Source organism: Arachis hypogaea, chromosome 4 (assembly GCF_003086295.3).
Source record: "Arachis hypogaea cultivar Tifrunner chromosome 4, arahy.Tifrunner.gnm2.J5K5, whole genome shotgun sequence".
Lineage (NCBI taxonomy): Eukaryota > Viridiplantae > Streptophyta > Magnoliopsida > Fabales > Fabaceae > Arachis > Arachis hypogaea.
In genome coordinates this window covers 10,269,057-10,413,235 of record NC_092039.1, presented here as the reverse complement: position 1 = coordinate 10,413,235, position 144,179 = coordinate 10,269,057, and the positions used below count along the sequence as shown (strand labels likewise).

The 144,179-nt window shown below is 31.4% G+C and overlaps 11 protein-coding genes, 1 long non-coding RNA gene and 3 pseudogenes across 18 annotated transcripts in view; 9 read left to right on the top strand and 6 right to left on the bottom strand.

The window, feature by feature from the left end:
• Positions 1-23: 23 nt before the first annotated feature.
• On the bottom strand, positions 24-3,956 carry LOC112796219 (outer envelope protein 64, mitochondrial). Of its 5 annotated transcripts, none has more exons than XM_025838574.3 (5): positions 3,489-3,956; positions 2,213-2,413; positions 1,963-2,118; positions 1,590-1,647; positions 24-184 (listed from the first exon to the last, which is right to left on the bottom strand). In XM_025838574.3, the coding sequence occupies exons 1-4, from the start codon at positions 3,555-3,557 to the stop codon at positions 1,618-1,620; spliced, it is 456 nt and encodes a 151-aa protein (XP_025694359.1). In that variant the 5' UTR covers positions 3,558-3,956; the 3' UTR covers positions 24-184; positions 1,590-1,617. The 5 variants fall into 5 exon arrangements, with proteins under 5 accessions (XP_025694359.1, XP_025694361.1, XP_072090754.1 ...); XM_025838576.3 differs by having other exon boundaries at positions 1,991-2,118; XM_072234653.1 differs by lacking the exon at positions 24-184 and having other exon boundaries at positions 1,277-1,647; positions 3,489-3,655; positions 3,775-3,956.
• Positions 3,957-8,549: 4,593 nt separating this feature from the next.
• LOC112796218 (berberine bridge enzyme-like 8) lies at positions 8,550-12,096 on the top strand. The gene has a single exon (XM_025838571.3). The coding sequence runs from the start codon at positions 10,341-10,343 to the stop codon at positions 12,027-12,029; it is 1,689 nt and encodes a 562-aa protein (XP_025694356.1). The 5' UTR covers positions 8,550-10,340; the 3' UTR covers positions 12,030-12,096.
• A 27,389-nt stretch (positions 12,097-39,485) lies between these two features.
• Positions 39,486-45,432, top strand: LOC112796217 (berberine bridge enzyme-like 8). The gene is made up of 3 exons (XM_025838570.2): positions 39,486-39,968; positions 43,952-44,104; positions 44,298-45,432. Exons 1-3 carry the CDS (start codon positions 39,506-39,508, stop codon positions 45,302-45,304), a joined length of 1,623 nt encoding a protein of 540 aa, XP_025694355.1. The 5' UTR covers positions 39,486-39,505; the 3' UTR covers positions 45,305-45,432.
• A 103-nt stretch (positions 45,433-45,535) lies between these two features.
• Positions 45,536-47,511, top strand: LOC112794630 (berberine bridge enzyme-like 8). Its single transcript, XM_029297769.2, has 2 exons — positions 45,536-46,205; positions 46,324-47,511. Exons 1-2 carry the CDS (start codon positions 45,536-45,538, stop codon positions 47,442-47,444), a joined length of 1,791 nt encoding a protein of 596 aa, XP_029153602.1. The 3' UTR covers positions 47,445-47,511.
• Positions 47,512-58,036: 10,525 nt separating this feature from the next.
• On the top strand, positions 58,037-73,326 carry LOC112796215 (alpha-glucosidase-like; annotated as a pseudogene).
• Positions 73,327-74,792: 1,466 nt separating this feature from the next.
• Positions 74,793-78,195, top strand: LOC112796213 (alpha-glucosidase). The gene is made up of 4 exons (XM_025838566.2): positions 74,793-75,121; positions 75,282-75,982; positions 76,120-76,350; positions 76,440-78,195. The coding sequence occupies exons 1-4, from the start codon at positions 74,853-74,855 to the stop codon at positions 77,969-77,971; spliced, it is 2,733 nt and encodes a 910-aa protein (XP_025694351.1). The 5' UTR covers positions 74,793-74,852; the 3' UTR covers positions 77,972-78,195.
• Positions 78,196-80,229: 2,034 nt separating this feature from the next.
• Positions 80,230-84,176, top strand: LOC112796214 (alpha-glucosidase). Its single transcript, XM_025838567.3, has 5 exons — positions 80,230-80,522; positions 80,874-81,586; positions 81,904-82,134; positions 82,233-82,879; positions 83,094-84,176. The coding sequence occupies exons 1-5, from the start codon at positions 80,287-80,289 to the stop codon at positions 83,955-83,957; spliced, it is 2,691 nt and encodes an 896-aa protein (XP_025694352.1). The 5' UTR covers positions 80,230-80,286; the 3' UTR covers positions 83,958-84,176.
• Positions 84,177-98,504: 14,328 nt separating this feature from the next.
• LOC112796212 (ent-kaurene oxidase) lies at positions 98,505-102,217 on the top strand. Its single transcript, XM_025838564.3, has 8 exons — positions 98,505-98,949; positions 99,039-99,199; positions 100,277-100,438; positions 100,540-100,680; positions 100,772-101,026; positions 101,192-101,353; positions 101,448-101,642; positions 101,720-102,217. The coding sequence occupies exons 1-8, from the start codon at positions 98,787-98,789 to the stop codon at positions 102,035-102,037; spliced, it is 1,557 nt and encodes a 518-aa protein (XP_025694349.1). The 5' UTR covers positions 98,505-98,786; the 3' UTR covers positions 102,038-102,217.
• A 1,510-nt stretch (positions 102,218-103,727) lies between these two features.
• Positions 103,728-103,915, bottom strand: LOC112799113 (small nucleolar RNA U3; annotated as a pseudogene).
• A 678-nt stretch (positions 103,916-104,593) lies between these two features.
• LOC140184395 (uncharacterized) lies at positions 104,594-107,174 on the bottom strand. Its single transcript, XR_011880920.1, has 2 exons — positions 106,448-107,174; positions 104,594-106,362 (listed from the first exon to the last, which is right to left on the bottom strand). It is a non-coding gene; the product is annotated as an uncharacterized lncRNA (long non-coding RNA).
• Positions 107,175-110,790: 3,616 nt separating this feature from the next.
• Positions 110,791-113,733, top strand: LOC112794629 (receptor-like protein 7). The gene has a single exon (XM_025836618.2). The coding sequence runs from the start codon at positions 110,857-110,859 to the stop codon at positions 113,236-113,238; it is 2,382 nt and encodes a 793-aa protein (XP_025692403.1). The 5' UTR covers positions 110,791-110,856; the 3' UTR covers positions 113,239-113,733.
• Positions 113,734-116,055: 2,322 nt separating this feature from the next.
• Positions 116,056-126,842, top strand: LOC112796211 (protein arginine methyltransferase NDUFAF7 homolog, mitochondrial). Of its 3 annotated transcripts, none has more exons than XR_011880919.1 (14): positions 116,056-116,256; positions 116,336-116,447; positions 116,572-116,654; positions 116,945-117,010; positions 117,850-117,950; positions 118,646-118,764; positions 118,953-118,993; positions 119,326-119,414; positions 119,612-119,789; positions 119,865-119,981; positions 120,449-120,493; positions 121,067-121,195; positions 121,795-121,993; positions 125,752-126,842. XR_011880919.1 is itself a non-coding variant. In XM_025838563.3 (13 exons), the coding sequence occupies exons 1-13, from the start codon at positions 116,131-116,133 to the stop codon at positions 121,927-121,929; spliced, it is 1,341 nt and encodes a 446-aa protein (XP_025694348.1). In that variant the 5' UTR covers positions 116,056-116,130; the 3' UTR covers positions 121,930-122,285. The 3 variants fall into 3 exon arrangements, 1 of the variants encoding a protein (XP_025694348.1); XR_003199052.3 differs by lacking the exon at positions 125,752-126,842 and adding an exon at positions 122,376-122,695; XM_025838563.3 differs by lacking the exon at positions 125,752-126,842 and having other exon boundaries at positions 121,795-122,285.
• LOC114927547 (wall-associated receptor kinase-like 10) lies at positions 122,780-126,429 on the bottom strand. Its single transcript, XM_072234317.1, has 3 exons — positions 125,503-126,429; positions 124,263-124,315; positions 122,780-123,881 (listed from the first exon to the last, which is right to left on the bottom strand). Exons 1-3 carry the CDS (start codon positions 126,427-126,429, stop codon positions 122,780-122,782), a joined length of 2,082 nt encoding a protein of 693 aa, XP_072090418.1.
• A 3,780-nt stretch (positions 126,843-130,622) lies between the features above and the next one.
• On the bottom strand, positions 130,623-137,627 carry LOC112796209 (wall-associated receptor kinase-like 8; annotated as a pseudogene).
• Positions 137,628-140,828: 3,201 nt separating this feature from the next.
• LOC112796208 (putative wall-associated receptor kinase-like 11) overlaps positions 140,829-144,179 on the bottom strand; it is a 3,496-nt gene continuing 145 nt past the window's right edge. Inside the window, exons 1-3 of the mRNA XM_025838562.3 lie at positions 143,899-144,179; positions 143,605-143,652; positions 140,829-142,261 (exon numbers count right to left, since the gene is read on the bottom strand). The exon at positions 143,899-144,179 is cut by the window's right edge and continues 145 nt beyond it. Coding sequence (XP_025694347.1) covers positions 141,048-142,261; positions 143,605-143,652; positions 143,899-144,154 — 1,518 coding nt within the window. The 5' untranslated portion in view covers positions 144,155-144,179 and the 3' untranslated portion in view covers positions 140,829-141,047. The remainder of the gene's footprint in view (positions 142,262-143,604; positions 143,653-143,898) is intronic.

The following is a 144,179-nucleotide window of genomic DNA, read 5'->3' as shown; positions in this document are numbered from 1 at the left end:
TACACAATCTAATGCAACAAGAATTGGTCATTAAAGCACCTTTAGTTAAGGAAATCATTGTTATTCAGTTAATTGGCATAAATTAATTTAAAAATTCCTACCAATACACCCATTAACAACATAATCTGGAACCCATAAATCTATTGCCATAACCATATTGCATAAGCTATGACGGTCACAAAACCTGCAGTGCGTAATGGAACAAAGAAATTATAAGGTGAGAAGCACATACACATTATCTTATCAAGCATCACAAACATGTTCGTATAATATTGAGTTGTTAGTGTATGCCAAAAAATATATTTTTATGATTAGAAGACTGTCCTATTTGACAAAAGTGTAGAGAGAGTTGTAGTGTAGATTTTTTTAAAACATTTGTACTTAATAGGTTGCATACATATATAAATTTATTCAGTGATATCATTAATACTATATTTACTTATTTTATGCATAATGAAGTGATACAGAATTTTTGATATACAGTGGATCAGAATCCATGAGCATGAACCGGATACCCCTTTACCAGAGTAATATAATTAAAAATTAGGATAGATAACCAAGTAGGTGATACACAAATAGGATATGTGCACATGAATTATTCTAACAATACCAGCCAAGTCTAGGTTTATAAAAGTCTTTAAAAACAAAAAAGGTAAGCATGAATAAACGACGGACAAACCCGTATTCATTGTTTGTTGTACTACAATTGTCACAAATCGATTACCAAAAAAACTGAATTAGAATTATTATTTACTAATTCATACTAGGCTCCATATATATTTCACAAAAGAAATGGTTAACTAAACCTAAAATAAATCACAGCACTGTTGAATCAATCAAAATACTCGTATTTTCAGTCCTTTTGAGATTTGTTTATCTGGTTCTTTAGCAATAAAGTGTACAAGAGAAATTTGAAAAATTCGTGAATTGGCTCTTATAGGTAGTACACATAGTTGATACCTAGATCATCAGTTACCACAACGAAAACATCAATAAATCCATGATTGAGATGCCTGGCAAATAAGCGAGGCTTACTAAAATACACACAAGCTTTGAACTATTCCACCTAAGACTCTAAATGCTAAATTCAAAGGGAATGGTACAAAAATTAAGTTAAAAATAGTTACATCTTCAACTAAACACCACTTGAAAATAGAGGAACTTGGATAAAAGAAGAAAACCCATTACTTACCTACGAACGAGCTAATCTAATTGGACCATTCATTTGCACTGATTAAAAAATAAAAAGAGTTGGAAATTGAACCAAAAATCATACATAGAAATTAGGAAATTCTTATTCATATGAGAATAAAAAATAACTGGCAGTTACCAAAGTTTAAATATTTCAGCCTGTCTATGTAAGAAACCAAGGGGATTTTACAGGAAACCTGGTTACATATGAATAGATTAAGCTCCCAAAAAGAATTAAAAAATATAATTCAGGTTTTGCGAGATTGATGAAGTGTTTCGCACATTAAGATGAAATTCAGCTACACCAAAAGACTTCTGAATTCTCAGCTAAATTCAAAAAGAGAATACACTAATTAAACCCAAAAATACTGGGATAACATGAGATATAAAATGCTCACCTTCTAAATTCAAACAGTCTCTTTTCTTTCAGAAAATTCCACCAAGTTGAACTTGAAACTAAGAAAGCCAAAGAAGAACCACATGGTCATTTAAAAATATGGTTTTTGCAATGTGCCAAGAGTATCTTTTTTCTTGGTTTTATTTTTTTTTTCACTCTATTTTTTCTAATCTAATTTTTTGCTTTTTATTATATTTCTTTACTTATGTTTTGGGGTGATCACTTAAAATAAGTGTTGTAAAAAATGCTACTGTAACATGCTTATCTTCTCATAGTCTTATAAATCAAAATTGCATTATTGCAGTCGTCTTATGCTTGCTGAAAACTGCATAATTTCATGTGAAACTGTTTAAATAAAGAAATGGACAACATACCAATTGGCAAATAGAAGAAACCTCATACCAGGCTAACTTTAAGTAAGCAGCCGCTCGGATACAGTAGTAAGTCGCATTCATGCCATTCAGTTTGATAACTTCAGTGTAGTAAGATAGTGCCTTATTCCTCTGGCTTCCTTTAAAGGCTGCATTTCTCTGAAGAATACGCCTTTTATCAGCTTATATCATATTATCCACCTTGCACATATAATGCAAGCTGCTGCTCTTAAAGTAGCAAGATAGAACAAACCTTCTCCTCTAGAAGCTCATAAGTTTCAATGTTGCCATTGGTATCTGGTAATGGCAAAGAATAGGAGGCAACACTAACTTGCTCTTGAAGAGTGCAATACATATCCAACATCGTATCAAGCAGAAATTTATCAGCCCCATGGAATGAGATGAATGAAACAGAAACACAGCCACCATTATGAGAACCTAATGGAACTGTAACCTGTAACGAACAATATAAAAGTAAGCAAGCAGCTCAAGCAACATTTCAGAACAAATGAAACTAAGAAAAGGAACAAGATCATCTCTAGCACCTAAAGATAGTAAATTACTTGACAACATCCAGACACGCTAGCAATGCTCGACAATGCAGAAGTTCTAACATGAAACTCAGAAGACAACCCTTACTTTGTATTAAGCTTTAATGGACCATTAGCTATAGAAGGAATAACAAGTATTCCATCATCCTGAGGGACAACTAACCAAAATCAGGATGTGTTTAATTGGATGGGATGGAAAGTAGACTTGCCAAAAATTTTTGGTTATTTCGTTGTAAAAATCAGAGATCTAAGTAATTTTGGCATAAATAATGAAATTTCATGACAAGGAATGCCACTTATTCAAAAAATTAAATAATAAGAACAGCTTACTACATTATTTTATTTTCTCCTATGATAGAATCAACATTAACATCACTAAAACCTTCAATATTGATAACACTAAATACAGAGCACAATGGATATAAATAAAGAATAAATACACATTTTATAGTACCTTTAGTAGACTTTGAAATGCAGCTCGCATCTCAGTCCGGACTTTATACAAGGTTTTTATATTATCATGAGTAGCATTAAACTATTAATAGCAACAATAACACCAATAATACGCTCAAAAACATCATGGCCTAATTTGGATTTGATGGATTTGACCCAATCCTCATGATTGGTTTTAAATTTATATCTGAAATCAGATGAAGAAACACATTTCTAGAATAAATACATGCCATAATATTCTTTGTTTCTTATAGACAGAATATAAAACAACATAAGCATATAAATATATCACACATCATTTACACACCACAAAGCATTTTGCAGTTATGAAAGAAGTAACCATTCATTGCAAAGCATGGTTCTTTTGAAACTAAAGTTCGAAATTGTTTGAGAGAAATATCTCAGGCAAAGGCATCAATTAACAAACAAAAAAGTTTTTCTAATATCAAAATAAAGAATAGATAACCATATGGTACAACATTGTCTACTACAATAAACTAAATCACAAAGCATATAATAGAATACCCTTGGGTTGAAAGCATAACTGCAGAAAGAGCTTTCAATATAGACGCTCCATTTTCTTGATCTGTTCATGCTGGATGAAACTTTAGGCTGGGCACTTTAGAAGTAATATCCAAAGGATGAAAATTTTTCAGCACCAACAAGGTGTTAATCAGCACTTTAATACTCACCTTATCATACAACAAATACATTGTCATTTAAACAAGCGTTAGTTAACAGAATAAGGAGAGCACATTGCAACTTGCAATTAAACTTAGCCAAGGTCTGAGATTTTTGATATGTGAAATACTTATTATGATACTTGATTAATACTTTAGCCCCCCCTCTTTTCATTGTTGAACTGGATACCAAACAATAGCTGCAGCACACAAGTTCAGATAAATCGGGTTTAGCTTATTTTGGGGCAAAAATGGTTGTTGGCGCTGAGAATTTGAATTACTCATACTCTTTTTTGGAAAAGAAACATACTATTTTTTTAATTGCACCTAAATGCCTTCTGATTGGTTGGTATGCTTTAAATGACTCTTTCTCTCTCATTGGTTGGTGCACCTCAAAAGTCTTTCTCTTAAATTTAATATTAATTACTAATGGAGAGGATATTAGTTTTATTAATTTAATTTGGTCTCCAATTATATAATTTGTTATATTGTAATGTTTTAGTATATTTTTTTTGTGCTTACCTAATCTAATCAATTTTAATTTGTAAGATTAAAAACAAATAATAAAATAAAATATTAAATTATTCCATGTTAATTAATTAATTGTTAAATATCACGTAACAACTATATGATTTTTTGATAACAAAACAATCAATTTGTGCATTTTCTTGATTTAAAATAAAAAACACAAAATTTAAATAAAACAAATCTTAGAATTTAATTTATTGACTTAAATTAGTTTAAATCAAAGTAGGGGAGGACCTTCATTAGTTTTAAAATAAAATAAGGAGCAGCATTCTATAAGCATGAATGGGATGGACAAAATAGAATGGAAAGAAGTCGACAAATAGAATTTTGTGGGAGAAAAATAAAATATAAAACATAAAACAGAAGTCCTCGCTGCTGGTCCGACTTCTAACACCACTATAATAGTTAGTATTATATATATGTATGCCATGTTGTATATCATATATGTTCTTATTGTTTTCCTTTAAGTTACACTTAGTAAGGATGAAAGTAAGAAATTTGTAAACAAAAATTAAAACTTAATCTGAATAAAGAAATTAATGCTTATTGAAATTAATTAGAAAAAAAGAGTGACACCCAATTTACTATTTTTTCTCAATTAATTTTTTTTTTGAGATATTTGTAAAAGCTACTTGGATCTCGTCTTTTTTTTTTTTTCATTCCTTAAATATCTTGGTGAATAATTGCATTGATTTTGCAGTTGTTTTATTTTTTTTTTAATTTGCCAACTAAAGTATATAACCACTCGTTAGAGGAGGGGTTGAGGGTGTTCAGGTGGTACTGTTGCTTTGTTATTATTTTATTTATTCACGTCCATCTATATCTTAGGGATAATCATCTCCTCCTTTCTCTTCTATAGCCTTTTTGTGGTAGCTGATAAGATTTATCATGCTTCAACTTCTGAAAGATTAGAGATCTCTTCTCATGTTAAAGATATTATTGATGTTGATATTCTGAGCTGGGCAATTATTAAAGTGAAAAAAGCAAAAGAAACATCACAAAAGGTGTTTTAAAGTAATCAACCAAAAATTTATCAGTTATAAGTTATCAATCTTTTATAATGAGTACATTGTAAGCTGACTCTCAAATCTTTTTTAATTAAAGATTAGTGTTTAAGAATTGTGTGTGTCAAGAGGAGAAAGTCAAAATTTATTCAGGATCAAATTAGTTATAATTATGTAGTATAGTATTCAAGTAAACTTCAGGCTTAATTAAGTTAGATCAAATTTGTTTATTAAGGGTCAAATTAAGTTAGATCATAATCAACTCTCGCTTTTATTTTTCACATATTTTTGTTGAACCTACTGGGTACAGTTTATCATATTTTACAAGTATGATATCTATCGATCTATGTAACAGTGAGTTTTGGCTTTGATTTTACTTTGTTTATATACTTTCTTTTAATGGTTATCCAGGCTTTAAATATGATGTTATTCCTCTTTGGGAGCAAAATCATAATTCTATTAAAAAAAAGCAATAGCTATTATTTTATATTGATCGCAAAGATAATTGACCAATAGTTGGTTTAGAAAATTTTACTATACCATTTATTCAAGCATGTAATTCTATGAATTTAGGAAGAATTTACGAAGAGGTCAAAGGCTCAAAACTCAACATAAAAGACCTTTGATCTTTTGGTATATGTATATGCAAAAAAATAAAAGAAGAAAAATAAAAAACATTGAAATATCAAATAGAGAAGAAAATAAAAGAGAAAAGAAAAATAAAGAAACTAACAAGGAATAAGAAAAGTGAAGAATTTGAGTAAAGTATATTTTTTTTTTTTAAGTTCACTTCTATATCATTGTAAAAAAAAATTACCACTTAGTTATGTTAAAAATATTCATTAATAACAACTCCAATACAATTTAAATTCTATAAGATAGTTGGCTCATAAAAATTATATATTTTAAAAATATACAAATTGATTGAGGCTTGAGAGTGGTATCATGCATGATTATATTTGTGAAACATCATGTATAAGTTGTTGAAAATTCTCTCATGTATATTTATTTTTCTTTTATTGGATAAAAGTTATAAATAAGAGTAATAAAGATATAAACACAAATTTAAAATAGTTTATATGAACTTTTTCAATATTGATAAATTTATAATCCATTTTCTTTAAAATTTAATTTTGATGCATTATCAATAAAAAATTATTTTACACGTGTATCTAATATATTAGTAAAAATAACTACTATTTATATTGATGGCTTTTCTTTATTTAAACATTAATAATATGTTCTTTATTTAAAATAGTTATAAAAACTCCTTCAATAGTACAAGTTATAAAAAAAATAGTTCTATAATAGCAATCTTATTTTTGAAAGTGAGATTATTTATGTCAAGTTTTAAGTACAAATCAAATTGGAATTGATTTTTTTTATTTTTAATTTCTATTTCACCTTCTTAGAAAAAAACCAGGAAAATAAAAATTAATTAAGAACATTAGTAACATATTTAGTTAAAATAAAAACGATTCAGATTAAAAATTAGACACAGAATTATATTTTGTATTTTGCAGCTATTCACCAAAGACAAAATAGTAATTAAACTATGCCATATTAAAGAGAAAGTTAGTGAAAAAAAATTGTAGAAATGCAAATATAAATGTCAAACAACGATAATATTTGTTTGTATATAATGAAAATAGTGTATGAAATAATAGAATAAATTCAATATCAAATAGCCTGTGTAAAAAGAGGAAGTATATTGCGAATTTTAGGAACATTAAGAATTTTGCCATCAAAATACAATCAACAGTAATAGATAAATTCATGTATAATGACAATTTTGCATGCAACATTCAATGTTTGAAATTAGTGAATAAAGGATTAAAAAGCGTACTCTATTTCAACTAATTAAGCTGCCCGTACAAATTAAAAAGATAACAAATCACCATTTAAATATATTACAGAATCAACATGACACGTTCTAAGCGTGGGCCAATAGGGTGTAATAACTAACTTAAAAATCAATACAATAAAAGAGATTAATTACATAATTTTTTTGTATATTAAACAAATTAAGTCTTTTAATAAATATATATTAATGTTTTTGTTAAAAAACTATACATAAATACAATAAAATAGATTAAATACAAAATTTGTATACAATACAGACCATATACTAGAGATTTAATAATATAATTAAATATTCTTTAATTGGTAAATGTTCTTTATATAATTATAATATAAATTATTTTTATTTAGTCTTTAAAAAACAAAAAATAAAATATTTTATATATTGTATAATAAATTTTTATATTAAAAATAATAATTATTAATATTAATAAATATATAATAATAAATTTTTATAATAAATTAATATTTGGCCCGTGCATAGCGTGAGTTGTACGTTAGTAAATAGTAATACTAATACTGTAATACATATACGTACTTATTTATAAACTCTTATACCCATAGCCTTTTTTTTTATTTGAGTAAGAGAGTTCAACATAATAAGTGGAGTAGCAAGAACAATAATAAATAAATAAAAAAGTTAAAAAAAATTACAAAAAAATTGATCAATTATTTTTTGTGCTCCTCCTTCTTAAAGTGTACTCTTGATTTTGTACTCCTAATTTTGTATCCGTGAAAACATCTTCAACCATTTTAATCTTATTAAAACTCTGTCAATTCAATTGTAAGATAAGCGAAAGTCCACTAGTTGTATATCTTCTTTTATCAATTTTTACTAAAATTCTGTTAATCTGACAGCATTCTTTTTTCCCTCCACCTGCACAATCTCGTTAAAGTCTCCCAAAAAACTGACATAACTCTGCGATATAACTCAATTTCTCCCACACAACAAATTTCTCTTCTCTTGTATGAACTCCATACACCATAGAAAGTATAATTGAAATTATTTTTAGTAAGACCCCTTCAACACACAACCGAAACTCCTCTTTATGACAACAACTCATTTTAAACATTATTTCATCCCAAATTAACGGTAAACCACTTGAAGCACCCTTCGACTCAACATATTCTCATCCCGCAGCATCATTCTCCCGAATTCTCTCGAATTCTTATTACATCAAATTTGGTCATTACCCGCCACTTAATCTCAAACAAACTCGACGTATTTAACTTAAATTTTTTCTTGAGATTTTTGACCATGTTCAATTTTCCATCACCCATTAATTCCCTACCATTCCAAGAACAAATTATTTTAATAATATTTAGATAACAAGATACTTATTATAAACTATTCTTTTTATTTTAAAATTCTTGTAATCATAAAGTTTTTTAATCAAATATAGATATTTATTTATAAAAAAAATACAAGTAGAATAATTTGGGTTATGAACAGAATTTCATTGAAAAAAAAACTTAAGTTTTTGATACCATGTTAGAAACAAGAGACTGAGAGATTAACATGAAGAGTGTATTATTCAGTGTGATGAAAGGTACAATATATAATGGATATTTATAGATGCTAAATGAATCAGAGTAATAAAGGCATAGAATCCTATAATTAATATACAAATATACTATATAAATATAGATGATACTAATTGATCTAAATTGATTCTAATGATTCTCTAACATATGAAAAATCAAAGATATAAAATTGTAGATATTTGTAAAATATATACCAATTATAGAAAAAAATGAATAATTAAAGAATATATTACAGATATTCATTAAGGAAAAAGGTAATAAAATTTGATTCTTTTAACATAATTAATACATAAAAAAATATAAAAGATGTATAATAGTTAATTTAAATTTCTATGTTATACTTTTCGTTTGTCAAATATCCTTAAAGTGTGTTAACAAGACTAAGTATATTAAATTAAGTAAAATTTATAATGGTACGAGTATTTTTCATATTATGGATAAGAAGAACACGAAGTCGTGACTCAGCAATGGACTATGTGGGTTCAATACTTCAATTCATCAGTAAAAGTAAGCCATGGATACTAGCAAAGACATGTTAACTTCATATACATTATTTTTCTATAATTTTATATGCAATTATGCACATGTTCAAATTAAGAGGCATTTTTCAAAAGCAGAGTTTTCAACCGCTAGCTTTCACTAATGTTTATAAATAGTAATACTAATACTGTAATACATATACGTACTTATTTATAAACTCTTATTGGGTTATACCCATAGCTAATATTTAGATAACAAGATACTTATTATAAACTATTCTTTTTATTTTAAAATTCCTGTAATCATAAAAGTTTTTTAATCAAATATAGATATTTATTTATAAAAAGAAAACTACAAGTAGGATAATTTGGGTTAATAGTAGAAATGAGGCTCCCCCAATATGATTGGATTAGAACAAAAAATGAATATCCTTAGTTCTGAGAGAAAAGGTTCAAAAAAAAAATGTAAAACTAGTATCACAATACAAAATATATATATATAAATCTAGGAAAAAGAATACTAAAAAAAACAGAAAAGCTCTCTTACTTCTCCATTTTCTTCTTCCTCAAAATGAAGTAAACTAAAGAAGAGATTGCCTTACAAATCATCATAAATATAAAATCTTCTAAGTGAAAAAAGAAGAAAAGAAAAGAAAAGAAACAAGTCTAGGATGGAATGATAAAAAGCATGTAGTAGTAATGTAGTATCTGTAATTCTGTATCAACTGGTATGCACAATTCTAACTCTCATAGCATAAATTTCTTTTCTAAAACAGAAGTGAAACATATTTTTTCCAATTAAAAAATGCAAAGAATTTTGGAATGATTCAAAATAATGTCTAGAACAACCTTAATTATCCTAATGAAAAATGCTTTATCTGAAAAAAATGAGCAAGCAGTCTTTTTTTTCTAACGATATATCTGCTTCTTTTTGTTGTTTCCATCTTAAAAGAAGATAATAATCATGAATAGGAAGAAAAATTGAAAGTTGAAAAGTCAATATACTTAAGCATAACATAATTACACGTATCTAGGTACTAAATTTTCAATGTATTCAAAATGTGAAATGACAAATATTATGAATAAAAAAATTGCAATGATTAGTTACTTAATTTCAAATACAAGACAACAAATCGAGTGGTATGATAGAGTTGCAAGTTACCAAATGAATCCTTCAAACATGAATAGCCTATCTTATAAATTCTGATATGATGACATGTTTATGATCAATAAGCTCACTTATCTTTGGTTAGAAACACAGAGCAAGAAATACACTAAGATATGCCAAAAATGAGAATAATTTACACTCATAACAAAATTCATTATTACCTATCACTCTTAAACCCTTTTGTTCTTGTGTTACTTTCCCTACTATGCTCACCTTCATTATCAGCAGCAAATTCAGCTCACAACACTTTCCTTCATTGCCTTGTAAACCATTATTCTGACCTTTCTCACCCCATAACTTCATCAATCTTCACACCAAACAATGCTTTATTCTCTTCAGTGTTGCAATCGTACATTAGAAACCTTCGTTTCAACACCACCACAACAAGAAAACCATTCCTTATAATCACCGCATCACATGTATCTCATGTGCAATCAACCATTGTTTGTGCACAAAAGCACAACAAGCTGATGAAAATCCGCAGTGGCGGCCATGATTATGAAGGGGTGTCTTATGTGGCAGAGGAGCCATTCTTCCTCCTAGACATGTTCAACCTCAGAGCCATTGAGATTGACATAGAAACTGAAACAGCTTGGGTCCAAGCTGGTGCAACACTTGGTGAGATCTACCATAGTATTGCTCAGAAGAGCAAAATTCATGCTTTCCCTGCAGGTACATGTCCCACTGTTGGTGCTGGAGGACACATAAGTGGTGGTGGCTATGGAAGCCTAATGAGAAAATATGGTCTTTCAATTGACCATGTTATTGATGCACAAATAGTCGATGCTCAAGGTAGAGTTCTTGATAGAGAATCCATGGGTGAAGATCTCTTTTGGGCTATTAGAGGTGGTGGTGGTGCTAGCTTTTGTGTGATTCTTGCTTTCAAACTAAAGCTAGTTAGAGTTCCTGAGAAAGTCACTGTTTTCCAAGTTGAGAGAACATTGGAGCAAAATGCAACTGATATAGTTTACGATTGGCAACATTTTGCACCGTATACTGATTCCAATCTTTTCATCAGGGTTGTTCTTGATGTGGTAAATGGAACACAAAAGGGAAGAAAAACTGTGAGGGCTAGTTTTACTTCATTGTTCCTTGGTGACTCAAAAAGCCTTGTTTCTCTCATGAGTGAGGCATTTCCTCAAATGGGTTTAAGGCAACAAGATTGCATTGAAACAACATGGATTGAATCAGTTCTGTTCTGGACTGATATCAAGATTTCAACACCTGTTGAGATCTTGCTTGATAGAATGCCACAATCACTTCACTCATTGAAAAGAAAATCTGATTACATAAAGGTACCAATTCCCAAAGAGGGCTTGGAAGGGCTATGGAAGTTGATGATTGAGTTTGAGGACACAATCCTTTATGGCCATCCTTATGGTGGAAGAATGGATGAGATTCCATCATTTGAAACTGCTTTCCCTCATAGGAAAGGGAATCTATGGAAGCTTCAGTACCAAGCAAATTGGAACAAGGAAGGGAAAGATGTTGCTGATTACTACATAGACTTGACCAGGAAACTTCACAAGTACATGACTCCTTTTGTGTCCAAGAACCCTAGAGAGGCTTTCTTCAATTACAAGGATCTTGATTTGGGAATTAACCATAATGGTGAGAACAGCTATGTTGAAGGTAGGGTTTATGGTTATGAGTATTTCGTGGATAACTTCAATAGGTTGGTTCAAATTAAGAACAAGGTTGATCCTTCCAACTTCTTTAGGAATGAACAGAGCATCCCTACTCTACCTTATGAGGTGATATTATTCAATGATGCTTACTCAAAATTATTCATTGATTTGTAGTTTTTTATTATAGATTTGATGAATCTGTTGGTCTTATAATTTTATAAAATTTTTAATTAGTTCTTTATATTTTTTTTAATTAGATTCTTATATTATTTTAATTTTGTAATTAAGTTCTTTTTAGTGTAAAAAATATTAGAGTTAACTGAATATTATTTTGCAAATTGAAGGTATTTATAATTAAAAACTTAATTAAATATTCGACTATATGTATTTTAGTAAAAATATTATATTAATTTTAACATTTTTAACATAAAAAGAATGTAATTACAAAATTAAAAGCAATATAAGGACTAAATTGAAAAGAAAACAAGTATAAGGACCTAATTAAAAATTTGATTAAACTATAGGAATCAATATTCAATAGAGTAATTAAACTTTTATTATAGGTATGTTAGTTGCTAGATTGGTTTGAGAAACAAAAACCACACCAAGTCTTTTCCTTTTTTTTTCTTTGAACTTGAATTTGTTTGTTATAGTAATAAAAATAGAATTTAATTTTAATGCATTAAATGTAAAATAATTTTACACGTGTATTTAATTACGTAATGTTATGTTAGTAAAAATAACTATTTTTTATTTTGATTGCATGAATACTCATCTAAAAGAATGTATGTGATTAGACGATTATTACATAATATTACGTTAGTAAAAATAACTTTTTTATTTTGATTGCGTGAATGCTCGTCTAAAAGAATAATTTACTATTAATTATAAGAGTGAATACCTTTTTCAGTCCCTAACCATTTGTTTATGGAACATGTCGTACTTTGACGATCATCCTTAAATCTCATTCAGACCCCCATTCATCAATGAAAATGGACAAATCGACCTCTACAATAGAATGGCAACCGATTGCCCGTCTGATATATTAGGTTAAGTTCGACGTGTCAATTGTCAGTGCTACATGTCAATTCTAAATGGTTGCAAGGACTAAAAAGTTCCTGTCTATCTCTTCTTCTTCCTCCTCCTCTTTTTCTTTCTCTACTTCAAAGTCATTATCAATGGCTACTCACAAACAATGACTTAGAACAGAGAATAAAATAAACACAAACCAAACCCAATCGCCACCACCATATATTACCTTCTCCGCAAACCAAAATCACTTCTTCACTCTCAACAATTTAATTAAGGTTCAGTTCCTTTATCAATGGAGCCCTCCCTTCTCTCCCTCCCCTTTAAACAACATGGACGATTCTTCTTCAATTTGGGACCTTATCTTCTAGATTTCAACTTCGACGATGACCAAATTCTTCTACCCCTTAACCCTCATCAATCATCTCAACCGTTGGATTTCGATCCTCCAGCTCCTCCTGATCCACACAATATTCCTTCTCCTCTTCGCAGGCCGGGTTCTATGCACGTGCCCCGAGATCGATGCTCAACTTGAGAATGACGATCTCCTTAGCAAGAAGCGCGTGCGCACCACTTTTTTCCGCGTGTGGCTCACCCTCGACGGTTTGTTGGCAAGTTCCTGGCTGTGAGGTTGATATCACGAAGCTAAAGGGTCGGGTACCACCTAGGGGTGGTAATATGTACCCTACCCACGAGCACCCAACTCGATCTAACTCGGTCGGGTGGGGTTGCTAACCTGATTCGCAGCGGGTACGATAGGGTGCGGGTAGAGTTCTTGTGCGGACGGATAGGGTGTGGGTTGAGTCTCAATCCTATCCAACCAATCCGCATCTTATATATGTATATATTATATACTTATATAAAAATATGTTTCTAGTGGATATTGAAGCAAAAACCTCTTACTAAACGCAAAAAATCATTAGCCACCAAAAGAATATCATTAATTAATAATTTAATACGTTTTCTTTTATACAAAAGTCAATTTTATTTTAAATTATTATCAAGTTATATAATAATATTGTATCTTTTTGGTAATCCGCAGATTAAAAACGGGTAGAATTAGAGTTAGAATATTCTTAACCCGCGAGTAGGATAAAATTGAATTTATATAAAAATTTCAACCCACAAATAGAGTTAAAATTGAATCTAAACCTTATTCTACTCTATCCATTACCACCTATCCATTACCACCTGTAGTACCACCGGAGGCATAAGGTTCGCCTATTGTTTGTGGGTAGTATATTTCTTTCATAAACAATATCATAAAAGTCCCATACGAATGGTAGAAAAATCAGATCTTTTACTTTAAATTCATTTTTATTTTTTGAGTTTGTGTCTCACCGCCATACTCAAAATAAAGAGAATTAATTTATTGAATTTTTTGTGGATGAATTATTTAAAAGTCATTTGTTATTAAATAACTAAAAAACCTCAGCTAAATGGTTTAGTTTGTATGGAAACTGTGATATCCACGTTAAGACCATGAAGGTCTTGGAAGCATCATGTCTCATACTATTTTGGGGCATAGTAGAGATATAGAACACACAAATATTTTAAATTACAATAATAATTTGTATTTGTTATATTTTCGGTTTTAAGTTATTGTTTGTGGGTAGCTATTGATAATGATTGATAATGACTATGAAGTAGAAAAATAAGAAGAAGAAAAAAAAAAAAAAGAAGAAATGGACAGGAATTTTTTAATCTCTGCAATTATTTAAAATTGTCACATGACATTTATAATTGACACATTACACTTAACTTGATACATTAGATAGATAATTAATGGTCGTCCAATTATAAGGATTGATTTATCCATTTTTATTGATAAATGAAAATTTGGATGAAGTTTAAAAATAATTAGAATATAACATATTCTACGAACAAATAATTAGGAGTCGAATATTCACTCTAATTATAATGAATAATATTTTGCTTGCTTATAAACACATTGTTAAATAATTAAAATAATTGACTCAGAATTTTAAAACTTTATACCTAAGGTAATGAACAAACTTCTATCGCTTAGTTAAAGAAAAATGGGCTCACTCTGTTCAACTATTTTATATATAAGAGCTATTTAGATAAAGATGTTTAAAATATTTTTTTTTAAAAATATTTTTAAATAATTAAAATTCAATACATATAATTGATTAAACTATGTTATTTTTATCAAAATTAGATTAGATAAATTGATTTGACGAAAAAATCGATGAACTATACTTTGAACCGGTCTAAATTAATATTTTCTATAAAAAATAATTACAATATTTCTATTATAAAAAATAACTAAAATATTCTTTTATATATATATATATATTAAGAATCTTAAATTTTAACCATTTTTTTCTTTGTGTCATTATAAAGTTAGAATTTAGAATTTTTAAAATTAAAAAAATATATATATATAATAAAAATATTTTATTTATTTTTTATAATTAAGTTATTGTAGTTATTTTTTATAAAAAAAATATTAATTTAAATTAGTTTTAAGGTTTGGTTTGTCAATTTTTTGGCCAAATTAATTTATTTAATTAATTTTAACAAAAATAATATAATTTAATTAATTATATATATTAAATTTTAGTTAAAAATAAACATCTTTAAAAAAAATTTAAATACCGGAGTCTCTCTCTTTACATATTACCTTATCTCTAATCATTGGTCATATCTTAATAATTGAATTTATGAGCCATACATGTAATACAACATCTCAATTATTAAAAAATATAATATCCACTTAATGGTTGAGGTTCACACCAATTATTGTTCGGTTTTTATTGGTGAGTGATTCCAAGAGTACAGTTCAGTGATAACAATTGAGTGGTTGCAGTTGCACATCTTTTGGCAATTGGCAGGCATGCTGATGCTGAAGTATCCCTAATTCGATGTACTTTTATATTTTATTAGATCTTGTCTTTTTGCTAAAAAGAAAAATAATAAAATGAAAATTATTTGTCAATAAAAATAATAAAAAATATTAATTAATTATTATTTAAAAAGATTATTACTTTTTCAGTGAACAATTTTTTTTTTATAAATTTTTTTAACCTTTTGTTCATCATCTACTAATTAATTAAATAATTATTTATTAAAAATTAATTTCTTAAAAATAAAATCTCAAAATAAAAAATATGCAAAAAGATCTTGGCGACAAGTTAATAGATTTTAATTGGCACTAAATGCTATTTATTTTTCAAGACAAATCACCTAAAGAAATGAGATGAGTTTTAATATTATGAAAATGTCCTAAAACAAGTACACTAAAAAATAAAAGAAAAAGATATTTTTTATTAAAAAAAAATTCATCAAAATAATGGCGCTCAAATAAGCACAAATTATAGTAAATCGAATTAAGTAGCTTCGAATTAGGACCACCCATAATAAATCAAAACTAATAGTTTCAATTGGGGAGTTGCATGGTTAGGTAAATCGAATGAGAGTATTTTGATTTAATAGTTTTGTTAGCTCATGATAAATCAAAGCCAATTGTTTCGGTTTAAATAAGGTGTTGTCCAAGGTAAATCAATGCTACTTATTTCGATTTAGTGTTGGCAAGCTATATAAAATAATTCGAATTTGTTAGATGCGAATTACATTTACAATTCTCCACTCCACTAGAAATACAAATTCTTTGAAAAAATCTTAAAAACTCCAAATATGGAGGACGACCCGAATTGTATATATCGTTTGGACGGAGTTGTCCATATTGTTGTATCTTGTGTTTGATGTATCTCTTGTCCTAAATTCGGATTCTGAATCCGGAGATTTCTATTGTGTCATGGCCTCCAAGTCTAAAATCGAAATGTGCGGAGAGTATTGTTGACTTCTCAAACTCGATGCTCCATCATGCATCCCGGACTGGAATACTCCTCCATAGATCGTCATCGCTATCATTGTCAATCATGACGGATTCCACATCATTGTCATCCCGCAATATATCTTCGACGGCATCTAGCTGTCCACTCTTCCCTGAAGCCGGGATCATGACAGGAGTACCCGGTAACTATCACAATAGCAAGTTGACGGAAAGATCGATTGTCACCTATTTCTCCATCATCAACATAGTTTAGATTAGCTGCGAACGATGAAGATACCACTAACCCAGGCTCAGGTGCAATGACATGCACAAATGACAAGGAACCAACATGTATCGAACTTGAGGCTCCTGACATTGTTATAAATTGAGGATTCTGATTTGATCCTCCTAAACTACAAATCACATCTCCAAGTTTAGCCAATAGCTCATAGGTCATCATCTCAGGAAAATGACGACGACAGTAAAACAAAACTTGCAAATCTTCGTCACCGTTTATTACAAAAGGGTCGTACTTCACATCATCTCAAACAATATAAATCAAAATTCTATAAAATAATTTTTCCACTTGTTTCATGCCTTGCCATCCTAGATTTTGGATTATAGTTCTCTAAAACTCAACAAAACTTGTCGAAGGATTGATAAGGACACTCAACAAATCTTTATCAGTGAATTTTATTCTCTCTTGCGTTTTTTTCTTAATCGTTACTAAAATACTATTCTCACTAGTCATTGTAAGTGTCACTCTAATAAAAAATTAATGTTCTGTTCATATATATATGGTTGGACTAATACACTAAATCGAATTAATAGAATTCGATTTAAATATGGTTATCTTCAATGGTAAATCAAATCCTTTATACTCGGTTTATATGGTTTCACCAATTTCTAATAAATCGAAACAATCTCATTCGATTTACCTAGCTATGCAACTCCCCAACGTGACATCACTATTAAATCGAAGTTATTAGTTTAAATTTACATGGATGACCCTACTTCGAAGCCCTTAATTCGATTTACTATGGTTTATGGTAAATTGAATTCACTCAATTCGATTTATATAGGAAGACTTAAAATTAACTTTAATCAATTCGATTTACATAAAATAAGGACTCTCACAAATAACTTTTCATTTTAGGATATTCACGTAATATTAAAACTCATTCTATTTCTTTAGGTGATTTGCCCACATGTAATATTATTTTCCATTTTCTATTGGGACTTCAATATGTTAGGAAATTCTAATTTATTTATGAACAATATATATATTAATCACAAATTAAGTTATTTTATAAATGACTTATATAATGGTGACTTCATTTATTATTATAAATGCTAATAAAATAAGTTATTATTACTTTTGATATGAAATTAAATGAGAATAAAACTAGAAATACTATTGTATTTGGGTTTTAGGGTTTAATGGATGTCACACTTAAATATAAATAGTGACTTCAGAATTTTGGTCCCGAATATACTAAAGCGGCCTCCGTAGTTTTTTTTTTTTTTGCATCAAAGAGTTATGATTCAACCCTATTAGAGATACAGAAGACTTGGTTGAGAAAGATAAAAAAAAACTAAATTCTTTCAATGCTCATGAGTTAAGATACGTTTTTGTATTCAAGTATTTTTTTAAATGATTTAATATGAATGATTTTAGGGTTAAAAAATTTTAATAATTTTCAACAAATGATATCAGAGATATTTACGATTGAATCATTAAAAAATATAAATTTATTTATTTATAATTGAATCTTGATTAAATTTATGAAATTAGACTCAAATTAAATTTATAGAATTTTTTCTTTTCAAATATATTTTGTCCAAATTAACCAATGTGAGTATAGCATTTATATTGATTCGTTAATAAAGAATTCAAAATTTTGGTTATTATTATTATATTTGAATTCAATGTTGAGAGTTTGGAAAAAAAAACTTTTGGCATTTCCTGTCTTATAGGCTCATGGATCGAGAATCAATTCCTTGATGTACAGGACAATTTAAATTGCTATATTATAATAAGAATAATAATAATAAAAGAATATTATTATTGATATGGATTGAAAGGCCTTTGCAAAAGGGTTTATTGAGATAATAATTTGATAATGAATTATATAATATTATAAGTATGTCTAAAAAAATACTATAATTATGTGTTTATCGGATATGCTATATTTATATAAATTATTAGATTTTATTAAATAAAAATTAAAGGTTAATATAAAAAAAAATTGATAAATTTTGATAAATACAGAATATTTTAGTATATAAATAAATACTTAAAATGACAATACTTTAATACACAATATTTTAAATGACAACAAAATTTTTTATTTTTAAATATAAAATATATGAGTATTTTTTATTCATTAAGATTAATTATTATACAAAAAATTTTATAATATTAAAAAATTATATTAAAATAATATTTTAAACTGTAATATAAAGATATAAAATAATTAAAATTTTATTTTTTATTATTTTACAAATAAGTAGATTATTATATTTAAAATTTATTAACTAACTACTTTTATTAAAGATATTATTATATAATATAATTTATTTAAACTATTATATATAATACATAAAAATATTAATTTTTTATTTTTTCTATTTTTTTAAAAAATAGAATAAATAATAGGGAAAAAGACAAATTAGTCCCTGACTTTTCAAACTTTTGACAAATACATCCCTGACAAAATTTAAATACAAAAAAGTCCCTGACTTTAACAAACGAAGGACAATTTAGTCCTTCCATCTATTTGCCTCTCATACACCTAACGAAACTGGCTGACGTGGCTGAAACGGTGTCCAGATGTCTGTTACGGTACCACGTTGGAAGGGGAAAAAAGTTCGAAGGACAAATAAGTCCTTGACGTCATTTTACAAATAAAGTTCGAAAGACAAATAGGTCATTGAAAATTTTTTTTTCAAAATTAATAAACTCATTTCTTAAATTCTCTCATCTACCTCTCTCCATTTTTATATTTCTCTCTACTATTTTTACTTTATATATAATTATATTTTATATTAGTAATTTGATAAATCAAAATATGTCATTCGATATTTTTTTACAATTAAAATATTTTAAATGTAAAATTATACACATTAAATTATTTTAAATTTTAGATAACGAATGTTAAAATTAATTACTATTAAAAAATTAGACTTTTTCATATAAAAATAATAACTAAAAATTTTATTATTTAATTTTTTATCTGCAGATATCTTGGTCTTCTTAGTCAAAAACTTTTGTCAACTTACGACTTTTTTGTAAAAGTAGTTTGATTTTATAAATCTTTTGTGTCATGCATAATTTATACTGTTAGAACAAAGTGAACTATAATTTAAAAAAAATATTCTCGTAATGTTATTATGCATAAAAATACTAGTTCTAATATAATACACAAATGCACTAATGCTAACTTAATACATGAATGATGCACAAATGAACTAATGCTAACTTGATGCATAAATAAACTGATGCTAACTAATGCCACTAGTATGATGAAAACTGAAGTAATGCAATTTAACAAATTTTAATATAATACACAAATGCACTAAAACTAAACTAATGCAATTTAAGAAAAAAGAGTAGAAACATAATAAGCCCAATTTCTACAATTTTAATACAAATAATTTAAATTGTAGAATAAAACAAGTTAACTAGATTTCAAAATACAAGCATAATTTTATCAGAAATTATTTTTAATATGGAAAGAAAATTGGTGTTTTGGTTGAATATTGACATTTGAAGTGTATTACAGTATCGTGGAAATTATTCAACACGCCCCCACGTGTTGGCTAAGATGCTGCCACGTGTTCAACACGCTCCCCACGTGTTGGTCAGAATGATGCCACGTGTTCACCACGCCCCCCACGTGTTGATTTTCCACAAAAAAAAATCCACCCATCTATAATTACACCACATTCTCCCATTTTTAACAAAAACACCAATATTTTTTCCATACAAAAAAAATTAGCCTAATTTTATAAACTAAATTCTCATAATAGAAATAGAAGCATAATAGAAGTATAATGAAAAAAAAATTCTCAAGGACCTATTTGTCCTTCGAACTTTTTTCCCCTTCCAACGTGGCACCGTAACGGACACCTGTACACCGTTTCAGCCACGCCAGCCAGTTCCATTAGGTGTATGAGAGGCAAATAGACAGAAGGACTAAATTGTCTTCCGTTTGTTAAAGTCAGGGACTTTTTTGTATTTAAATTTTATCAGAGATGTATTTGTCAAAAGTTTGAAAAGTCAGGGACCTATCTATCTTTTTTCCTAAATAATATAATTCTAAATACATGCCTATCACATTATATATTTACTTATATTAGTAAGACCTAATCTAACCAAGCATATATAATTAAAAATATAAAATATATAAATACAAAAAATATAAATATTTTTTATTCATTAAAATTAATTATAATGCAAAAATTTTTCTATAATATTAAAAAATTATATTAAAATGATATTTTAAACTGCAACATAAAAATATAAAATAATTAAATTTTACTTTATATTACTTGATAAATAATTAGTTTATTATATTCAATACTTATTAACTAACTACTTTTGTTAAAAATATTATTGTATAATATAATTTTTTTATCAAATATTTGTCAAAATATAGTTTATTTAAAATATTACATATAATAATGAAAATATTATTTTTTCCAATTTTTTTAGAAAAACTGAATAAATAATATGTATCAACTACGTATATGTATCATATGTGTGTATGTAATAGTGACTGATATAGAATTGGTATATATTCTTTTATTCTTTAAATTCTCTAATATATATGCCACTTCATGTGTAAACCCCAGTTAAATTAGTAGATAATTAGTCAATAAATTAGTTTTTAATAAGGAAGATTAGAAATGCGAATATTATATCAAATTAGGATAGAACTCATCAAAACAAGAATTTTGACACTAATTTCAAAGAAATCGATCCAAGATTGGATCGAATGGGATGAACCAGTTGAACTGGGCCGAAATCGGGCCGTCGGTCCAACTGGACCAACCTATTAAATGAAGCCAAGCTTCTTTCTCTTCCTCGTTCAGCTCGAGCAACGTGAAATGCATCCAGGGAAAAGAGAAAACACCGAACCCATACAGTGAACTTCAATCCCCCGTAACTTTTCCGTCCGAGCTCCGATCGCCGCACTGTTTGCGGCCACGCATTACCGCGTCGAGTTCTACATTTCTATCGGAACAATTTTATAGGTAACTTGTTTAATCACTCTCAGCCTTATCTTCTCCTAATTTTTGAATTTTGAGTGGGAATGTTGAATTTCTTTGATTTCTGATGTTTTAGGATCTAATTAACTTGAGGAAAATGTTCACTCTTGCTTATATAAATTTTGGGTAAAGTGAGGATACAATAATTCTATTTTAATTTCATAGAATTTGAGCTTTGAATATTAAATTTGATATATATGTGTTATAAATGTGTATTAGGTCGAAAATAAATAATTGGAGCTTGGAATTGTGAATATTGGAACTCGAAGAAAGCTGAGTTTAGAGTTTGTTGAGTTTTGAGGGGTTGCCTTGATTTTGAATAAATTGCTTTGGTCATTACGTGAAAATCGGCCAAAATATGGTTTAAATTTCTTGCATTTAATATATAATGTTCTGTGAAAACTTAGACTAGATGACCATAAGATAAGCTGAATCGTATGGAATGGTATAATGCTAAGTATACTTGATATCTATGATGTGGCTTGATTGTATAATAGAGATGGTTATTATGTGGACTTTTTAATGAGATATGAATAATGAGATATGGCTAGGTTGATGATTTTACAGGTTATATGCTTATTGATTGAAGGATAGGTTGATGATTTTACAGGTTATATGCTTATTGATTGAAGTATATATATATATATATATATATATATATATATATATATATATACTTGGTGGTTGATAAATAGAGTAATGTTGCGTTGGGTTGTGTTATTGATATATGGTGTTAGATTTGACATATTTAACAAGGAATGGAATGGAGTTTGATTGAAAATTGAGGTTTGAATGTTTTTGTAAAGGTTGGTTTTTAGCTGAATTTTGGCGAGGCATAATTTGGCTTCTGGATCTTCAATTAGTTCCCAACTTGTTTTAAAATGAAAATTTGGTTCGTGATGTTTATATCGTTCGAAGAATGGAAGGGATTGAGTTATGTCCATCGGAAGTTTGGATGATAAATATGTGGTTATGCTGCTGAAATTTTCAATGTTTGCAGCTCTCTGATGATCAACTGCTGGTTTTAAAAAGGACGTACGTTCACGCGTGCACGTGGAATGTAAATTTTGGTTGCGCGATGCGAGTAGCTTTATGTGTACGCGTGACAAGAGAATGTGCGTGCGCGAGCTGCACTTATGTATTTCCACGCTTACGCGTGAACCACGCGCACGCGTGGACCCTATGTCAGCAAACTTGATTTTTAATGTTTTAAACGGTATTTTAAACTTCTAAACCCCTTATTTTAATTCAATTGGTCATAAATAATAGTGTTAAACCTGGTACTCAGATGAAGTTAGGAAAAGAGGATAGCTTGAAGGTGAAGTAAAGTTGAAAAGTGATGAATTGATTATGAGATGTTATGGATAAGTCGTATGTGACACTTGACTGGATATTCTGATGAAAGATTATGTATGAAATTTGGCTTGAATGATTTAATGATCTGAGATACGAGGTTCCCTAGATAAAGTGTCATGGCTTGCCACCACGTGTACCAGGTTAAAAACTCGATACTCTGTTGACCCTACGACATAAGTGTGACCGGGCACTATATAAATTCCCAGGAATGTAACCTCCATTGAGCAATATCGATTATTTGAGAAAACGCTATGCATAGACTCTTGGGGATGCACATCGGGGGACATTCACATTTAAGTATTTTCAGACTTGTTGGGTTGGCTGGATAACCGACAGATGAGCCTCATCAGCCATAGGACAGGCATGCACCATATGCATTCTACTTGAATTACTTGCTGTGCATTAACTGAGTGTGCCTAAATGTACTTGTCATGCTAAATGTATATCTGTTACCTGCAGTATTTGTAACCTTCTTGTACTTGTCTTTATCTGTTTATCTGTCTGTGAAATGCTGACGGAGATGGAGGAATGGAGGAATGGAAGTATGGGACTTAGATTTAAGGTTGAGTTAAGTTAGGTTTAGATACTCTTAGAAAATCACATTTTATGGCTTCTGTTTAATACTTTAAGCTCTGTAAAGTGAGTGTCGGTGTTCTAGGATTGCCTCTGGCATTCCCAGGACCTTATATCTTATGTGTGTGGCACATTTACCATACTGAGAATCTCGAGTTCTCATTCCATACTATGTTGTTGTTTTTCAGATGCAGGTTGAGAGGCATCTCGTTAGGCGTCTGAACTCTTGAAGCGAAGTGGTTACTGGTTATTTTGCTATGCTATGATGTATATATATGTACTTAGCTTTCTCTCCGCATAACTTATTCTTTTGATCCTCTTAGAGGTTTATGGAGAGACAGGATTTTTTTATGTACATTGGAGTTTTGGATATGTATATATGTATCTGTATGTGTATATACTCTCCGGCCAGTCTTGGCTTCGCAGGCTGAGTCAGGAGCTTGTTATTTTGTATCTTTGACCCTCTGTTCCTGTTTTGGATTACTTTACACTTAACAGCTATAGTCTTTCTTAACACGCAAGTTAACTTATTTCTTGAGCGTTTCGCTTTTATTTCGCGATTTTTTACTCCCTCTATTCTTCAAGACTCCTAGCATACTATAATCTTTCTGCTATCATATGTACATATTTTTATTTTAGAGGTCGTAATACCACACCACCTATGTTTTACGACTTAAGCGTAAAGCTTTGTGTGGTAGGGTGTTACATCATGGATCTATCTTATAATTTTTCTTATTCATATTTCTTATTCATATTTATTATTTATATTTCTTATTCATATTTATTTTGTGGTAATATTAAGTAGATAATAATTTAAAATTATTTTTTAAATTTAACATTTATAGTGTCATATATATAATATTTATAATATTTATAATTATATATATTATAATAAGATCATTTTTTTATTTTATATTATTTCTAAATATTTTTTTATTTTTCTAGTTAAATTTTTTATTCTCTATCTCGACCAAATTATATATATATATATAACTTATAAAAAATATATTTTGTTAAACCCAAGAGTAAAATATATAATTTTTTAGTTTTAATATAACAAATTTAATTTGTTATTTGATTTTAATATTATTATATTATTATAATTATTTAATATATAAAAAATTATATATATATATATATATATATATATATATATATATATATATATATATATATATATATATATATATATCAAGAAGATTATAATCTATTTTATTATACAAAAGTACAAGTTTTTGGTTCTAAAACTATAAAACAGATAAATACAAAAAATATAAGTACTTTTTATCCATCAACATTAATTATTAAGCCAGAAAATTTTTATAATATTAAAATAATATTTTAAATTATAATATAAAAATATAAAATAATTAAATTTTATTTTATATTATTTGACAAATAATTAAATTATTATATTTAAAATATATTACTAATTACTAAGTTAAATATATTATTATATAATATAATTTTTTATCAAAATATTTTTAAAAATATAATTTATTTAAAAAATTATATATAATACATGAAAATATTAACTTTTTTATTTGTTCAGATTTTTTTTTGGAAAAACTAAATAAATAATATAATTTATTTTTCTAATTTTTTTTAGACAAATTCATATATACGGATGTAATTACATATAATAATTGATTTGAATTTTAATTCAGATAGTATTAGTGTATATATTATTTTGGGAGAAGGTATAAAAAAATAGTATATTTATGTGATTATATTTCTGTAATAATTTGATTTTGTATATAATTTTAATATTTTTATTCTGTAAGTTTGAATAGTTTAATTCTTACTAATATAAATAAATATATAATATGATAGGCATATATTTAAAATTATATTATTTATTATATTTTTTAAAAAAATTAAAAAATGAAAAAATTAATATTTTTATGTATTATATATAATATTTTAAATAAATTATATTTTTAAACTATTTTGATGAAAAATTATATTATATAATAATATCTTTAACAAAAATAGTTAGTTAATAAATTTTGAATATAATAATCTAATTTTTTGTCAAATAATATAAAATAAAATTTTAATTATTTTATATTTTTATATTATAATTTAAAATATTATTTTAATAAAAAATCTTACATGATAATAAATCTTAACGAATAAAAAATACTTATATTTTTTGTATTTATATATTTTATATTTAATTATTTAAAAATAAAAATTTTATTATTATTTAAAATATTTATTTATATATTATAATATTCTGTATTTATTAAAATTTACCAATATTTTTTTATATTAGTCTATTAATACTTTTTTTTATTATGAATCCTCATAATAAATATGAATCAATCAATAAGCTTATGTACCGTGTGTGTTTAATTACGAGTAGTTTCTCCTTTTGTTTAAATGGTTGTTCGTGACATAAATGTTACTGCAAATATGAATATATGATATAGCATGAATTTTAATTCATAATTAAATTTGTGTACATATATTTATTTTGTTTGAATTTTTTTTTTTTTAGTTCATTGTGAGTTCAATTTTGTTACACAATGAAATTAATAGCTCTTCATATGTAAATATATGTATAATTAAGGAGGTCGCGTATAATATTATATGATTGTTATATTATGTCTTATGATTTTATTTATCATTATTTATGCTATATAAGCATTTTAGTTTTTGTTATATAAGAAAAATAGTAATAATTTAGATTATTATATCTATTTATTTTATAAAGTTTAGTTTTAAAATAATTGGTTAAATAATATGCTATTAAAGTAGTTTTTTGTGAAAATTAATTTATTTTAAAATATTAAAAATATAGTAATATGTAATTCATGCAAATATTAGTTGGTTCAAAGAAATATCTATATTTAATAGAATTATATATATATATATATTAATAATATTTATATATTTGGGTAATTAGTTAAGAATAACCAGATGTTTATTATTTATGCGAATAATAATCGGTCCAGAGAAAATTTATTGTTTGGCTAAATAATAAATATTTAACATTGTGCTTATTTTCTATTTAATTATGCAATCACTAATCGACCCAAAAAAAAGTTGGTGTTTGGCCAATTGATAGAAAATATATGTGTTAATAAATAGGTATAATTTTCAAGTTGTCATGTGAACAATGAGTCGATTCAAAGATAGATTTATTGTTTGACATAGTTTTGTTGAGAATATTTGATAAGCTGTACTAAATGAATTTATGTGTGCGTAGTTTATGCAAGTACGAATTGACTCAAAGAAAATTTTGTACTTGCCTAAATTATATGCGCATTTGTGGTAATAAACATGTGATATTTATTTGGTTTTATGTGAACAATAAGTTTGTCCAATAATAGAATTATTATTTGACAGGATTTATTATCAATGTTTGATTGCTGGATTAAAAATACAGCTTACAAATTAATATTTTTGTCCAAAAATTAAGTATTAATGTTGTGCTATGTATTTGTGATGGACCCACCATTATATGAATTTTATTCATATGATATATAGCTTGTGTGAATATATCATTTTGTTTTAAATTTATGTGTCGATGTTAATCTATTTTTAAATAGATTTTTAGAAATTAAAAAGAAAAAGAGACTTTGTGTTATTAGTAACTTATATTTCATCAAATTAATTATGATCTTATATGGCCTTTTGAGATAAATGCAGTTGATGATTTATATAAATTTAATGGAAGTAAATATATTTTTGCTATTCTTGTCTGTTATTAGCGACATACAAAATTATAAATAAAGTTATATACTAAATTTTAAAGGAGACAGATATAGTCTCATTAAATACCTCAAAAAGGTTATAAAACTCAAAAGTACATAAAGTTTATTATCCTTCGTCAGAAATCTAATGGATAACGAATTTGTATGCTTATAATTATTGTATACTTTATTAGTATTTTTGGCAGATATTTGAATCAGTTAATAATGAATCATTAAATACTAGACAAATAAATTTTGTTAGAGTAAAACATTATATGTTCATACATATGAAACCAGAAATTAAAGTTAGAGATTATTTGATAGTTAGATTCTGACTTGTTAGATGTTAAAAAAATTTTGATCCATTGTAGGTATATTCATATGTTTATTGAAAGAGTTTTTTAAAAAGGTGTTGAAAAGATACTTGTTATTCTTTATACTAAAGCATTTGAATATAAAATACTTTTTGAAGGCATTTATTTTGGTGATTACAAATACTTTTCATAAATTATGAAAATAAATTTAAAAGACCACTTGAGTTATTTTGTGATAATATGTTAGTAGTCTAATATTTTAAATTTTTTGTTAAACAAGAGTTTAGAGTATTTAAATATATTGTGAACAAGTTAGCACAAACTCCATAAATACATGCATATTTGGTTTATAAGAAACAAACACTCAAAATCTTTTATATGGATACTATTTATATAGGTGTTCTATCATTTTATGATATATTATTTCAGTGGGAGTGTACTTTTAGATGCTCATATGGTTTAAATAATTTATAAAAATAAATATTTCTGAAAAAATAAAGTATTTAGTTTTTGTTTTCACGTTGACTCGTGATTTCATAAAATTTATTAAAATTGGACCAGTTAAAAATAAATATGTATGAGATCATTTTTGCATGTAATTTATGAAGTTTCTCATCCAAATTTAGTTTATGTCGTTGAGTATATTAGTATGGTGATTATCGTGATTTCATCGTGATACTAATGTGATAAAATCTGTGGTAATTCTATAACTAATATATGAGATGGACCAGATTGTTAAAATAATAAGAAAAATAACATTCAGATGTACGCATAAAGTTTATTAGATGTTATTATCTCAGAAATATATATATATATATATATATATATATATATTAATTATAATCACAAATTATGTTATTTCACATTAAATAACTTTTATAACGGTAATCTCATTTATTGTTATAAATTCTAATGAAATAAGTTATTATTACCTTTGATTTGGAATTAAATAAGAATAAAATTAGAGATACTATTATATTTAGGTTTTAGGGTTTAATCATTTAATGGGTACCATACTCAAATACAAATAATGACTTCAGGATTTTGGTCCCTAGTATATTAAAGCGGTCTCCATAGCTCTTTTTCTATTAAAGATTTGTGATTTAGTCCTATTAGAAATACAGAAGACTTTGGTTGAAAAAGATCAAAGAACTAAACTCTTTCAATCATGCTCACGAATTAAGATAACTTCTACATTCAAATATTTATTTTTTAATGATTTAACGTAGATGATATTGAGATTAAAAAATTCTAAGAATTTTCAACGTAATATTATATACTCACTCAATTGACATTTGACAATAAATTAAATAAAATTTTTGTCAGTTTAGGTTGGTCAAATGATCAACTCACTCGTTCGCTTAAATAAGTATCGGGAATTTGAATCTCATCTTATTCATACAGCAATCTATTGGATAGCAACAAATTCTTTAAATAAAACTCAAATCTACAATCAATTTTTTTTTTTTTGGTTTCCCACGGTATCCCCCAACCCGGCAGGTCAAGGACTAATCCGTCGCGGTACTGAGCTCCATTTAAGGGTTTGCCGCTGGCCAATGGGTTGCTGCATGCACAAGGCGGGATTCGAACCCCCGACACTTGCTTAAGCGGACTAGTGAGCTAACCACTAGACCAACCCAACTTGGTTATAAATTTATCTACAATCAATTAATTTTTAACCTATCAAATTAAAAAATATCGTAAACAACAAAAAAATTTTTTTTAAAGCATTCTCTGCACTACTGCTGCAATTTTACGTTATTACATACCTTCGTTTCAAGTTTCAACACCTTCATATAAGAAAATTAAACCATTCCTTAATTATAACAATAATAGAATTAAACACACCACTTGAATATCTGAGCAAGAAGAATGAAAATTATATACAGAAAGTCCTGAGATTAATATTTTTTATTAATTTTGATCAACATTTAACCATCATAAATATCAAATTATTTTTAATAAATAAATTATATTAATTTATATATATAAATTCTATTAAATATAAATATAAATTAAGTTAATAGTTAAAATAATTTTTAAAAAATACCTCGATCTCCATTTTCGTTCTCAAAAGAATAAATTAATCGAATTCGTCTCCAAAAGATAATCAACTTAGTCACGTTCGTCCTTCCGTTATTTTCTTTACTAACAGTACTCACAGAGAATGACGTGGTTACATTTTTTTTTTGTTTGGTTAAAGCCTGAAACTAAGCAAGTCCAAACCCGAAAAAACGAACCCTAATCACTACAAACCCGATTCCCTACTAAAACTCCCTCACTGATTGTCTTCTCCTGCTCCTTCATGGTAGAATACTGTGCGAATCCTCCATGGCAACGGCTTTGCCGCCACTGCTTCGGTTACAGTTAGTTCTGTCGCCGTCGATGACTCTACTTTTGTTGCCTCCACCCATGTCTCTATTCCCGCTACCGACGCCTCTGCTCGTGCTGTTGCTGCTGACACCTCTGTTACTTCTGCTGACTCCGCTTCTGCCGCCGATGACGCCAGTGTGACCTCCGAAGTTGGCTTCCCATCTCTGCTTCACTTCTGCTATCGCACTCACACAGTAGCTATGCTTCGAGCTCCTCCATGCGAAGAAGGAAGAACGATGAGGCAAGTGTCTTGTGAAATACCCCAGATAGAGAGATGACACTATTGTCCTGGCCGAAGATGACGAATTCGAATTGAAGCTACCCAAGGGGGTGGTGTGAGCCAATTCGAGAAGCCAGATTTATTATTATTGCTTGTCTTGTTCTCTTCTGGTTCTGCTTAACCCCACTTCTTCATCCATATATCCACTTCCCATTGATAAATCAAGAGAAGAGAGGGACAACTTTTCAATTGATGAAACAGAATTCTTATTGTTGGCACCATTAATTTCATGATCCATTGCTGTGTTTGACCAAGCATCCATGAAAATCTTTGGTTTATCAAATTGAAAAGTTTTTATAAGAATTAGAACAGGGTTAATGGAAGTTTGAGAGGCGCTTGTTGTGTTGTTGATCTAAGCACATTCCAAGTTCCAGAACAGACACACTAACAATGCTCTATGACTACTCTAATGGTTGCAGATGATATAGTGATCTTCTTTGTCTTCGTGATGGTAAGTCATGGGTTAGGAAAACAGAGAGTGCAAGTGAGAGTAAAGAAGAATCTCAGACTGTTCTAAGGGTAAAACAATGTCATTTAGTAAGTTGTGCTGTCACTTCACGTTTTTAGGTTAGCAAACCGTTACGGTAGTGTCAAAAAACTAATGGAAGGATGAACGTGACCAAGTTGATTATCTTTTGGGGATGAATTCGATTAATTTATTCTTTCGGGGACGAAATGGAAATAGAAATATCTTTCAAAGACTATTTTAATTATTAACTCAATATAAATTATATTAATTTATGTGTATAAATTTTAATAAATATAAATATAAATTATGTATGTTATGTGTAAAATTAAAATTTTTGTAAATATAAATACATATTATTACTAACCAAATATTAGTATAATATAATATTTTTTGTTTTCAATGGTATTTTTTAGCTCGGCAGGCTAAGAACTAATTCATCACAGTATTGAGATCTATTTAAGAGTTTACTAGTAATTAATAAATTGAGATTTAAACCCAAACAGTTATTTAAGCGAACTAGTAAATTAATCACTAGACCAATCTAATTTAATTATATAATATAATATTTGTTGATCTATAATACTCCTAAATTATATATAAAACCATAAATTAATAAGTTTTAAGAATGTGGTAGAATTATTTATAATAATATATTTATTATATTTTAACAATAATAAATAAATAAATAAATAACAAATTATGGCTTCCACCTGCAAATTTTGATAAAAAAAATGTTCGAATTAAATTAGCCCACGTTTGTGGCTGATTTTTTAACATATGATGCAGCGTTTGGTGTAACGCCCGGTTATGGACATGGAAGGTGTTTAACAGAGTTATGACGGCGGTTAGTTGACAGACTGAAATCGGACGGTCCGATTTCGATCAGGGGTCAGGGGAACAAATCGGACCGTCCGATTTATGCGTGGTGAGGTCGCGTGCATGGTAATCGGACCGTGCGATTTCATGCGTGGGGAGATTTTAGTTTTTTTGGCCCAAGAAAATCGGACCGACCGATTTTAGGCCTCATTCAAAAAGAGCACCAAATCGAATCCAGCGATTTCTGGGTTTCAAAATTTTTGGGCGGGCTTCTTAGTAATCGGACTGTCCGATTTTCTTGATAAAAAAATTTCGAAAGAGGATGCAAGCGGTCGGATGGTCCGATTTGAATGTGATATATATATATATATATATATATATATATATATATATATATGTATATGTATATGTTCCTTCTCAGGCTGAGCAGCTGAGCAGCTCATTTCATTTTCTTCTTCTCCGGTGTTACAAGTATCTAAACTTCTTATCTCCGGATCTCTTCTTTTAGTTTGTATATCTACTCTTCTCTATTATCATGGATGATAGAGTAAGATTAAAAGTGTATTACCATGGCCAAATTTTATTACAAACATCAGAAGGAGTAAAGTTTGTGTGTGAAAATCCGTTGGATATTATTATTCCGTTCACACTTTCATTTGAAGAATTAAAAGGTGTCATTTCTGAGAAGATAGATTCTCAAATATCTAGCAGAGTATCGTGTGTTCTGTACAGATATCCTGTACCTGTCTTTGATGGGTTCGTGCAATTTCAAACGAAATACGTGACCGACGAAGCGAGCATGCAAGAAATGTTTTCAGTGTATCTTGAAAGTCGGTCGCGAATATCGTTCATCGAACTGTATGTCGAGTTCGAGCAATCTGCAGTGGACCGAGACATTGAATTGGAAGATTACAACAGTGATAGTGAAGAAGAGTTCGAAAGTAACTACGAGGATGTTGATCCGGGTGTAGACGAAGATCAAGCTGACGAGGCTATGGTGGCAGATGTGGCGGATGTGGCAAATGCACTAGCAAACCAGCAGCCTTTTGTGGAGCCAAGTTTCATGCGATCGTTGGATTTGGAGGCTATGCATGAGTCGGAGTTTCCTCAATATGTAAATGCAGGTGAGCCATCAATTTAAATTAAGATTTGTTATAGTATGATTTGAGCATGAGGTTTGAGTTTATGAGAAACAGTAGAGACAACGGTAAATAGGCCAAATATAGCATGTAATAAGTTAGTCTTCTGTTTAGTAAGTCAGCCGGACCTGGCGGTTCAGTCGGACTGACCGGTTCAGCCGGACCAACCTGTTCAGGATAACTGACCAGTTCAACCAGACCGACGGGTTCAACCGGAACGACGGGTTCAGCCGGGCCGACCAGTTCAGCCAGGCCGACCGGTTCAGCCGGACCAACGACATCGTTCTGTGATTATTAGTTTATTAGATTATTACTTCTGACAACTCTAAAATTTGTGATGTGATTGCAGCAGAGCTTCCCCTTATGCCAGATGGCGAATTTACTGTGGGAATGGAGTTCAGTTCTAGGGAGGCAGTAATTAATGCGATGAAAGATTATACAATCCGCAGAGGTGTAGATTATCGGGTGTATGAGTCAGAACCGACGACATTCTATGCTAAATGCACCCAGTATGGTGCAGGATGTGATTGGCTGATCAGGGTGACCAAAATGTCCAGAAAGTTCTGCTGGGAGATAAGGAGGTACAATGCATAAGTAAATACGATAGATACATAATAAATACGATACAAATAACTAAATCCAAGACATGAACCATAAATGAGTCCAACATATTGTACTTAAACAAGTCCACTAAATGCATAAGTCCAACACCTGATAGATACATAAGTCATACAATACAAATAACTAAATCCAAGACGTGAATAACTCCAACATCATTTTCTCATTGCCCATTTTACATATTTGACTAATTTCTTGCATTTCTTTGCAACCTTTTTAAAAGCGGATGGGGTATATCGATTGGCGCTCCGACGAGGGGGGTCATCTCTAAGGTTGTATCCTTTTCCTTTTTCACCAGTGGGTGTACCTAACCAACTCAGTTAATCAATATACAAAGTAACAACTAATCAAATCAATAAATTCGACCACAACCAAGTCAACTTATCAACTCAAATAATCAATATACAACTAATCCGATAAACAACTAATCAAATCAATAAATTCAACCACCAACTAATCAAGTCAACTAATCAACTCATATAATCAATAACCAAATCCAATCAGGTAACAAATTCTTTTACCTGCAGTAGGCACTGAACCATCATCCAGACCATCACCCCCATCATCTTCATCCTCACCATCCTCCTCATCTTCATCGTCGTCCTCATTATCATCCTCATCCTCATCCTCATCCCCATCTGGATGGTCAACCAGATAGTCATCATTGTCCTCATCAACTGGTTGGTAGCTCTCTAGAATGAGATTCATCGGAACACGGCATGAATTTCCACTCTGTATGATCCCTCGTGGCATCATCACTCATACTTGAGTCAACAAAAATCCTACCTCCGGAAGTACCAGACGAAGTGATCTGTCGAGGTCTCGCATCCAATGAAAATCTACCTGGAGCAATCCCACTCGGTTGGGCCATCTGGTCGGTGGGAATGTTTCCGTATGCTGGGTATGAGTAACCTGACACAGGAGCCATGAATCCAAGCAACTGGCTAAATGAACCATGTTCACCTGATTCTTGGTGCGGGACATTCCAGTACTGCTGGTGAACTGGAATACTCAAGTAATCCGCAGAATGCGTATCAGGGATGTATGGACTGAACTGCTCAGGCTCTTGTTGTGCATGTGTCTGTGAGGGGGCGGTGGTTGTTCTTGTTGATTCTCCTGATTAATCATAGGATCACCGTGCTGATTCTCTTCCGGTCCGAGCTGTGGCAGATGCAAGTGGTCACCATATGTACGTCGGTACCAATGCAAGTAGATATCTGACTGATGCTGTGATGGCACCGTGTCTTGAACAAGAATATGACTATACCGGTTCATCCAATGCATAACCCAGACTGAGTGGGTTCCAGACCAATCTTGATTCTTCGGACTTGTTAGAACTTGGCCGTGTGCTTCACCTAGGTCACGCTCTTGTTGAGGAACGCCTTGAGTCAAGCCAAATTGCCTCCTCAGCCTATCAGATGCATGCCACTCAATACATTCAAAAGATATAAGCGGAACTGTGGCACTCCAAATAGCCGAATGCTGACGGATGTCAGCAGGACTCACGTCTAGATCGGTCCGACCTATTGCATAAGGCTCCCAAACAAATTGCACACATTATGCAAGTAACCGAGGATTACACAATGAATAATAACACGGCTAATTGAAAACAACTACGTATTTATTACAACAGACCTGTCCTTCTTGCAGAGCATCCAGGTTTCCCCTAAGGTGCTCAAGTTTCCTCAATCTGTAAGACCAATTCTCACGTTCCCAGTTATGCCACCTAACATCATGCAATTCGTTAATATACATTTATCAACTCAATTTAAGATACACTATTATAAAGCGTTTAGTAATTAAATTTACCTATTTGCAATCGGAAAGATTCGAGGATTGCTAGGAATCGGCGCAAGGAACGGTAGGCGGATCCAATCCCAGGCAAGCAAGAGTGTCAACGGACCATCAATCTCCTTACAGTCGACACGAGTTGCCCTACACAAAGCTCTGTACAGGTGTGCCAGGCATGCCGAACCCCAACTGAACTGTATTATCCCGGCAAAGTTACGGAGTAATGGGAGAAACTTCCAGTGCACCCCTGCTCCAGACTTATCTCCAAACATAACGGTTCCAAACAATAACATTATGTGGCACTTTACGTACCTATGAATCTGGATATCATCAACCAACACTAACCGATCCTTCAATGCTCGAAACCACGTCAACTTGATGAAACTTCCCCTACAGTCTGCCTGCCTAGGTGCAACACCAAACTGATCCAAGCATTCAGCCTCTAACGCCTCATAACTACTCAGTGTCGGTCCCGTAACTGGCAAATCATTCGTCGAAAGACCATAAATTAACGCCACATCCTCCAGTGTCACAGCACACTCACTAACCGAAAAATGGAAGCTGTGAGTCTCGGGGCGCCATCTCTCAATTAGAGCATTAACCAATGCCGCCTGACATTGGACAACTCCAATCTGTGAAACATAATAAAAGCCGGTGTCCCGTAAAAACCCTCCACTATTAAATTGTACCGATCCGGCGGCATGTAGTGGTCACATTGCAACATTCTAGATCCCTAAACAAAAACAATAATATTAATAAATTAACAAATTAAACTTAAAAGAATCGAATTTTCATTATCAAATAATCAGCCACACATAAGAATCAATAAATATATTAATAACAACAATACAATACAATACTTTATACAAATAACTAATATATTATCTACTAATACTCAAATAACTAACTATTCTATTTTATTCTATTCTAACAGCAAACATACAATAATAAATCAATCACTAACCTTTCATTAATTATTTATATTAAACTTATAACATAAATAATTAATTCAATAATTTTTAATTCATAATATTTATTTACGAACGACTACTAATACAATATTAAGTAACTACAAAAAAATTATTTATTACTAACAATTAAAACTACTTAACTTATTTATATTCACACGTACAGCACATTAGCACTACTATATGTATTCTATTCTACTGATAGTTAAATTAAACGCTACTAGCAGTAATAATTATTATTACAATAAGCGTTATAATAATTAATATTAATATTACTTATTCTATTTATTTATCATACATCCAATATTAATACCCAATAATCTCTAATATCATTTTAATTGAACTCAAGTATCTAAATATTATTACTCCACTAATTCCTAATATTATCATTATAATAAACTATTACTAATCTCTAACATTATAATTATTATTTTGACTAAAATAAAAAATTTTGGATTAAAAACTTACATAATTAGAATGATCAAGATAATTAGCAATATAGAGTTCTGGACGATTCACATCTTTTACTTTTCTTCTTTTAGGCATACTTTCTGTGTGGTCTAATTTTTTTGAGCTCAAACCTTCAACAATGGAGTGAACTACCGTGGCTTGGGAGTGAGGTATATGGGAGAAGAGAAATGGAACAAAGTGAAAGTGAAATGAGAAAGGGAAAGTGAAACTGGCTTAAGGGAGCTCGGGTGGTTGGGATTTGATCATCTTTGCTGGACCAACGTGCATGCGCGACACGTGGTTGGGGAGCGCAAATCGGACGGTCCGATTTGCGTACCTGCCCAGCCTAAAATCGGACCATCCGATTTCAACTCCTCAAAACAGACCGTCCGATTTCTTCGATCCTGGCCGTCACACTCCGGTTATGCACCATGCAGTCCCATATCGTTGTTATACACCACTTCTCACCCCAGTATTAAAAATAAAAAAGTGCACGTTTGTTCGAATTAAATTAGCCCACGTTTCTTGAATACTTTTTTGTGTACCATATTTTCAGCACATGCATACTAAATGTTGAAAGTTGCAAGTTAAGTTGCAACGCATCATTAGCGGTGTACATGAGTCGGGTGAAATTGGATTCGTCTTGATTCGAATTTAATTTTATATAATAATTGAATTTAATTTTAAAATTTTTATTCGATTTTAAACCTAATAAAATTACACTACTTTTAAATCATACTAAAACTAAATTTCGATAGAAATAAACTTCAAATCTTAATAAATTTTATGTCAAAAAATTATAATACATTTATTCATTAAAAAAAAAACTTGTTACAGAAAAGCTGATAATCATACTTAAATTGGTCCATAAATTCTAATTTTATACTTTTTTAATCTATTTCTTAATTCAACAAATATGATAAAAAAAATAAAACAATAAATTTATAATTAATATAACAGAATATTAAAATTAATTTAAAACATATATATCTTTTTTACTCCTTCTAGAATGCACATGAGTCAAGTAAAATCGAATTTATCTTAACCTAAATTTAATTCTAAATAATGACCGAAATTATTTTTAAAATTCTTATACAATCTTAAATCCAATAAAATCGCATCAAATTAACCCCAAATATTCAGGTCCGAATCAGATTTTCGAATCTTGAATCATGTACACCCCTGTGCAACCATAGTCCATAGATGAGTAAAGAAGATCTTTTTAACAACGGATCCATTTTATAAGGTGATGATTCACCTTGGCTGTTATCAATGTTCTTTACACACGACACAACAGCATTTAAGAATAGAATAATATTATATACATTTAAATTTTATAAATTAAATTTAATTAAATTAAATAATAAAATTTAAAATAATACTAATTATAACTAATTTTTAATATATTAAATTAATTTAATTAAATTTAATTAAAAAAATTTAGATATATAACTTTACTTTTAATAATAAACAGTATGATAGTAAGATAAGAAAACATTTGACAGTATCTAACATATTAGTGTCTAAATTATTTAAAAAATAAGAGAAGCCACAGTGAATCCTATTTTTTATTTATGTATAAAATAATTAAAAAATTAAGTACCATAACAAACCGCTAAGATAAAATGAAAAAACGTTTAAGTGTACTATAAAATGAGGTATTTTAATAAATTTAGCCATTAATTTCAAGAGTAAATTATCAAAAATGTCTAATAATTTTATCGCTAAAAAAATGCATTTGAATTTTATTATTGAAATAAATACCATCAAATAATTTAAAAGCGTGACAAAAATATTCACCATTAAATATATATTAAAAAAAATTTTAGAGATTGAATTTTAATGCGATTTTTTGTAAATATAATTAAAAAAATAAGATATTATTATTGTTAAAAATCGGTGATTTTTCGCTAAGTATATATTTTTTTGTGATTTTTAAAATGTATTGTTGGTTGTTAACCTAAAAAATCACAAAAAAATATATGCTTAACGAAAACACTAAATTTTAAGAATAAAAATATCTCATTTTTCTAATCATACTCGCAAAAAATTGCATCAAAATTTAATCTCTGAAATATTTTTTCAGAATATATATTTAATGTTAGATTTTTTCGTCGCGTTTTAAAATTATTTAAAGGTATTTTTGTCGATAACAAAATTCGAATATATTTTTATCAATAACAAATTAAAATTATTCAAGTATATTTTGTGTGGTTTATCCTTAATTTCAATCATAAAATTAATTTATAATTGAGGTAGATGGTTAATACTTAAATTAAAATTATTAAATCACATGATTTCATGCCCCACTTGAAATATATGTAATAAGATATATTGCTGAGTATTTTTTAAAAATATTTTAAATTATATATTTTATAAATATTTTTTTATTATTTTTATGATTTGAATCTAAATTTTTTTAGTTAAATTATAAGTCATTTTTTATTTTAAATTTTTAATTAATTTTATTTTGACAAACCATTGTCTACTTGATCTGTACATCTAGCCTTCAATAATAATAGCAATAAGGCAAAATTTATAGGTGCTTTTAAATTTGATGTCCAATTTACCGAACTTGTTTTTTATAATAATTATTAAATATTAATTTTATTTTTTTAATAGATTAAGCAACTATATATAGACACCATAATAAGTACTTGATAATAATTGTCGTGCCAAATAAGAACGAAGAGAAGAAAAATGGAACTGCTCACAGCAACTATTTTATTGCTTCTTTCACCATCACTTCCGTTTTCTTTTTCTTCTGCTCACAAAACTTTCATTCACTGCCTTGTAAACCATTCTTCTTCTCACCCCATAACAGAATCAATCTTCACACCGAACAATCCATCATTCTCTTATGTGTTGCAATCGAACATTAGGAACCTTCGTTTCAACACCTCCACGACAAGGAAACCATTCCTTATAATCACTGCATTGCATGCATCTCACGTGCAAGCAGCCGTTGTTTGCGCTCAGAGGCACCACATGCTTATGAAGATTCGTAGCGGCGGCCATGATTATGAAGGAGTGTCTTACGTGGCAGAGAGCCCATTCTTCATTCTTGACATGTTCAACCTCAGATCCATTGACGTTCATACTGAAACTGAAACAGCTTGGGTCCAATCTGGTGCAACACTTGGTGAACTCTACTACACAATTGGTGAGAAACAATTATGCAATTTATTTTACTTTTCAAATAATTAACTAAGTATTAAACTATTTATGTGTATATACAGATGTTTTTGAGGCCATTTGTTAAAAATAAAAATAAAATTTAACACTGGAAAAATAGATTTGGACATTGTCTACTATTAAGCCTAAGAAAACTCTCAATCGAGAGGGTTGTGTTAGATATTAAAATAACAAATTCTAGAGGTCTAACAAATTTATAAATCAAAAGTATTTATATATTAGTTTTCACAATAAAATCATTATAATGTTACTCATAAAAATAGTAAATTACGCATGTGCGTGCAACATGCTTTGTTTATATAATAATGATAACATTTATTCAATATACTTTTGTAATAAAATAGTAAATCATTACTCTTTTGTCACTTTCATGGATAACAGCGTCAAAATTTATTAATGTAATAGTATACGCATAGTAATTTTAATTAACAATTAACATGATAACAACGTCAATATAACATTATTCAATATGCTTTTGTCATTATAATGTTACTCATAAAAATAGTAAATTACATGTGCGTGCAAGATGCTTTGGTTATATAATAATAATAATAACATTATTCAATACATTTTGTCATTATAATGTTACTCATAAAAATAGTAAATTACATGTGCGTGTGCAAGATGCTTTGGTTATATAATAAGAAAAAGTATATGAAACCAACTAATAATCGGCCAAGAATGGAATAACATAATTAATTATAATTAGTTTTATTAATTTATAATTTAATTATTGTTGACCACGTTCAAAATATGAGGGAAGATACGTTAGTAATAGGAGAGAATCACGGAACAGATACTTTGATCATTTATTAGTTGGTTCCATATAATTAATTATGTTTTATTAATGCGTAACACATGAAACATAGAAATCATATCCAAAACCATCCAATTTACAAGAAAAAGAAACACCCGTGTGCCTATCAGTAGCAACATCCGGTTAAAGTCACCGGTGCCTCTGATTTACTAGTTGGCTGATTCTTGGCTTATATAGAGTTGGTTTCCTAGTATTGCTGATATAATAATAATAACATTATTCAATATACTTTTGTGATATTTTCTTACCGATATCTTATTAATAAATGATCAAATTAATCTTAAAAAGATCGATCATTTTTTAAATTAATTTTTGAAAATTTTTTTTAATTAAATTTGTCTTTCAAAAATTTTAGTTTTATTAGGCCTTTAGTGTTAACACCATTAAAATTTGTTGATGTAACACATTAAATAATACCACAATATACGCATAATAGTCCTAATTAGTGGCTAACATGATAAGTTTATAAAAGGGTAAATCACAAAAAATGTACTCGAATAATTTTTTCGTTAACAAAAATGCACTTGAATTTTGTTATCAATAAAAAGGCCCTCAAATAATTTTAAAAATGTGACGAAAATACCCAATATTAAATATGTATTCTCAGAAAATATTTTAGAAATTAAATTTTGATGTAATTTTTTTGCAAGTATAATTAAACAAATAAAATATTTTTATTCTTCAAGTTTGGAGATTTTTTGCTAAATATATATTTTGTGATTTTTTTGTCAACAACTAATAATATTTTTAAAAAATAAAATAAAAATATAGAGATCAAATTTTTTGTGTGTGTATTTTTAAATAGTTATATAAATATTTCTATAAAATTTTGGATTAAATGTATAAATAGTTTGTTAAATACAAAAGTCATTTGTCACTTACAAAAATAATATTTTTTGGCATTTTTGTCGCGCTATTAAATTACTTGAGGGTATTTTTGTCGACATTAAAATTTGGGTGTATTTTTGTTCGTGATAAAATTATTCGAGTGTATTTTTAGTAGTTTATTCTTTATGAAATTAGATCAAATCAACTCCAAATTAAGAGACTTTAATATCTCAAGTTCTACCCTCAATTAAGTTTTAATTTGATCTAATTTCATAAACTTATCATAATAATAGTTAATTAAGACTCTTATATATGTGTTGTAGTATTACTTACTGTGCCACATTAACAAATGTTGGTTCCGTCAACAAAAAAAAAAAATAACAAAAGGACTAAAGCAAATTATTTAAAATCTGTAAAGGATGAATTTGATTAAAAAAAATTTTTGAGAACTAATTTAAAGAACGAGGGACGAATTTAACAATTTTCTCAATATCTTTTTTTCTTTTAATATACAATTATCGTTATTTATTTGCCATAGAGAAACCACATTAATTTTTTTCAATACATATTGTCTGTACTCTATATTCTATACTAATATTTTACGAGTTAATACTCAAAATAACTCCTGTAATTTGACCCCAATTCAATTTAGCCCTTAAGGTTTTAATTAATTCTAATTGTACCTTGAAAATTTGACTCGCGCCTCAATTTGGCCTTTTTGTTGTTTTTCGTCACCGGAGAGCTGACCTGACAAATTTGGTTGACACTTGGCACTATAAGAACGACGTCGTTTAACTCTTAGCACCCAAATTATTTAGAAACGACATTGTTTGACATGAGAAAGGAGTTAATGCAAAAATTCAAACATTAACTACTTGAAAATAAAACCCCCAATTGACCCTCCTTCTTCCTCCTCCTCTCCTCGTATACGTACCCTCAGAGAAAAATTATTGGTGTCACTGTAACTAAAGCTTGAAACTTTTTTTACGTGTTTCACCCCCATTGTGAAGACTAATTGCCTTCTCATCTCTTCAAAAACAGGTTAGTAACAAAATCGTTGCTCTCAACATACGATGCTTTGTTTTTTACAAAATGTTGTATAAAGTTTGTTCATTTTTTCCGTTCTATTTCATCAGTGAAATTTTGGGGGACTTTGCTTGATTACGATTGTTGATGGTGGTAGAGTTTTTGTATGCTAGGATTTAATTTTTTTGTATGTATATGGTGATGAACAACTAAATTCTATAATTTTTTGTAACGCAATTATTGATTCTTCATATTTCATTTTAAAATGACAAGCTTACTCCTTCATATCCTATTTTAATTGAGAATTGATTCTATTATTTGTTGTAAAATATTAACTTTTAATTTGACATTCTAGCTGCGCAGTTCTGGTTAGTTTGTTTATTTGTAATTGATTTTTCATTGGAAAATTATGCAATTTTAATGGTAGAGTCATGATGTGTGTCATTCAATACGTTCTTGTTACTTTTTGATTATTTTAAATCTAATAGACACAATAATCTATGCGGTGAAATTTATGAGATGTGGTATAGAACAACCGAACAACTTTTGTATATTTTTGAAAAATTGCATTGATCTTTGAAATTGCATTGATCTATAAAAATTAGGGGTGGCAATGGGTAGGATAGGGTAGGGTTTGAACTCAACCCTAACCCTACCCGCGGGTTGAGTTTTTAACCAACCCTCAACTCTATTCTACCCGCAGGTTGAGAAATACCCAATCCTAACCCTACCCGCACTCAACCCGCAGGTATCCGATCCTACCCGCGGATTGACAAAAAAAAAACATTATAATGACACAAGCATTTTATAAATAACACAAGTATCTCATACACAACATAATCATCAAATAACACAAATTATCCCATGAGTATTCAAATAACACAAGTATTCAAATAACACAAATTGAGAAATACGTTTTATAAAAATAAATGAGTATAGTTTACAAATTTATAAATTTGGTTTAGTGGCTAGAAACCTTTAGCACATGCTTAAGGTCCAACTCCCATATGTAACATTTTTAAACATATTATAGGACATATTATAGGGGGTGCAAATTTTTAGGGATTAAATTTATACCTTCAAACATTTCGCCACGTCATCTAACTGCTTTGCTGAGTCAATTGAGACTTTGGGGGCTAAATTAAATCAGAGGTCAAATTTTAGGGGCATTTTGAGTATTAAGTCAATATTTTACTTACTTTCTTTTTAGAAAAAATTAAATTGTCGTTATTTATGTACCATAAGTTGTGAGATATTTTATACCGATGCAACACTTACAGGCGAGAAAAGTAAAACCCATGGCTTTCCAGCTGGAGTTTGTCCCACTGTTGGCGTTGGAGGACACTTAGGTGGGGGAGGCTATGGCAACATGTTGAGAAAGTTTGGTCTTGCTGTGGACCATGTTATTGATGCACAAGTAGTTGATGTTCAAGGTACTCTTGTCCTTTCAAATGTCAATAGCTTAACTAAACCTAAAAAATTAGCTCACCAAATAAAAGTTGTCTTACACTTATAAAATATATGTAGATTTTATTCATGATATATTGATATGTATAAAATTTGTAATGTTGTATTTAGCTTTATTCTAATTTATCACTTAATCTACTAATTTGAATCTAAATGCAGGTAGATTGCTTGATAGAGAATCCATGGGTGAAGATCTCTTTTGGGCTATTAGAGGTGGTGGTGGTGCTAGCTTTTGTGTTGTCATTGCCTACAAAATCAAGCTTGTTAGAGTTCCAGAAATAGTGACTGTTTTTCATGTTAAAAAAACACTAGAGCAAAATGCCACAGATATAATTTATACATGGCAACATGTTGCACCAAACATTGACAATAACCTCTTCATTAGGCTTATCATGGATGTTGTAAATAGCACACAAAATGTAACAAAGACAGTGAGGGCTAACTTCTTGTCCTTATTCCTTGGTGATTCCAAAAGCCTTGTCTCTCTTATGAATGTGAATTTCCCTCAATTGGGTTTGAAGCAACAAGATTGCATTGAAACAACTTGGCTTCAATCCACAGTGATTTATTGGAGTGATATCAACCCTTCAACGCCTCTTGAGGTTTTGCTTCATAGAGACCTACCATCTGATTACTTTAAGATGAAATCAGATTATGTAAACAAACCAATTTCCAAAGTGGGTTTAGAAGGGATTTGGGAGAAGATGATTGAATTGAAGGATACTAAAGTATATTTCAGTCCTTATGGTGGAAGAATGAATGAGATTCCATCAAATGCAACACCTTTTCCTTATAGGGGTGGGACCCTGTGGATGGTTGAATACATAGCAAATTGGTTTGAGCCAGGGAAAGATGTTGCTGATTACTACATGAACTTGGCAAGGAAACTTCATAAGCATATGACTCCTTTTGTGTCTATGAATCCAAGAGGGGCTTACTACAATTACAAGGATTTTGATTTGGGCATTAACCATTATGGTAAGAGCAGCTATGTTGAAGGCATGGTTTATGGTTATCAGTATTTCAATGATAACTTTAATAGGTTGGTTCAAATCAAGACCATGGTTGATCCTGCCAACTTCTTTAGGAACGAACAGAGCATCCCTGTTGTCCCATATGAGATGATTTTGGATAATGGTGGTTACTCAAGAATAATGATCAATTAATTTGTAGTTTTTTAATTGGTTTGTTTGGGGGAAGATTGATTGTGGAAATATAACATTGGCTCTTGCCATAAAGTGCCAAAAATCTAATGTAAATAATTGATTGGTTCAAAGCATTTCAAATGTTTCAATGTTTTGGGTGTTATATGAATCCACGTGATAAACGTTCATAGCTTATCAAATAATTTCAAAACTTCGATATAAGATTTATTACAACCTAAAGTACAAAACAAAATGGAACCAATCTTTTCTCCAAAACCAATGCTATGGTTTCTTTCTACTCTTGTGCTCCTTTCATCACTTCCTTGCTCTTCTGCTACATATTCAGCAGCAGAGTTCAACACTACTTTCATTCACTGCCTTATAAACACTACTTCTGATTCTTCTTCTTCTCACCCCATAACAGAATCAATCTTCACACCAAACAATGCTTCGTTCTCTTCAGTGTTGCAATCCTACATTAGAAACCTTCGTTTCAACACCTCCACAACAAAGAAACCACTCCTTATAATCACTGCTTTGCATGTATCCCATGTACGAGCATCCATCCTTTGTGCTCAGAAACACAACATGCTGATGAAGATTCGTAGCGGAGGCCATGATTACGAGGGTGTTTCTTATGTGACTCATAACCATGTTCCATTCTTCATCTTGGACATGTTCAATCTGAGATCCATTGAGATTGACATAGAAACTGAAACAGCTTGGGTCCAGGTTGGTGCAACACTTGGTGAGCTCTACTATAATATTGTTCACAAGAGTAAAATTCATGGCTTCCCAGCAGGGGTGGGTCCCAATGTTGGTGTTGGAGGACACCTAAGTGGTGGTGGCTATGGCAATATGATGAGAAAATATGGCCTTTCAGTGGACAATGTTCTTGATGCACAAATACTTGATGTTCAAGGTACTCATCAAAATTAAACTCTAAATAATTTTGTTAGTTTAAACTTTAAATAAAGTACATAGTATATATTTAAAAAACCACATAGATTTATATACTGTCTGAAAAATTCTTGATGCAGGTAGATTGCTTGATAGAGATTCCATGGGTGAAGATCTCTTTTGGGCTATTAGAGGTGGTGGTGGTGCTAGCTTTGGTGTTGTCCTTTCCTACAAAATCAAGCTTGTTAGAGTTCCGGAGACAGTTACCGTTTTCCAAGTTCCAAGGACCTTGGAGCAAAATGCAACAGAACTAGTTTATAATTGGCAATATTTTGCACCAAATACTGATCCTAATCTTTTCATTAGACTGATTTTGGAAGTTGCAAATGGTGCTGAAACTTTGACGAAGACAATAAGGGCTACCTTTGTAGCAATGTTCCTTGGTGACTCAAAAAGCCTTGTGTCTCTCATGAATGAGACATTTCCTCAAATGGGTTTAAGGCAACAAGATTGTATTGAAACATCATGGCTCAAATCTGTGTTGTTTTGGGACAACATGGACATTTCCACAACTCCAGTTGAGATCTTGCTTGAAAGAACTCCACAGTATACACTCAAACACCTCAAGAGGAAATCTGATTATGTTCGAAAACCGATTTCGAAAGCGGGTTGGGAAGGGATTTGGAAGAAGATGATTGAGTTGGAGAATGGTGCAATGTACTTCAACCCTTATGGTGGAAGAATGGCTGAGATTCCTTCAAATGCAACACCTATACCTCATAGAGCTGGGAATCTTTGGAAGATTCAGTACCATGCAAATTGGAATCAAAAAGGAAAAGAGGTTGAAGATCAGTACATAAACATGATTAGAGAACTTCATAGGTACATGGCTGCTTTTGTGTCCAAGAATCCTAGACAAGCTTATTTCAATTACAAGGATCTTGATTTGGGTATAAACTACCATGGTAAAAACAGTTACTATCAAGGTAGGGTTTATGGTTATGAGTATTTTAAGGATAATTTCAATAGGTTGGTTCAAATTAAGACTAAGGTTGATCCCAACAATTTCTTTAGGAATGAACAGAGCGTCCCTGTGATCAGTTACATGGGAAGTGTTAGAATGGAGAGTGAAAAATCATTACTTTATACTTTGTTATTTTTGTTAGTATTAAGCTTGGTTTTTGAAAGTAAGAATTATATATTTAGATCCATTTCTTGTTGCCTGAATTCATTAGTCAAGTTCTGTACCAAAAATAATTAATGCACTGGTTGTGTGATGTGAAATTGAGTTATGAATTTATGATTGTGGGGCACAGTCGTTTTATGTACATCAATATTGAGTTGAAAAAAAGAAACATTTGAGTTGTCATAACCTTAAGGTTACCGGTCAAGTCGAAATCAATTATTAGGGGCATCTAATATACAGATGTAATTGTGAAGATTTTTGTCTTTTATGGTTATTTGTTGATTTTAAAAGTGTATCACTAAAAGTGTTGCTTAAAGAGAAAGTGTTATCCTTAATCGTTAACTTAGCTCTGATACCAATTTTTAGATGTAATTTCTTTTTCAAAATTTCTATTTCATATTTTGTTTCGAATAAGTTTATAATTTGTATAGATTTGGTTGGTGGTACTTTATAGTTTATAATTTCATAATAAAAAATATTGACCATTTCTACTATTACTAATTCTGATTTTATTTTTATAGTTTTTCAATCTTGTTTTAATTTATAATATTCTTTTTTGCATAGATTATTGTATATAAAATCTTTTATCTGTTTGTCTTTTTCTTTAATATATTTTTTCAAATCCTCAAAAACTTCTTTTATTTCTACACTTTCTGTTGTTTCTAAATATCTTTTTAATTTTTTAACTTCATTCTCCATTTTTTCTTTTAACAGCTTTAATTCTTTTAAGTCATAATATGGTTTTCCAGGCATTTATAAATTTTTTAAGTTTAGCTCCAACTTGTTTATATTTGTTCTTATTTCTATCATTTTTATTATAAGGTCATTAATTTCGAACTGAAGATTATTTAATTCCCTTTTATACTCTTTTATTTTACTTTTTAATTTTTTCGCCCTTTTTCTTTTTATTTTGTTTTCTGGTCTTTCAATCTTTGTATACTTCATTATTTATTTTAGAATTTCTGCAAATTCTATCATCGATTCATCACTATTTTCTAGAGATTCTATTAATTTTTCTAACTCTTCAACTTCTCCTTTCAATTTGTCATAGATTATTTTTAGAGCTTTAAATGCTCTTTGATTTATTTTAGAAAACTGTAAATAATTCAACCGATTTTCTCTTTCAAAGAGCTCTTGTTTCTTGTCTTGATAGGTTACATATATTTTTTCTTTATTTATTGTCATAACTTAGTGTTTAGGGTTTCATTTAATTTTTTGACCTTTTTTGTTAATTCTTTTATTTCAGAATTTTCTTCTTTAATCTTTAACTTAGATAAACTTAACGGGCTATTAATTTTGGATTCTCTTATTTGAAAATTCGATGAAACTAATTTTCCTGATGGTTCTTTTAGTAAAAGAACTGGGTTTTCAATAGCTTTATATTTTGGTATTTCTGTCTTTACAATTTTCTGAAATAATTCATCGACATAAATTCTTTCTCTGTTTTTAAATATTATACTATGATGGCTATTTGTTAAAGCATAATTTATTGCATATGTAATTGAAAATGGTTCATCGTCTTGTTCCATTAGATTCTTTCTGTGAAATTTATAAGCCAAACTTATAGATCTTCCAAGATTTTCAGTTGATAAAAGTATAGCATATCCAAGATGGGCATTGAATTTAACATTTACGTTTGCCAAGTTTCCATGAACAATTCCAATTATTTGATCTATTGGGTCATCAGTAATTTTTTTGTCACAGATTGCTAAGCTTATTGGTGAATTAATTCCTTTCATATATGTAGATTTGATTAAGACTTGTATAGTACTAATATGAATCCATCCAATTTTCGATCTTTTTTGTTGATCCTTAATTTTCTCAATCTGTTTACTCAATTCTTCATCATTTATCAAAGCTATTTCAAGTTCTCCATTGGCGGATTTTATCTTTATATGGGCTTCAAGTTGAATTTTTCCATAGTATATTATATTTTTTCTATTAAAAACTTCTGTTAAAAGATTTTGTTTATTAAAATTTTCATTTGATTTGAGATTTAATTCTGTTTTTAGAACAGCCTGTTTTTCATTATCTAATAAGGCAGATAATCTATAATAATCAGATTCTTCTGTTAATTTTAAACTTTCTAAATAATTCATAACTATGAGATTAGGATAAAGGCGTACCTTTTTGGAGAAAAAACTTCCTTTATTTAGAATATTTACATAAGATGTTTTTATCTCCAGAGGGGAGATTGTAGATACTAACTCCAGAGGGGAGTTTAGAATTGGTTTTTCCTAAGGGAATTCTTCTTCAGACTATAGAATCGCCTTGGCAGCTTCCTCCTTGCTCTCCTAGCATATGAATACTCTTAGCTTCCTGCTTTCTATTGTCTGATTCTTCTGCAATTGCCTAAGCAACCTATTTATAATAGTTGGGTTTGATGGACAATTCCCATCCTTACCCTTCTTATGACGTCATTGCTTACGTCATTGTTTGCTATCTTGCACCAGCTACATTGTTGGTGCTCTATGACCTAAGTGCTTACGTCACTATGCAATAATGTTGAGAGATGCTTCAGATGTGCTGTCCTCCTCTTTCATCATGTGACCTTCAGATGCGTTATCTTCTTCCTTTATCATGTGGGTTGATTCCGTTTCATTATTGCTTTCTTCAGATAACTCTGAGACACATAGCTGGCACTTGTGGTATTCTCTGTCTTTTATCAAATAGCAGAGATTCCTCTTTATCCCTTCGGAGAGCTTTTCTAAGAGTCCAGATAAGTTGTAGAATGCTGATTCAAATTCCACTAAGAGTCTCATCTCTCTTTCTTCAATTTCATTTCTTTTACTGGACACAAGCAGAGTATTTCTACTTTTATAATTAATCCTTGTGTGAGATTCCTTTGTTATTTTTTGAGTTCTTTCAAAAACTCTTGCTAATGTACTGGCTAGCCTTCCTTCATGACTGTAAATTGTTAAATCTTGTATCTGATCAATTGGTTGAAAATTTCCTGGGAAGACGGACATGAATATTACTTGGTGTGCTGGAACCAAGCATTCTTCTTCTTCATTAAAAATAGGTTGACTGTTCGTAAATTTTAGGGATATATCCCTTGGATTTACGTTGTCAATCATATTTTTAAATCTCTTTACTGCATCAACGAATCCTGCAGGAAACTCACTAATAATTTTCAAATCATTAAAAATTAAAATTGTATCAATTAATCCATACTGGAAAAACTGATAGGTGTCAGATGGGGAAGCATCTGGAAATATAACCAGGTTTGTTAGCTGTTCTTTGGCAATAGGATAATATCCCAAGATTGCCCTTTTTTCTTCAGTCCAATTCAGGACTATGTTAAGGGTTTCTCTGAGATTTGATCTACAGACCCTTTTCTTTTCCTTGATTTCAGCCCTTGTAGGAATGTTTCTTATTATCCCTGTTCTCTGGGTTTGAATTGGAGCTTTATATGCTCTTTTTAGGGTTTGCTCTAGATGAAGAGCTTCATATTCCCTGAAGGATTCTTTTGCTTCTTCCAGTGTTAAAAACCCTGCTTTATGAATTATCCTTGATTGATATGTAAATGGTGCTGCTTTTTCCCAGGCATCATATACTCCTTTCATGGGGCCATTATAAATTACATAATATTTTTATCTTGGGTGGATTTTTTGATAATTTCAGCAATTGTTTTATTTTCTGGAATTTTTTCTTCACCTGATTTGTCCACCACGCTTAGCTGGCTGAACTCTGATGGTTTTGGTTGTTGTGTTGATTTCATTGCTTCGATGGCCTTGTTGAGGGATTGGATCTGTGTCCTTATTTGCTGACAATGCTTGCATTTTTCGAGTTCTTGTTCGTATTTTTGAATTTCTTGATCTAATGCGTTGTAGACAAACTCCATTCTCTTGTTAATGTATCTGCAATAACATTTTTGTCACCCTTAATATATTCATTTTTTATTGGATATTGTAACAAAAATAATTGCCATCTTACCAATCGTCCATGATTATAATCAACTTTTAAGTTATATCGTATGAAACTTGTTAGGTAACTTGAATCTGTCCTTAATGTAAATTCTCTGGGTAGTAAATCAATTTTCCATTTCTTAAGAGATTTAATTGCTGCTAGAGTTTCCTTTTCATGAGTGGTATATCTCTGTTCTGTTGGAGAAAAAGTCTCTGAAATATACCTGCAAAGTAATTCCTTTGGGGGATATTTAGAATCTAGTGATTCTTTTTCTTGTTCCAAACTTTTTATAGCTTTCTTAGCTTTTAGACATCCTGACCAGGTTATGTCTGAAGCATCTGTTTCTACTATTAAGTAGTCATTTTCTTCTGGAATATAAAGTTCTGGAAGTTTTTCACATAATTCTTTAATTCTTTGAATTTGTATACTATCTTTTTCATCCCATTTCCATTCTTTTTTAATACTTATTTTTGGAAATAAGCTTTTAGTGTATTCTGTTATATTCTTTAAAAATCCTTGATCCGAAATATAATTTATACACCCTAAAAATCTTTGTAATTATTTTCTATCTTCTATTCTGTTAGGAAATAAATTTACCTTTTCTAGAACATTTGGTTGGAGTTTTAGCTTTCTTTGAGTGGATAGAATTAATCCAAGAAACTCTATTTCTTGTTTTGCTATTCTTGCTTTCTTTTTGCTAAGAACTAATCCTTTCTGTTTACATCTTTCTAAAACTATTAATAATTTTTGAAGATGATCTTCTTTATCCTGTTTTATAAAAATTAGTATATCATCAATGTATACTAAAACAAATTCATTTAATTCTTTTAGATTTTCTTCCATAAATCTTTGATAAATACCTGGGGCTTGCTTTAATCCGAATGGTAATACATTCCATTCATAAAGCAACACACTTGTTGATTCTTTTGTTGGGCAAGTAAAAGCAGTTAATTTCTTTGTTTCTTCGTCTAAACGAAGCTGCCAATATCCTGATTTTGCATCAAGAGATGAAAACCAAGTTGCTCCTTTAATTTTTTCTAAAATAGAATCTTTTCTTTGAAGTTTATGAGCATCACCAATAGTTGCTTCATTCATTTTCTTATAGTTTATTACCATTCTTCGTTTTTCCCTTTTAATTTCATTATTGTTTTCAACGTAAAAAGCTGGAGCCGCATGAGGACTTTTACTTAATCTTATAATTCCTTTTTCCAAAAGATCTTTACATTCTAATGAGAACTCTTCTCTATCTCTTGCGGAATAAGGAGTTTTATTTGGAACATTTATCTCTTTTGTGGGATCTTTTAATTTAATGCTTACTAATTCGTTATTTGTATTTTTAATATCTAAAGGATTTTCAGCACAAATTTCATCCAAAAGTTCTTCTATCTTTATTTCAAGATTATTTTTTGGAATATTTATCTGAAAGTATAGATTTAAATAACATGTTTCTAATATAGAAAATATTTTAAATTTTAAGATCTTATCTATAGTAGTAGTTGGTATTTTTATACGTTTTGATTTTTGATTTATTGAAGAATCATGTGGAGCTTTTAAAACTATATATGTTAATTCTTGAATGAATGGATGATATAACTTTAAAAAGTTATATTCTATGATAAAATCCATTCCAGAATCTAACATATATATAGATGGAACAATGAACCTATAATTTTGAATAAAAATTTCAACCATCTCTGCTTTTTGGTCAATTTTATATATTGATTTGTCAGCTATTCTAACTCTTAATGGTTTCTTTAATTTTTTCTAATCAAGTTTTATATTTGAACTAGCAAAGCATTGTGTTGCCCCAGAATCTATGAAAGCATTTATAAACTTTTCTGTTATTTTTATAGTAATAAATGTAGCATTATTACTCAGTCTCTGAGTCTGTTTCCGAGACATATTCAAAAATATAGTCTAAGTTATCATCAGATTCTTCTAATGGTTCCATGAAACAAGACTTAGCAATTTCTATTTGTTTAGTAAGATCCTTTTTATCCTTCTTTTTTGGGCATTCATTTGCGTAGTGTCCTTCTTCTTGGCAATACCAACATTTACAATTTTCTTTTTTATTCGGGCAATAGTTATTTCTTTGTCTTTTATTTTTATTGTTATTTTCTTTTTATTAAAATATCTCTTTTTTCTCCAGTTTGGATAGTATTTTCTTTTTCTAAATTGATATTTTCTTTTTCTTTGAAAATTTTTATTAAGACCATATTTTTGAGGTATCTCTTCATTATCCTGACAGCAAATTCTGATTATATTTGCAAATCTTTTTTGAGTTGCTTCTTGCATACAACGTTCTTTTATTTCCTCTCTTATTGCAGAGGTTGCTCTACCAAATTTATTTTCAATTGTTCCTCTATTTATTTCTCTTATAAATCTTCCCATTATAAATTCATTAGCAGGATATGGAAGCTTTGTTATGTACATACTAAGATAATGATTTTTATCTTCTTCTTTTAATTTGTAATAATGTATTCTATATTCACATATATAAGACTCCATATTACATAAATCATATATCTGAATATTAGTTAAATGGTTTTTTGCTTCTTGATATTCTTTATTATAGACTTCTTGTCTATGATCTATAATATTCTTTCCAAAAAATTCTTTATATAGAATCATCATTATATATAATATCTTATCATAAGCTGTTGTCTTTGTTTCTAATTCTTCTATTATTTGGTTTTCTATTGATGTCATATAATCTCTTATAGTTCCTTTAGTATGAAACCCTATGTAATTCCAAATGTCTCTTCCAGACAATTCACTAAGTTTTGGATTAGTAAAGGCTTCTAATAAGAAGGAATTCAACCAGTTTTCGAAAATTTCTTTTTCATTCTTTTTGCAATCTAAATCGAGCATTCTTTCCCCTTCCATTTCCTGGATTTTAGGAACGTATTTTGATGGTATTTTTGTATATTTTGAATCTTTATTTATAAACCCTTTTTTAAAAGCATAATTATCAAAATCTGTTTCCCATTTAAATTGAGATTGATTATCCTTAGATGTTCCAGCTTCATTTTTTACTTGTATTGGAATAGCTGGTTCTTCGTCACTTGAATAATCTAAAATGTGTTCTTCATTTTCTATATTTTCAGAATTTACTAATTCTTCTTCTATTTGAAAACCATGTTCCATAATATTATTTTCTTGAACCATTTTTAATTGTTTAAAAAGCATTGTAACTTCTTCTAATTTTTCTTCAATATTCATAATTTCAATGGTGATTTTACTTTTAAGTCTGTTATGTTGATTATATTTTGAAAATTTTCTTCTTTGGAATTTTCCTTATTTCTTTGAAATTTTATGGATACTAATATTTCTTCAAGCATATCTACTATAGAATTTAATTGTGGGTTAAAAATATGATAAAGATGTGGGGAATCATTTCCATGGTAGCATTTTTTAGAAATTCCGTGTGAAAAATAAGTTTTTTCAGGTTTTTGAAGTCCTTCAATAAAACTTATTGTAAAATAAAGATTTTGAGAAAAATCATTTTGTATTGATTTTAAGAATTCAGTGTCATTACAATTAACATTGGTTAAAATCATTAATTTTTGATCTATTAATTTTGATAACTTAATTATTTCTTCTCTTAAATCTTCTAATTTACTTTTTTCCATTAGGTGACGCTTTTCTTTGTGAAGAGTTACGGTTTTAAGGGAAAAGTGTGGTTTTAGAATGTGTGGTTTAGATTTTGCCACGTAAGCACATCTTTAAAACAACATCTGTACCCTATATTTCACTCAATTATTAATATAAGAACAATGCTAGGGCAGCAATATTTGTAATTGGTAGCCATCAATTAGCCATCAATGATGATTTGATAGTATGAGATTCGTATGAAATTTCATCCAATGGCTCACCTTTTTCTGCTGGTTACATGCTGGGCAAAATGCAATAAAATTACTGGCCCCTAAACTTTTCCTTAATATAATTATTAACTATTGTTTATCTAACACTCCCCAATTATTATTTGAAAAAGTTTAGAGGACAGAAATTTGGAAACATTTTAAGTTCATCGGGAGCACCAGTGCACCAGTTGTTTTAACTGTTGGATTTCAATTAATATATATTATATATATTTTTCATAATTCAGATCGACGGTTAATATAACTGGTGCATCAGTACTCTTAGTGCATTTGAAATGTTTCTCAAAAATTTTATTAAATTCTGACCAGGATGTAATTAACAAAAAAAATGAATAATTCTATATTATTTAATAAAATTTCATATTATTAAAAACATCATTAATAACTACTTAATAATTACAAATAACAAAAGTTGTTAACCTCCTAACACTTTTCTTATTATTTATCTGTTTAAGTTGCTTATGTTACATTTTTTGAATGCGATTTTTTAATGCGAAATGCTTGTACACCAATTGCCCTTTTAATGTTGGGATGAAAAAGTGTTTCTCTTATTTATTTTTGTGTCTGCGTTGATGTGTTTTTACCTTTTAACCAATGATAACATAGTTATTTACCTTTCACTCGTTGTAAGTATAACATTCACTGGTCTGGCTTAATAGTTAAATTAATTTTTGAAAGATAAGATATTTTTTAAATTTATTTTTGAAATTTTTTTTTAATTTAATTGATCCTTCAAAGATAGTAAATTAATCGTATTTATCCTTCAGTCATTTTATTAATAATTTTTTTTAAAGATTGATGTTATAAAATGTTAATTGATAACATATATATCTTATATGTCTAATTGGATATTTGACCAAATATGTTTATGAAAATTTATTAATTTAGTCATTTTTTCAATTACAAGTCATATTCCTAATATGACCTAGTGATTAAATTGATAGATTTTCATAAACATATTTAGTCAACGTCTAATTGAACATGTGTCATGTATGCTATTGGTTAACATTTCACATCATCAATCGTTAACGAAAATTGTGAGTAGAGTAACTGAAAGATAGATATAATTAATTTGTAATCTTTGAAGGACTAATTTGATTGAAAAAAATTTTCGAGGACAAATTTAAAAAATATCTTATCTTTTAAGACTAATTTGACTATTAATTCATAATTTGTCTGAAAATCACTCGCTCAGATAAACACTTAAATAACAATACACTATAACTTTAAAATAATTTTCTCTCAATAATAACATAATAATATATTAAGAAGAAGAATAACCTACTCTATACTAATAATAATATATATCTATTTTCTATTATTTTTCCAAATAGAAAAAAAGTGAAAATTCTCAATCTAGATTCATATTCCTCATACTTGAATAATACTACTATTACATATAATGTCTATTTATAGACTTGAATATACCAATTTTAGCATAGTATTAGCATGTTAGCACCTTATTTTACTACTTGATAAGCATGCCAATATATGATAACATAATTGTGATATATTTTAGTCACAAACTTTGGTTATTCTTTTTAAAATTTAACCAATTTTAAATTATGGATTTTGATAAAACTTTTATAATCTTCTTACTCTTATCAAAATATTAATGAGTTTACTTTTTATTTTTTTAAGACACTTAAATATAAATTGTCATATTAAAATTCCTATAATTTTCTAGCCATAATCTCTAATGATTGTAGTCCAATTCTCACCAAGTGGCATTGAAGCTAAGACACTAAACCAAGAAAACACATTCCATTCTCGTGAATATCAACTTTTCCCTTTTCCACTTCTATTCATCTCCTATTGATTAATATTTTTATTTATTTATTTATTTTTAACTGGTAATAATGAGTATGTGGACCAATTTTTTACATGTGGTAATGCATTATGCAATCATTAAAGTATCAAGAAAAAGACTAAACTACCATGTTTTCCTTCAACATTAGAAGCATTCAAGGAATGCATTGGCATAACTGTAATTAATTTCTCTTTAATATTAATTATAAAACTTAAAAGAACTTAACATTTTTATACATAATATTTTTTTGAGAGCCATCTAGATAAAGATGCTTAAAACGTCTTTTTTTAAAGATGTTTTTCAATAATTAAAATTTAACACATAAAATCGACTAAATCGTATTATTTTTTGTCAAAATTAGGCTAGACAAATTGATTTGACCGAAAAAATAGTGAATCAAATCTTGAATTGGTCTAAATTAATATTTTTTTATAAAAAATAATTACAATACCCTTATTATAGAAAATGATTAAAATACTCTTATTATATATATATATATATATATATTAATTTTTAAAATTCTAAATTCTAACCCTATGATAAAAAAATAAAGGACTAAAATTTAAAATTTTCAAAATTAATATATATATAATAAAAGTATTTTAGTCATTTTCTATAATAGGGTATTGTAGTTATTTTCTATAAAAAATAATATTAATTTAGATCAGTTCAAGATTTGATTCACTATTTTTTCGGTCAAATCAATTTGTCTAGCCTAATTTTTACAAAAATAACACGATTTAATCGATTATATATGTTAAATTTTAATTATTGTAAAAAATCTTAAAAAAAACGTTTTAGACGTCTTTATCTGAGTGGCTCCCAACATTTTTTTTTTCTGCACATAAAATCTGAAATTTTTATCTCTTAGAATTTGTCACATGTTGAGAATATTTTATTCTAGAGCTGGACATCTGAACTTGGTTGAGTGAGTGTTGGAACAAATAATTGTCTTACTATCTGCCACTGCCAGTCAAATTGATAGGCCCCACAATCCTCCGTAGCTTCCAAGATGAATGCATATAAATTGATAGGCCATCATTTTCTATCCAAAACCGTTCAACACAATGAAAAAGAACAAAGCCTCTCTTCTCCAAATCTGCACTTTCCTCATCTTTTTCTCATCAAGTTCTTATGTTGCATCACACAGAGAAGGTGAAGGAGGAGGAGGAGTTGTTGGTTATGGCTACACCATATCTAGTGTCAATAACAATGCTCTCTCAGCTAAAACATCTTTGACTGCTAACCTTAAACTCATCAAGTCTTCCACACTTTATGGACCTGATGTTCCACGCCTCAGCCTTCATGCCAGGTAACAATAAATATTAAGTACTATTGTTATATTGAATCAAATTTATACATACATGTATTAGTAACCGAAGATGTTCACATATGCCGGTATCTTTCTTGAAATATGATATTTTAATGACTTTAACCATTTAGATATAATAATAAAAAAAATACAAGATCTAGATTTGATCAATGAAACACACATGAACATGAAGGCAGGACAGTGCATGTAAGCATGCAACTGATTTTTTCTTTAACAAGTCTTTTATATGATTGAAAGCTGAGCTGCACTAAATAGTGTTATTTTTATTTTTATATTTTTTTTTTGTGTTTGAACGAGTCTCACAACAATAAGTCAATAATCATGCTATTCGTTGGAGATATATCCATTAATGTTGCCTTCTCCCATTAACTTAAGCTGTTGGGATGAGTAGTTTCATAACATGACATCAGAGTTCTATGTCCGAGTATAAACCTAAAAAGAGGCTATTGATTGAGGAAGAATGTTGCATTCTCCCATTAACTTAAGTTTTTGAATTAGTGATTTTGTAACACAATTTATATAAAAAAAAATTAGTTACTGTGTATAAAAATATCATTTGATTTTCATTAAAATCTTTATTATAGTACTATAAAAAATATTTAAATTATTTGTTTATTATATATTTGATTATTCTATTAGGTTAAGTTTAATTATTTTAATAGTTTGATTATAATACTATAAAATAATTTATCATTTTAATACTTTAAATTAAGCCCAATAGGGTTCTTCTTTTAATGATTAATGATTATCTAAAAGTTTAACTTGATATCATCAATGTGATTGGATAATCAATCATATTTTTAAATTTTTATATTTATGAATTGTATTTTTCTAACCAATTTATGATTTGATTATATATATATATATATATATATATATATATATATATATATATATATATATATATATATATATAGTTAGTTTTAGTCAATGATGTATGTAATATTTATTATCACAAACTGATTTTTATTTACTAAAATTATTATATAAATTATTCATGGTTACATAAATAGGATAGAATATAACTATCATGAAAGAAAAAATGAATGGAACAAGTGATGGATTATGCAATAATATTAGTTAGGATTTAAATATTATACTATCAATTCATTTATATTATTGTATAAATTTTATGACTATCATATTTTCAAAAAATAAAATAAGTATCCAATATATAAGATTATGAGTAAAAGAAAAATATAAAAAAATACCTCAATTGCTAATTAAAATAAGAAGATGACACACTTGTATATTTTTAATTCTATTCTAATCAAATATGGAATTTATGCTATTTTACACTTATTATAATTGAAAGCACCTTTACCTTGTTTCAACTTTGTATTACTTATTGTTAAATTTACATGTGAGCATGGAGAAGAACAAGAACAGAGAAGTCAAGAAGGAATTGAGAATTGAACTTTTATAATGATGAGACTCAAAGAATACAAAGCTATAATTTGCTATTTATACAAATACTACTTCTAACAGAATGCTATAGCTGCTCTAACTAACTATACAGCTCAACATGTGCAATCAAACCTACTACTAACAATTTTCTATACAAAGAGAAATAATAGCTAAAATTAACAAATTCTAACTAATAGAATAAATATCAAGTAACACCCTCCCGTAAGCTTGGAGCATTGGGAGAAAAGAGATCCAACAATCCAAGCTTAGAATAACCTGCATTGAAAGGCCCAGGAGCAAGAGGTTTAGTGAGAATATCGGCAGCTTGATTATTGGTGGAAATGGGAAGAAGATGAATCAACTTTTCTTGCAATTTGTCACGGACGATATGGCAATCAGCTTCGATATGCTTGGTACGTTCATGAAACACAGGATTAGTTGCAATGTAAATAGCTGAATTGCTATCACAGTATAAATTAATAGGCTTTGTGATTGGAACACCAAGATCTTGAAGAACATAGCTCAGCCATTGGGCTTCTCTGGTGGCCAGAGCTAAAGCTCTATACTCTGCTTCTGAGGAGGAGGCTGCAACTGTAAGCTGTTTCTTACTCTTCCAAGTAACCAATGATGGTCCCAAATAAAAACAATATGCCGAGATGGATCTTCGAGAGTCAACACAACCAGCCCAGTCAGAGTCAGAGAAACCAGTAAGTTGCAAATCAGATTCTGCAGAGAAGAAGAGGCCTGCAGCAGGGGAACCTTTTACATAACGCAGCACTCTATGTGCCGCCTTCAAATGCTCAGTAGTGGCGCAGTCCAAAAACTGGCTTAGCTTCCCAATGGCATAGCTTATATCAGGCCTAGTATTTGCTAGATATAAAAGCTTGCCCACAATTCTTCTATATTGACTAGAATCAGTGAGCAATTTTCCAGCAGTTTTACTAAGCTTTGCTCCATAATCGATGGGAGTGGTGGCAGGTTTGCACCCTTCAAATCCTGTTTCCTTGAGTAAATCAAGAACATATTTTCTCTGGTACAAAGCAATTCCTGTCTTAGATCTTGTCACTTCTAGACCAAGGAAGTACTTCAAGTCTCCCATGTCTTTTATCCGAAATCTCTCATGAAGAACATCTTTAACTGAGTTAATTTCATTTAGATCATCACCTGCCAATACTAAATCATCGACATACACGAGAATTGCTGTGAATCCAAGTGAAGTAGTCTTGGTGAAGAGGCTGTAATCTGATTTACATTGAGTGAATTTTAACTCGAGTAAAACTGATTTGAGCTTGCAATTCCACTGCCTACTCGCTTGTTTCAATCCATACAAGGACTTTTCAAGCTTGCAAACTTGACCAGGCGAAGCTTCCAAACCTGGAGGCACCTTCATATAGACCTCCTCATCAAGTTCACCATGTAAAAATGCGGTGTTGACATCAATTTGTTTAAGGTGCCACCCTTTTACTGCTGCAACAGCAAGTACCACTCTCAAAGTCCCTAGCTTTACTACAGGACTGAAGGTATCTCGATAGTCAACACCAGCCACTTGTGTGAATCCTTTGGCAACAAGTCTTGCCTTATGCCTCTCCACTGTACCATTTGGGTGGTATTTGGTACGAAAGACCCATTTACATCCAATTGCTCTCTTTCCAATTGGCAAAGAAGTTAGCTTCCATGTTTTGTTTTCTTCCAAGGCAGTTAGTTCAGCTCTTATTGCCTCTTGCCAACAAGTTTGAGTGATTGCATCCTCATAAGTTTTAGGCTCTAAATTTTGAATAGCAACAGAAAATGCAAAATGCATGGGGGAAAACCTAGTATAAGACAAGACATTAGAGAGAGGATACCTTTGAGCAGTAAGCTGCGATGAGGGTGAAACAGTGTTGATGGTTTGACACTCATAGTCCTGCAAGTATGCAGGTGGTTTAGTTTGCCTAGTTGATCTCCTTACATCAGCAACTTCAGGCATAATGGAGGATTCAGGCAGAGCAGCAGAATTATGAGTTGAAAATTCTTCATGTGATGCAGATGTGGTTTCCAAATGATCATGAATTTCAGGATAAGGGAGAATTTCATCAGTTTCATTTAATTCAGAGGAAGCATTATCTTCCTGCTGGCTGAGATTTGGGTGATGCAAGCTTGGTTGAGTGGCTGCATCATCAGTGTTTAAAACTTGTATCTGACTCTCTTCCAAAAATTCATAATCAAAGGGATGAGATGCAACATGAGATGAATGAGAGGAAGCTGAAAAATTATCATTGTTGGCATTATTGGAGTGACAGTAAGGAAAATAATTCTCATAAAATTGGACATCCCGAGATAAGAAAATCTCTCGAGTTTGTAAATCAAAGAGCAGGTATCCCTTTGTGCCCTCCCTGAATCCAAGGTGTAAACACTTTCTTGCTCTTGGATCCAGCTTGCCTCGTTGTCGTGCAAGGCTGCCAGCATATGCTAAACAACCAAAGACTCTGAGAAGGGAAAGATTTGGCAAAGTCTTATAAAGAACTTGATACGGAGACTTGTTTTGCAAAAAGGGTGTTGGCAGTCGATTAATTAAATAGACCGCATGTCCAACACTGTAATTCCAAAAAGATTTTGGCAAATGAGCATGAAACAAGAGAGTTCTAGCCATAGCAAGAATGTGTTGATGCTTGCGCTCAACAATGCCATTCTGCTGTGGAGTTTCCACACAAGTTCTTTGGTGAGATATGCCATTAGAGCTGTAGAAAGTAGGCATTAAAAACTCAGGCCCATTATCTGTGCGAATTGTTTTAACCACTGCATTAAATTGGGTTTTAGCAAAAATGACAAAATCTTTAACCAATGAAGAAGCCTCAGCTTTAGTTTTCATGAATAAAATCCAAGTAAATCGAGAACAATCATCTACTATAGTGAGAAAATAACGCTTCCCAGTAAAAGAGGGAACAGAAATAGGTCCCCAAATATCAACATGAATGAGGTCAAGTACATTAGCTGTAGTACTAGAACTAACAAAAAAAGGTAATCGCTTTTGTTTGCCAAGATGGCAAGAATGACACGGTTCTGTATGTTTTGCACAATCAATAAACTCAAAATTCTTTTGCAATGCAACAAGCCTATCATGAAATGGATGCCCTAATCTAACATGCCATAAAGACTGAGAGAATTGGCTGCAGGAAGTTGCTGTGATGTGAGGAAGAGCTTTGACTTCTTTGTGCAGAATGTACAAACCATCAACATTGCTAGCTGCACCAATCATCTTCAAAGTGTGCAGATCCTGTATCTCACAAGCCTTGTCAGTAAAACTCATTTTGCAATGTAAAGATGCAGCAAGTTTCGAAACTGATATGAGTTTGAAGTTAAAAGTGGGAATAAACAATGCATTAGTGAGAAAAAGATTGTCAGAAAACATAATGGTGCCCATGATGCAGCTAGTAGTGAGTGCTCTATTAGGTAATTTGACAATAATTGGATCAACTTTGAAGTAATTTTGAAAATCTGCCAGGGTATATGATACATGGTCAGTAGCTCCAGTGTCAAGTACCCATGGCTTGTGTTTATTGATTGAAATATTTAGAGCTTTGACATGAGAATCAAATTGTAAAATGTTTACCATTCTACCTTTATAAGGAGAAGGATTTGCTTTGGCTGAAATCTGGTTGACACTATGAGAATGAGGCACATCTTGCTTGCTGAGCAGGGCTAAAAGAGCTTCTCGTTGCTCTGGAGTGAATTCATTAATGGTTGGTTCACCTCTAACCAATTGTGGAACACTAAAGTCATCATTTTCATCTTCAGGATTGTCTGCTGCAGTTATACAATTGAGGACAGGAGACTTTTTCTCAAACCGGGGTTTGAAGTTAGGTGGATAACCATGCTTCTTATAGCAATTATCCACAATGTGTCCTGATTTTCCACAATGAGTGCACTGCAATTTGATGCGATTTTGCCCCTTTTTAAATGGATTTCTACCTTTGTTATCAGGCTGAGAAGAGGCTGCCAGAATCTTAGCATCTAAGGCATTATCAAAGCTGAACAGCTGCCTTTCTTGCTGAGTGATCATTGACAGAATTCTATTCACACTAGGCAAATCATCCATTAATATAACCTGTGACTTAACAGTTGAATATTGCTCTCCAAGACCACGCAAAAACTTGGTGACTCTGTCCTCTTCCCTGTGTTGCCTAACAATGCCTAAGCCACATTCACATTTAGCACAATCGCAACCAGGTATACTTCTAAAATCATCAATCTCTTCCCAAAGATTTTTCAGTTTGGCAAAATAAGCTGTAACAGATAAATCCCCTTGTTTTAATGCATAAATCTCCTCATTCAATTCAGCTACTCGAAACCTATCACCCTGATAGTAGCGATGCTTAAGGTCATTCCATAATTCGTAACCTATGTTGTTCCAAAGAACACTCTGATAGATTTCTGGACTAAGGGAAAGGTTAATCCAAGCAACTACATAGGTATTGCATCGTTGCCATGCCTTGAAATTAGGATCAGTTTTCTCAGGTTTCAGGATAGTGCCATCAATAAATTCAATTTTATTTTTGGATGTAAGAGCATTAGTCATAGCTTTGCTCCACGCACTGTAATTTGAACCAGTAAAGATTACATTGGTAATAGATATACCTGGATTTTCAGAAGGAAGTATGTAATAGGGGCTTGAGAGATCTTGATTCGGACTTGTCTTGTTGATATGGTTCTGGATCTGTGCCACTTGACTAAAGAACGCTGCGAATTGCTGCATGTCCATCGCAGGACCACCTCCTGTGGAGCCATCACTTGAATTTGATTTTCCTTCCATTGCTGCGAAGATACCAGAGGCGGTTGTAATCTTTCTCTCTTGATCTCGTTGATCGGAAACTCGTTATCTCTCCTTAACGGGAAGACAGTTAGACAACAAAGCTCTCATCAAACTCTACGGTGTGAGTTCAAGAAAGAAGAAGAAAATAAATAGATGAAGAAGAAGAGCGGATGCTGAGATTTCAAATAGGTATGAAGAAAAGAGAGAAGAAATTGTGTGAGTTCAAATCAAATGAAGGAAAAGGGGAAAAATAAAATTCACGAGTCAAGAACAGCGAACGAGCGTTTCAACTGTAAAGCTGGACTCATCATCCTTCTCTAATCACGTCAACGAATTGTGAATTAGAGAGCAAGTTTCTCATCCTTCAATCAGGATCTCAACGTTCCTCCATCCACGCTCACCGCACCATGTTAAATTTACATGTGAGCATGGAGAAGAACAAGAACAGAGAAGCCAAGAAGGAATTGAGAATTGAACTTTTATAATAATGAGACTCAAAGAATACAAAGCTATAATTTGCTATTTATACAAATACTACTTCTAACAGAATGCTATAGCTGCTCTAACTAACTATACAGCTCAACATGTGCAATCAAACCTACTACTAACAATTTTCTATACAAAGAGAAATAATAGCTAAAATTAACAAATTCTAACTAATAGAATAAATATCAAGTAACACTTATAATAAGAATCACACGAACATTATTCACACTAATCTTGTAGAAATTTGTTGTTGATTTTTAGTGGATTAATAACCAATAGTTTTTTTTTTTTTTAACTAAAGATAAGATATTCGAATTTACAACCTCTTAACTAAATATTAAGTGAATATTGAGAGATTTTATCATTTGAGGTATAATTTATTCACAATAACCAATAGTTAATGACTAATAACCTGTAATGGTACCCTAAATTGTCACTTATATATAGCGGTACTAAGTTAAGGTATTATTACTAATAGTTCAGTTTGTTATGTCATATGGTATTAATGTTTTTAGATGTATAACTAAAATAACTCGATAAAATTTAAATGAGGAGTGTTAGGAAGTCAGTAACTTTTGTGATTTGCAGTCATTAAATAGTCATTAATGATGATTTTAACGGTGTGAAATTGGTGTGAGATTTCATCCAATAGTTTACTTTTCTTTATTGATTACATGTTGGCCAAAATTTAATAAAATTACTGACACCTAGACTTTTCCAATTCGAATATATCTAAAACATGAGAGAATATACCATTATAAAACTAATAATAAAGAACACACAATGAAAATATTTAAAAGCAAAAAAGATTCACTCTTAATTATTTTTTATAGAAAAATAAAATAAACTTCCAATTTACAAAAAAGAAAAATTAATCTTTGTTAGAGTTTAGATTTAAGAACTATATATAAAATGAATTAAATTTAATTCAACTATATTTTTAAGGTTTAATTATTCTATTAGTTCTTATAATTTATCAAATTTATAATTAAATTTTTATACTTTATTTTCTTTCAGTTGTTTCTATATTATTTTTAATTTTATAATTTGGTTCTTTTCATATAAAAATATTGGAGTTAATAAAATATTTTTATGCAAATTAAATATACCCACAATTAAGAACTTAATTAGAACTTTGACTACAGATTTTTTGAGAAGAATATTTTATTAATTTTAATATTTTTTTGACACAAAAAGATCTAATTATAAAATTAAAAATAGTGTAAAAACGTGATTTAAAAAATATAGAAACCTAATTATAAATTTAATAAAATTATAGAGATCAACAAAATAATTAAACCTATTCTTAATACATTTATTATAACCTAGACAAAATTATGCAAATGATTATAATTTAAATAATATTTTTTTCAAATTAAATAAAAACTGCATTTACAAAAGAGTTAAAAGAAAAATTGTTCATAATAATAATTATTATTGATTGATTAATTAATTAATTAAATAGAATTTGTTCACGATTAACCAATAATAATAACAATAATGACCACGACAACAACAATTATAGTGACAATTATAATAGCAATAGACAGTGATAATGATAGAATAATAATAAAGATGATTATGATGATAAAAAATTATAAATAAATAAATGGAAAAAAATTAATTTATAAAAAAATTAGTTCGACAAATGTGTTTTTATATTCTCAAATTTAATAAATAAGCTAAAATCAATGTAATTTTTTTATACGATATTATATTAAAAAATAAAAAGAATTAGATAAAAATTAAAGAGAATATATAATAGAGATTTTTAAAATTAAAAATAAAAAATTAAAATTTTAATTATATTATACATATTCGTATTATTACATTATATTTTTATTTATAATGTAATTATTTAATTAAGTTATAGACTCAATATTAATCTTAGTATTTTTTTAAAAAATAAAAAAATTAAGTATTAATGAATTTACACGTGTCTTTTAATTGGATCTCCTTTTCTCTACTAGGTATTGCTAATCCTCTGACACATAACATATGCCTTTAACTTAGACCCGAAATAAGAGAAATAAATAAAAAGCAGCAGCCTTTAAAGCCAAAACATTTAGCGGCTTATTTTCGTCTTTTTCATCAATAAGATGGACATTTTAAGAATTTAATTCTTTACTAAATAACAAAAATAACATGGGCAAACTTATTGTACATGATATTCCATATTCTATTTTAAAGTAGTATGGAATACTGATAATTTTCCATTTAATCACCCCGTTGAATTGATATATATAAACTAAGTAAATCTTTAAAGTAGTTCTTGATATTGACATACTAAAATCGTTTTTGAAATTTTAATTATATTAAATATATTTTTAAAAAATTATACCATATATATTAATTCTTAATCCATGTTTTTTTGTTAACGACTGCTGACGTAATTTAATGACGTGCATTTTTAGTGATACATGTCATTTCATAGTTTGACTACGTATAATAATATGATGATGTATCAGTTAGCAATACGTAGAATGCTGATGTAGATAGTTATGTCACGTATCACAATACTATTTTGCCACATATCACAATATTATTTATCTATGTGTCATCCACTATGTCATCGTTACATATTATTAAATTAGTTCCTTACTTTACATCAAATGATTCATTTTAGACTTAGTCCCTAAAATTGAATGTGGTGCATTAAATTAGTCCCTTTATCAATTTTTTTCTTTTTTTTTATAAATTTAAAAATTTTAATATCTTTAAATACACTAATTTTAATTTTATCTTTTCACAATTTATTTAAATACAAGTGCTTTATAAAATATTTTTAAAATTTTAGTTTTAATTATATAAATTTTTCCTATGATATTTTATTAAAATAATTATATGAGATATTGATATTGATTTAGTAAAGAGTGTAAGTTAAGAGTATAATAATATTTCTTAATACAAACTTTTTAATATTTAACACCTTAATAAATATTTTAAAAATACTTGATAAGACACTTATTAACTAATATAAATTCATTATTCCCATCCATTTCAAGAACGTCTGATTTTTCATATAATTGACTTCTCACTAAATTAATAAGATAGATTTATACTATCGATTATAATAATTCATTTTATCTATAACTTAGCTAGACGACATTTTCATATATTACACTATTAATTAATATAAGTATATAGTAGCATTTGTGAGATACTGAGATAGAGACTGGGAGACTGGGACTCAATATCATGTTTGTTAGTCCAGAGACTAGTATTAAACTCCAAAATTTCAATATTTAAGTACCTCCAAAAAGTGGGGACACAGGGGACTGAAATTTTTTTGGACGGAAACTGAAACTTTAATAACATTTTATATCTAAAATACCTCTATTTCAATTAATTAATTCCAACTTTATTCTTTGTACAAATTAAATTATAGCTTCATTTTTATTTCAGTGTTTATCTCCCACTTTACACCAAACACAGTACTAAAACTTATTTCAATCTCAGTTTCTCAGTCTCGGTTTTTCAGTCTTTGTCTCTCTTCTAAACACTACCTAAATTGTAGCCATGGCTTGAACATTATTAAAACATATACAAATAAACACAAGAGGTAATAATAAAATTTTGTATTTAGCTAATATGTACTCTAATGGTATAAGTTAAAATTATTAATTAAAAAATTTATTATAAAAAATTGTATAATAAAAAATATAATTAAAATTAGTGTATAAAAAAATTGAGAATTTTAAGTTTATAAAAAATGAGAAAAACTGACGAAGGGACTAATTTGGTACACCACATTTAATTTCAAGGACTAAAATGAGTCATTTGATGTAAAGTAAGGCACCAATTTGGTGTATAAGCATAGTTATTAGAACCGAACCGATAATTGACCCGGTTATACGACCGGGTCACTGGGTTACTAGTTCAACCGATGGGTCACTGATCTATTCGATTGACCTGGTCATAATTAAATAAAAATAAAATAAAAAATTAAATGCATGTTTTCAAAAAAATATTAATGATAATTAATATCAATTCTTAGATATAATTTATGGTGCAAAAACAGATAATAAATTAGTCACCAATATAAAATACTTTTTTAATTTATCAATATCAATATATTAATACGTTTGTATATTGTATATTGTTACTTATTTGATATCCATGTCAATCCATGCTTAAAAGAATTAAAAAAATAAAAATTCATTCATAATTTATTATATATATAATTTTTATCACATATATTATCAAGAAGCAAAATGGCACAGCGGTAAAGGAGAGGGATTGCATGCTTGCCAACCCCTGTTTGAACCTGCCTAACCATTTTTGGAATTGTTGTGGATGGAGTGGACCCACGTGGGTTTAGTGTGGTTTGAAGTACAGATTTGTTGGTTTTTAATGAGTTTGACCATTGTTGATTGATTTAATTACATGTTCGGTTCAATTCACTAATCGAATTGACTAAACTATAAGTTCATTGATTTTTTGGTCGAATCGACTAGTTCGGTTTGGTTCTGATAACAATGTGTATATGTAATAATGATATAGTGGACAACACACGAAGAAATAACACTGTGACACGTGGCAAAATAACATTGTGACACGTGATATAACTATCCACGTCAGCATGTCACGTCTCAATGACTGACATGTTATCATACTGTTACACGTGACCAAATCATGAGATGACACATATCACCAAAGGTCAACGTCATCAAACTACGTCAGTACGTCATTGAAGAAAAACATATCAAAGACTAATATGGTACCATTTTTTTAATCTCAGAAACTTAATTAATTGAAATTTTTGGAACAATTTTAATACATGGAATCAATATCAGAGATCACTCTAAAATTTTAGTCATAAACTTGTTTGTGTGTTATGCAGATTATTTTGACTTATCTAATTGAGTTTTCTAGATCATGTACCATTCTTTTCCTTAAAAGAGTATTATTATACAGTGATAATATAGCCTTAGACATACACATACCAGTGCTAATACATTATGCAAAATTTATAATTGATCATCATTCCTATTCATCATCCATTGTGTAAGACATACTGAAGCTAATATAGTACGCAAAGTCAACTGCTGCTCTAACCGATAATAACTGATTGTCATTCACAGCATAATGTATACTGAAGCATGTATAATCTGCAAAATTTTCATTGAAGGTGCATTATTTATAGTTTTGGTATATAATATGTTTTCTACTTTGTAATTGGTTATATATATTGTATGTATCTTTTGCAGTTTTGAGAGCAAGGACAGATTAAGAGTTAGAATCACAGACTCCACTCACCAAAGATGGGAAGTTCCAGAAGAAGTGATTCCAAGAAGCTCCCATCTCCCTCTTCTCCCCTTTCTCATCACCAAACAATTCCCTTCTTCCAACCATACCTGCAATCCAAAACAACAACCAAACTTTTCTATCACAACACCAAACTCAGACCTCATATTTAGCCTCCACAACACCACCCCATTTGGCTTCACTATCTCGCGCAAGTCCTCCAAGGACATCCTTTTTGATACCTCACCAGACCCTTCCAACCCTTCAACTTTCATTGTGTTCAAGGACCAGTACCTTCAGCTATCTTCCTCACTCCCAAGGGAAAGAGCCTCACTTTATGGCCTTGGTGAACACACCAAGAGCTCCTTTAAGTTGCAGCCACACCAGACACTCACCATGTGGAATTCAGATACTTTAGTGCCAATCTTGACTTGAACCTTTATGGCTCTCACCCTTTTTACATGGATGTAAGGAAAGGATCTAAAGATGGAAGTGTGAAGGATGGAAGCACACATGGGGTGTTGCTGCTAAATAGCAATGGGATGGATGTTGTGTATGGTGGTGACCGGATAACTTATAAGGTGATTGGTGGGGTGCTTGATCTTTACTTTTTTGCCGGATCGTCACCGGAGTTGGTTATGGAGCAATACACTGAACTCATTGGAAGGCCTACTCCTATGCCTTATTGGTCTTTTGGTAAGTCTTATCTATACTCCTTTAACTTTATCAGTATTACAAGATTTTAACTGAAAATTGTTCTCACATAGTGGTTTCTAGATTCAAAGTATTCTGTTTTATAATAGAAGTAAATATAACATGTGATAACTATAAATCACTCTGCTTTTTCCCGTTTTGATATATCTTGCTCCCATGCTAATCCATAAAGTTATCGTTTCTTTTGTGAAAGGTTTTCACCAGTGTAGATATGGCTACAAGAGTGTAAATGATCTTGAGGGTGTGGTTGCTAACTATGCAAAAGCAAACATACCTCTTGAAGTTATGTGGACAGATATTGATTACATGGATGCATATAAAGATTTCACCCTTGATCCTATCAACTTTCCCCTGGATAAGATGAAAACATTTGTTGATACTCTTCACCGGAATGGACAGAAATATGTACTCATATTGGATCCTGGTACCTAATTCCAATACCATGCATTTTCTTCCAACCAAAAAACACTCTCCAACTAACTTTTAGGGAAACTACACTAATATCCCTTTTTTTAGCTTATATGACACAATGACATCCTCTTAATTTGCCATGTTTATATAGGAGATCAATGGACATTTTATAAAATATAGGGGCACTGAGTCTCATATAACTTAAATCTCGGAGATATTAGTGTATATTTTTAAGATGGAAGAGTGTTGTGCATCAGTTATTTATTTGGGGCTAATGTTGCAAACAGGTATCAATGTAAACAACACATATGCAACTTATATTAGAGGATTCAAAGCAGATATCTACATAAAGAGAAATGGAGTCAGTTACCTTGGTCAACTTTTTCCAGGACCAGTTTACTTCCCAGATTTTTTAAATCCAAGAAGCCAAGAATTCTGGGGCAGAGAGATCAAACTATTTAGGGAACTTCTCCCATTTGATGGTCTCTGGCTTGACATGAATGAGATATCTAATTTCATCACTTCTCCTCCTAATCCATTTTCTAGTCTTGACAACCCTCCCTACAAAATCAACAATTCTGGAGCCCTACAACCAATCAATACGAAAACGGTACCAGCAACATCCTTACATTATGGATATATCACTGAGTATGATGCTCACAATTTATATGGACTACTAGAATCCAAAGATACCAACAAAGCTTTAAAAGATGTAATTGGTAAAAGGCCTTTTATTCTTTGTAGATCAACTTTTGTAAGTTCTGGAAAGTATACAGCACATTGGACTGGAGACAATGCTGCTACTTGGAATGATTTGGCATACTCAATTCCTTCTATATTAAATTCTGGAATATTTGGAATTCCAATGGTTGGAGCAGATATATGTGGTTTCTTAGGAAATACAACTGAAGAACTCTGCAGGCGATGGATCCAGGTAACAATTGATCCTAAGATATGGGATAATTTCTTTGTGAAAAACTCAAAAATGGAAGGTTTACTATACATATACATATCTAATTCCTTTTATTTACCTCATGTAGTTGGGAGCATTTTACCCCTTTGCTAGAGACCATTCAGTAATATATTCCATCAGGCAAGAGCTTTATCTTTGGGATTCAGTTGCTTCATCAGCAAGGAAAGTGCTCAGCCTTCGCTATCGCCTCCTCCCTTATTTCTACACATTGATGTATAAAGCACATACAAAAGGGACACCAATTGCAAGACCCATTTTCTTTTCATTCCCTGAGGATGTCACAACATATGATATAAGTTCACATTTCCTACTTGGCAAAGGGATTTTGGTGTCACCAGTGCTACAATCTGGAGCTGTCACTGTTAATGCATACTTCCCTGCAGGGAACTGGTTTGATCTCTTCAATGTCTCAAATTCAGTGAGTGCTGAGTCAGGAAAGTATGTTACTCTTGATGCTCCACCTGATCACATCAATGTGCATGTTAGTGAAGGTAACATCTTGGCCATGCAAGGAGAAGCAATGACAATAGACGCGGCCCGAAAGACTGCATTTCATCTTGTGGTGGTTGTTAGTAGCAGCAAAAGTAGTTATGGACAAGTTTATTTGGATGATGGAGAAGCACTTACATGTTAGGAGAGAATGAACAGTGGACATTGGTAAGTTTCTATGGTGCATTACAGAAGAATAGTGTTTTTGTTGCATCTAATGTTACTAATGGAAGATTTGCTCTGAACCAAAGATGGATCATAGAAAAGATCACTTTCTTGGGAATTCCTAAGCATACTGAGTTGAATATTGAGAATGGAACAAGTTCAATGAGAAAGATGGTTACACATGTTGAGAACTTTTCAGAGTTTGTTAGTATAAAAGTTTCAAGATTGTCACAGCCTATTGGAAAGGCATTTAAACTAGAAATTCAAATACAAGGTTGAAGGGTAGCTAAAAGAAGGATTGTCTTTATAGATGCAATTCCTTCTCATGTTTCTCCAGTTAAAATTATTGTGATAATTATTATAGCATAAAAATTAAAGATTTGGATCCTCTAAATTTTGGATTTTATTTGAGAGGGTAAAATACTAAAATGTGATCTCTCACCATTTATTTTATAGGTGGGATCAAGAGAAAACATGTGAGAAAAAACATTCCAGGACGAGATCACACTTTACCGTTTCAAGTGAAAATCCAAAATTTGGATGATCCAAATTCAAAAATTAAGGTTTCATTTTTTATATCTGAAATAAGTGTGATAGAATACTATAACATGGCTATGAAGTTAAAATTACATAGATATCTATGTTAATATAGGGAGTTACTTAAATAAAGATGTTAAAAATGTCTCTTTTTTAAAGATATTTTTTAAAAATTAAAATTTAACACATATAATCAATTAAATTATATTATTTTTATTGAAATTAGACGGGATAAATCAGTTTAGCAAAAAAATTAATAAATTAAATTTTAAACCGGTATAAATTAATATTTTTTATAAAAAATTACTATAATATCCCTATTATAAAACACAACTAAAATATCCGTATTTTATATATATATATTTTGAAAACTTTAAATTTTAACCCTATAACTATAGAGAAAAAAGGGTTAGAATTTAGAATTTTTAAAATTAATATATATAATAAGAATATTTTAGTAATTTTATATAATAGGAGTATTGTAGTCATTTTTCATAAAAAATAATATTAATTTAGACAGATTTAAAATTTGATTCATTATTTTTTGGTTAAATTAATTTGTCTGACATAATTTTAATAAAAATAACATAATTTAAATAATTATATGTGTTAAATTTTAATTATTAAAAAATATTTAAAAAAAAGACGTTTTTTCCATCTTTATGAGAGCATCCCATATAGTAAAGTTTTCATCGCAAGATATAGTTATATATATAAATATTTAGAAGAAACTGAGTTAAAATTGGAGCAGAATTCGTTCTAAAAAGTTAAGCTTGTGAACTAATATTGATTCATTTATAAATCTAAGTCTTAGAAATGATGTCATTATTTTGATATCCATGTAGAGAATAACTTGGATTCGTTTCAAGTTGGAACATGATTTCGAATATATATATAATATATATATATATATATATATATATATATATATATATATATATATATATATATATATATATATATATTAAAAAGAAATCTTTAGCCTTTACAATGATTAGAAAGGTAGACATTTGTTTTTGTTCAGTTACACAATACATCTAAAACTAAATTATATAAGCATTGTTTTTCCAATATTCGAAACATCATCGTGCAATTGGTATACTTAAACAATTCATATATTTGATATCTTTACCTTTCTAAACAACTAATGAAAGAGACTAAAACAAAAAACTTTTAAATTTTATTAGACTAATTTTTTTTTTTACAAAAATAAAAAAAGGGTATTTTACAAGTAACAAAAACTTAATTAAGCCTACAATAATTGAAAATGAATTGAATATAACGGCATACCTAAGCTTTCTATCTTCAACATTCAAGACTAAGAAGCATAATATGGGTGCGGTTTTGAGAAGTGAAACCAGAACCACTATGTTTCCACCACCAATAACAATCTTCTTCTATATATGTATTTGCCTAATCTTTTGCCATTTTGTTACATATTCATCATCATCAGAAGAAATAGAAGTAGTTGGTTATGGTTACACCATCTCAAATGTGAACAATGAAGATCTTTTAGGAACTTCATTGAGTGCTAACCTTAACCTCATCAAGTCTTCCTCCATTTATGGGCCTGACATCCCACACCTCAACCTTGTAGCCAGGTAAGAAATGTTTTAGTGACTTACTTTGCATTGCGTATCAAACCGGCTTATTCTCATCGCCATTGGATGAGGTGTAAACCGGTCCAGTATACAATGCAAAGCGAGTACAACTATCATTATTCTAAATCTAACATGGAATACATATTTCTAAATTTTGCAGTTTAGAAACCAAGGACAGGCTAAGAGTAAGAATCACAGACTCCATTAACCAAAGATGGGAAATTCCAGAAGAAGTGATTCCTAGAAGTTCTCAATACTCTTTTCATTCTCTCAATAGCTATGATCTAAACCAAGAACCAAAACTATCTCTAACATCACCAAACTCAGACCTCATATTCAGCCTCCACAACACAATTCCATTCGGCTTCACTATATCGCGCAAGTCCTCCAATGACATTCTCTTTGATGCTTCACCGGACCCTTCTGACCCTTCAACTTTTCTTGTGTTCAAGGACCAATACCTTCAGCTCTCTTCCTCACTGCCAAGGGAAAGAGCCTCCATTTATGGCCTTGGTGAGCACACCAAGGGCTCCTTCAAGCTGCAGCCAAACCAAACATTAACAATGTGGAATATGGACAATGGTGCCAACCTTGACTTGAACCTTTATGGCTTCCACCCTTTTTACTTGGACATGAGGAAAGGGTCCATGGATGGGAGGGTTAAGGCTGGGGCTACACATGGGGTCTTGCTGCTAAATAGCAATGGGATGGATGTTGTGTATGATGGTGACCGCATAACTTATAAAGTGATTGGTGGAGTTTTTTATTTTTACATTTTTGCCGGATCATCGCCGGAACAAGTGATGGAGCAGTACACTGAATTCATTGGAAGGCCTGCTCCAATGCCTTATTGGTCTTTTGGTAAGAAAATCTTAATTAGTACCATGTATTCTTATAGCAAAGTTGATAAATTATCACAATATTTTTTTTGTCCAAGAAAAGTCTGTGGATCCCAACTTTACATGCTAATCCAAAAGAATTCCTCTCTTTTGTGGAAGGTTTTCATCAATGTAGATATGGCTACAAGGATGTGAGTGATCTTGAAAATGTGGTTGCCAACTATGCAAAAGCAAATATACCCCTTGAAGTTATGTGGACAGATATTGATTCAATGGATGCATATAAGGATTTCACACTTGATCCTATAAATTTCCCATTGGATAAGATGAGCAAATTTGTTGACACCCTTCATCAAAATGGCCAGAAATATGTTCCCATCTTAGATCCTGGTACCTAATTCCAACACCAAGCAACCTCTTTTAACCAATCCACAAACATATTACAGCAGTTATTGATTTGAAGCTAATTTTTCAAACAGGTATCAGTGTAAATACTTCATATGCAACTTATATCAGAGGCTTGGAGGCTGATATCTACATAAAGAGAAATGGAGTCAATTACCTTGGTCAAGTTTGGCCTGGACCAGTTTACTTCCCTGATTTCTTGAATCCAAGAAGCCAAAAATTCTGGGGTAATGAAATCAAATTATTTAGGGAGCTTCTCCCATTTGATGGTCTCTGGCTTGATATGAATGAGATAGCTAATTTCAACACTTCTCCTCCTAATCCATCTTCCAATCTTGATAACCCTCCCTACATAATCAATGATTCTGGAACTCAAAAACCAATCAATACCAGAACAATACCAGCAACATCTTCACACTATGGTAATATTACTGAGTATGATGCTCATAATTTGTATGGACTCTTACAAAGCAAAGCAACTTACAAGGCTTTAAAGGATATAACTGGTAAAAGGCCATTCATTCTCAGTAGATCAACTTTTGTAAGCTCTGGTAGGTATGCAGCTCACTGGACAGGAGATAACGCCGCGACTTGGAACGATTTGGCATACTCAATCCCTTCTATATTAAATTTTGGAATATTCGGAATTCCAATGGTTGGAGCAGATATATGTGGTTTTGGACCAAACACAACCGAAGAACTTTGCAGGCGTTGGATCCAATTAGGAGCATTTTACCCCTTTGCAAGAGATCATTCAGATAAATCTTCAACCAGGCAAGAGCTTTATCTTTGGGATTCAGTTGCTTCGTCAGCAAGGAAAGTGCTCGGCCTGCGCTATCGCCTCCTCCCTTACCTTTACACACTAATGTATGAATCACACACAAAAGGGACACCAATTGCAAGACCCCTTTTCTTTTCATTCCCTGAGGATGTCACCACATATGACATAAATTCACAGTTTCTACTTGGCAAAGGGGTTTTAGTCTCACCTGTGCTTGAATCTGGAGCTGTAACTGTCAATGCATACTTCCCTGCAGGAAACTGGTTTGATCTCTTCAACGTGTCGAATTCAGTGAGTGCTGAATCAGGAAAGTATGTTACTCTTGATGCTCCATCTGATCACATTAATGTGCATGTTGGTGAAGGTAACATTTTGGTCATGCAAGGAGAGGCAATGACAACTGAAGCCGCCCGGAAGACTGTGTTTCATCTTGTGGTGGTTGTTAGCCGCAGCCAAACTAGCTATGGACAAGTTTATTTGGATGATGGAGAAACACTTGAAGTATCAGGAGAGAATGAAGAGTGGACATTGGTCAGATTTTATGCTGTTTTACATAACAATGGTGTTTTTATTACATCTGATATAGTCAATGCAAGATTTGCTCTGGACCAAAGGTTGATCATTGAAAAGATCACATTCTTGGGGATACCAAAGAAGAAGAGATTAAGTAAAGTGAATTTGGCAAGTAATGAATTGAATATTGAGAATGGAATTGTGCAGACACATGCTGATAACTTGTCACAGTTTATTAGTATAGAAGTTTCAGCATTGTCACAACTTATTGGAGAGAAATTTGAGCTAGAAATTGAAATGACTATGGTTTAGAAAGCAGGTTTTTACTATGAAAGAATCTATCTTCTTCTTGTTCATAGTTATGTCTTATAATTAGATGATCTTTCAGCAACTACATTCAAAGCTCTCCATATATAATATACTTCTCTGTGTAGTTGTTTAAAAGAGTCAAAGATGTAGCATTTCTTTATTACTTTTGGTTGGAAAATTGAGAAATGACTATTTTAAGATAATAAAATTTCAGATTATTTATCAAAGATTATTTTTTGTTGACAGAAATACCTATTTTTTTGAGCAAATGAATCAGAAGTATGGCATGGAGTTTTTTTATTTTGGCTAAAAAAAATTATATATCGAAGAGTCATGGATATGTATATATCATAAAATGGCTCGGAAAGTGTAATCTAGGCGTATATGAAACATGTAATTCAATGGGACGAAAAGCTCTTCTAGTAGAGATCAAAAGCCTTAATGAATTTAAGCAACTATCTATATAAAAGTTAATACTAAAATCATGCTATATATAAGTAATGACATATAAATTTTGTATTAATCTCTACGTACAAGTGTTTTGAGCTTATAAGCTTTACAAGTCCGAAGAAAACGAAACCCACTAAACGTGCTGCTTATGTTACGTGCCTCTTTAACAGACTTTTAAATCAATTTAAATCAATTAAGAAATACACCCAAAGGATTTAAGAAATACACCCAAAACATGGGGAGACATTATATTTCTTCTTGAAAACTTTTAATGTTTTTCTGGTGATCTTTTATGGAGATTTGTATCTTTTTTTCTTGATTTCTTCTACTCTTCACGAGGAGTTGGAACGTGTCTTTTGTTTCGAATGTCCCTTGAATATTGACGGTTTGCGTTTTGATCGAGGAAGAAGAGGAAGAGTGCGAATCCTGACGATTTGCGTTTTGATTGAGGAAGAAGAGGAAGAGGAAGAGTGCAGCATAATGAACGTGTGCGTTGGATGCTCGATTTTAAAAGAGTGGTGCGCGCGTTTTTTTTCTTGAACTTGGACCAACTTGTATAACTTGTAAGCCAAAAAGGCTTGTATGTGTAGCAGGATTATTCTCTACATACAAGTACTTTTCCATACATACAAGTGATTTTCCATACAAGTCATACAAGTCATTTATATTTACGCCGTTTTCACATTTTTTTTTTGTGCCTCCTCTTCTTCTTCTTCTCCTTCTTCTCTTTCTCGGTGTCTCTTCTTCTTCTTTTTCGTAATTTTTCTCCCTCGTTATCATCGTCATCAACACCACTTCTTCTTCCTTCTTTTTTTTATTGAAATTTATTCTCTTCTTTTCGTTTTCTCTTTCTCCTTCATCAAAATCACCAGAAAAGACAAAGAAATATTATTCAAGGTACTGTTTTACTGTTCTTCTATATTTTTTTCTAGATTGTCTCTGTCATGTGCCTTATCCTTAACCAGCAAAACATTAAAAGATTTCAAGAAGAAATATATTGTCTTTCCTCTGATATTGGATGTATTTCTTAAAATTTTTGGGTGTATTTCTGTAATCCTTTGGGTGTATTTCTGTAATCGTTTGGTTTATTTCTGTAACTGTTTGGGTGTATTTCTGTAATCCTTTGGATGTATTTCTGTAATCGTTTGGGTGTATTTTTGTAATCGTTCGGGTGTATTTCTGAAGTTCCATCATCTTCAAAACAATTTCAAAACTTGATTTCAGAAACCATCAAAATTGAAAAAAACAGAAGGAAATCGAAGGCAAAGAGAGAACGCACGAAGGAGATCGAACAAATTTGACAAGAAACTCGAAAAAGGAAACGAAGATGAAACACGCGAGAATGGTTCACTGACGCGCGTGTTAGATTTGGCCCAACTTGTAAGACTTGTGAGCCAAAATGACTTGTATGTGTAGCACTCCTCTAATTTTAAAATCAATGAAAGTTAATTGAATATAAACAATTTCACTATATTTAAAATGCCCATAAATAATAATAATAATGCTACTTTTTATTTTCTTTTGCATGAAAATATTAAAATCCTATACTTTAAAATGGAAATAGAAATTTTATATATGTGAGATAACTTATTTCAAAAACAAATTAAAATTCCTTGGGAAAAAAAAAGGCACTAAAATCAAAGGAACAGAAAGTGCAAGCAGGATGATAGACAATGCAGAAGGAAGGTACTTGTACCAATAGAGATCTAACAATTGTTGAGAATCCCAAGAATAGAAATATTACAAATGATATTTTCAAACATTGACATCAGCATTCTAGACTTATTTTATTCATTCCATGACTGAACTATTGTCCTTCTACAAAATTGAAAAGTCTCTCACACTCAACACACTCACTAAGTAGCAGAATGAGTAGCAGGCATGAGAGAAGAGCCACTATGCTTCCCTTGTTATTGTTCTTGTGCATCATATTTAGGCATGGAGTTGAAGCTTCCACACTAACAGAAGAAGTAGTTGGATATGGCTACACCATCTCAAGTGTGGCCAGTGATCACTTTGGGAAGTCGTTGACTGCTACTCTTAGCCTTATCAAATCTTCTTCTCTCCATGGACCTGACATCCCACAACTCAAACTCTCTGCCAGGTAACAACACCACCACTTTGAATCATTACTGTGATCTTTTCAGTGATTTTTAGAAAAATAAATAATTAAACACTATGATATCTTTACTGTTATAGCAGGTCATTATACTAACCTTAGATAGATTAGTTCAGCTTTGCTTCGAATCTTGATACTAATGAATTCTAGGTTATAATTGATTATCAATTTGGTATTCACTATTCACTATGAAGTAATAATATTAATACACACAGCAAAATGTGATGCAAAATTTGAAGTTGATATGGCTTGCATCATACACGATTCCTATTCACTGCATCATACAAACTGAAGTGTATATAGCATGAAAATTTTGGTTATTTCTGAATTTTGCAGTTTTGAGAACAAGGATAGGCTAAGAGTAAGAATAACAGACTCTACCCACCAAAGATGGGAGATCCCAGAAGAAGTGATTCCTAGAGGTTCCTATTACCCTCACTGCTCTCTCAGCACCAAACAATTCCCTTCTTCTAAACAAGAAGTAAAACTATCTCTGACAATAGCAAACTCAGACCTCATATTCAGCCTCCACAACACCACCCCATTTGGCTTCACTATCTCGCGCAAGTCCTCCAAGGACATTCTCTTTGATACCTCACCAGACCCTTCCAACCCTTCAACTTTCATTGTGTTCAAGGACCAGTACCTTCAGCTATCTTCCTCACTCCCAAGGGAAAGAGCCTCACTTTATGGCCTTGGTGAACACACCAAGAGCTCCTTTAAGTTGCAGCCACACCAGACACTCACCATGTGGAATTCAGATACTTTTAGTGCCATTCTTGACTTGAACCTTTATGGCTCTCACCCTTTTTACATGGATGTAAGGAAAGGGTCTAAAGATGGAAGAGTGAAGTCTGGGAGCACACATGGGGTGTTGCTGCTAAATAGCAATGGGATGGATGTTGTGTATGGTGGCGACCGTATAACTTACAAGGTGATTGGTGGAGTGTTTGATCTTTACTTTTTTGCTGGATCATCGCCGGAGCTGGTGATGGAGCAGTACACTGAACTCATTGGAAGACCTGCTCCTGTGCCTTATTGGTCTTTTGGTAAGACTACTTATATAGCATGATAATCTATTCTACCTAGTTATGATACGTATAATGATATTGATATTGCTCACATATTTTGATAATGATGATGAACCCTGCTGCTCTATTCAATTGGACAAATTCATTCACTTCCACATTTCATTAAAGAAACGTTGGGTTACCATGTGTACTTTATGAATTTTCCTTTCACTTGTTCACAGATATTTAAGTTCTAATCAGTGTGTAACAACTGTTGGTCTTATCTTGCTGATCTATTATTTGTAGCAGTGATTCCTATGCTTATCCACATCATATCATTATTTCTGTTCTGAAAGGTTTTCATCAGTGTAGATGGGGCTACAAGAATGTAAGTGATCTCAAGGGTGTGGTTGCCAACTATGCAAAAGCAAACATACCCCTTGAAGTTATGTGGACAGATATCGATTACATGGATGCATATCAAGATTTCACCCTTGATCCTATCAACTTTCCACTGGATAAGATGAAAACATTTGTTGATACCCTTCACCAAAATGGCCAGAAATATGTGCTTATCTTGGATCCTGGTAACTAATCCAGTAATCCTCATACCATGCCATTTCTTTTGATAATAAAATAACATCCATGCATTAGTTATTGATCCAGGCTTTAATTTTGCAAAAAGGTATCCATGTGAATCAAACATATGCAACTTTTGTCAGAGGATTGGAGGATGATATATACATCAAGAGAAATGGAGTCAATTACCTTGGTCAAGTTTGGCCTGGACCAGTTTACTACCCTGATTTCTTGAATCCAAGCAGCCAAAAGTTTTGGGGTACAGAAGTCAAATTATTTAGAGAGCTTCTCCCATTTGACGGTATTTGGCTTGACATGAATGAGTTGTCTAATTTCATCACTTCTCCCCCGAATCCATCGTCTAGTCTTGACAACCCTCCCTATAAAATTAATAATTCCGGAGTTATGCAACAGATCAATTACAGAACAGTCCCGGCAACATCTTTACATTTTGGCAATATCACTGAATATGATTCCCATAATTTATATGGACTCTTAGAATCCAAAGCAACCAACAAGGTTTTAAAGGATATAAGTGGCAAAAGGCCATTCATTCTCAGTAGATCAACTTTTGTTAGTTCTGGCAAGTACACAGCTCACTGGACAGGAGATAATGCTGCCACATGGAATGATTTAGCATACTCAATCCCTTCTATTTTAAATTTTGGAATATTTGGAATTCCAATGGTTGGAGCAGATATATGTGGCTTTTCGGGAAATACAACTGAAGAACTTTGTAGGCGCTGGATCCAGGTAAAATTTCATCCTTAAGTATGGTAATTAGTATCGATTATTGATTCTTTTTTTCTGCTTTGTGAATGTTGTTTTCATATACTTGTATTAGTTTTGTATGCTTAGGTTACAAAAGTCACATGTAGAAACTAGTATCTTCTTTGTATAGTAGAAAACTTGGAAACTCATAACAAAACATATAGATATCAAATTATTTTCACTTTCCACAATGCAGCTGGGGGCTTTTTATCCCTTTACAAGAGATCATTCGGACAACACTTCCAATAGGCAAGAGCTATATCTTTGGGATTCAGTTGCTGAATCGGCTAGGAAAGTGCTCGGCCTGCGCTATTGCCTCCTCCCTTACCTTTACACACTAATGTATGAGGCACACACAAAAGGGACACCAATTGCAAGACCCCTTTTCTTTTCATTTCCTGAGGATGTCACAACATATGATATAAGTTCACAGTTTCTTCTAGGAAAAGGGGTTTTAGTGTCACCTGTACTAAAGCCGGGGGCTATAACGGTTGATGCATACTTCCCTGCAGGAAACTGGTTTGATCTCTTCAATTTCTCGAATTCAGTGAGTGCTGAATCAGGAAAATATGTTACCCTTGATGCTCCATCTGATCACATAAATGTGCATGTTGGTGAAGGTAACATCTTGGCCATGCAAGGAGAGGCATTGACAACAGAAGCCGCCCGGAAGACCCGATTTCATCTTGTGGTGGTTGTTAGTAGCAGCAAAACTAGCTATGGACAAGTTTATTTGGATGATGGGGAGACACTTGACATATCAGGACAGAATGAGCCATGGACATTGGTTAGTTTTTATGGTGCATTGCAGAAAAATAGTGTTTTTGTTGCATCTAATGTCACTAATGGAAGATTTGCCCTGGAACAAAGATGGATCATAGAAAAGGTCACTTTCTTGGGAATACCTAAGCATAAGAGAATAAGTTATATGAATGGAACAGGTTCACTGAAGATGGTTGTCAAGACTCACAATGATGACTCCTCACAGTTTGTTACTATACAAGTTTCAGAATTGTCACTGCTTATTGGAGAGGAATTTAAGCTTGAAATTGAAATATAAGGAACAAGGGAAATTAAAGTTGTTTTTTTCTTTTTATCTACTGAAGGAATGTTCTTGCTGTAGGTATTCCTCACAAATGTCATGTTCTGTAACAAAAATAAAGAATACTATCAACATGGCTGGGAATCTAAGTACTAAGAAACCATATCTGTATTAATACTGTGGTTGTATAGCGTGATTGGTTTGCTGTTTTAAATGATTTTATTGTGTTAGAGCTCATTCTGATTCACCAATCTGTTCCTAAACAAGAATGAAATTTCAAATTATTTATCAAAGATTATTCTGTACCAACAGAAGTAACTATATTTTGGGTAATGAATCAACACTTTGGGAGTGTTGGCTGAACTTTTTCCTACCATCAGCAACTAAATTTAAACATGCTAAAAGTCTAATTTTAATATAAAATGATTTTATACTCTTTAAAAGATTATAATAGATTTGTTAATTTGTACACTGGAAAGATTCTAAAATAGCGAAATACATCTCAAAGATTGTTTAGACAGGTCAGAACTGTTCTTTCCTTATTTAGGATTCTATTGGTCTGCATAAAATTGCAATCATACACTTTGTAATCCTCCAAATCTCGATGTATCAGCTTAAAAAATCTAAATTCATTACTACATATACAACTAAGTACACTTTCGACTTGCTTAAATAAACAATCTTTGGGGTGTATCAAGTTATTTTAAAACCTTTTAGGTGTACTTTAATCACCTTTATACTCTTTTTCGTATATACTTTTGTCTATTTTTACTCTATAATTTTTTTTATAAATAAAACCAAAGGAAGAGACAGACACAAGAAGATAGACTCATAGAAGTGCACAAAAAAGATACTTGTACCAATAGAGATTTAACAATTGTTGATAGCCTCATGAATAGAAATCATAGAAATTGTTGTGAAAATAATGGATGTCCATTTGAAATGATTATGACTTGGATAGCAGCACTGAGTGGAATATCACTTTTCGGTGATCACTAGATTTTGATTCACAAGTGATTTGGTTATGGAACTTTATGTATTGATGGTAGATGATTGCATTTGATTCTCCAGCCATTATGAATAGCCTTCTAATCTCAACCACCAACACAGTAATAAGCTGCAGAATGTTTCTTCCCGTGTTGTTGTGCACATGTTTTTGCCTCATATTTTGGCATGGTATTGAAGGTACTTTCCCATTAAGAGAAGAAGTAGTTGGATATGGCTACACCAGTGAAACACTAACGGCTAACAACCAAGTGAACCAATCAACTATCTACGATTAGTGAGAATTTCTTGTATAATCTGAAAGCAAATAAGTACGATTCTGGTTAAATTGTATTTGTGGACAAATTTTAGGCTTTCTTTCTCTTTTTTTTTTTTGAAATTATTCCTTTGTTATTTGCACTATAAAAATGAATTATTCAGAGTGTTTATTCAATTTTTATAAGTTCAAGTTAAAATTCATTTTCTTTAACTTAATTCAAGATTTTGTATGTATAATTTTTTACAACAGTCATGCTACACATACAAGTCTTTTTGACTTACAAGTCCTACAAGTTGGGTCAAGCCCAACAAAGCACATGTGCCTTTTACTCCCCCCAATCGAGTGTAAAGACACGCGCGTCAGTTAATCGTTTCCAAAACGTGCTCATTATGAACGACTCTTTTTCTTCGTCAATCAAAACCACAACCATCGAGATTCAAGCCACATTCGAAACCAACACCCACTCTGAAGAAACTGTCAAACTCCTCGCCAAAAGTAGACGAAATCAGCAAGAAGACTTCCAAATCTCCATCAAAAAACACCAAAAAGAAAGAAGAAACATTATTCAAGGTACTGTTTGACTATTCTATTAGGTTTTTCAGATTTCTGTTTCTGATTTCGAATGTGAAGCATATATCGTCGTATTTCTCTTTCTGTTTCACTGTTCTTGGTTTAGATTTGATATTACTGTTCTGATGAAACTGTTCAAGTCGTTTACGCTATTTTACGTACTTCAAGTGAATGGTTTAACGTGTGTTTTCATCTGTTTTTGTGCATGATATGTGCAGTTTGCATGTTTTTTAAGTAAGTTTGTATAGACATAAATTCTGTATTGTATTTCAAGTGAAATCATTTTTTGGTGTAAATGGCTGATTTTTGGGTGTAAATCTCGAAATTCCAATGTGATTGGTGCTTCTAGTGGTATTTTGAACTTAAATATTATTCTGAACTAATATAATGTCATGGAATTAAAAAAAATAGAGGTGTATGGAACTGATATATATATATATTAAGAGTATTGAAGTGTAACTGGTGCTGTTGTACCTGTGCTTGACCTTGTAGTGTCAATATATGCATGTTTGGTTGACTTGAATATCATTTTGATTCATTTAATTTCGTATAATCAAAAAAATAATAAATGTGTAGAGGACTAGATTTGGGTGTATGAGGCTGGAATTTGGGTGTATGTGGCTGGTATTTGGGTGTATGTGTTTGTTACTTGCATGGTATTTTTATCTATTGACAGTATTTCTTATTCTTTACAGTAAAAATGACAACCAAGAGACAAGGTGAAAAAAATACAATGTAAGCACATATATCTTAGAACAATTCAATTATTCCTAATGTAAATATAAGTTATTTAAATGACTCTCATTTTACTTTGTTTACAGCAAACCAAAGACTTGAAATGTGCCACGAGAATATTGAGTAAAAAGTTTGAAATGATGAGCGAGCCAAAGAAAGCCATTGTTTGCGAATTAGGATTTGGTGGCCTCATGCACATCCCGCTAATGAATGTACCACACAAACTGTTAAAGGAGTTGGCTAACTCCTTTAATTTAGACAAAAGCAAACTGGACACAAGTTATGGTTCATTTAAAGTTAAACCCAAAATAATAGGGGCTGCCCTTGGCCTCAATGCATCAGGTAACTGATTACAGAAAACCTCTATACTTGCATTCTCTGTAATATATTCTTTGTAATATCTTATTTGAATATCATGTAATCAAGTAAAAAATTTAGGTGTATATGAGTGATATTTGGGTGCATTTCAAGTGATTTGGAGTGTAAATTGTTTTCTTTTTTATAGGAGATCTGGTTTCCGATAAAGTGAGTTATAAGAAACATTCTGAGGAGAACAAACTGATTTTTAGAAGGTTTCAGGGGAAGACATTAAAGAATCTAATCGATGGGATGATGAATATCAGTGTTGATAACGACCACGATCGCCTGACGTTCAAGAAGATTTTCATCCTCTATATTCAGATGGCGTTCTTGTTGCCAACTACGATAAACAAAGTATCTCCTGTGCACCTAACTCAAATTTTTCAGATGGACAAAATAACGGAGGGCAACTGGGGTGGCCATGTGCTCAATTTTATCATCAAAGGCATAACCAATTACCGTCTAAAAAAGAAAAAATCGATTGACGGCTGCCTCTATGCATTGATGATAGTGTATTTCCATCTATCAAAGCATACAGACAAGAAGGGAGAAGCAATCCCTGGACCTCCCTGGGTTAGCCACTAGAATAGAGAGCTGCTGGTTGCAAGAATGAGAGCAGAGATAGATGGTCATATGGTAACTGAACAGAATACCTTCTCTAATTTGGGTGTATTTTAATTATTTAGATGATGTAAACTAACGTCTCTGCTGTTTCAGGGCATCGTCAAGAAGGCGGAAACAAAAAAGAAGTTGATGGAATTGAAACAAAAAGAAAAGAAAGAAAAAATAAAAAAACAAAAAAGAAGAAAGCAAGTTCATCCGAGAGTGATCCATCGGAGAGTGAACTTGATTTTTCCTCTGAGTCTTCAGTCTGAAGAAGACTCAGAGGAACCAAGAAGGAAACAACCCACCAGAACAGCCAAAAAGTAAGTAATATTTTTTTGTGTATTTTGTCACTTTTAGGGTGTTTTTTACTAATGATTGTTTGCCTTCCAGAATGGAATCAAGAAAAAGGAAGCAGATTTTAGAGGATTCCACTTCAGAAAGTGAAAATGAATCCAATGATGAGTAAGATTCTGAAATTGCCATCGCTTTTTTTTTGTTTATTTTCAAAATTTGATGTATTAACAGAACATAGTGTTTCTCATTTAATTTCAGAAGTGAAGAATCGTCGCCAATTAGAAAACAAAAATCAAAGAAAAAAATTTAGACTTCCCACAAAAAGTATGTATTGCTTTTGAGAGTATTTTATCATCAATTTTGTTGTGTTTGTCTAATTCATATTTTTTTTATTTCGAGGACGCAATCCAAAAAGAGAAAGCACATTGTTGAGGATTCGTCTTCTGAAGAACAAATTCAATCCTATGATGGGTAAGATACTTTGTAAACCTATCTTACCCTTTATCATCAAAATTATATTTGTTAACATGTTCTTTTGCATGTACTGTCAGAACTGATATTGAAACTGAAGTATTAGAAGAATTCTTAAGAGAATATAAAAAAGAAGAAGACCAACGAAAAGACTGCTGCACAGGGGTTTGTTATATTTGGGTGTATATTACCGATTTTAAGGTGTTTTGGTTGGTGATTATTGTTTTTTGTTTCCCAGGATGAAGGGAGCTGGGCTGCCATCAATAGAAGGTCACTATGACTCATTCGAAATGTAAGATCCTTTATTTGATAGAATTTTGACATCCTGATTTAACTAAATAGTATTTTTACCGAATAATATTTATTCTATGTTTAGAATGTCGGTGGTTAACTTAGGAAGCGAGGGTGATCCTTTGTTTCAAGAACAAACAGAACAAAGCAGCGTAAACAATCCTGCGAATAGCATGTAATTTCTCTTTCTAATACCGTTGCTTAATTCTTTTTTTACCATCTGCTTCTAACTCTGTATATATTTCTTTTAGAAAAAAAACCCCATTAATATTTTATTTAAGAAAAAAAAGGCAAAAAAATAAGAAAAATCTGCAACTACGCAAGTTCTAAAAAAACAGAGCTTGTGTTTCTTTTCAATGTTTCAGGTGTATTTTGACATTATTTGGGTGGATTTCAGGTTGATTCTGGAAGAAGAATCGGTCAGTGACCCAGCTCAACAGAAGATTATTGTTGTTCGGATAGAGACACATTCGGAATCTGAACCGCTTGATATGTGAGTTGTACAACTAATTTTTGACCTTCTGATCGTCTATTTTAAGGGAGTTTCTTAACTTTTTATTTTTGTCTTGTTTAGAGTTCCGATTCAAGTACGCATGCCTCTGTCCAAGACAACAACACCAAGTCCTGTGCCACAAATTGAACCATCCCCCCTAAAGTTCCAGAGCGAGAAAATTAGTGAAGAAACAACTAAGAGGTTAGGGATAATATTCGGGTGTATTTGGGTGTATTGTTTTCTTATTTGGGTGTATCTCTACAGGATTGAGCTGTAATTGATTTTTTATAATTTGATTCATTTTCTCTGACCCTATAGCACTTCACAACCCCGAAAACTTGATGAAAGAACACCCACAGTGCCACCAGCTCCATCTAAAGTATAAGTTCAGCACAATATAACTCTCTTTCGATATCATTCATCTATTCTTATTCTTATAGTATCTTCTTTGTTAACACGCAGTAATCCAGGTCCTGAAGACATGGCTGCACTGATGATGATGATGGCCAGCACAGCATCCTACGTACCTAAAGAATTTTCGATGCCATCATTCAGCCTTGACTTCACTGATTTAAGTCAAGAAGAAACACTGACCCAAGAGGGGCAACCAGGATCTCAAAAAGGAAAAAGTCCTGAGACGCCAATACTAATCGAAGAATTAGAGGGGCTAGTGGAGAAAATTGCAAACATTGGGGTAAATGCAACATTGGAATTTGCAGAGGGTAAAAGTTCTCCGGTCGAAAAGTAGCCTGCCAGCCAAATTTTTGAAAAGTTTGAAACTCCTGCAAGGAGCAACCTAATGTCGAGTGAAATGAAAGAAAAATGCTATATATAGACCACACGAGTAACGACATACAGGGATGGAATAACTAATGAGTATGATCCAATGTGCACACTTAATGCCTAACAACCATTGCTAATATCAAAAGTCCACTTTGCGTCTCTAAAAGCTAGTACATATATTGAAGTTGAAGTAATATTAGAATAAGATTAATGATTATATTATGGCATGTGACTGCAATGTTGATTGATGTAATTAATTTGAGTATTTTATTTTTCTAGATTGTCAATGCTATGTGCCTGATCCTAAACCAACAAAATATTAAAAGATTTAAAGAAGAAATTTACTGTCTCTCACTTAATATTGCGATAAGGTGTATTTTGTATTATTTTGGGTGTATTAAATATTTCTTTTGGTATTTCACAAATGTCGCAGAACATGGCTATTGGGAATCATGCAGGTGGAGAGTTCTTACAGCCAAAATAAAAAAAGCCATTTATGATTGAAGACTATAAAATGTTCATACCCTTTTTGGAGCTAAAAAAGTTAGCATCACATCCATATTTAAGTTTTCATTTCTAAAACTTCTTATCACAATTCTTTGGTTATTTACCAATTAAACTAAAACACTGTTCAATGTGGACATGCTTCAGATATTTGCACCTGTTTACTATTCGGAGCATTTGTGGTCATGGGTGGCTGATGTTAGAAAGAAAAAATTTTATATCCTTGACCCATATCACAAGACGTGTCCCTCCCAATCAAGAATGAAGCTAAATAAATTTGTTGTAAGTTGATTCTGTTTTTTGTGTTTTAATATTTAGGTGTATTTCTGTACAAAATAAGGTGTAGTTTGTGATCTTTTGGGTGTATTCATTTATTAAATTTATTCTTTCTTATATGTTGCTTTGTTTTTGTTTTTTTGGGTATGTGATTTTCAGAATGAGGGTATATGCCGAGGGCACCTCTCTAAAAAAAAACAAAGTGAAATTGAACCGTCATACATCGACATTTCAGGCCAAAAAACACAGTATAAATCTTTCACCTTGAAAATTGTGTTTTCTCTTGCTGTCCTGTATTAATTTGCTAATTTATTTTGGTTTTTAGCTATGATTGTGCTATTTATATAATGAAATGGCTTGAAATAATCCAGCCTCAAAACATTAAAAAGGAAAAATATGAATGAGACAATTGGACTCAGGTAATTATGTTTAAAACTATATAACTCTCTATTACTCTACTAAATTAACAGAGTTGATTAAAATAATATTCTTTTAAATTGTAGAGAGAGGTGGACCACTTTAGAGTTGAATTTGCTTTCCGAATTCTGTTTCATGATATTGATATCAGTTGGACCACTTTTAAATCGGAACTCTAAACAAGACAAAAATAAAAAGTTAAGAAACTCCCTTAAAATAGATGATCAGAAGGTCAAAAATTAGTTGTACAACTCACATATCAAGCGGTTCAGATTCCGAATGTGTCTCTATCCGAACAACAATCATCTTCTGTTGAGCTGGGTCACTGACCGATTCTTCTTCCAGAATTAACCTGAAATCCACCCAAATAATGTCAAAATACACCTGAAACATTGAAAAGAAACACAAGCTCTGTTTTTTTAGAACTTGCGTAGTTGCAGATTTTTCTTATTTTTTTTGCCTTTTTTTTCTTAAATAAAATATTAATGGGTTTTTTTTTTCTAAAAGAAATATATACAGAGTTAGAAGCAGATGGTAAAAAAAGAATTAAGCAACGGTATTAGAAAGAGAAATTACATGCTATTCGCAGGATTGTTTACGCTGCTTTGTTCTGTTTGTTCTTGAAACAAAGGATCACCCTCGCTTCCTAAGTTAACCACCGACATTCTAAACATAGAATAAACATTATTCGGTAAAAATACTATTTAGTTAAATCAGGATGTCAAAATTCTATCAAATAAAGGATCTTACGTTTCGAATGAGTCATAGTGACCTTCTGTTGATGGCAGCCCAGCTCCCTTCATCCTGGGAAACAAAAAACAATAATCAGCAACCAAAACACCTTAAAATTGGTAATATACACCCAAATATAACAAACCCCTGTGCAGCAGCCTTTTCGTTGGTCTTCTTCTTTTTTATATTCTCTTAAGAATTCTTCTAATACTTCAGTTTCAATATCAGTTCTGACAGTACATGCAAAAGAACATGTTAACAAATATAATTTTGATGATAAAGGGTAAGATAGGTTTACAAAGTACCTTACCCATCATAGGATTGAATTTGTTCTTCAGAAGAAGAATCCTCAATAATGTGCTTTCTCTTTTTGGATTGCGTTCTGGAAATAAAAAAAATATGAATCAGACAAACACAACAAAATTAATGATAAAATACTCTCGAAAGTAATGCATACTTTTTGTGCGGAGTTTAAATTTTTTCTTTGATTTTTGTTTTCTAATTGGCGACGATTCTTCACTTTTGAAATTAAATGAAAAACACTATGTTCTGTTAATACATCAAATTATGAAAATAAACAGAAAAAAAAAGTGATGATAATTTCAGCCTCTTACTCATCATTGGATTCACTTTCACTTTCTGAAGTGGAATCCTCTAAAATCTGCTTCCTTTTTCTTGATTCCATTCTGGAAGACAAACAATCATTAGTAAAAAACACCCTAAAAGTGACAAAATACACACAAAATATTACTTATTTTTTGCCAGTTCTGGTGGGTTGTTTCCTTCTTGGTTCCTTTGAGTCTTCTTCAGACTGAAGACTCAGAGGAAAAATCAAGTTCACTCTCCGATGGATCACTCTCGGATGAACTTGCTTTCTTCTTTTTTATGTTTTTTCTTTTTTTCTTTCTTTTCTTTTTATTTTAATTCCTTCAACTTATTTTTTGTTTTTGCCTTCTTGACGATGCCCTGAAACAGTAGAGACGTTAGTTTACACCATCTAAATAATTAAAATACACCCAAATTAGAGAAGGTATTCTGTTCAGTTACCATATGACCATTTATCTCCGCTCTCATTCTTGTAACCAGCAGCTCTCTATTCTAGTGGCTAACCCAGGGAGGTCCAGGGATTGCTTCTTTCTTCTTGTCTATGTATTTTGATAGATGGAAATACGCTATCATCAAGGCATAGAGGCAGCTGTCAATCGATTTTTTTCTTTTTCATATGGTAATGGTTATGCCTTTGATGATGAAATTGAGCACATGGCCACCCCAGTTGCCCTCCATTATTTTGTTCATCTGAAAAATTGGAGTTAGGTGCACAGGAGATACTTTGTTTATCGTAATTGGCAACAAGAACGCCATCTGAATATAGAGGATGAAAATCCTCTTGAACATCAGGCGATCGTGGTCATTGTCAACACTGATATTCATCATCTCATCGATTAGATTCTTTAATGTCTTCCCCTGAAACCTTCTAAAAATCAGCTTATTCTTCTCAGAAAGTTTCTTATAACTCACTTTATCGGGAAACAAATCTAAATTTTTACACTCCGAATCACTTGAAATACATCCAAATATCACTCATATACACCTAAATTTTTTATTTGATTACATGATATCAAAATAAAATATTACAAAGAATATATTACAGAGAATGCAAGTATAGAGGTTTTCTGTAATCAGTTACCTGATGCATTGAGGCCAAGGGCAGTCCCTATGATTTTGGGTTTAACTTTAAACGAACCATAGCTTGTGTCCAGTTTGTTTTTGTCCAAATTAAAGGAGTTAGCCAACTCCTTTAATAGTTTGTGCAGTACATTCATTGGCGGGGGATGTGCATGAGGCCACCAAATCCTAATTTGCGAACGATGGCTTTCTTTGGCTCGCTCATCATTTCAAACTTTTCATTCAATAATCTCGTGGCACATTTTAAGTCTTTGGTTTGCTGTAAATAAAGAAAAATAAGAGTCATTTAAATAACCTATATTTACATTAAGAATAATCGAATTGTTCTAAGAGTCATTTAAATAACCTATATTTACATTAAAAATACCAGGCAGGTAACAGACACATACACCCAAATACCAGTCACGTACACCCAAATTTCAGCCTCATACACCCAAATCCAGTCCTATACACATTTATTATTTTTTTGATTATACGAAATTAAATGAGTTCAAAATGATATTCAAGTCAACCAAATATACATACATTGACACTACAAGGTCAAGCACAAGTACAATAGCACCAGTTACACTTCAATATATATATATATATATATATCAGTTCCATACACCTCCATTTTTTTGGAATTCCATGACATTATATTAGTTCAGAATAATATTTAAGTTCAAAATGTCACTAGAAGCACCAGTCACATTGGAATTTCGAGGTATACACCAAAAAATCGGCCATATACACCAAAAAATGATTTCACTTAAAATACAATACAGAGTTATTTATACAAACTTACTTAAAAAACATGCAAACATGCACAAATCACATCCCGTCACTATCTGTGGGTAGTAAACTACAGTATCTGAACCCGCCCCCAAGGGCGGAGCTTAGTTAAGACAAGGGGGGCCATGCCCCCCCCAAACTTTTGTTAAAAAAATTAGTAGTACTTCTTTAAAAAATAAAAAATAGTTCAGTTGGCTCAAATACATTTCTATGACTTAAAATATCAAAGTTCAATCTTCATCTCTTACTTTTATTGCATAATAGTTTTTAGTTTTAAACATTCAAACCTTGTTGGATTTGGACTGAACTGAGTGTATTTGCATTTCGCAGCTCTCTATTTAATAAGCAACACTCCCTCTACCTTTAAATTCAAATATAAAAAATTAGGTATTTTTTATTTACATAATTTAATATTATTTTATATTTTACTGTTTATTTAATTTAATTTTTTATATGATAAAAAATATTAAAATATTCAATAAGTATTGTTATTATTGTATTTGTATAAATTGATAAAAAAATTAATAAATATTATAAATTTTAATATTTGTCCTTCTAACTTCTTTTTTTACATATTTTACAGGATATATATTCAAATTTTTATATAAAATAATCATGAAAAATCAAAGAATTGATGTATTTTTAAGAGGAAGGCTAATATTCAATAAGGAGAACATATAACTTTTACAATATCAACACCTGTAGATAGTTTGTTTTACTTTAATGAATCACGAAGAAAGTGAGATATAACCTTCAAAAGTTCAAAGAGTTTCATCTGATGAGTTTGACCTTAATTTTTTGGAACCAGGCCCTGGAAAACGGCTTTAAATTTGGCAATATCACCTAAATCAGAGAGATGAAATTAGACGAGCTTATCTTAAATGGAGTCTATATCAAAAGCATCTTGACAATTATCTTCTATCTGGCCCCCCAAAATTTTGTTGCAAACTCCGCCACTGCCCGCCCCTACGGGTACCCACCCCACCCTTATCCGCCTCCATAAAAATTAAATAACATTTTAATTTTCACATATTCATATATAAATTAAGACAAAAACTTAAAATTCATAAATAAATTAAATATAAAACTTGACCTAATCACATCATTTTTTCAAATTGCAAACTTGGCAAATTACAAAACACATTTTTCAATCATTTTCCTTTCTTACTTTAATTTTCCAGTTTAATATATAATTGGTGCCACAAAATGTATATCTAAAATCAAATTTACTCTACTATAATCTAAAATAAATAATTGAATCTTTATTATTATATATAATTGAATAACAGATAAAAATAATTAAGGAAGCAACATCACTATTGCCTAGTTGAGACTTATTTACTGAAACATAACCATGTGGTTAGCAAATAGTAACTTCCATTAGAAACAAACTTCATTGACTCTTCAAAAATCACTTTATTTCTTTGAAAAGGACAGAAATACAGCTCATTCTCCAAAACAACTAGAAATAAACTGTAAACAATGGAACTATCCAAAAAAAATCATATTCTAGTACATTCAACAATACAATAGCCCTAAAAAATAGAAATCTTCCATCAAAAAATCATAAATGAGATCTTAAAGATGGTTGTAGCATGATGAAACAAACAAAAATTCGACCTTTTCGAAATCTCATATAAACTAAGAAAAACGAGAAGCGAAAGCATAATTAGCACATCAGAAATTTGATTATGTTGTCAATGTTCTCTGAAGCCTAATGATGAAATGAATAACAGAAACATCACTTTGTTTACTCTACTATAATCTTTATTCTTATAATTGAATCTTATATATAAAAATAAATAAATAAATAATATTCAAGAGAAAAATACAGTGACAAAATAAGTATGATTCAACCATTTTTATCATATTAATCTGAACAGGTTTTCAAACAAATAAAATTGCATGCAGCAAATCCAAGGTCAAATAAAAATTAGGACAAAACTGTAACTCAAATTAAAATTAGGGAACATTATAAACCCTAAATAAAAATTACCAAAAAAAGTATTGATTCACAGTGGACTCACAGCAACGACGACAGACTCATAGCAACGAAGGACGAAGGACATCGGGTAAGTTCTACACTCGGACGGAAGATGATGGCGGCGAAGCTCTGCTCATTTGCTCTCAGATAGAGGGTATGGCGACGGACTCACAGCGACGGCGACAGATTCACGACGACGAAGGACGGAGGACGGAGAATGGAGGCTAGGTTCTGCGCTCGAATAGAAGACGTTGGTGATGAAGCGCTGCTCAGCTGCTCTCGGACGGAGGACGGAGGCAAGAACGACTACAGCCGGCGAGTAGATGTTGGAGAAGAAGAAGGCAAGAAACTCGATGCTCTATTGGCTATTGCTCTCAGCCTCAACCTCTCACTAGTTTCTGGAATCTGGAGAAGAGAAGAATAATTTTAGGGTTTCAATGTTGCATCTGAGAGGTGAGGCTAAGGCACACTCACACCCCACACAAAAGTTGTTTATATATTTTTTATATTTAATAATAGATTAAAAGACAAATAGGTTTCTGACCTTTTTTTGTGGACATTTTCGTCCCTGACCATTTAAAAATATTTTTAAGTCCCTGACATTCGAAAAGTCCGGACGGATCAGTCCCTCCGTCCAAATACCTCTGTCAGACCCAACGGAAAATGCTTATCATGCGTACGCGTGGGTCATGCGTACGCATCGCCTGACAGTCTTCTCTCTCACGCGTATGCGTCGCCATGAATTCTTCACTTGGCCATGAATTCTCCACTTTACATACTTTTTTTCTATTTCTTTCAAGTCATTCTTACCTCCAAAACTTTAAATACTAATAAAATACTGATAAAATACATAAAAAATAATTAGAAATATCATAAAAAATTTTCATATAATAAAAAAATTTAGATGAACTAAAAAAAATTCATATAATATACATAAAAAAGCAAAACACTAAAAAAAATATAAAAAAATATTAATCATATAAATAAAATAAATACAATAAAAAATAAAAATATGAAAAAGAATACTATATATTTTAAAATATCAAACAAAAAAAATGTTCTATAATTTTTTTAGTACAGTTAGTATTTAATTTAGTATCATTTTGAACTATAAATTTTTATTATTTATGACTCTTTTATTACTTATCATTAGTATATATATAATAAAAACGAAAATAAAGTACAGTGAGAAGTACAATAAAAATAACAAAAGAAAAGCGAAAATTTTTTTATATAAACATAATATATAATAATTACAACCAGCAACATATATCATATGAACAAAAAAAATTATAATAAGTAAATGAAATTTATATAAATAAAACCAAATAAATGAAGGGTAGAGTTGGTAGAAAAGGAATGAATTTCTCATTTAATTTCTCAACTTTAATCAACCTTCCCCGACTTAAACGCAAAAGCTAGAATTTTTTGCTTCACATGAACGTACGTTCATAGGTGAAAGCAATTCTGGGTTCAGAGTTTTACAAAGTTGTCAAACATAAAAATGGAACATTCAAAACACTCAAACGGACTTCTCGCTTTCCCAACGTGAATCCCAAACACACCCTAAATGGCTAAATTTAATTTACTTTTCTGCCATTCGATGCCTTAATATGTTTGTTTGAATGATTTAAAGTTTTAAAGGTAAGAATGGCTTGAAAGAAATGAAAAAAAAAAACATGCAAAGTGGAGAATTCATGGCCAAGTGGAGAATTCATGGCGTACACGTGACCCACGCGTACGCATGAGAGGGAAGTCTGCCAAGCAACGCGTATGCGTGACCCACGCGTACGTGTGATAAGCATGTCTGACTGAGGCATTTGGATGGAGGGACTGATCCGTCTGATTTTTTCAAATGTCAGGGACTTAAAAGTATTTTTAAATGGTTAAGGACGAAAATGTCCGCGAAAAAAAAAGTCAGAGATCTATTTGTCTTTTACTCTTAATAATATTTATTAATTTTTATATATTTATATTATATGTCTTATTTTATATTATAATATATAATATATACTCCGGGACGGGTTCACCCTAACTCTGATCCCGTCCCGTCCCACTAACAAACCCGTTCCGATAAAAATCTGTCCCGCATCTAGGACGAATACCTGCAGGTTCGGGTACTCTTACCACCTCTACATTTACTCTTATATTTTATAGATTTTTGTAAATATTATAATTATTTTATTTAAATTTAAAAAAATCCATTTAACATGTGTGTATATTATTAATTGAATTTTTTTATAAAAATATATAAAATTTAATTTTATAATATATTAGTAATTTACTATGTATTTATTAACAAAATTTTTTTTCCTAATAGTTACGGGAAACTGGCAAAGATTATGGAAAATGATAAAATGTGACAAGTGAGTGGAATTGGGATTCGGTAGGCACCGTGCACTGAATCTAAAAGTTCCTTGGAAGTTGAGAGATACTCCTTTGACCTCTGTGTCTGTGTTGTGTGATTGGGACGGTTCGTGTCACGAGTGCATGCTACTTACTTTCCCTCTGCCCTAAGCCCTCGCCTGCTTCTGTCTGTCGATATATATATAGTTCTATGACCATTTCGTTTCCTGCAATTCAACACAGCTCCAAGAGTTACGAGGCATGCAAATGGACACCCTGATCCTTATTCAGGCACAACCCTTTGCCTCACTTGTGGTAGCTGCTGTCTCGCTTCTCCTCTTTCTTTACCTAATAAACCGTAACCGCACCCCGGCAGCTGCCTCACTTGTGGTTGGTCTTGCTTCTTCTCTTCCTAAAGTAACAGGTTAGCTCCATTCTTTTGCACTAGACTTTGTACTATTTATTTACCTTCCTTTAACTGAACTGAAATCGGGTGATTTTGATATATGTCAGTGGTTCCGGGTTTACCAATTGTTGGGAATTTGCTGCAATTGAAGGATAAGAAGCCGTACAAGACATTCGCACAGTTTGCCCAAAAATATGGTCCCATATACTCCATCAGGACCGGTGCTTCCACCATTATTGTTCTCAACTCTGCCCATCTTGCCAAAGAGGTCACTAACCTAGTCACTCCACTTTACTATTTTACTTTCTAATTTTAGTTCCAACTGTCCACTCTACTTCTGACTCAAGAAGCCAGGATTTTTTTTTTTTTAATTGAATCATTGAATACTATGATTAATAATTAATTTCTTAGTTTAATAGTAATAGTAATATATCTTCATTTAAGTCACCAAAAAAATATATTTTCATTTAGATAGTTATATACTACTATTTTAATTCAACTTTTTAATCGTTTGTAGTCTTAATATTTAAAATTGATAATTTTATCTCTTTCAAGTTCCAACCTAATTATGGAATCTGACCAATTCGAAATCATCCAAGTTTAGTATCGAAATTTTTCTAAAAGTACCAAGATCACATATTATGCTGAAGCATAAACATTGACCTTATGCTGAATTGTTGATGTTTTCAGGCTTTGTTCCGATGAAACTTCTCTTTTTTTTTTTTATCCGAAGAAATTGCGTATACTTTTTTAAAATGCACCAAATCTTGTATATGTAAAATAAAAAAGATAACTTGTGTTTGAAAGAACTTTAAAAGCATTTGAAAAACTTTTCAAAATTTATTTGTAATGATCAAACTTAAAAAATCTAATATAACTTTGTATAATAGTAAATATCTAAATTTGCTATTGTATTTATGTCTACTATGATTTTTTTAAATTTTAAAAATTAATTTACCAAATACAATTGTTAATGTTCTTGTTTATTTAAAAGTCATTTTTAGTCTGATTTATTTCAAAAGTACAAACAACCTCCTTAAAAAGTTTTACCAAAATCTCAATTAAATAAAGTTATGGTTCTATGTATAGCATGACTTTGGGACAAATACTTTGGAAGTGTTTGCTCTAGTATCTACAAGTTAAGTACTAATTTTTAGGCACTAGATGAAACACCCTCCTTGGGATTAACTGAGAGCGATGCCATAGCCTTTTTTTGTAACTACTGGTGTTTACTCTTGACCAATATATTATACATCAGGACCAATTCTGGCTATTTTGCACTACACTAGTTTATTATTTTTTCATAACTCCATCCCTTTAATTCTTCTTGTTTTATTGTAATCAGGCCATGATTACCAGATATTCATCGATTTCATCAAGGAAGCTGTCAAATGCATTAACAATTCTGACTTCCAATAAATGTATGGTTGCTATAAGTGACTACAATGACTTTCACAAAATGGTCAAAAAACTTATTCTTGCAAATGTTCTCGGACCCAATGCACAGGTTGGTTATCTGGCAACCTTATCTGTTTGAGTGGCAGCATCTTTTTTTCCTTTTGGAATGTGAGAGGCTCTGAAATATATATCTTTCTCTTAATTATTCAGAAGCGGCATCGTCTCCACAGAGAAGAAATGGTGGAAAACATGTCGAGGCAGCTTAATGAACATGTGAAGAACTCCTCTGATTCCCCGGTTAATTTTAGGGATATATTTTCTTCTCAACTTTTTGGATTGGCAATGAAGCAAGTGAGTTTGTATTTAAAGGTTGACAGATGGTATCTATTGTAACAAGTAAAATAATATAGTTGTTATAAAACTGAGCATGGGGTATTCGCAGGGTGTAGGAAGTGATGTGGAATCCATTTATGTGGATGATTTTGGAAATAAAATATCAAGGAAGGACATGTATCAAATTCTAGTGGTTGACATAATGGAGGGTGCAATTGAGGTTGATTGGCGAGATTTCTTCCCATACTTGAGATGGATTCCAAATAGGAGCATGGAGACAAAAATTCAGAGAATGTGCTTCCGCAGGAAAGCAGTTATGAAAGCATTAATCAATGAGCAGAAGAAGAGAATTGCTTCGGGAAAGGTAATGTATTCTAAGAACTCAAAATTTTGTGTTTCTGTACTTCATGTCTTGTTCTCAGTGTCTTGTCTTATCCTGTTCTCAAAAACAAATGCAAATGCAGCCCTACTGTACAGCTCAACTTAAAATCTGTGCAGAGGCTCACCCCAATTTGATTGTTTCTTGCAGAAAGTGAATTGTTACATTGACTACCTGTTAACGGAAGCGAAGGAGCTAACCGAAGACCAAATTATGATGCTTCTTTGGGAGACCATCATAGAGACTTCGGATACTACATTAGTTACCTCCGAATGGGCTATGTATGAACTTGCTAAAGACAAAACACGTCAGGTTGTTCGCCTTACCTGTGTTTTATCTATTGCACCGGTTAGTTATTTCTGTTAGATAAGATAGCATCACTGGCCTGTTCCTCTTTGTATGGCAGGATCGACTGTATTCGGAGATCCAAGATGCATGCGGGAATGAGAGAGTAACAGAAGACCATTTGGCTAAGCTGCCATATTTAGGGGCTGTATTCCATGAAACTTTGAGGAAGCACAGTCCAGCTCCCATTGTCCCACTAAGGCATGTTGATGAAGATACTCAAATAGGAGGATATCACATTCCGGCTGGGAGCGAGGTCTTATCCTAACCTTTTGGTTCAACTTTTAAGCATTTTATATTCTTTGTAATGACAGTGTAGGGTGATTTCAACAGATTGCTATAAACATATACGGGTGTAACATGGACGAGGAAGTGTGGGAAAATCCGGAGCAGTGGATGCCGGAGAGATTTCTGGATGATGAGAAGTATGAGAGCATGGATCTGTACAAGACAATGGCATTTGGGGTGGGGAAGAGGGTGTGCGCAGGGGCTCTGCAGGCGAATCTGATAGCATGCTCGTCAATTGGGAGACTGGTTCAGGAATTTGAATGGGAGCTGGCTCAAGGTGAAGAGGAGAATGTTGACACAGTCGGCCTTACCACCCACAGGATGCATCCCCTCCTTGTCAAAATCAAGCCAAGAAGCAAATAATCAACTACTCCCTCGCAACTCCCAACTCCCCCCTCTTACTTTCTCCTTTCTCTAAATAATCCGCAACTTCTATCCCAACAAATTTTTCTTCCTTTAATAAAAATTGTATGTGTACTATTTTACTTGTAACGTATTTTAATTTCAGCACAAATCGAGCTAGCTCTCTTTTTCGTAGTACAAGCCTACAAGGGTGCAACATATCTTAAAATTTATTTTTCGAAGATAATTTAGTATTTGTATATATTAATCTCAATCAAATGATGACCAAAATTACTAAAAACTGTAAGCCCTCCTAAAATTTTTGTTTTGATAATGATGATGAATCTTACTGCTCTTTTCATTTGAAGGACAAATTGGTCACTTTTCCATTTAATTAAAATTTTTTGTTACCATATATGCACTTTTTGAATTTAGCTTAACTTTCATTTGTTCTTGGGATAAATTACTGAAAAACTCAAAATCACCCAAATCCCCCAAAATAAAATTTCCTTCGTAAATGTTCCAAGACACATTTTTATATAAATCGAATTTAATACAGAAAATAGTACTAAATTGAATTAAATATATTCGAATTATATGCAAACTAGATTCGAATTACATGCAAATTGAAAAAGGCCATAAATTGAAACAATAAATTTCGAACTAGAAATGACCATAAATCGAAACAGCTGCATTCGATTTTTATTTCCATGTAAATCGACCCAATTCAGTTCGATTTAGACATGTAAATAGCCGTCCATGTAAATCAAAGCCAATTGTTTCAGTTTAATGGTTTATGGAAATTGAAACCCATAAATTCGATTTCCAAGCAAATCTCCCTCAATAATTTTTAATAAGCATAACTCATAATAATTATATTTAATAAATATTTTTTTATTTTAAAATATTATAATAAATATAAATATATAACTTTTAAATATATATAAAGTTATATTAAATTTTTTAATTTCAATAAAAATAAATTATATATTTATTAATGCCTTAGTCATTCAACATACTCTTTTAGTACTCTTTTTAAATGCTCTAAATAATCTTATTATTATTATTATTATTATATATGATCAATTTTTTATTTATTTTGTTCAAAAAGATCAACAATTCATACATTGATGTTCATATGTTCACATCTATCTGGTCCATTGCTAGCTGGCCACTGCTTCATATTCCATCAAAGATGAGACACATTGATAGTGGTGTACAATCGTAAATAATTAATTATTTTATTATGTTAAAAATTTTAGATTTGATTATATTTATAGAATAATTTGAAGTTGCTTATGTTGGTTGTTTGAAGATAATTTCTATTGATTATAGCCTTTTCATTATATTTACTAGTTACTAATTTGTCTTTTTCATTCATAAAAAATTGAGAGTAGTAGGAATAAAAGAAGGATAACCTGAAATGGCTATGCATGCAACCACCAAGGCAGAACCACCGAAATGAACACAGAAACCACACAACTAGTTGTATCCCCTCCTTCATTTTCCATAAAGCGAGGTCGAGAACTTGTTGATATTGTTCAGCTGCTCTCAATACAAGTCTCACATCGCCTGAGTTTTGAGAAGCCAATAATTTATATATCAGATGCGAATGCAAGGATGACACGCACAAATCGAGAAATGGTCCAAATTTTTTTGCCTCCCGTGTTCCCGTCAATGGATGGCGGAATTATTGAACGACACTGTTTCTGGTTTGGCGAAAAAATATAAGAAAAATAGGTCGTGCTAAGAACGATCCTCCACCGTTCAGCTGAACTATTAATCATGCTCTGAACTCACAGTCATTGTTCATCCACTAGACTTCGGTTCCTGTCTCCTTTGAACTCAAGGATACAAATGTACGAGTCTATAAAACAGATCCTGTTCAAGTACGGTCGTGGATTATTAGTTGTGTGTTTAGCTATAAAACCTGCGTCTGTTTTGTGAATGCTGAGGATGTAAGACTAAGCTTACCCTTTCGAAATTCAGAAAATCTTAAAATTTAACCACATTAGATACAGGCAAGGCAAGATTTTGTTTCTCCGTAATCTGCTGTTTGTTGCCTGATTAAAATGCATGCCCAAATTAAAAATGTGTGTTGAACCCTGCTGATGCTTCTCTCTAACACTATGTCTGATATGTAAATGTGTTCAGTTCTCAAGTCTCATATGACTTGGGCACAGAGAAGTATGGTTAGGGAACAGCATTGGTAAGTTATGTTGCCTCTTTAGCTCTTCCATATATATCAATGCAAGTTTCAAATCATCAAATGGCTGCATGCGACTTGGAATGAGAAAAACCTTGTGTGAAGAACAAGTCAAAAGAGTTTATGACACAGGATAAACAAGCATAAATTGTGAACAAGGAAATTGGCAGTTTACATTATGAGCAAGAAGATTCAACTAGCTAAATGCTATCGAGTTAAACTTTGATTAGTTTTCAGTTTTAATTCTCATCCAGATGCACGACATTTTATTTATTCATACCCTGTGTGCATAGTTTGTTCATTGGAGCTTATCCCAGTTAAACAAAGTGGTTAAAAAGCACACTCATTTTGACTCTTGTATAGCATAGTCGTTTCATAAAATGGCACTCCCTTTTCTCTGAGTCATATCTAATAATCAATATCAATAATTACATGTATTTTTGGATAATTGTGTTAATACAAGAACTAATCGTTACACTATTAATCACGCTCTGGTCTCAAAGATGCAGATATACGAGCCCTTATACCGATGATTGTCATTCATATCAACCCTCGTTTTCTCTCTACCGATGTGCCACTGTGGGACTATTATACATGTTACATAGTGTATGTCTGTGTGCTTCTTTAATCTATAATCATCATCCTTATCCATTATCACAAATTTACTGACATTTTTAATTACATGCTTTGTAATTTGTATGATGAATACATCTCATAACATTCTTAGTATACAGTTTTAGATATAGTAATAACATATTTGTTTTTAAATTAGAGTTGTCACGGCCCAAAATGAACCATGATCGGCGCTTAGGAAACAGTTCCTAGCAAGCCTATGAAACTCAAATATAAATTAAATAAGAAAGTTACAAATATTTTAAAGAAATTTACAGTTTCTAAAATGAATAATTTCATATTTTTATTAAAAGGTAAAATAAATAGATATGGATGGATCCTGCCTATGACATATGGAGCATATGACGTCTAAGAACTCAACAAAAATGAAGTACCAATTGCAGATTATCATTCTTGAATAGAAGACTCACACATTCAAGTATTTGTTCCTGGAAAATATCTTTAGAAAAACGGAATGAGTTTTGCAATCCAGTGACTAGACAATACATCTATAATCTACATGAGACCAGATAAACATTATCATAAAAATAATTTTAGTTAGAAAATAATAATTTATATGAATATGTGAATCAATAAGGGAGTTCTCATACAGAAATAAAATCAAATAGTCCACACTTAGGCGGCTCCACCTCTAAGGGTAGCCCTTTCCTCTCGTGTGTCCATACGGAATAACAGATCCAACGTGTGGCCTACACGTTAGGCTAGCAACGCCGGCTAGCAACGCCCCTATTAACTGAGGTCTGAGTCAGATGCATCTAGGTTAACGTCATAACCACCGTTAACTACGGTTTTCTAATACGAGCCTCCCAAACCAATTCAAAACATATAATTTCAAATACAACAAATATTTTACCTTTTAAATATATAAGGTATCGAATCAAATCAAATCAAATAATACTTTCTCATCTGAATCATATTCAATCATATTTTCTCAATCTTAAGGCATTTCAAACATGTTTCACAATTCCAAAATAAGTGAGTACCAACCAAATTTTAATACTTCAAAAATACATATTCAATTAAAACCAAATGCTTTAAGATAATATAAACTTTTATTTTCAAACATACATATAGTCTCATAAAAATATATGGTCTCATATGCATATTAAAATGAGCTTCATAAGGATAAATATTTAGTTCTAATAAATCAATTAGTAAAATCAATTTAAAATCATTTGATAATAATTTTTGTGAGTATAACTAAGTTCAAAGTTCCGTATATCAAAATAATTATAGACGTAACCATTATAAATGTAAAGCCTACTCACAACATGGTCCTAAGGGACCGAAGATATCGAACCCGGAGTGCCAGAATCCAAGATGAGGAGGATTGAAGTAAAATAAAATGAATGAGCGCTGAATTTGGATCGAGACGGTGGCAGCAACTTTCACGGCTACATCGCAGATGTAATCATAACATCAACAGCTCCAACCGTTCCATGATAGCACTAATACCAGTACTCAAGATAATTTCCACCAGAAACGCAACAAAAGTAGGGCGATAATACTAAAACAGAGATATATTATCGCAATTAAAATCAGAGCATGTAAGAAAAGAAGAAAATATAGCAGAGTAAAGGTGGAAGCGTTACAGTTTTATAAATGGAGTCAGAACAGGAAAAATTGTGCTGATTTAGAGACAAGAATGAAGGGGGTGTGGGGCTGAGCAAGATCACAACAGGGACGGAGACGGTTCATTAGTAGTGACGTCGGTGATGCTCCCCTGACGACGAGCTCCGCTGATGGCAACAACAGACGCGACGATGGTGAACGGCTCCTCCATCGCGACTCTTTCTTCCTCCCTTCATTGGCCGACTCAAACTCTCCCTCTTCATTCAGCAATGACGGTGACCCCCAACAGAGATGGCGGCGGTTGAAGCTTAGCGGCGATGGAGACAAGGCGCGGCGGCTGTAGCAGTTCGACGACGGCGAGGCAGAACTGCGGCAGTCCTTCTTCCGCGTCTCCTCTCTCGCACTCGTCCCCCCTCTCGGACGCACCTCTCTTGGTTCTGGCCTCTGATGGCGACGCAACTGCAGTGAGCTGAACGCGGCTGGTGGCAACGCGACGGGACACGAACGGCGTGCTCCAGGCTCGCGGTGATGAGGTGCGACTCTCTCTCTCCTCGCATGGTGGCTCGGCGTGGACAGCTCCCGCCTTCCTCCTCCGTTTTCTTCTCGCGGTCTCCCCTATTCTCTCTTTCTTTTTTTCCGTCAGGGTCTGGGTGTGTGTGCTGTGAAGAAGAGGGTGTGACGGGAGTGAGAGTGTGTGCGGTAGTGAGAGGTGAGTGAGTGTGTTAAAAGAGGGTTAGGGTTTGGTTTGAAAAAGAAGAGGAACAAGGGGTATTGTAGGGATTTTACAAGAGTGAAACTCGCACAATGCGCAGAGAGGTAGATTATTTATATTATATAGTATATTTTAATAAATGTTATATAGATTTTGAATTTATTTACTTTTAAAAAAAACATAAGTTATTTATATTAGAGTTATACAAAACTGTATTTTCTTTTCTTTTTTTTCGATTTGCATTAATGGTTATACTTTGTCTTTTCTTGCAGTTTTTTGTTTGTAAATAATGAAAAAAATAAATGAATGAGAATGAAAAACATATAAAAATGTTATATTAAATTTAAGGAATTTTTGACAATTAGTATAAGAGATTAAAAAATGAAGAATAGTAAGAATTTTAATATGTATAAGTTGTAGAATTTAAATATTTGTAACTGAAATTTTTTATAATTATTATTATTATGACACTTTTAATGTATGTTTATTGCATTTAATCAGTACTTGATGTTTCAATTGAATAATAATAGATAAGAGTTTTTTGTTTTAATTTTTTTAAAAGATTTTACTAAATAGTGATTGATTGATTTGCATCAAGCAATTGGGTATTACCTCTTCCGGTCTCTTATTACCACTGCAAATTCTTCTACAACAAAGAGAATAAGACATGGTCAAAGAATGATAATCCATTCTAAGTAAATTGTGGAAGCACTACACATGTGGAATAACAATTTAAAAAAGAGGAACACGTAAATGTAAATTGTGGAAGAAGTACTCTACATGTAAAATAATAATTTATAATTTGATGATGAAATATTGCAATTGATAGTATATATGGAGCAATAATTTTAAATGCACATTAATTTTGGTTGTGACTGTTGGATAGAACCGTTTACAAAAGTGGAATACATAAACTTGTGCTACTTGCAATGAGTTCATAATTAAAATGTTATTATTTATAACAAATAAATAGGGCTATTGAAAATGATATTGAACAATGAGAAGAGTAAACGACAAAGTTAAAAATCTTTAGGAAGATACCTGGGACAAATTTTCTAGCTGAATGGTGACGTTGGTCTAAGACTCAGAATTGAGAATTGAGCTCTGATAGGGAAACCGCAAGAGGAGGAATGGAGTTTGCCCTGGTTTCTACAATTTATGCAATGCGGCTCCATCGGAGATGGACATCGCGATATACAATTTGTTTTGAGGAAAAAACAATGGCTCATTGAGCGGAAGAGGATAGAGGAAATAGGATGGGACCGGAAGAGGATGGAGGAAATAGGATCTTGGTACGGAGATGTGCTAAGAGGGTGAGGGTTTGAGAAAGGTAATAAGCTCTTTGGTTTTGAGAGCTTTTTATTGGGGTAAATGTTAATTTATATTTTTGTTGTTTTAGAAATAAGGATTGATTTGGAAAAAGTTGATTTGTTGATTTTTATTGTGTTTTTTAGTTATTTTTTGTATTTTTTTATGTGAAAATAAAAATTGATTTGGCAAGATTTGAGTGGTGAATTCTAAAATTTTGCCAAGTAAGTGTTGGTGTTGACTTGACGTTAATAGAAGAAGAGAAATAACTTAAAAGTAATGTAGGATAAACCTATGTACCTACTTTTATATATTAAGAATAGATAGATAGATTATTTTTACTCGACATTTTTGGTATACTAATACTTTATATATCACTCAAATTTTTTAAATAATAATTCTCAATCTCCTTGATGTTATTTTGGAAGAATATTGTTATATAGTTTGATATACAACAATTTTTATACTATTTGATGGCGAAGAAAAAAATTGTTAGGCACAACTGTTTCAAATCTAATGACATTTCAAAAAAGTAATGACATTGAAGCACCACCCCAATTGAAAAATTTGTGCAACCTTATACTTATATTTAAAGTCAAAGTAAATTGTTTTAATCTAAAAAAATATTATCAACAATACACTGTTATCAAGATATTTGTTCTAACAAAAACCTCAACACCCATTACAACATGCAAAGATGGAACAAATAACATAATCAAAAATGCATACAACTCAACAACTTATAAAGCACATATTTTTCAAAGAACCTATGATAAAAAAGAAAGCAACAACTTTAACAACAACCAATAAAAAAAAGGACGAGCGTCATATAAAAAGACTAAGTCCATCAACTAAAACAATGCAAAAATTAAATCACTAAATAAAAATATCACTTTGTACAATTCTAACATCCAAATTTTTTTATACTATAAATTATTTTAAATAAAATACCTTTCAAATTTAACTTAGTTTACACATTTAATTTAATTCTACAAAATATAATAATATTTAATATTTATTATATACTATTATTAATTTACCGTCTCGTCCTGCACATACGCGGGTCTCATTCTAGTGTCTATTAAATTAGCAAGTCAAGGAGGATAACATAAGTTTTGGTGATTAAGTTCTAATTAAAATTTTATAAACAAATTTTAATTTAATTTTTTTCAAATCATCACTTGCTAACTTCACTGATTAACGGTTTATGGTTGTAAATTAAGTGTACAGAAAAATATATAAAGTCTTCTGCAATAATATATATCATAACATGTTGATTTTAGAAGTAACTTTTCACTCATGTGTACTTAATAAAAAAGTGATAAAACAAATACTTTTGAAAAATTTTGCAATTGGATTGAAGGTCTTTAAGAAATAAAAAGTATCAAAAAAGTTTCAGAATTAGACTTGTACCAAATCTCTTTAAGAATTGTAACAGTGGACTTTATTTGTCTCTGACAAATGATAAGCGTGTTTAGTATAATATTTTCACTGGCTTATAAATCTGGTGTTTCAATTCTTGAAGAATTTATTTGATATTTTTTTTTCAAAAGAACGTGTAAGTTTACTACAAAATTTGTTAAAGACCTATTTTGTTATTCTAAAAATAGTTATTTCCTTTTGATAATATTAAAATTAAAGCAAAAAAAAAATGTAAACTCTCTCCCAATATTATAAGCCAAAGTAAGTTTACTTTATGGAGTCAATGATACTAAACAGATTAAAGAGAGAAGATTAAGTATAACGATAGAATGCAAGTTAGCAAACTCAAATATTAGAGACAAATATCCAAAACCTCCAGTGTGAGAAAGAGAGTTAAATTTGTGGAGGATAACCAATGAAAGCACAGAGGTTTAATGCAGCAATTACATTGAAATAGCACCATTATTTTAGAAGGAATCCAACGTAAGCTAAGTATGGGAAAATGACATGAATGTCTCAGGCTCTCAGCCTTCATGCATGTACTTTGAACTTTGAAAGGGTCTGCAGATGCCGTGTCCCCAAAATGAACGGCGACCAACATCACAATCTCGTGAGGTGAGTATGATTTATCATCACTTAGAACACCGAAAACAAGCTAAGGAAGTTTGTGGAGGTAATTAAATGAAGTGAAAGATAATTGAGGTTTGAAAGGTACCTGCGAGTGATGACTATATATGAGTAGAGAAGTCATGAAGCTTCATGTAACAAAGTCAAATAGTAGTGACAAAAATATACTATCAAAGAACTTCACTATCAAGTTGTAACAAGGGACAAGTTAGTTCAGTTTGTCCAAGGTATTTAATGAAGCATTGAAACCTACTTCGATAACTAGGGACAAGGTTTTTATAGTATCACCATAAATGCTTCACTATAAAAACCGATTAGAGTGTCCAAACATTTCATCCATTGAAACCTATTTCGATAAAAATGACAATGATGGGATTGTTGCATTCTGTTGCTTTGTCCACACAGTTTCTTCTCCTCTTCTCATCCTCCCTGTTTACAAACTGTTTAACTTTGAATGATTCAACTAGTACTCATCATCATGGGTGCCATCAACATGAGAACAATGCCTTGCTGAGCTTTAAACAAAGCTTCATCATAAGTAAGTCTGCATCTTACAATACTTTCAGTTATCCTAAAACTTGTTCCTGGATTCCAACCACAGATTGCTGCTCCTGGGATGGCATTGAATGCGATGAGCTCACAGGTCATGTCATTTCCATTGATCTTAGTAGCAGCCTGCTCTATGGTTCCATGGATGCCAATAGCACCCTTTTCTCACTTGTGCATCTTCAACGCCTTGATCTTTCAGACAATGACTTCAATCACTCGCAAATTCCAGCAAGGATGGGTGACTTGTCACAACTGAAGCATTTGAATCTTTCTCAATTTGGTGAAACCACATTGTCAGGTGAAGTCCCAACTCAAATTTCCCATTTGTCCAACTTGTTGTCCCTTGATCTTTGCAGCTATATTGATCCACAATTTGATTTTCCATTAATAAACCGTTTACAACTTAAAGAATCCACTCTGCAAAGCTTAATTCAAAACTCAACAAGACTTGAACAACTTCGCCTTAATTTTGTCACCATTTCATCATCTTTACCTCATACTCTCACAAACCTTACATCTCTGCAAAAACTCTCTTTTCGAAACTGTGAACTATATGGTGAGTTTCCAGTTGGAATATTCTATCTCCCAAACTTAACTTCTTTGAATTTTGCGGAAAACCAAAATCTGCAGGGTGCATTACCTGCATCCATTGGAAACCTGACCAATTTAGCTTTATTGGCTCTTGGAGATAATAGCTTTCATGGTGAAATCCCGCAGTCTCTTTTCAGACTCGAAAATCTTGAACAATTGTCTCTGTCGTATAATTTCTTTGAAGGACAACTAGCACTTGACATGTTTTTGAAGCTAAAGATGCTTAATGCTCTTGGCTTGTCTGTCAACAAATTGACTTTGTTCTCACAAAATAGGAATGTCAATGTGACAATCCTTCCTCCAATTCAATCATTAGGATTGAGTGGGTGCAATTTAGCTGGGGAAGTTCCAACTTGGATAATGAATCTAACCACTTTAAGTTCCTTGGATCTTTCTCGAAATAATCTTCAAGGTGAAATTCCATATTTCTTCTTCAGGTTAGAAAATCTTACAGTTCTCGATCTATCTCATAATACATTGGAAGGACAGATCGAGCTTGACATGCTTTCAAAGCTCCAAAAGCTTACTTCTCTTGGTTTAGGCGGAGGCAACAAATTGTATTTTCTTGAAGGGAAGAACAGTTCCAACGTAACATTTCCTTCTCAAATTCAAACTTTGATTTTAGGTTCATGCAACTTAGTTCATTTTCCCAATTTTACACAACACTTGCAGGAGTTGACTGATCTTTACCTATCAAACAACACCATAAAGACTATACCGAGTTGGTTATGGAACAAAACAACTCTTCAGACTTTGGTTATTTCCAACAGCCTATTGATAGGAGAAATATCCCCCTCCATATGCAACCTGCAGTCACTTGTGGTACTTGATTTATCTTCCAACAACTTAGTTGGCATGATTCCATCATGTTTGGGAACGTTTAGCCGATCCCTTCAAGTTTTGGATCTCGCAGCAAACAAATTAATCGGCAATATTCCTCAAACTTATGTGAAAGGAAATGCCCTTCAGTTTATTGATTTTAGTTCTAACAAGTTGTACGGTCAATTACCAAGAACACTTGTCAATTGCAGAATGCTTGAGTTTCTAGATGTGAGACATAACCATTTCAATGACTCATTTCCTTTCTGGTTAGGATCTCTTCCTAAGTTAAAGGTTGTTTTTTTAAGTGATAATCAATTTCACGGAGCTATAATGTGTCCATTGAAATACACATTTCCCCAGCTTCGAATCATTGATCTTTCTCAAAATGGTTTCTCAACAAAATTAACATCAGAAATAATCATGTGCTTCAAATCGATGATCATATCCAACAAAAGACAACTGGATTTCAAGGACGAGATTTATTACAGTGAGAATGTGTTTCTAGATATTGATGTGGTTTCATTTTCAATGTCCAACAAAGGAGTTGTCATGGATTATCTTGGGGGTCAATACCTTCATCACATGGTAGCCATTGATCTTTCATGTAACAAAATTTATGGTGAGATTCCAGACACCATGGGAAGTTTGAATGGTCTTGTTGTGCTCAACTTATCCAATAACATGTTTAGTGGCAGCATCCCATCTTCCTTCGGAAAGCTTTCAAATCTTGAAGTTCTCGACCTTTCTCTCAATAACTTGTCAGGGAATATTCCTCAATAACTCACAGGGCTAACCTTCTTGGATTTCCTCAATGTGTTTTTCAACAATCTCTCAGGTCCAATCCCAAAAAATGGCCAACTTTCAACATTTGATGAGAATTCATTTAAGGGAAACAAATATTTGTGCGGGATTCGGTTGTTGAAGAAATGTGAAGATCATCCTAAGCTTCCATTGCAAAAACCTGATGGCGATCAAGATTCTGAGTCGGGATCTTTCTTTGAATTGTATTGGATGGTAATTATAATTGGATATGGGGGTGGCCTTGTTGCTGGGTTAGCACTGGGAAATGCTTTTGCGGTAGATGTTTATAGGTTGCTGAAAAAGATCTTTTAAGTCAAAAGTCTATATGTTGATCTTTTCATGTGTGTAATCTTAGATTATTTCTATTTTTGTGTTTGTATTTGAAGTTATTGTGTTTCTCTTATGTAAGAGTCAGCTATGTGTAAACCCAAATAAAAGTAGACATGATAGAAAGATAGATATAGTGCATGTTTGGGCGCCATTATTTTGTTATAAAAAGATCTTTTTTCAATGAAAAAAGATCTTTTTTTATTTTTTAACGTGTTTGGCAAATTTCTAGTAGTAAAAGTAAAAGCACTAGTAAAATCAAAAAAAGATCTTTTTTGAGAAGCTGTAATTTACATCTTTTTTTAAAAGATCTTTTTTCCTTAAAAAAAGATGTTTTTCATGTAATAAATAAACAAAAAAGTACTTTTATATTGTTATACCCAAACATAATTGATAGATAAAAAGACTTTTTACATAAGATATCCAAACATAAAATTACTTTTACTTCTCTATAAGATCTTTTAAAAGAAGATAACTCGAAAAAAGATCTTTTCTTAGAAGTTCACCCAAACAAGCCCATAGTGTGTTATATTTCTATTTTAATTTTTCTATTTTTGAAATAAGAAAAGTCATACTTTATGTTCTTTGCATACAATAATCCATTTCCTTTTGTATATTTTCTCTTATGCTTATGCTTATTCAAGACACGATGTCTTGTAAAGTGTAAAAAGAAGTCAGTCTTTTTTTCAAAAAACAAGTATTCATTGATATGAAAAAGATTATAAGTAAATCAATTGAGCCTACAGTAATAATAAAATGAGATTTCTGAACAAAACTAAAATTACAACCATCCATAGTCTAAATCTTTTCATTTGAAAAAGTTACTAACAAAAACAGGAAATTTCTTCTGCTTTTCTTTCTCTTCCATTTCAAGATGAAAAGTCAGCAACACCATAGAAGGAAGGAGAAGCAATGATGAACAATCTCTCTCTTTTTCATAGTTAGAGCACTAATTTTTCTCATAGGAATTGAAGGAAAATAAGAAATAAAATTACAATAACACCCGGTAAGGATGTGATATTATTATTCAAATAGTGGTGGAGGTTTGCAAAAAAGATAAATCACTGTAAAAAAAAGATTGTTATCTCTTGTAATAAGAGACATCTGAATAATCATGTGTTAGAAAGTGATTTATCAAAATCGAATGGACCATAAAGAGATATTGTACAAGTGATAAATGAAGATAGTTTTTTTTAAAGAAATAGCAATGAAAGATTTTAGAATGTTTGTGAAAAATGGAGGCAAGACAAAATTTTGGGAAGATGTCTGGTTGGACGAATGGTGTTTGAAAAATAAGTTTTTAAGGTTGTATTCTATTTCTTTGCAAAAATCCGAACTGATCTCAAATTGTGGTTTTTGGGATAGTTTCTGTTCGAACTGGAACCTTTTATGGAGAAGGCGTTTTTTTTTAGTGGGAGTAAATACTGTGAAGAATTACACACTATTTTACATAATATTATCCTTAATGCAGGTACCGAAGATAATACTATCTAATCTCTTTCTGAGGATGGGTGCTTTTCGGTGAAATTACTGATTAGTACCACCATGAGAGAAAAACTAGGAATGACAGAATCAAAACATTTTTTTGGCAACATTTGGAGAGAAATAGTACCGCATAGAGTGGAGATGATGTAATAGTTTGCTTTATTAAGTAAACTAAATACCAAAAAAGGCTAGTTAGGATTAATATTATAAGTAGAGATGAATCTAAATGTATCTGTTTCAAATAGAATTAGTAAAATTGTGGCTATTAATATCATTTAAGAGTGATTCCACTTATAAAACCTATACAAAAGAATTAGTAGAATAAATGTCTAATTTATCAAATTTTCAAACAAGTCCATCGTTAATTTGACCGACCATAAAATTTTATAAAATTAGTTAACTAGTTTCAACTCTCATTAAAATAGTTTCCTTCTCTATTAAAAATTTTATATCCACTCTAATCTATTTCAGAATTCATAATCCTCTATAATAGATCTATTTTAATTTGAGACCAAATTTTTTTTTAAAAAGTATCTTTCAACACATCACCTAATAATTAACTATCTTCCTAAAGTCGAATACTTATATTTCATTCCCTCAAACTAGCAATTAGCTATATCCTGTGAATTCTATGTTTATGTATAGCTTTAAACAGTTCGAGTGTTTCCTCAATTGTTAATGTAACAACGTTCATCATAAAATATGAATTGTAATAGATTATCTTTAAATTTTGTCTACATCTAAGGTTTATTAAAACACATCCAGAAGCTCTTGAATATGTGTTGCAAACAACACATTCAACTTGTAATTTTTTTCCCTTAACTGAATTTTTATTTCTTCTTTTAGAAAGATAGTTTTAGATAATTAATTGCAATAATATAAATGACTGCATTGTACATAAATTAAACCATTTTCTATACAGAGGGAGAAATAATTTTAAAAAGAATAGTAATTGGGAAAAAAAAAGAAAAGAAAAAAAGAATGAAAAGCTATAAACCCTTGAAGGGGGTTTAAGAATAAAAGAAGATGCTTTTGTGAGTAGCATCGTTTCCCAAAACCATGTTTATAGTGATTCGCAGGCTTCGGCTTCCTCCCATTTCCGTTGGGCGATTCCAGAATCAAGTGTGGACTCCGCCACTCCATGCTCTCTTCTCCACTCACATTGTCGCCGACAAACCAATTCTGGTAACAATAACCGATTTCCATCCTCTTCATCATCCCTATTCCCTATGCTTATGCTTTTCATTTTCTTCAATTTTTGCAGGTTCGGGATTTCGTTCACTCTGCTTTGTACCATCCCTTACATGGTTACTTCTCCCAACGGCCCCGCTCCGTTGGAGTCCTTCACAGCAGCATCAAGTTCAATCAACTTGAAGGTTCTAATCTTGTTCCTTCATAATCTTGAATTAATTGTGAATATTCAGCTTCTGGAATTTTGATAATTTCTGGTAATTAGTTTTGTGCTAAATACTAATGCATTACAATGGTAGCGGATTTCAGGCAGAAAAGCTTATATGAGATACTTGGATAATATTTACAAGCAGAACGATATCTCTTGGTTTACGCCTGTGGAGATCTTCAAGGTACACTGGACTGTATATTTTTTCAGTCAACAATATATATAACAAATGTTGCAGATGCTTATTTGGTTTTAATTTAATAGCTCCCAGTTTCATAAGGTGGAAACTGTTGTTTATTTGTCCAAACCATTTATTGAATCACAAATTTGTTTTTTGAGTTTTCATACTATTCAACTTCTAAGAGCTGTCCTTGTAGTTATTTTAGAATTAAATTTGCTGCACTTGGACCTTCTGTGAAACCTTAACTAGTGTTTTGTGTCTCTAATCATTTATGCAATTCGCCTTTTGTGTAGCCTTGGTATGCCCATGCGATTGCTGAAGCCATCATGCGAACTGCAAACTTCTCTGTCCCTCTAAAAGTAAGCACATTTTACTTGTGACCATTGCCATCTGAATTTGTTGGAAAAAAATGTTTTTCTGATATTAATATTAGGATATTACTGTAAAGTGTATCTTTATAGGAGTTATTTGTTTTTTCTTTTAATTTATTTTTTTCTATTTATTTTTTATCTTCTGGCATGAATAAAATATTTATCAGATCAAAAAGGAAAATGAAAAGAAAAAGATGATAAAGAATATTTTGAGTGGCTCTAGGTTTGTGCAGAAATTTCACCGTTCAAGATTTATGCCTGCAAACCACAGACATTTTCCCCAATGTAGGAGAGAGCAGCCTTATTTCTCGTATCATGTATTCAAGTTCGGTTCCCATGAATTTAAACAATTACACTTGTTGAGTGATTTTGTAAAGCCGACCCCACCTAGTGGGACAAGGCTTTGTTGTTGTTGTTGTTGTTGTTGTTGTTGAGTGATTTTGTAAAGATATCTGCTTGTTGTACTTCAGTCCCCACATTTAAGTGCCTCACCACAAACATACCTAATACTGTATAAATTTCCTCAATTTCCTTGTTTGGTTGCATGTCTACGGTTTAGAACCCATGAAAGCACCATATTCTATTGTTCCAGCAGCTAGGCTGTGAGAGCCTTGCACCATGATGTTATTAGCTAATGTTTTAGTTATCTATAACTATGCTTCATGCCTGTTTCTTGGTAAAATTTGTTTTTCATTCTTTTCATTACTAACCACACTTAATTTGGACAAAAAATTAATAAGCATTGCTAATATATCTCCTTTACACATGGTTTGCTACTTTTTATTACTTCAATTAGTAGTTAATATTATCCTCTAATTTGCAATCAGATATATGAAATTGGTGGTGGATCAGGAACTTGTGCCAAGGGTATATTGGATTACATAATGTTGAATGCTCCTCCAAAAGTTTATAACAGTATGACTTACACGTACGTGCCTCGAACAGTTAATATGTATTTTATGCTAAAACCAAATTATAAGTTAGAACCCGTTCTTACCTTTTCTTAAGATACTGGGCTATGCTTGTGTTATACTATTTTCTGTACATCTAATTGTCTGAGTAATACATCTCTCTATGTTGCTTAAGTGTTCCCTAAGTAACTTCCATTAGGGTAATTCTTTAATTTTGGACTTTGATTTTCACTGAGACATGAATGTTAGAGAAAGTAAGAAACCGCCAAGCAACATTTCCTTTTGGTATCATTTGATTCTAGTCTATTCTCAGTGAGTTCTCACAACAAGAGTGTATGGACCTTGTATTCTGTCCCTATTTTTCTTGTATTTTATTCTCTCAGTTTCTGGCCCACTCTTCTAGTCATGTTCTTTCTTGACGAGTGCCTATGGAAATCCAAAGTTCCTCTGCAGTCTTGTCATATGATTGGAACCAGTACATAACAGGATTGATACAAATGATTTGCTGTGTACATATTGCCTTGCTGTTTCTCCTGCAATATGTGTTATCTGTTATGTACATGATTATAGATTTAGCTACACCTCATGCTATGTTTCTAAAAATTGTGCTACTGTTAGTCTAGTGAGAATATCTTGTTAATTATTCCGGTTATCTACTGTATTTGGAGCCACATTATGCACATTGCAATTGATGTATTATTTTTAACTACAGCTCAGTTGAGATTAGTCCTTCACTTGCTGAAGTGCAAAGAGAGACTGTTGGTGAAGTGCGCAGCCATATTCCAAAGTTCAGGGTAGAATGTCGTGATGCTGCTGATCGGAGGGGATGGGGTAGGCTGCTATAGTACTTCTCCCTTGATTGAGCTGAATTTTTTGAATTTCAATGCTCCTATTTTTGAGATGTTGTGGGGTCTTCTATATGTTTTTTTTTTTTTCAGAATTTATGGAATATATGACCCAAAAAAGACTAAGAAATAAATTGACGCAATAATTCTATTATAATGATTCCTTCTTTACAGGGGATGTGGAGAGACAACCGTGTTGGGTTATAATGCTTGAGGTGTGTTCTATACTTGAGTTGCTTTTAATTACTGCAGCTCATTTTTACTAGCTGTAGAAAAGAATTTAAACTTCCCTTTGATGTGGATCTAGTTAACTCAAGTGAAGAAAGTGGCTACAGTAAATAACCTAACATGTAATGGACTTATTGTTGTTAAATAGTGTTAATATCCTTCAAACTGTTCCACTGCCATCCTGTGTAATGTATCACCAGTTACCAGTTGGCTTCACCTAGAAGATGACGAACTGCTCTAGTCAAAACTATGTCGTATTATGATTCTAATTATTATTATTTTTTTTACCAGCAAATCACTTTATCAACTTACTTTGTAGGTACTTGATAATCTTCCACACGATCTTGTCTATTCAGAGAATCAAGTTTCCCCATGGATGGAAGTCTGGGTTGAGAGGCAACATGGTCGGTAAGGGTGCATGTTGATCTTGATCGTGCTGTTGCTTTATGCATCATATCACGTATTCTAATTCTTCATTAACTTGTAACTACCAAACCAGATAGATGCTTTAATTCAAGAAATGTTAAATTTCAATTGTGAAAGATGCACCTTAACAAACCTATGTAAGGATTTCACATCACCAGTCACCTTTCTTTTTTCAATAGAGAAACACTTGGTGAGTTATACAAGCCTTTGCAAGATCCACTTATCACACGCTGTGTTGAGATCATGGACATGGATGAGCCTAAAACAACTCGGAGCATTGCAGTACCTACACTGAAAGGTATTTGGTCTAAAGTTTACCCGAAACCTCGTAGATGTTGGCTGCCAACTGGATGTTTGGTAAGAGAGTCTCTTAATCTTCCTCAAGTTTTATGTACAAATAAATTTTTTGCATTTACATGTTTTTCTTGGCAGAAATTACTTGAGGTTCTGCATGAGGTGCTACCAAAGATGTCCTTGATTGCTTCTGATTTCAGCTATCTCCCAGATGTGAAAGTTCCCGGCGAAAGAGCTCCTTTGGTTTCAACTAAAGTATATTTCTGTTATCTTTACTGAACAATAAAACAGCTACCTGCTTTTTTGTCTCAAACTTTAAGTGAAGTTTTCATGAAGTTGTACTTAAAATGTAGTCATTATCCATCTCCTTTCAACTTTAGTGCTTGACATCTAAATAAAAATAAAAATGGATTAATTTGCAAACACATTGGTTTTAAGTGATGTGTATTATGAACTCTTATTATTTTTTTTTTTTTTGAGAATTTGTAAGGAATGATGATTTGAATTTTGAAGTTATAAAATACTTTCTCATCCTCTCTCTAGGGGTTTGGGATTTCAAAGGGGAAGGAAAGGTTGTATTAAAAAGATCCAAAATTTGACGCTACACCCCTTCCCTTCCCCTCACTTTTCCTCCAGAATCCCAACTTACAGACTAACCCTATGTGTCCTGAATCCAATGTGTGTTAACACTCTAACGCACTTACTTTTTTATTGAATTGCAGAAAGATGGAAGCAGCTCAGATTATGAGAACTATATGGACGCAAAGGTTTGGTTTCCCATCAGCCTCATCTTTCAATCTAGTTTCTTCATTTTCAAGCACATCCTGAAAATGAAGTTACAAGTGATTAGCAATCATCTAAGTCACTAACTCATATGATTAAATTAAATAAGCTGTCCCTCGATATTCAGTGGTTTAGAGGAAGAAGTATAACATTGCAAAGAACCTGTTGTATTGGGAGCATAAATAGCTGCGTAGTAGTAAAATCAACTTCCTACATTAAGTTTCTTGAGAGTCTTGGCTCTTCTTGTCTTATTTTAACTTCTATTTTATATCTTGCATGGTGCCTGATATTTCAATACTATCCTCCTGATTGAAGTAATTGGCATTATTTGAATTGTTGTTCGTTACTTGGTACTATTTCCTGGTCATTTTGTTTCCTTTATTGAAAACTATGAACTTGAGCATTGTTTGTAGTTCCTAAATAGAAAGAGTAAACTATTTGTCAATGTTAATATGTGTATGTTAATATGACTCATGAACCTGTCATGATTTTTTTTTCCGAACTCTGCAGTTTTATATTCAAAGTCAGCATTTCCTTGTGTTTTTCTTTTATTGCAGGGTGATGCGGATATCTTTTTCCCTACAGACTTTTGGCTTTTGGAACGGATTGATCATTACTGTTCTGGTTGGCTGAAACTTAAGGGTGATCATACATCCAAAAAAGGAAAGAAAAGGAGAACAATTACGGTTAGTTCTGTTAACATTATTACTGCAATACCTTGTCTCCTTAGGTGGTGTTGGTTATATAGTTTAAATATACCAATAATCTCAAAAATTATCATATCTAAAAATTGTTTCCCATGTACCAGTAATTACATATACATGTATAGATAGGTAATATTTCTTTATATAATTATTTTTCTTTGCTTGGCATGCTTACTGATATAACTTACTAGTTAAATTGGATGGCCTGTTCAATGTAGAAGTTCTAAATGAGGCATCTTTGCATAGTGTAAAGTTAAATGCACTATCGAAAAGAAAAAAAAAAGTTTTACATAGATATCCAATAATATTGTCAAGTTAGTAAAAGTGTTTTACTCAACTACCTTCTATTTTAGAAATCTTGCAATCGATAGTACTTGATTGGTTACTAATATAGAACCATTTTATACTAACAATGTATTAAAATTAAACTGTTGTTTAATCTCAAATCTGAAAATCCTTTTCAATTATTATATTGGAATTTCTTTTGGTATATTTCGCTTCTATTTATCTTATAAGACTATACCTGATATGCTTCATTTCAATGAACTTGCAAGTTTATGCAATAGTTTTGTCTGATGCAGCTGGATACATCAGCTTTTATGGAAGAGTTCGGTTTGCCGACAAAAACGAGAACCAAAGATGGATACAACCCACTTTTGGATGACTTCAAGAATACCAAATTTTATCTGAGTGTTCCTACACACAATATCAAGTAGATTCTCAATACAAGTACTTGCACTCACGTAGACGGGTCAAGGCATTTCATGAGCTAATATTTATGTAAGTACCCTGGACGTAATCATTTATAAATTAAATTATTCTTTTTGGTCAAATTAAAATTTTCAACATAAACATGGTTATGTACTGTCTCATGGGTTCAATACTAAAGCCCCAGAAAATAATATGATTCAACAAGATATAACATCCTGTAGGAGAAGAACATCACCATTTGTGATGATCGATTTAAACCCGTGTTTGCAGAGTGGGGATGTATTTCTTATGGTTTATACCTATTATTGTACACTGCGATTAGCAAGAGATTAGTTTATAAGGAAGAACATTTTTATCTCCACGTATCATCTCCAACCTTCATTTTCTCAATTTTGCTGCCAAGTTATTGAAATATATTAAGCCTGAAGTTTTCTTCTTTGCTCAATTTCAGTGTTTTTGCTGTCTAAGATGCGGTGTAAAAAAACATGTCCCTCCCATCATGAGAGGGAGAAGGGCATTAGGAAATCATTATATCTGACTAACAATATCTACATAGTTGAACTAATATATTTTGATACAATTGCATCTTGTGTACATTGATCTAAGAAGTTTGATAGGAAGAGTTATTTTGAACTGATGGAGGGTATTAACTAACAGTTTTAGTTTGTTATTGCCATCCTTGTATATACATTCCACCTCCTGTTCTTGTGATAAAACAAAATTGCAAAAATGTGCCAATCATTTTATATGACATTCAACTCCCAGAATTCCTTAGCAAGAATTGGTCAAGAATTTAACCTATATGTAGGATTGGTCAGTAATCACCATCAGTGAGCTAAGTCTCTTCATGGGCTTTTATGCTCTAGAATTCCTTTGCAACTCCCAGATACCATATAATTGCATTGAGACTTCCTTCATACTAGGCCGCTTAATACCTTTCAGGTCTAAACATCTTTTGGCAAGCTTGGCAACTGCATTGATATGCTTTCTCCGTCCTTCCCACATGATTCTTTTGTCAATGATGTCAAACACACGTTTTTCCTCCATGCACAAAATAAAGTATGATGCTAAATTTTGCGCCTCATCCGGGGCAACAAAGGAAACCGGCTTTTGCCCTGTTAAAAGTTCAACAAGAACTACTCCGAAACTATAAACATCACTCTTGTCTGTAAATTGACTAGTGTGAAAATATTCAGGATCCAAGTATCCGAAAGTTCCTTTAACTATTGTGGTGAGGTGAGTGTCTTCAATAGCAATCATTTTGGATGTTCCAAAATCAGCCACCTTTGCATTGTACTTTTCATCCAATAGTATATTGGTCGATTTGATATCTCTATGATAAATGGGCTTAGAAGCTGCTGAATGTAAATAGAATAGAGCTCCTGCAACTTCAATGGCAATCTTTAAACGCATTTCCCATGTCATTGGTAGATATGCATCTTGGTCATGCAAATATTGGAAAAGGGTCCCATTGGGAATGAATTCATAAACAAGCAGAGGAATCTCTGTTTCCAAACAACACCCCAACAGTTTAACCACATTTCTGTGGTCAATTTGCGAAAGAATAACAAATTCATTGATGAATTGTTCTATCTTTCCTTGGACCTTAAACTTCTTGACAGCCACAATTTTACCATCTAGTAGCATGCCCTTGTAAACAGTACCTTCACCTCCATTTCCAAGTATCCGGTTCACATTAAAGTGGTTTGTGGCCTTCTCTAATTCCTTTAAGCTGAAGAGTTTAAATTTATCAAAACTACCTTCACTAGAAGACAATACCTTTTCTAACAACACACCACCATTCTTTTTGAAGAAACTTTCTCTGCTTTTTTTCGCTATTCTTTTCCTTTCAACTTCATAGAGCCACCTTAGACCCAGCAATAAAATAATGGATCCGAGGCTTGACAAAAGTCCTATACATTTGTCACACAACAATAAATAAATAAATAAGAGATTACTTTTTCCAATTCAAAATAATGTAATCATGCACCCACCCTGCATGGAGTTATTTAGTTTTTTTAATTTTAGGCAAGCTATAAATCAAAACAAGTGAGAGTTGAAAACAAATACCCATGTTTCTTTTAACTTACTAGATGAACAATGTGATTTAGGCAAGCTATAAATCAAAACATGTGATTTCATGTGAGTTGAAAATAAACAAGAGAGGGTGAAGACTCACATGCAGTTGTTTTCTGGTGAAATTGATAATTAAGAATTATTAGATAATAATTTAGTCAAACTTGTTAAATTATCTAACGTCTTTTAAATATTAACTTTACAAGAAAACAACTCCATGTGAGTTTTTACTACAAGTGATAGCTTATGCATACTTACCAACCATAAGCTCTTTTGTGGGAGTTCCTTCGGAATGGTACCAACGGTCTCGAATAACTGAAACGTGAAAATGGGAAAAAGATTGAAATTAAAATAGTAATAAATAAGTAAATAATATTTAGTTTGTATGCACTATATTAATATAAAGTTTTTGTATATATCTAATCTCGTATATTGTTATATCAACAAAAGTGTTTGGTTCAACTATCTTTACTCCAAGTTAAATATACACTAACATCTCATTGAATGATGGTATTAAAGCCTTTTGTATTTTCAATACATAACATTACAGTAAACTCAAAAGATAGTACACAATGAAAAGGATTTTCAGTTCAAGATAAATTCTCCTTCGAACAAGTCTTAACCATATAAGCCTAGACATACATACCTATATTAAAAGTTGATCTACTATTTTATATGTAAGATAGGATTCACATTTGGTAAGCGTGTTTATTTGAGTTATTAGACTTACTCACTAGAAATTTCTTCAATATAGGTAAAAAATGTGATGTGCACATAAAAAATCAGTCATTATGTATTTATGTATCAATTCATATCTTCTTTAACTCATTTTTATTGTGTATTTTATATTTTAATATATATTATATATGGATAATTAATTTAGTGACTGTTTTTTTATACCCTTAGTATGACTAATATAGATATGTTTTGTTTCACATAAAAATTGAATGAAAATATTCGAAATTTATGCATATGGGTAAATGTTTTTATATTCTATTAAAAGATCTCATTCATTCATTTCAAGTAATAAAGAGAAAATAAGAGAGAAAAAAATACATTGGGTCCTAATTTTTTTTTTTATCGTAACGATAATTAAGTCTCACACAATTTAATTACAAATAAGTTGTTGTCTATTGAAAAGTGTCGAGGACTAAAAATTTTTATCAAAAATTTAGTTATACTTTTCTCTGATAAATAATAGATAGATGTGATAAAAGAAGAAATTAATATAAGGTTAAATTGCTTCAAATTCACTAGATGGTTAAATGGATAATATCAAACTATCAAAGTCATAATTAGGATTGGTTCAATGGTAAACAATTTGGATTACTTTTATGAGGTGCTCAAACTTCGTTGCTATGAATTATGACAGTGTAAATATACTTCTGTAAAACATTTCTAGCTACATACTATGATCTAATTCGAATCAGAATAGTTAATACATATAATTCAAACTATATATGATAAAATTAGATGTCTGCAGAAAAAAGTTACTGACCTACACAGCCACCAGCAATGTATGGGTTCCCATGGAATCCTACTCTGCATTTGCATCTCCAACCTGAATTCTCCATTTTTGAGGACGTTACATTAGTCTTAAGACATTCTGCATTAGTTGCTTCAATGTTGAACCAATTCAGAATCTCAAACTCCAGCACAGCATGTGCATAGTGACTCACATTCTTCTTGAGTTCACTCTCTTTCTGATTCACCATCCATGTTAATTCCTTTCTCCATTTTTTTGCTATCAGCGCATAGTCGTCGCACCCAGGAGCAATGCTTCCATTTCTTATATCTTCCATTGTCACCTCATACTCTGATAGATAACTTGGTATTGAAGCAACACAACAGAACTTTCCATGGCAACCAAGATTAACCTTTTTTCCACTGGCAACCGATTTCTTGAGTCTTGTGAACTCTTTTGGACCGCAAACTGACACGCACCCAGCGACTACTGAACGGTTAGAGTGCAAGAATCCAAGAATGTTGCAACCGAAAGCTACGAATGTGTTGCGCTTGTTGGAATACACAAAGGGGCTACCTCTCAAAGAAATACCTGCAGGATCTTCTATGGTTGGTTTGGGACGAGAGAGAGAAGAATCTTTGCCTCCATCGTGACACTTCCTGTGGAAAACTGGATTCTTGACTTCAACGGTGCTAATGTTAACGTCAATGGCTGTCACTTCAAGGTTTATAAGCTTCAGATATGGTGTGTGGTTACTCTTGCATTCTACTTGGAACCACTCCTCTGCATAGCATTTTGGATCCTTCATTCCAAATGGGTAAGGGATCTCAACATCTCCACACATTAAATCACACCCAGGTTGTGCCATGATTGGATCGTGCAAAAATTGCAAATCCAATTTTCCACTTGCCAATAATGGATGCATGATGATGATTATATGAAATACAAATCGAAGCATAACCATTGTAGTCATTAATGGTTTAATTTGATCCTTGTTGAGGAAGGTAGAGGAGTGATTGTATCTTTGAGAAGAAGCACATATTATAATTTATATAAGCCTAATACAGCTTGCATTAATCACTCGTTTACTGAGGCGGCGTCTTTTATTCCATAGCAGTAACTAGGGACGAGAAGAAAACCCCAAAGAAGTTAAGAGTGATTAATAAAGAAATGTCGTAATCATCTATGCAAGTACCTCAAGTATAGGTAGAATTCAATTTTATCTGATCTAACATGAAGACAATTAACTTGTCACTATGTTTAATTATTTAATATATAGATACCGTTGTGACTATGCTGCCGCCTGAAGGTGTATATATATGTTAACTCAATTCCAGGTTGATTCAGCCAAAAAACATTATGCGGAAATTTATTTTACTTGGATCAGATTCAGCTGTAAATTTTCATTCATCTAAAGCAAAGGTTCCATATTCCAAAGTAAGAAGATTAAAGGACTCTGCCTATGATTGACAGTACATACAAACCTATAATGAGCAGTGTGACCAAAATTACATAAAATATAAAATTTGTCTTTTGGAGTTCATAACTCCAACCATATAATGGGAAGTGACCAAAATTACATATATATGACCCAAAAACCTAAGAAAACTTGCCAATTATTGGATAAGAATATGCATAACCTCTGACTCCAAGGTGTGTGTTATGTTGCTTTGACATATATCAGAAATAGAATCTGCAACCTAAGGATGGTGATATTAAATTGTAGGATGCTCAATTTCTTAGCTTGTTTCCAGTGAGGTATTGTAAGTGCTTCTTTATAACTCTTTGGTTCAAGACTAGTTGTTAGCTGAGCTTGAAACAGTTTTGGTTTTAAAATTTCATTATTTGATCACGTTATCATTGGGTGAGTAGGGTTGACAGAGATGCATGATAGCATATTGCTGCTCAGACTCACCCATCGTTGAAGCATCACAGTTTGAACAACAACTTGAAAGATAGGAATCTGAGGCAGCTCATTCATGATTGAGACATTTTTTGTGAGGAAGGGAAGCTAGTTTTGAGTAGACACTTGGTCTCGTCGAAGAACACATGTCTGCTAAATGCTAATGATTGTTTTCCAAGCTGCAGTTAGACATCTATCACCTTTTGTACCGAATTCCATATCCAAGAAAAGCACACAATTCAGACCTATCATCAATTTTATGAGCATTGTGAGGCCTAATATAAGGAAAGTATAGGCATCCGAAAGCTCAACGCCTATTTGATTTGTCTATAAAGTTCAACGCATCAGAAAACATATGGTGAGTAGCTCCTGAATTTGGATACCAATTCCGATCTCTAAGCATTGAAGGCATGGCAAAAATCAGCTTCATTCTACGTCAAGGCATTGGAATACGAGAGATTATCCCTAAGGTTGTGAGAAACTGAGGTTGTTTTAGAGTGTGTGCTTCATAACCAGAGTCATACCAACACGAGCGAATCTGAGGATGCACCATTCTACCTCCTTGAGCAAATCTGGCTCCTCCTCTGCCACAATAAAAGCGTCTTCCACCACGGATACCACCATGAATGTGGTAATGACTAATGAGATGTTTGATACACGAGCTTGAATAAAATTATCATGTTCCTTGCACTTTTTGAGTAGTTCTTCATGTGCCATGAGTAAGGCTTCAAGTTCTCCAATAGATACAAGTTTAGAGTAATGATTTAAGAGTAAATGCTCAAAATGGTCCCTGAATTTCAAATTGCTATTCAATTTCGTCGTTGACTTTTTAAAATGACCAATTAATCCCTGAAATTCGAAAAAATGCATCTCCGTTAGTCCCTTGCAGAAGTGCCGTCTAAATGTTGATGATGTGGCATTCCAACTGTATGCTGATGTGTATTAAACTTGAATTTGATTCAAATTGGTACCTGAAATTGCTTAATAATATCCAAGTTAGTCCATTTTCAATTATAAAATCTTAATCCCCAAATTATTGTCTTCTCTTCTTCGATCTCTCTGTTGTCTTCTTCTCTTCTTCGACCTCTCCGCTATGGCGCTATCTTCTTATCTTTCTCGACCTCTCCACTATCTTCCACTTCATCTTGTTTTCTCGTCTACATGAGTGATGATGGGTGGTGGAGAGAGAAGTCAAAGTAGCTCAAGTAGGAACAATTAACTCTATAGAGAGACCTTATGGCAACAAAAGAATGTCCAACAGGGGAGGTAAGAATGCCGTTCTTGTAATTGCAGACTTCGGATGGTGATGAAGTACTCAACGACGAAAGAGAATCCTGATAGACTATTTTATGGTTGTCCAAACTATGAGGTAAGGTTATGGCTTTAAAGAAAATGAAAAGATAGTTTCACTTTAAGTTTGGATTCACCTGCGAAATTTTACTTTGCAATATGAAATCCGTTGTAATTTTTTTCTGTTGGATTGATGGAGGTGAAGAACTAGTTTGTGCAACACCCATTTCACAAAAAATTTTGCATGAGTTCAATTGAAAAATGACAAACTTAGAAAGTGATGTTAAGACTTTGAAGATGATGACAATGATTACCTTCTTAAAAGTGAAAAATATATTTTAGTTTAATGCACGAACCTGCAAGGATACATATAATTTAAATTTGTGTTGAACTTAAAATTAATCCAACCACATTAACTTGTAATTAAAATAGTTTTAGGTAAGTGAACTGATGTTGTAATTCAGAATGAATATGAACTGGAAGATAGCGGAGAGGACGAAAAAGAGAGGAAGACAGCATCGAAGAAGAGAAGACAATAATTTGGGATTAGAGTTTTATAATTGAAAATGGATTAATTTGGATATTATTAAGCAATTTCAGGTACCAATTTGAATCAAAGTCAAGTTTAGTACACATCAGCATACAACTGAAATGTCACATTATCAACGTTTAGACGGCACTTCTGCAAGGGACTAACGGAGATGCATTTTTTCTAATTTCAGGGATTTAATTGGTCATTTTAAAAAGTCGAGAACTAAATTGAATAGCGATTTGAAATTCATGGACCATTTTAGGCATTTACTCAATGATTTAATAAACTAAGTGTATTCCTTAGGTAAGCCATTTAAGATTGCTTCAACATGAGAAGAAGAAAAAGAAGAGGAAGAAAATGTTTGAGGGAAAAGAGTGAATTGATAATTTGCTTCCTCACAAATTATATATCGGCTGCTGACTAGGCTAACCAAATAACTAACTTTCTAACCTGGTAACAAACTCTCACATGGGTGCTTAACAGATTAACTAACACGTCAACCAACCACATTCTCTTATATTCCTTACATAGCAAAATACTTGCAGGCTCCTTGATGGTTACTTCGGGATGAGAATGAGAAGAATCTTTGCCTCAAGGGCGACACTTACTATGGAAAATTGGAGATTCTTAACCTCAACTGTGCTTATGTTAACATCAATGGCTTTCACTTCAAGGTTTATAAGCTTGAGGTAAGGTTTATGGTCACTCTTGCATTCTATTTGGAATCATTCATCTGCATAGCATTTTGGATCATTCATTCCAAATGGTTAAGGGATCTCAACATCTCCATACATTGAATCACATCCAGGTTGTGCCATGATTGGGTTGTGCAAAACTTACAAATCCAATTTTCCACATGCCAATAGTGGATGCATGATGATGATCCATGTTATCAAAATGATAATACGAAATACGAATCGCAGCATAACCATTGTATTCATTAATGGTTTAATTTGATCCTTGATGAGGAAGGTAAAGAAGTGATTATGTCTTTGAGAAGAAGCACATATTACAATTTATATTAACCAACAGCTTGCATTAAGCACTAACTAGGGACAAGAAGAAAACCCCAAAGAAGTTAAGATTGATCAATAAAAATGTCGTAATCACCTATGCAAGTACCTCTAGACTCTAGTATAGGTAGAATTCAATTTTATCTGATCTAACAAGAAGACAATTAATTTGTCACTATGTTTAATTATTTAATATATACATATCGTTGTGACTTTGCTGCTGACGGGAGGTGTATATATATGTTAACAACTCAATTTCAGGTTGATTCAGCCAAAAAGCATTACGCGAAAATTTTTTTTACTTGAATCAGATACAATTGTAATTTTTTTTTCATCTAATACAAAGGTTCTATATTCCAAAGAAAGATTAAAAGACTGAGCCTATGACGGACAGAAAGTTACATAAAGATACCATTATGACTTATTTTACATATATATGACCGAAAATATTAAGAAAACATACCAATTATTTGGTAAGAATATTCATAACCTCTGACTCTGATGTGAGTGTTAGGTTGCTTGGACATATATCAGAAGCAGAATCTGCAACCCAAAGATGGTGATATTCAATTGCAGGATGCTCAATTTCTTCTTGATCATTTTGTTGTGCATTATTAGACTTCCTCTCCAATTTCCAGTTCTCATCCAATTCTCTTGCGACTTCTTTCATAGTTGGCCTTCTTTTTCCATTGATCTCAAGGCATCTGTATGCAAGATTCGCAACTGCAATGATATGTTCTTTCTCTGCTTCTTTTGTCACCCTATCATCGATGATTTCAAACAAGCGATCTTCTTCCATGGAAAGAACAAAATATGAAGCCAGACTTTTCTCTTCATCAGATCTTGAGGAGGATAACGGCTTTCGTCCTGTCAAAAGTTCAAGAAGAACTACTCCAAAACTGTAACATCACTCTTTTCTGTCAATTGGCTAGTATGGAAATATTCAGGATCTAAATATCCAAAAGTTCCCTGAACTACAGTGGTGAGATGAGTATCTTCGATAGAGATCATTCTAGAAGCTCCAAAATCTGCTACTCTTGCTCTATACTTCTCATCCAACAAAATATTTGTTGACTTTACATCTTTGTGATAAATTGGTTGAGAAGCAGCTGAATGTAAGTAAAACAAAGCTCCTGCAATCTCATTTGCAATTCTCAAACGCATATCCCATGTCATTGGCATGTCCTCATTTTGGCCATGCAAATATTCATAAAGATTTCCATTGGGAATGAACTCATAAACAAGCAAAGGAATTTCTTTCTCCAAACAACATCCTAACAACTCGACTACGTTTCTATGGTTAAATTTGTGAAAGAATGACAAATTCGTTTATGAATTCTTCAACCTTTCCTTGGACCCTAAACTTTTTGACTGCAACAACTTTTTCCATCTACTAGCATACCCTTATAGACTGTACCTTGTCCTCCCTTTCCAAGTACTCTGTTCATGCTGAAATTATCAGTGGCCTTCTCTAACTCCTTCAAGGTAAAGTGTTTAACTTTGTCAACATTAACTTCGCCAGAAGATACCCTTTGTTCTAACAACAAACCTCCATTCCTTTTGAAGTTTTTTTCTTTGCGGTTCTTTACTATTCTTCTCTTTACAACTTTATATACCCGCCATGAACCGAGAAGTAAAATTATTGATCCAACACTCGAGAAAACACCTAACAGATTTTTAATTATTAATTCAATTTTTATAGTTTAATTTTTTTAATCTAGTAATGTAATGTATTTTATCTTATATTTTTAAATATTAATGATTAATTGATGGCCAAAACCAATAAATTATGATGGCTTTTATAATTCTTCATTTGGTAAAATGATTTTAAAATAAATCCAATAGTCAACAGTTAATGTAAAATACAATAATTTGCTCTTAGTCTTAGCTGAGAAAGGAACTATCATACCGTCATTGAGCCTGCAGCCTTGTGGAATGTAGGGATTGCCAGAGGAGTAGTCGTGGCAGTAACATCTCCGACCGGATGAGTTCTTGGAAGATGATGTAACATTGCTGCCCCTTGCAGTTGCTAGGAAGCCTTACGGACGAGTTTACAATCTCCCACTCAAACACCGCCGTAACGTTCTTCAACCGTATCAGATCTTGAGCCCAACTGTAACCCAACTCACTATACTCATAATCACCGCATAGCTGCACTTATCATCACCACTCGCACTCGCATGATGGTTATTGTTGTTGATCCCGAAACTCTCCGTTGTGACGTTGAATTCCGAGAGATACAAAGGCAAGGAGGTCACGCAGCAGTATTTGCCGTTGCAAGTGCTGATTTCAATGTTCTTGTCGCCGTTGCAAATCGAAACGCAGCCGCTGACTTGCGTTTATAATAATTTTAACATAATTATATTAACTCAGGACAACCACTTGCTACTGAGTAGCGTTGTTGTGGTGTTGGAGTTTGCAGTTCCAACGGTGAATTGGATGCATGATTTGAATGGTGCCTTGTGATACATCAATTGATGAGACCTCCATCTCTATAGATTTGCCTGCATTCTATTTGGAACCACTTGTCTGCATAGCATTTGGTTTCCTACATTCCAAATGGAAAAGGGATATCAACAAGTCCACATGTGGAATTGCAACCAGCTTGTGCTATAGGAGCAATTTCGTATTGTGCAAATGCCAGTGTATGTAGAATAGTGCATGTTATTAACATGACAATGACATCATGATCAAACGCGAATTGAAGATCCATTGTTGTGGCTTAAAGGTTCGTATGTTGAGTTTCATTAGTTTTGGACTATGAATTTTAACATGCATGCGATTATCGTGGCTATAATGATTATGAAGTATCGTTAAAGTTAAGATAATATTTTTTTATATTTTTATAATATATTTTTTAATATTATTTTTAAAAAAATGGTTAATATATATTGGCTGAAAACAATAATTTACTAATTAAACTTATTTTTTATTATTTCTTTTTTAAAAGAAAAAGTAGAGACAAGAGTAAAATCAGTGAAAGGCTTATACACACACCTTTGTGACTATGCTGCCACCGGAAGGTGTATACGTGTTAACAACTCAATTTCAGATTCATTCAGCCAACAAGTATTAAGAGGAAATTTATTTTACTTGAATCAGATATGACTAAATTTTTTCATCTAAAGCAAAGGTTCCATATTCCAAAGTAAGAAGATTAAAAGACTGAGACTAAGATTGACGGTACATATAAACCTATCATGGGCAATTACCAAAATTACACAAAAATACAATTAGTCTTTTGGAGTTCATATCTCCAATCCTTATGTTACATATATATGACCTAAAATCATAAGAAATTAAAACTTACAAATTATTCGGTAAGAATATGCATAGCTTCTGACTCTGAGGTGAGTGATACGTCGCTTGGACTTGTATCAGGAGCAGAATTTGCAACCCAAGGATGGTGATATTCAATTGCAGGATGCTCAATTTCTTCATGACGATGTTGCTGTGCATTATTAAACTTCCTCTCCAATTTCCAGATCTCATCCAATTCTCTTGTGACTTCTTTCATAGTTGGCCTTCTTTTCCCATTGAGCTCTAAGCATCTATATGCAAGATTGGCAACAGCAATTATGTGTTCTTTGTCTCCTTCTTTTGTCACCCTATCATCAATAATGTCAAACAAGCGATCTTCCTCAACAGAAAGAACGAAATATGAAGCCAAACTTTTCGCTTCCTTGGGTCTTAAGGAGGATAGTGGCTTTTGTCCTGTCAAAAGTTCAAGAAGAACTACTCCAAAACTGTAAACATCACTCTTTTCTGTCAATTGACTAGTATGAAAGTATTCAGGATCCAGATATCCAAAAGTCCCTTGAACTACAGTGGTTAGGTGAGTATCTTCGATAGAGATCATTCTAGAAGCTCCAAAGTCAGCTACTTTTGCTCTGTACTTTCCATCCAACAAAATATTGTTGACTTCACATCTCTGTGATAAATTGGTTGAGAAGCAGCAGCGTGTAAGTAAAAAAGTGCTCCTGCAATCTCAGATGCAATTCTCAAACGCATATCCCAAGTCATTGGCAAGTCCTCATTTTGGCCATGCAAATATTCATAAAGATTGCCATTAGGAATGAACTCATAAACAAGCAAAGGAATTTCTTTCTCTAAACAACATCCTAACAACTTAACCACATTTCTATGGTTAATTTGTGAAAGGATCACAAATTCATTGATAAATTCCTCCACATTCCCTTGGACCCTGAACTTTTTGACGGCAACAATTTTTCCATCTACGAGCATTCCTTTGTAGACGGTGCCTTGCCCTCCCTTACCGAGAACTCTGTTCATGTTGAAGTTATCAGTGGCCTTCTCTAACTCCTTTAAGGTAAAGTGTTTAACTTTGTCAACATTAACTTCGCCAGAAGACATCCTTTTTTCTAGAAGCAAACCTCCATTCTTTTTGAAGTTTTTTTCTATGCGGTTCTGTACTATTCTTCTCCTTACAGCTTTATAAACCCGCCATGAGCCAAGGAGAAAAATGATAGATCCAACACTCGAGAAAACACCTATCAAATTTGGCACATTATTCTATGAGATGTTACTTTGTCTTACATGCACCAATATCATTATTTTGTCAACATATACATGGATACAACCTGTGGATTCCTTGGTTACTACTATATACACATGTATAAGTGCAAGTTCCGGGTGAATAAAAAGAACAGGTCAAGTTAAGTGAGAGCATAGAAGCAGTTAACAAAATGAAAAGAATATATTTAACAGTAAAGTTACACATCAAAATCTTTTTATGAATAAGTTCAACCAAGTTAAATAATAAAATTTGGAGTAATGCTATATATAACTGATTTTTATTGATATTAAACCAATTTAATTGAATTTATTTAACAAAAAAATTTAATATGTTGTATTATTCTATATTTAAATGGTTAAATCTTATATTAATGGTAACAATTTGACTATCTTTTATCACAACATAAAATTTCTGATTTTAGTTATACATACACTGACAAAATGTTAGTTTGGAAACATTTTAAAATTATTTTTTGTACAAACATATTCTCTTTTTTTTTTATCCTCGCTTCTTCAACTAAAAAAAATTGTTATTTATTTAGAGCCAAAGATATAATATATTCTTTTAAAAAAAACCTAGAATACAATCAATATATAATCAATAATCTCTTTTGATTTTTCCTCCATCACAAAAAAGAGGTAAAAGCATGCATATTTAATTAGTTGAATTCTTTTTTTTGTTTCCTTCTTGAGTTAACTATATGTTTGGTTACAAAGGACAATGACCACTAATGGCTATATTAAATATTATGCTACTAGTGGCTACTTTTAGTTATTGATGCAGCCACTTTTGACCCTTTTTATATTAATATAATGCAGCCAATTTTGACCCTTTTAATATATATGATGTAGTACAATTATTTTATGGACATATTAAAAATTAGTTATTAATTAATTATTTATATAAAATATATATTAAAAATAAATTAAATAAATATAAATTTATAAAGATAAATTTAGTGATAAATTTTTGGTTTAATTATTCCGTCGCTTTTTATAAATTTACTGAATTTTCAATTAGATTTATATATATATATTTTTAAATAGATTCTTATATTATATCAGATTTTTTAATTAAGTTTTTATCGTGACAAAAATGTTAAAATTAATGGAATATTTTGTTAAACTATATAAAATATTCAGTTAAGTGTTAGATATATTTATTTTATTTAACAAAATATTCTGTTAATTCTAATATTTTTGTTACTAAAGGACTCAATTGAAAACAAAAAATATAAGAACCTAATTAAAATTTTAGTAAGAAATTAACAAAAAAATAAATCTAAATTTTTTTATGTATAAATAATATTTTGTATATATATATATATATATATATATTAAAAATAAATAAAATAAAAATGAATAATTTCATATTATTAAATGAAATCTCATACCATTAAAAATAATAAAAATTCACATATAATTATAAAGTTGATATTTAAGACCATTAAATAATTTAATAAATTTAAATAAATTATTATCTAACAATTTTTTTAAGTATCAACTTCATATAAAAAGAACGGAGGAGGTAGGTCCTCACCATATTATATGCATATCTAGTTATCAAAAAAATATTATATGCATATCTTCAATGCGTACCTATTATAGCCCATTTTGACCGGTTTTTGTTTCCTTCGCCGTTGTCACCATAATCTGAAACGTAAATTATGATGTTAAGTTTATTTACTAAGCGAAAATTAGACTTATGGATGCTTGATAAAGGAGAATCACAGAAAACAATGATTTTTTTTCTTCTGATCCAAATCTTTTACAATTTTGATGATTTCCTCTTGCTAATTCTAATCACTAGTAAAATATCACTTGAAAATATCTTGAAGAAAATAATAATCGAGAATCGTTATCGTCTTTGAAGACGTGAGTGCGTGAGAAATTAAAGAAAGAATACCGTTGGCGTAGCTGCAGCCTCCTTCAATGTAGGGATTGCCGTAAGAGTCTTCGAGGCAGTAACATCTCCGACCTGAGTGATTGTTCTTTGCAGATGTAATGTTAGTGTTGACGCAGTGACCTGAGCGAGGGAGTCTTATGGATGAGTTATGAATCTCCCATTCAAGCACCACCCCAACTTTCTTCAAACTCCGAAGATCTGTCATCGAATTCCAACGGTAATAGGCATAGCTGCTATCATAGCGCATGTAGTCAGGAACGCGAAAGTATTGCACAATCAACGCATAGCTACTGCACTCATCATCATCACTAGCACGATTGTTGTTGTTACTCCCGAAACTCTCCGTTGTGACGTTAAATTCCGAGAGATACAAAGGCAAGGAGGTCGCACAGCAGTATTTGCCGTTGCAATTTTGAATTTCAATGTTCTCCTCAACGTCCTTCTTGTCGTCGCAGATTGACACGCAGCCGCTAACTTGCGTGCCGTTGGACACCAAGAAAGAGATTTCATTGCAGCCAACTGACACAAACATGTTGTGCGCCTGCGAATACACGAAGGGGCTTCCTCTCAGGTCAACCACTTCTTGCTCAGTATTCGTAGCGTTGTGTTGGGGTTTGCAGTTCCAACGGTGAATTGGATGCATGATGTCAATGGTGCCTGATGATACATCAATTGATGAGACCTCCAGCCCTATAGATTTCAGGTAAGGTGTATCGTGCCTACACTCTATTTGGAACCAGTGGTCTGCATAGCAATAATTGGGTTCGTTCATTCCAAATGGGAAAGGGATTTCAACATTTCCACATGTGGAATTGCAGCCAAATGGTGCTATACGACTATTTTCGTCCTGTGTAAATGCCAGATTATGTATACAACACAGTATTAACATGACATAAAAAAGTTCAAGAACCATTGTTATTGTAGCTTAACTGTGGGTGTCAGTTGCTGAATTTCATTCTTGGACTATTTATGGAGGCTATACATCAACACTTAACTATTTATATAAAATAAAAAATACATATTAAAAAAATCATATATATATATATATATGCGTAGCAATTTTTCTTTCTTTAACCCAAGCAGTAGCCGGAGGAGTTTCGTGGAAGTTAGCCTTTTTTTTATACATATATTACCTGTTAATCTACATCCACTAATTTCAAATAATATCCGTCTTTTTTTTTTAATTCGGATGCAAATTTTAGCTATGGAGGGAGACTTGTTGTTAGGGGTGGCAACATGTACTATATTCGTAGCTACTTAATCTGACCCAATTCGATTGGATAAGGTTGTCAACTTTATCTGCAGCGGGTAGGATAGGGTACGGGTTGAACCTCAACCTTATTCGACCAACTCGCACCTTATATAAAAATATATTTTAAGTGGATGTTAAACTAAAAACTTTTTACTAATGCAAAAGATCTTTAGTCATTAAAAAAAGATCATTAATTAATAATTTAATAAATTTTTTTTTATTTTAAAATGAGTTATATTTTAAATTATTATCAAGTTATATAATAATATTATATTTTTTTTATAACCCGCATGTAGGATCAGGTATCTGAGAGTTAAGAGTAGGTAAAGTTAGAATTAGAATAGTAAAGTTGATTTTATATAAAAGAAAAAGTATAAGGAACTAATGGTCTAAACGTACAATGCAAGGTAGACAAAATCGCGTTTTTACTCGTAAAAACGCACGATTCTACGCTTCTGCTCCATCTTTCCGTCGCACTTCTGCTATCTGTGTTGGTGGAGTTGCAATCGCGCCGAAACGCCGAGAAAAATCGCAGACTCATTAAAAGCGAGAGTTTTCTGATGACCCATGTCTCATGAAGAAAATTGGTCTATAATTTCAATTTTGCACAGCCCACTAAGCACTCAATCCGAACCCAAACCCAAGTTCAATCCCCAATTTGTGTTTAAAAAGGATTGGAATCCTAGGTTCTCCTCCCCCCTCTCTCTCCCGTTCTGCATCTGAATCCTTTATCTTCTCAATTCCGAAATCAAAGTATGGGGTACTAGTGGTGGTGGTTGATGTGGCAATTTTCTGTCTCTTGTTCTCTTCTTTCAATCCTCTCTTCTCCTTTTGTCATTGCTAAAGCAACGTAAATGTAGCTTGATTGCTGCTGCCCTTTCACCATCACTCAAGTACCATGGGTGGTTTCGTCATGTTGCTGCAACTCTCTTCTTCTTTCTGGATTGCTGGATGTCGCTGACTGCTTCACTATTAGCTTTCTCCTCCTCATTTTTTTTGTTGTGTTTGTATTTGTGGTGTTTGTGTTAGCTTTATTGTGTTTAATTTAAACGAATTCTATTAATTTTTTCAATTTTCATTGCTTAGTTATTAATCTAGTTTGCTAGCATATATTATAGCCATTAGCATGTAACATATGTTCTGTTCTGTTTTTTTTTTTAATTTGTTCTATTTTATTTTGTTCTAAATTAATAAAACAATTTTTATATTGTGGACTTATTGTCTTAGCCGCTTAGGATTCTGAATCTAATATATTGTACGTCCACATAATTATTATTATTATTACAGTCACCCATTGTTTAAGAATATAATTTTTATACAAGTTATCAGTGTGAAATACTTTTTATCTCTTGAATTAGTTTTTGAATTATTGGAGTTAAATTTAGTCTATTTAATAATAATAACAATAATAATAATGTGAATATAAAAGAAATTTAATATACTTTTTTTTTTCTAAAATACTCATCATTATTATATATAATTCATAAAAGGTGACAGTTTTATTGTTAAGATATAGTGGTCACCCACCTAAGCAGTGGTGGAGTTTGAAACGAAATTTTGGGGGCCAGATAGAAGATAATTGTCAAGATGTTTTTGATATGAATCTTATTTAAGATAAGTTCGTCTAACATCATCTCTCTGATTTGGGTAATATTACCAAATTTAAAGCCATTTTTCAGGGTATCGTTCTAAAGAATTAAAGTCAAACTCATCAGATGTAACTCTTTAAACTTTTGAAGGTTGTATCTTACTTTCTTCGTGATTCATTAAAGTAGAAGAACTATCTACAAGTGTTGATATTGCGTGTTTTTCTTCTTGAATATTAGCCTTCCTCTTAAAAAATGCATCATCAACTCTTCGATTTTTTATGACTATTTTATATAAAAATTTGAATATATATCCAGTAAAATATGTAAAAAAGAAATTAGAAGGACAAATATTAAAATTTATAATATTTATTAAATTTTTTTATCAATTTATACACATACAATAATATCAATACTTATTGAATATTCTAATATTTTTTATCATATAAAAAATTAAATTAAATAAACGGTAAAATATAAAATAATATTAAATTACATAAATAAAAAATACCTAATTTTTTATATTTGAACTCAAAAGGTAAAGGGAGTGTTGCTTATTGAATAGAGAGCTGCGAAATGCGAATACACTCAATTCAATCTAATTCTAATATTATTTTGAATGTTTAAAACTAAAAATTATTGTGCAATAAAAGCAAGAGATGAAAATTAAACTTTGGTATTTTAAGTCATAATAAAATATTTGAGCCAACTGAACTATTTTTTATTTTTTAAAAAATTATTACTAATTTTTTTAATAAAATTTGGGGGGCCATGGCCACCCCTTGTCTGAACTAAGCTCTGCCACTGCACTCAAGATAAATAACAAGTTAATTATTATATTCATTTTATATACCCTAGATTAGCTGTATAGTGTATATGATAAATAGTTTATTTATTTGTTTTATGTAATTTTCAAAACTTCTTTTCATACAAACAAGGAATTTTCTACTTAGGTCTTTTTCTTTTTTCTTTTTTTTTTTTGTACGAAGAAAAAAATTTATTTTTAGAAGAAACAAATTATAGACAATGAAGATTTGCAAATATTAATAATAATATTCAATTAATACATAAAATTATGCGCAAAATTTAGCTTCAATTCGTGCTGCTGGCTAGCTGCGAAATTTCTACTATTAATAGACTTATATTTAGATAGAATAGCTAGCTAGAGTATAAAAAAATACATGAACTGGATAATGACACGCAACAGTATTATCACAATGATGCTACTAGTCAATGTATAACAAAGTCATATTTTTAAATTATCACATGAAAGTATTCATTTCTTTGCTTAAATTTGGGTCAAGTCAATGAAATGCAATCATAAAAAGCGCATTCTATATTGAGCGAGTTTTAACTAATATATATTATAGATTAACTTAATTTGTGTGAAGTTACCCAACAAATCTTGTTCCTCTTTATTATAGTTATGTGCCATGGTTTTGTATACAAATATTAATGATTTTTCTGACACTCAAAAAGTTAGAGGGCTGTTGGAGTATATATGTCTCCACCCCAGAACTATTTAAATTTAGATACAACAAAACAAATTGAGAAAACAAACCAATTATTTGAAGAAAATAGGCATTATTATCTCTGACTTTGAAGTGGGTATTGTGTTGCTTAGAGTTGAATTTGAACCTGTATCAGAAACAGAAGATGCAGCCCAAGATTGATATTCTTCAATTCCAGCAAACTCAGTTTCTTCAATGTTTTGTTGTGTGCTAGGCTTCATTTCCAATTTCAAGATCCTATATAGTTCACTTGCAACTTCTTTCATACTAGGTCTTTTTCTCCCATTTAACTCCAAGCACTTATATGCAAGATTAGCAACTGCAATTATATGCTCTTTCTCCCCCTCTTTTGTCACCCTTTCGTCAATGATATCAAATACACGATTTTCCTCCATAGAACAAAGAAAATAATGAGACAAACTTTTGGCTTCTTCCGTTCTCGACGATGATATTGGTTTTTGTCCGGTTAGAAGCTCGACAAGAACTACTCCGAAACTATACACATCACTTTTCTCTGTTAATTGACTTGTATGAAAGTATTCGGGATCTAAATAGCCAAAGGTTCCTTGAACTGCGGTTGTGAGGTGAGTATCTTCAAGAGAAATCATTTTAGATGCTCCAAAATCAGCTACTTTTGCTCTGTACTTTCCATCCAACAAAATATTTGTTGATTTCACATCTCTATGATAAATGGGTTGAGAAGCAGCAGAGTGTAAATAAAATATAGCTTCTGCAACTTCAGTGGCAATTCTCAAACGCATTTCCCATGTCATTGGTAAGTCCTCATTTTGGTCATGCAAATATTGGAAGAGATTACCATTAGGAATGAATTCATAAACAAGCAGAGGAATTTCTGTCTCCAAACAACACCCTAACAACTTAACCACATTTCTATGGTTAATTTGTGAAAGAATGACGAATTCGTTGATGAATTCTTCAACATTTCCCTCAACTTTGAACTTTTTAACTGCTACAATTTGACCATCAACAAGCATGCCCTTGTAGACAGTACCTTGGCCTCCTTTTCCAAGTACTCTGTTCACATTAAAGCTGTCTGTGGCTTTCTCCAAATCCTTCAGGCTCAAGTGTTTAACTTTTTCAACACTAACTTCACCCGTGGACAATCTCTGTTGTAGCAACAATCCTCCATTTTGTTTGAAGTTTTTTTCTTTGCGTTTCTTTGCTACTCTTTTTCTTACAACTTTATGCAACCACCACGAACGAAGGAGTAATATGATGGATCCTACGACGCTTGCCAAAATTGTTGCTACACATTTGGCACATCAAAAATAGAAAGAGATGTTACTTTTAACGGAAATATTTGCTAACTAAAAAAATTTAGTTAAAATCAACACAAAATTTGTTTTATTTAATATTTATTAATTGATATAATAATTAATAAATATTAAATAAGACAAATTTTAGTTATTTTTTTTATCTTTTTAACATTACTTTTACTTTAAATTGTCTATTACAAATGGAGTAATGTTATGTATACTAACGGACATTTTCTATCTTTATTATTAAAAGTAATTAATAAAAAAATAAAAATTTATCTTTCATACTATTAAAAAATGTACACCAGAAATATGAAAAAAAAAATACAAGTATATTTTTTATTGAGAAAATATGAAGAGCCAATGAAATATTTATACAATGTGTACAATGGAGGTTTAGGGAGTATTAGAGATATAATCATTAGTGTTATCTTTTCCCATCAGCTGAAGCTTTTGGAATGAGTAGTATCATGACATAGTATTAGTCTATTAGAGCTCTAGATCCAAAAAGTCCCTAGCATGACTCTTTTTTATTTTATAAATAATCGTTGTATATATCTATCTCAAAATATACATTAAAAATAAATAATTAAACAACATATATATTTATATATAGTAGATGATTTTTGGTATTCATATGTATAGTATTTTTGAAATAGAAAATATAAAAATTACACAAATATATTTATATTTATTATAATCATTTTATTTTTTTTAAAATATTTTTAGCAAATAACATTTTTGTATCTTTTGCTTTTAAAAAAACTTTCACCTTATTTTTACAAATAAAATATTATAATTTTTTAAGAACAATTTTGGAAAGTTCAAGACATTAACATCTTTATGAAAACTGAAGTTACAACTTACTACAATACCAAATTTATCATAAGAAAGGGTGAGAAAAAAAATTAAAGAGAGACAAATTTAAAATAAAGTGTGTGTGAGAGAGAGAGTAAGTTGCACGGTACAGTGGAGAGAGAAAATAATGAAAAAATAAAGATTTTTTTTATAAATAGTTAGATATTTATTTAAAAAAATATTATTTTATTTTTATTAAAATTTTAAGATAGGTTATATACTTTTTTTTTCATTCTCTCCGGACAAAACCACCTTCATCATAGTAAAATTGGTCAAAAAATAAGTATATAAATAGTATGTATGTAAAAAAATTAATTAATATGAAACTTATTTGTAGATATGGTCTGTAAAACATAAAAATATAATTTAACAGTAAATTTTGCAAGAAAAATTACACCAAATAAAAGAAAAATTCAACAGTGTTAAAAAAATTAAATGACAAGTGTAGTATGGATTTACAGGAGTTCATACGTACCTAAACCTAAGTATACCGATCCGCGGTGATGAATAGTTTCACTTTCACCTAAACCAAATAACGATGATAAAGTTAAATGTTAGAAAATATAGATGCTAAATAGTTTTTTATTTTTATTAATAATATGCAGTGAATAATCTGGAATATTAGGAGATAATAATATTTTGGTGGAAAATTGAGAATTGAAAAGTATTGATTTAAATAAAAGATATAAAAATATTAATTATGTAACAATTTAACTATAAAATTGTTGATAATGTAATTAGGTTATATTAAAAAGTTTAGTAAACTAACAATTTGAAGATATCCCTTTAATAACTTTAATACAGCCTCCCGGAATGTAAGGATTGCCAACGAAACCGTCGTAGCAATTACATGTGCGACCTGAGTGACTCCGTTCCGAAGATGTGATATAACTGTTTTGGCAGTTATCAGGCAGTTCCAAACTTGAGTCCACAATCTCCCACGCAAGCACCGCGGTGAATTTTAAATTGGTTAAGTCTGCCAGCTCAGCACTCTCCGACTCCCAAACAGCTTCTTCTATAATCATCGCATAACTGCAGTCCGATTGGCTC

Bases quoted from the DNA above. Each gene is read 5' to 3' on its own strand.
- LOC112796217 (XM_025838570.2), top strand. From the start codon at position 39,506: ATGGAACTGCTCACAGCAACTATTTTATTGCTTCTTTCACCATCACTT. The intron at 39,969-43,951 runs GTGAGAAACAAT...CAACACTTACAG, and splicing joins TGAACTCTACTACACAATTG to GCGAGAAAAGTAAAACCCAT. The intron at 44,105-44,297 runs GTACTCTTGTCC...ATCTAAATGCAG, and splicing joins ACAAGTAGTTGATGTTCAAG to GTAGATTGCTTGATAGAGAA.
- LOC112796211 (XM_025838563.3), top strand. From the start codon at position 116,131: ATGTTTATAGTGATTCGCAGGCTTCGGCTTCCTCCCATTTCCGTTGGG. The intron at 116,257-116,335 runs GTAACAATAACC...CAATTTTTGCAG, and splicing joins TCGCCGACAAACCAATTCTG to GTTCGGGATTTCGTTCACTC. The intron at 120,494-121,066 runs GTTTGGTTTCCC...CTTTTATTGCAG, and splicing joins AGAACTATATGGACGCAAAG to GGTGATGCGGATATCTTTTT.
- LOC112794630 (XM_029297769.2), top strand. From the start codon at position 45,536: ATGGAACCAATCTTTTCTCCAAAACCAATGCTATGGTTTCTTTCTACT. The intron at 46,206-46,323 runs GTACTCATCAAA...TTCTTGATGCAG, and splicing joins ACAAATACTTGATGTTCAAG to GTAGATTGCTTGATAGAGAT.
- LOC114927547 (XM_072234317.1), bottom strand. From the start codon at position 126,429: ATGGTTATGCTTCGATTTGTATTTCATATAATCATCATCATGCATCCA. The intron at 124,316-125,502 runs GTAGGTCAGTAA...TTCACGTTTCAG, and splicing joins CATACATTGCTGGTGGCTGT to TTATTCGAGACCGTTGGTAC. The intron at 123,882-124,262 runs GTTGGTAAGTAT...AATTGGAAAAAG, and splicing joins CTCCCACAAAAGAGCTTATG to TAATCTCTTATTTATTTATT.
- LOC112796212 (XM_025838564.3), top strand. From the start codon at position 98,787: ATGCAAATGGACACCCTGATCCTTATTCAGGCACAACCCTTTGCCTCA. The intron at 100,439-100,539 runs GTTGGTTATCTG...TTAATTATTCAG, and splicing joins TTCTCGGACCCAATGCACAG to AAGCGGCATCGTCTCCACAG. The intron at 101,643-101,719 runs GTCTTATCCTAA...TGATTTCAACAG, and splicing joins ACATTCCGGCTGGGAGCGAG to ATTGCTATAAACATATACGG.
- LOC112796218 (XM_025838571.3), top strand. From the start codon at position 10,341: ATGCCAAAAATGAGAATAATTTACACTCATAACAAAATTCATTATTAC.
- LOC112794629 (XM_025836618.2), top strand. From the start codon at position 110,857: ATGACAATGATGGGATTGTTGCATTCTGTTGCTTTGTCCACACAGTTT.
- LOC112796214 (XM_025838567.3), top strand. From the start codon at position 80,287: ATGAGTAGCAGGCATGAGAGAAGAGCCACTATGCTTCCCTTGTTATTG. The intron at 81,587-81,903 runs GTAAGACTACTT...CTGTTCTGAAAG, and splicing joins TGTGCCTTATTGGTCTTTTG to GTTTTCATCAGTGTAGATGG. The intron at 82,880-83,093 runs GTAAAATTTCAT...TCCACAATGCAG, and splicing joins TTTGTAGGCGCTGGATCCAG to CTGGGGGCTTTTTATCCCTT.
- LOC112796219 (XM_025838573.3), bottom strand. From the start codon at position 3,557: ATGAACAGATCAAGAAAATGGAGCGTCTATATTGAAAGCTCTTTCTGC. The intron at 2,414-3,488 runs GTATTCTATTAT...TGTTCGTTACAG, and splicing joins GTTATGCTTTCAACCCAAGG to GTTACAGTTCCATTAGGTTC. The intron at 2,119-2,212 runs GTTTGTTCTATC...CGTATTCTTCAG, and splicing joins ATGAGCTTCTAGAGGAGAAG to AGAAATGCAGCCTTTAAAGG.
- LOC112796213 (XM_025838566.2), top strand. From the start codon at position 74,853: ATGGGTGCGGTTTTGAGAAGTGAAACCAGAACCACTATGTTTCCACCA. The intron at 75,983-76,119 runs GTAAGAAAATCT...CTTTTGTGGAAG, and splicing joins AATGCCTTATTGGTCTTTTG to GTTTTCATCAATGTAGATAT. The intron at 76,351-76,439 runs GTACCTAATTCC...TTTTTCAAACAG, and splicing joins TGTTCCCATCTTAGATCCTG to GTATCAGTGTAAATACTTCA.